General features: G+C 39.0%; 2 protein-coding genes and 2 pseudogenes across 2 annotated transcripts; 2 read left to right on the top strand and 2 right to left on the bottom strand.

Moving 5' to 3' along the window:
• The first annotated feature begins 14,386 nt into the window (after positions 1 to 14,386).
• On the top strand, positions 14,387 to 26,225 carry TMEM35A (transmembrane protein 35A). The gene is made up of 2 exons (XM_028095790.2): positions 14,387 to 14,602; positions 24,565 to 26,225. The coding sequence occupies exons 1-2, from the start codon at positions 14,483 to 14,485 to the stop codon at positions 24,970 to 24,972; spliced, it is 528 nt and encodes a 175-aa protein (XP_027951591.1). The 5' UTR covers positions 14,387 to 14,482; the 3' UTR covers positions 24,973 to 26,225.
• Positions 26,226 to 27,891: 1,666 nt separating this feature from the next.
• Positions 27,892 to 90,253, top strand: CENPI (centromere protein I). The gene is made up of 21 exons (XM_028095791.2): positions 27,892 to 27,948; positions 29,276 to 29,508; positions 30,220 to 30,357; positions 34,268 to 34,386; positions 34,673 to 34,780; positions 46,998 to 47,046; positions 47,314 to 47,360; positions 51,108 to 51,197; positions 51,533 to 51,661; positions 51,890 to 52,057; positions 52,209 to 52,329; positions 53,447 to 53,538; positions 55,418 to 55,535; positions 55,624 to 55,688; positions 60,552 to 60,646; positions 65,076 to 65,211; positions 66,110 to 66,234; positions 67,839 to 67,887; positions 68,018 to 68,236; positions 88,545 to 88,586; positions 89,288 to 90,253. Exons 2-21 carry the CDS (start codon positions 29,289 to 29,291, stop codon positions 89,387 to 89,389), a joined length of 2,232 nt encoding a protein of 743 aa, XP_027951592.1. The 5' UTR covers positions 27,892 to 27,948; positions 29,276 to 29,288; the 3' UTR covers positions 89,390 to 90,253.
• A 3,984-nt stretch (positions 90,254 to 94,237) lies between these two features.
• On the bottom strand, positions 94,238 to 95,326 carry LOC114202536 (ubiquitin-conjugating enzyme E2 Z pseudogene; annotated as a pseudogene).
• Positions 95,327 to 106,248: 10,922 nt separating this feature from the next.
• LOC114202534 (mitochondrial import inner membrane translocase subunit Tim8 B pseudogene) lies at positions 106,249 to 106,500 on the bottom strand (annotated as a pseudogene).
• Positions 106,501 to 119,994: the final 13,494 nt, after the last annotated feature.

The following is a 119,994-nucleotide window of genomic DNA, read 5'->3' as shown; positions in this document are numbered from 1 at the left end:
AGATTGGGAGATGAAGGGTAGGGTGGTTTCTTCAAATCGCAACTTTTTGTAAAAGTCGGCCCTTTTTGGAGCCCTAGGGTTTTTCAGGCGTTCGTTCTCCCTCTATTTTATATTGCTACAGAAAAGTGTTACATTCTTATGACAAGGTAAACCTGTTGGGTTTTTTTTTAAGATTTTATTTATTTATTTGACAGAGAGAGACACAGCGAGAGAGGGAACACAAGCGGGGGGGGGGGGGGGGATGGGAAAGGGAGAAGCAAGCTTCCTGCCCAGCAGGGAGCCCGATATGGGGCTCGATCCCAGGACCCTGGGATCTTGACCCCAGCCAAAGGCAGACGCTTAACGACTGAGCCACCCAGGCGCCCCGTAAATGTGGTTTCTTAAGTGGATCCCACGCAGGGCTACTAAATCCTCAGGGCAAGAATTGTTTTTCAACTTCAAAAGACAGGAGGCTAGATACTGATGTGGGAAAGAAAGGCAGAAGGAAACGTAGGTAAAATTAAATGTCCTTATAACCTGCCGCCCAATGACAAAGCTCCCAACTGTCTTAAAGTTAATGCCTTGCTAGAGGCAAAAACAACCTTAGTTTGACAATAGCAAGGCCTCCAGTATCTTGTGAGTCTTCTTTAGCATATGAAAATCCTTTTGGAACTTCCCTTATCTTTACTTCCCTGAACCCCAAAGTATATATAATCAGTTGCTCCTCACAATCCCGAGGCTATAGCGGCTCTTTCTGCCCATGGGTCCTGTCCTGTGCTTTAATAAAACCACCTTTTTGCACCGAAGACATCTCAAGAATTCTCTCTTGGCCATTGGTTCCGGACCCTGCCAACACAACAACACTACTCCAAAAATATATCAGATACCACTAATTCATCTACCAGCTCCTGGACTACATTCAGTGATTCCTCTAATTTTTAGAGGGGTCAGGAGCCCAGCCAAATGAGTAAGAGAATGTTGAAGTATGCACACGTGTGTGCTGTAAAAAAAAAAAAATGTTTTTAATAAAATTAAAATAGTAAGTCCACATTTAATGACACTTAATTTTTATATTTAATAGTAATTGGACTTTAGTGGAAAGCACTTTATAGCTAACATTTCAGTTATTTATTTATTCAAAGTATAACATGCCTATTATGTGCAAGGCAGTGCACTAGCCCTAGTAAGTACAGCAGTAGGTTAAACATGGCCAAGTACCACAAATAACAGCAGATATTAAGTCAGCCAGACCAAAGTTCAAAGCCCAGACTTGCCAGATATAAGCTATGTGAACTGGGGCAACTTACTTAATTGCTCAGTGCCTCAGTTTCCTCATCTGAAAAAAATGTCCATAATAATTGCATCTACCTCACAGGGTTGTGATAAAGAGTAAATAAGTTAATATACGTAAAGTATTTAGAGTAAGCACACACTCATTGTTAGCTATTATCATCCAAAAATAATTTTATATACTGTATATGTACACAAACATGCACACACATGCATATATACCCTTTAAAAAAAGAGATAGATCTTTTACTCCCCATTCCAAAGGCTTGAGCAGGTAAAGGTTTGCCTCAATTCATGGCCTTTCCTAACCACTCTAATGGTTCTTAAGCATTATTTGAACTAAAACCATTGCTTCAGGTTTCTAGGCTTGCACATTGCTATCAAGTGAGACCAGACTGGAGAATGCACCTTTGGTTCTCTTCTCCCTTTCTCTTCTTTTTTTTAGTCCCCTTTTATGCAGATAGCCAGCTCTAGTCCTTCCTCTACCTCTTCTTCCCTTTTCTTCTTCTTCCCATGCTCTTCAGCTCCATTATCATTTCTCATCTTGGCATTTATTGTTGTGCCTAGCACAGAGCCTGGTGCCCTAATAGGAGCTCAATGAATATTTGATGAATTGAATTGACTCCTCCCCTTGTCTACTTGAAAGGGAAAGGGCATATTTTCACTCACCCCCACCCCCACCTGTTCTGAGCATCCAAGTGAACTGCTTTAAAGAAAGTTTGTCATTTGAGAAGGCAGAACCCTGAAGGGTAAAGAGAGAAAAGAAATTAAGGAAGCTATAATGTAATTATTTAGCCATTAACTCTGTTATATTTATTTAATCTGATAAAGCATGTTCTTCTATAAAAGAGAAATCATCACATTTGTAAGAGGGGCAAGAAATATCCCATAATAAATAAAAGGTTAGACTCTTCAACTGGAAAAGTCAATAAATGGACATGTCAGAGGTGACAAGCAATATTGTTAAATTAAATAAGAGATGAGGCCAAGATAACCTTTGCTTAACTTGGTTATCAGCAAACCAAATCACAACGTGAAGTTTCTAGAAATTTGTCATTCTCACTTTGGTCCAGAGGAGATTTCTGAGAGGCTACGGCATTAGCTTTCAGAAATAAATGTATTAAAATCACTTCCATTAACCACATTCTTCAGGTGTGACTGTGTTAGAGGCTGAGAGGAATAGATGCACAGACCATGCCCTCTAAATTGTGTGACCCCATGGGAAGACTCACAACGAAAGAATACACAATAATGGGCTTTGGTAATTCTAGCAAAGCAATGAAAATCCGGATAGTGAGGGAAGGAAAAGAATGTGAGAACTGAGTTGAATGCTTAGGATTTGTATAACCTGAGAAGAGGTAGGAGCTGCAGCAGGAAAACAAGAATGAGCAATTTGTGTCCAAGGCCCAGGAGGAGGCAGGCCAGGCTAGATGGGAGGGTTGTACCAAGTCATTAGCTTTCTGGCCTATTAGGTCACTAGGTCAGGAAAGATAATGAAGGGCCTAGAGTGCTGGATGAGGGGCTTGATCTAGTTTTCTTAACAATAGGCAACTAATGAAGAGTTTTTCATGAGATGTTTCTGGAACAGAACTCTAGATGTTGTGTGTAGGATAGATTTTAGGGTGTAGTGGCCTGGAAGTTGAGGGAGACTGCTACAGTCATCCAGATGGGAGACACTAAGTCTCTGTACTAAGGCAGGTTACACTGTGTTCTGTAAGAATTTCTCAAAATGTGGGCTGCGCCTGGGTGGCTCAGTCCTTTAAGCAACTGCCTTAGGCTCAGGTCATGATCCCTGGGTCCTGGGATAGAGTCCTGTGTGGGGCTCCCTGCTCAGCAGGGAGTCTGCTTCTCCCTCTCCCTCTGACCCTCCCCCCTGCTCAAGCTCTCTCTCTCAAATAAATAAATAAAATCTTTAAAAAAAGAATTTTTTAAAAATGGATTAAGAGCCCATCTGCAATGTAATCAGCTGGGGTGATTGTAACAAATGCAGGTTTGTGAACCACCCCCCATACCTACAGAATCAAAATCTCAGGGGGATAGTGTTCAGAAATATTTGCATTTTTAACAAGCACTGATAGTGATGTCCATTAAAATTTGAGACTTACCACCATGCATCAACTGAAATACTAGATGATTAGTTGAAAGTTCAAAAAAATCAAATCGAAAAAGCCCTAAAATAGAATATAGATAATTATGCATCTGAAATTTGGACATAGGAGGACTTTCTAAACTGAAAACCAGTAGGAAAAAAAACACCAAGTAGGTCGAGTTTACTACATAAACCCTAAGAATTTCTATATGACAAAGATATAATTAACAAATTAAATAATACATATCAAAGGAAAAAGATATACAAGTCTGGCAAAGGGTCATTATCTTTATTGTATAAAGAGCTTATATAAACGGATAAGAAAAACACAGTGACCCCAATAGAGACCTTGGTAAAGGTTTGAAGAAATAATTCACAGGAAAAGAAATATAATTGGTCAAATAGTGCTTTGTTCTACCTCACTAGTAATGACAGAACATGCAAAGTATATAGATTGGCAAAGATTTAAAAAGATCTCTTATTCCTCAAAGTAGACCATGGACAGTGAGGCAGATGCTCTTGCATATTGCTGGTAGGATTGTAAATTGATATAAAGTTCCTGGAAAGCAATTAGAATCAAGAATCTTTTGGGGCGCCTGGGTGGCTCAATCGTTGGGCATCTGCCTTCGGCTCGGGTCGTGATCCTGGGGTCCTGGGATGGAGCGTCCTGGGATCGAGCCCCGCATCAGGCTCCTTGCTAGCAGGAGGCCTGCTTCTCCCTCTCCCACTCCCTCTGCTTGTGTTCCCTCTCTCACTGTGTCTCTCTCTGTCAAATAAATAAATAAAATCTTTAAAAAAAAAGAATCTTCTAAAATATCACATCATTTGCCCCTGAAATTCCACCTCGGGAAGTTTATTCTAAGGAGATAGAGATGTGAAGGGTCTTACAGTTAAAAATTAAGAAAGCATTGGGGCTCCTGGGTGGCTCAGTCAATTAAGCCTCTGCCTTCAGCTCAGGTCATGATCCCAGGGTGCTGGGATCGAGCCCTGCGTCGGGCTCCTAGCTTGGCAGGGAGCCTGCTTCTCCCTCTCCTCTCTGTTTGTGCTCTCTCTCGCTATCTCTGTCTCTGTCTCTCTCTCTCAAATAAATAAATAAATAAAAATTAAATTAAATTAAAAAGCATCTTTAAGGTCCAACATTGGAAAAATAGGGAATGGTTATTACATAAAATATGGTCCGTCCATAGACTACTGCAGAGACACTAAAAATGACACTCATGGTATGGTGTTAGAATTCAGAAGGGCATTACCTTTAGAGTGTGGGGAGTGGCTGGCAGGGGGAATGAGGGGGCTTCTGAAGTGCTGATAATATTCTATTTCTTCATCTCGGTGCTGGTTATAGAGGTGTCTTCACTTGGCAAAAATGGATCAGTCTGTACTCTTGATATGTGCACTTTTCTGTATGTATGTTACACTTTAGGAAAAATTTAACTTGAAATTGTGTCTTTGAAAAGTTTGTAACGGCATGGAAATATGTGTAGAAGGCAACCTTAAATGAAAAAGGCAGGATAAAGAATTATGCGTTCAGTATGATCCTATATGTATAAAGCAAAAAATGCATTGGAAGGCAATACAACAATTCTTTACAATTGTTGCCTCTAGATAGCAGACTTAGGAATGAATCACTTGTCAGCTTTTCACTTCTGTACTTTTCAAATTTTTTTCACAATGGACAGGCATTACATTGATAATAAGGAAAAATAGTAAAATATCAGAGAAAAAAAGTGAATTGACGCATCTTGGTAAAGCCCGCATAGTCCAGACTATGAAACTGAGAACCAGATTTTATCAGTTCCTGTGGAGGTGATTTAGACTCTGAGGGACTAACTTACATGTAGCAGATTTTTAGGCTACTGGCTTACAAGCCAGTTTCTAGTGACTGAAATATTCTTATCTCCTATCTAGGGTTATACCTACCAGCTATTTATGTACTGGAGAAACCAAACTAGCAATCAGAAGGTCACTTGCAATTTAAACAGAGATGAATGGTTTTGAGAGAGGTCTTTGGGTTAATTGTAACATGCTTTCCAGACCAGCGTTCCTGTTACTTGAAGAGTGTTGGATAAACACTGACTCTCCACTGTTCTTTTTTCCATCACCTCTAACTACTTACCAGAATTTTCTGTCATTACAATATTACCTGCCTCCTATCCTCATGTCACAGTTGCCAAGGTAACAGCTCATCTTACATGAATTACATTCTGGGTTGGTTGCTCCCAGGTGAGATATTGGGAAGCATCTTAATCTCATCTGCAGTATATCTACAAATTATATTTACAAGAAGTTGCTTCAGGGAAGAGTCACAGATGGCTAGTTTCATTCACTGTGAGCTTTTTAAAAAAATTTTTTTTCTATTGAAGAGTCTATCATTTCCTGATTTATGTTTCTAATTTTTTCTAAACTGTATCTCTTAGGTTTGGAGATACATATTACTTTTGGGGCCCTTCAGTTTCCTGATAAACATCAAGGGTTTTTGAAGAGAGTACTTAGGAGAATGGTATTGGCACTTACAAAAAATAAGGAGGTCAGAAAGGGAGTTTTTTGAGAGAGAGATGATAGTGGAACACTGAGTGAGGGTCCAGTGGGCTTATAGAGAAAGAGTTAACATAATAGGAAAGCTCTCATGTTGTATGTGGGAGGAATTACCCTGGAAACTGTCACCAAACTACCTAGCTACCTTTATGTTCTGGTTTCTAAGGTAACACAGATATTTACTACCTCGCATTTACATGGCTGGTGCTGATGTTCACTTTCTCACTTAATAAGGTCCCAACCCTTTGCTTTTTATAGTGTTGAAATTTGCAATTCAATATTAATAGCATTCCAACACTGGCATCTCTTCCCTCAGAACTAGATGTAGAGAAATAACAGGGGGACACCTCTCCCATGTCCTGGTCCACATTGGAATGCCATCAGTACCTGAACCTCAGCTTCATGCCTGGGACTCAGCCCAAGGGCACAAATTCTGCAACAACCTAGAGGCTACAATTTCCATCATCTCCAAATCACCATCCCCAGCAAATCTTCAATACTAATGACACTCATCTCTACTTTCTTTTCCTGATGCTATGCACCTGGATTTCTTTTAAGAGCCATTATCAAGTTGAATGGAATGGTAGGACTAGATTGTTTTTAAGATGCCCTCCTATGCTTTTATGTTCCATGATTCTGTGAAGAAATGTAAATGAAATACTTTCTGCCCCGTCCCCACTGAGTTGTTTAAGATATTTTGTTTGGTTTCTGATTTTGTAATTAGGATCTTTTCCAAAGGAATCCAATTATGTTGGAAATAAAAGTGATTATCCCGAGCAGCCCTAATAATAGTAATCAAATAATAATAATAATAAGTATTCAGCATGTATGGAATCCTTATTTTGTGCCTCACTCTGTGCTTGGCGCTCTATGTGCATTATCCCATGTAAGTACCTATTTTACAGGTAAGAAAATTGGTAGCTATATTTTACAGATGAGGTAACTGACATTTAGTGAGGGATCAATAACTTGCCCAAGGTCATGCAGGAAGTGGTGGAACCAGAACTTGAACTCAGCCATCTGATGCTTGTGTCTCCACTTTTAATCTTTCAGCTTTTCATTGGTGGTTCTCAAATTTCAGTGTGCCTCCAAATTCCCTGGAGGACTTGATAGAACAGATTGCTGGGGCCCCTTTCCAGAGCTTCTGATTTAGTGGGTATAGGGTACGGCCAGAAAATTTGCATTTCTAACAAGTTCCCGAGTGATGCTGTTGTTGCTGGAGCAGAGGACCTGTACTCTGTACTCTATAGCCTTCTGTCAAGGACAGAAGAGCCTCTAGCTGTAAGAACATGAGAAAGCTTACACTCTCCTCATGGCTCAGTGCTCAGGGACCCTGGGGATGTTCTGAACTTCAGGTTCCAGTCACTGCCTCTGCCTCTCCAGGAAGACCAGACAAGAGATTCCACCCTGGGGGAGAACACAGTGCAGGTGCTGCGCTCACAGAACACAAGATTACTGCAAATGGACACAGCCTGGGTTAGGCTCAGTTTCTAACCTGGCCCTGACAGCTGGTTCTCTTGTGGAAGTAACTCAAAGAGTTAAAATTGAAGAGCAGTATTTGCCGAGTATAGTTACCTGTCAGTTGGGATTTTGATAAAACTGACACATTCAGTCCAGTGCTGTAGAGGGTCTCGATTAGCACTACTTGTGAAGCTTAGGAAAGAGCCATTACTGTGCAAGCTGTCCTCAGAGCTTGCTGTTCACACCTACCTTATAAAGAACATATGTAGGCAGAGGCACTCACCCCACCATAACCTTGTTTCTCTTTTCACTTTTCACTCTTTTCCCACCATGTGCCTTGTGTTTCCCTGAGATACCGCTGAGGTCGCTGAGTTTTGAGGCAACAGAGTCCAGGGTTCGTTAGTGTGGTCGCACATTAGAAGCAGTTGGAAAGTTTTTTTGAAAATACCAGTGCTGGGGACCCACCCCAGACCAATTAAATCAGAATCTCTGCAGATGGGCCCTGCTTATATGCCTTAAAAGGAAATTTCCAGGTGATTCTAAGGCCAGCCAAGGTTAAAAACCAATAGTGGTCCAAAATATAGGCTCTGCTATTAGGAAGACTCTATTTCTATCTCTACCACTCATAAGAAGATGACCTTGGGCAAATGCCCTCACCTCTTTGAGCCTCAATTTTCCCATCTGTAAAAATTGGCCTAGGACTCTGAAAAACAAACTGAGGGTTCTAGAGGGGAGGGGGGTGGGGGGATGGGTTAGCCTGGTGATGGGTATTAAAGAGGGCACGTTCTGCGTGGAGCACTGGGTGTTATGCACAAACAATGAATCATGGAACATTACATAAAAAACTAATGATGTAATGTATGGAGATTAACATAACAATAAAAAAATTTTAAAAAATTGGCCTAGGTCGCCTGGGTGGCTCGGTTGGGCGGCTGCCTTCGGCTTGGGTCATGATCCTGGAGTCCCTGGATCGAGTCCCGCATCAGGCTCCCTGCTCGGCGGGGAGTCTGCTTCTCCCTCTGACCCTAACCCCTCTCATGTGCTCTCTCTCATTCTCTCTCTCTCAAATAAATAAATAAAATATTTTTTTAAAAAAAATTGGCCTAATAAGAGAACTCACTTAACAGAATTTTCAGAGCATTCAGGGATCACTATACAAAACACTTAGTATCTGTTGCCTAATATCTCATGGGATTTACACATTTACATGAACTCTTCGCCCTCTGTGAGCATGTGAGTTCATGACCCCTGGTGTAGTCACCACCAGAGACCTCTACAGGTGGAGCAAAAACCTACAAATATGCAAATGATAGGATGTAAGGAATGGTATGGATCAAGAATAGAATTTCTCGGGGCGCCTGGGTGGCTCGGTCAGTTGGGCATCCGACTCTTGGTTTCTGCTCAGGTCATGATCTCGGGATTCTGAGATCAAGCCCATGTTGGGCTCCATGCTCAGCAAGCAGTCTGCTGGAGATTCTCTTGCTCTCTCCCCCTGCCCCTCCTCTCTCCCTCTCCCTCTCTCTCTAAAAATAAATAAATAGACCTTAAAAAAGAGAATAGAACTTCTCATGCCCTAAGAGACAGCAAGGAGGGCCACCTCTTTGTAGGAGCCAGGCACTGGAACTCAGTTCATTTTCAAGTTCAAGCTGAAAAATCCAGTGTTCTGGGGCGCCTGGGTGGCTCAGTCATTAAGCGTCTGCCTTTGGCTCAGGTCATGATCCCAGGGTCATGGGATAGAGCCCCGCATCGGGCTCCCTGCTTGGCGGGGAGTCTGCTTCTCCCTCTCCCACTCCCCCTGCTTGTAATCCCTCTCTTGCTCTCTCTCTCTCTCTCTCTGTCAAATAAATAAATAAAATCTTTAAAAAAAAAATCCAGTGTTCTATTTTGCCTCCAAAGCCAAATAAAGATAAGAATCATCTCAAACCAACAGCTAACATTATGATAGATGATAAAATAGAAGTTAGCATGATGTAGCAGTTAATAAAATGGACTTTTTTCAGACATACCTGGGTTTCAAATCCCAGCTCAGTAACATACAGACATGTGACTTTGAGCAATTTACTTAACCAAACAAAGCCCAGTAATGATAGTTCCTATTTTGGGGCGTTGCCGTAGGAATGAATGAGATAATGTATGTAAAGCACTTATAATGGCATTTGACACATGGTAACCCCTCAGTAAATGATAACTCTCTATTACTAAAAGCATTCTTACTAGGATTGAAGACAAAGCTAAGCTGTTGCCATTTAAAAGTGCTTAGAAATATTCCAAGCAACCAGTACTATTCTCAGACCTGGGCAAGAGGGGCTTCTGCTCTGGCACCCACAGTTTAGAGGATCCCTCATATTACAAATACATAAAAATAAATTTATTAAAGAAGACATGGCCATCTGTGTCACCCAGGATCCCCAGTGTGGCACAGCACATAACCCTAACCCTCTGCTCTCATAATTAACATCCTTCAAATGCAAGGGGAATACTTCCTATTGCTTGCCCTGTGTGCTTGAAACAAAAGGCAAATGCATCCGAATGCCTTGAAGGTTTGTGAGTTATGCTGCTGCTGATATCAGACACTGCTTTAGTGTGCAGGGAGAATTTGAGCAGCAGAAGTGCTTAGTAAGAGAAAAGATAAATCAACCTGTCAAGTCCTTCCTCTCTCAATAGCAATAGATTCTTCCATAACACTGATTGTTTCCCAGTAGTAACAAGCATTGGCTTTCTGGCTTCTCTTTGTGTTCTAATTCATGGTTCCTTGACATGTGGTAAGTGGACCTCCATTTGTACTCTTGCCCCAGGCCAGGCAAATCTTAGAAGCTGGCCTGTAGCTAGCACAGTAAGATATGAAAAAGGAATGAGGTATAACTATTGGAAAAGGAAACAAAAACCATCATTATTTGTAGCTGATTCATTTGTCGCTCCAGAGAACACCCAAGGGAATCAGTTGAAACACTCAGATGTAACTCAGAAAAAAGAGTTCAACAAAGTGACTGAATAGCAATCAATAGTTTTCCTATAAGCCAGCAACAACCAGTTAGAAGATATAATGAAGAAAAAAAATCCATTTGTGATGACAACAAAAAATAGCATAGAATCCCTAGAAATAACTTTTTTAAAAGTTTTTATTTATTTATTTGACAGAGAGAGAGCACAAGCAGGGGGAGCAGCAGGGAGAGGGAGAAGCAGGCTCCCGCTGAGCAGAGAGCCCCGCGTGGGGCTCAATCCCAGGACCCTGGGATCATGACCAAGCCAAAAAGAAGACACCCAACCAACTGAGCCACCTAGGCACCCCTAGAAATAACATTTTTTAAGAGGCATATGCTCTGCACAAAGAAAAGAAGGATATTTGTATATCTCTCAGCAACTAGGATTTGAATAAATGGAAATTGATGCCATATTTCTAGATGAGAAAGCTAAATTTTGTAAGATGACCGCTTTAAAAAATTAATCATATGTTTAATTTAATCCAGTCAAGATTCAAAGTTATTTACCATGATAAAGTGATTCTAAGTTCACCTAAAAGAATAAATAAGGAGTATAGCAATGAAATTTTCAAAGAAAGAATAATAATGATGGGATACTTGGCTTATGAGCTATTAAAATGTATATATAAGTTATAATATTTAAAACATTATAGTATTGTCACAAGAATCAACAAACAAATCAGTGGAATAGAAGCCTTGAGACTGACCTAGTAAAAAGATAAGAACCCAATATACAATAAAGGAAGCATCACAAACCAACAAGGACAGAATTCATCAACATATGAAATGTAAAAAAAAAAAAATGAAAGCATAAAACAGCTTTAAAAAGTGCAAGCAAATGTTAAATTTTGAGATTGGGAAGAATTTTCTAAGCAAAAAAGCAATGGAAAAGTCATAAAAGTATTGCTACACTTGACTCCATTAAATGTATTGGCAAAAACAAAGTGGGAAAGATACTTTTTTATTTTTTTTAAGATTTTGTTTATTTCTTTATTTGACAGAGAGAGAAGGAACACAAGCAGGGGGAGTGGAAGAATGCGGGGCTCGATCCCAGGACCCTGGGATCATGAGCTGAGCTGAAGGCAGACACTTAAAGACTAAGCCACCCAGGCACCTCTGGGAAAGGTATTTAAAACATAATTGATGTCAGTATGATATAAAGAGCTCTTATGAATTGATCAAAAACACCAACACTCAAAACAAAAATGGAAAGGGACATAAACAGCAAGTATACACATGACCAACAAATATATGAAAAATGTTCTAACACACCAATAATCCACAAAATACAAATTTTTATGAATGAAATTGGTGAAGATGAAAAACACTGAAATCCTCAATGCAGAAAGATTGTTTTTGAAGAAAGTTTAATGATACAGAAAAATGCTAACCAGTGAAAAAAAGGCAGGGTATAAAACTGACTCTATAGTAGGATCAAATTTTGAAAAATGAATTTATATATATTTTGTACATAGAGAAATATTTAAGAAAAAGGTCAATTAGAATATTGACCACTCGGGGTGCCTGGGTGGGCTCAGTTGGTTAAGCATCTGCCTTCAGCTCAGGTCATAATCTCAGGGTCCTGGGATAAAGCCCTGTATCTGCATCTGCATCGGGCTCCCTACTCAGTAGGAGTCTGCTTCTCCCTCTCCCTCTGCCTCCTCCCCCCCCCCACCGCTCATGCTCTGTCTCTGTGTCTCTCTCAAATAAAGAAATAAAATCTTTTTTTTAAAAGAAAACATTGAAAAGAAAAAAAGGCAGGAAAAAAAAAGAAGGCAAGGAAGTTCTCAAAGATTATTAAAAAAAAAAAAGAATACTGACCAATCAGAATAACAATGTTCATCTCAGCATGTTGGGATCATGAGTTATTTTTTCCTTATATTTATTATTAGTATTATTATTCAGTATTTTGTACATTTTATAATTAGTATTACTATTCCCATTATCATGTAATTTGAAAGCAAAATGGTATATAATTCCTATAGTGCCTAATTCAATTGTATGTGCATTGTAGAACTCAGTAATTTACAGGTCTAATCATAATCACAAAAGACTGAAATTCTTCCACAATAAGATGTAACTGATTGCCAAACCTTAAAGCGTTAACCACTCCCAGGGATAATATGTGCATTTAAATTCATCAGTTTCCCCCATCCCCAAGGAAAATTTGTTAGGATCTGGTGCACAAAAGATATTGTTCTAGGTACTATGGGGGATATACAGAAGTTGTTCCTACCTTTGAAATGCTTATAAGCTACACTAACTGTGGGGTGGATTAGGAAGACAAAAGAAGCAAAAAGGGAACTACATCATTATACGTTAGACACTGTGCTAGGCAATTTACTTATATTGAATTCTTACAACAAACTTTTGAGGCGGAATTTTCATAGACATTTTATAAATGTGGAAGTGGAGGCTTGGAGAAGTTAAGTGACAAGTTCCCAGAGTTAGTGGCAGAGCCAGCATTTAAAGCCTGGACCTCTGGACCTGACTCCACACTATTACCTCAATGAACACTGCCTCATCAAAAAGGTGTGTGGGTGTGTGTGTGTGTAGTTAAAGTGCAAAGCAGAATCAGATCAGTGCCATACTTATGATGCAGAGTATGAAGTATATGGAGAGGCAATAGAGCAATGGTTAAGAACCTGGGCTCTTTTTTTTTTTTAAGATTTCATTTCTTTATCTGACAGAGAGAGAGCCCAAGCAGGGGGAGTGGCAGAGGGAGAGGGAGAAGCAGGCCTTCCACTGAGCAGGGGTCCCGAGGCAGGACCGTTGGATCACTACCCGAGCTGAAGGCACCCGCCCAAAGACTGAGTCACCCAGGTGCCCAAGAACCTGGGCTCTTAACCCAGGTTAAGACTGCCTAGGTTTGGGGGCGCCTGGGTGGCTCAGTCGTTAAGCATCTGCCTTCGGCTCAGGTCATGATCCCAGGGTCCTGGGATGGAGCCCCGCATCAGGCTCCCTGCTCAGCGGGAAGCCTGCTTCTCCCTCTCCCACTCCCCTGCTTGTGTTCCCTCTCTCGTTGTGTCTCTCTCTGTCAAATAAATAAAATCTTAAAAAAAAAAGACGGCCTAGGTTTGAATTCTGGCTCTCCCCCACTTACCAGCATGTACTCTTGGGCAAGTTACTTATTTCCCTGTGCCTCAACGGTCCATCCATAAATTGGGAGCTCATACCTAGCTCACAGTGTTGCTGTAAAGATAATGAGTTAATACAAGTAAAGGGTGGTTGTTTAGCACTTAGTAAACTTAGTAAACAGATATTGGTTATTATTTCAGGAAATCAGAGGAGGGAGAAGCCATATCCAGCTGGGACTGGATCAGGAAAGGCTTTGCGGAGATGACATTGAAGAAAAGGTTGAATTTGTTAAGGAATAGTGATGGAGTAGGGAAAGGGAATGTAGGGGAGGTGGGAAAGCTCAGATTGTATGGGGCCCTGGGTAGATAGGAGAGGAGGGGAGGCATGGGAGCTATTGGAATTTAAACTTCCAAAGAGAGGCAGAGGTCAAAATGCCAAATCTAAAACTCTGGAGTTAACAACTGGGCAATAGGAGCCATTAAAGATTTTCCAGGCAGAGAAAAATAAACCTTTTTCAGGAGCAATGGAGCCTGACAACTTTGCAGTTTTATCCTTGAGTGTTAACCCACTGCAGAAACAAAGAAACTGAGGACCGCTCTTTCGACTGAGGAAAAGGGAAAGGGGAGAGAAGGAGGGAGGTTGCAAAAAGGGAGTGAATAACTAGAGGTCTATAGAGATGAAAAGTGCGCCTGGCGGGAAGTGGTGGGCAGGAGGTCTCCCCTGATTCCTCCTTCCAGAGGCAGCCCAGGGACTGACCTCGAAGCATAACCTACTTTCCCCCCATTTTAAGATGTGAAGTTTCCACCTCAGTTTAGGTCTTTAACTACCAGACTGTGCTTTTGGCCAGGAGTAAGCGTAGGGCATTAGGACCCAGAGATTGTTGTAGTGAGAGAGGTTGAATCTCGATCTCTCAATTTTTCTCTCGAGCTCCCTCCTCTCCCTCCCTTTGTCATTCTAGCTGCCTGCTGCCTCCGCAGCGTCCCTCTAGCTCTCTCTGTGCTAACTGCCTGCGCCTTAGACAGACGGGGTGCGCCCAGCGGAGGGATTAGTTGGGACCTGCCTTGGTGACCCCATGGCATCCCCCAGAACCATAACTGTCGTGGCCCTCTCAGTGGCCCTGGGACTCTTCTTTGTTTTCATGGGAACTATCAAGTTGACCCCCAGGCTCAGCAAGGATGCCTACACTGAGATGGTAAGTGAAGCAAACGGGTGACGAGGGACGCACCCCCAAGGGATTGTGAGTACCTCTCCCTTTCTTTCCTTCCCGGTCCGTGGTCCGGTCCTCTTAACCCCTACCCCCACCCCGGACCATACCTTCTCCCCAACAACTTTGCGGCTCCGAAGGAGCAGCTGGACAAGAGCGATTTCATTTGTGGGCTATGCTGGGAGCAACTGTTTTGGAGCCACTGGATGCCAGTTGGGGGAGGGGTCGCCCAGCGAGTACACCCCACCTCCAAGTAAACCAGAAGGCTGAGACCTGCGTAACACCTGTCATTGGCAGGAATCCTTCCCTCCTTCTAGCACACCCGAAGTCCGGGCAACCAGTCTGCAAGTCTGATTCCTTCCCTTGGAGCTAAGAGTTTAGCAATCTGGAGAGTTTATTTATCTTAGGGAAGAACAAAGGGGAAGGAGGGAAAGATCTGGGGGAGAACGGGCTACTAAAACAAGCGATTCCTAGGGGCGGGAAAGGTATTCCTCATCCCTGGCGGAGAGCTGATCCCCTAGCCGCCTGGGCGTGTGTGTCTGTATCCTTGAGACAAAGCAGTCTTGGCCCAAATAAAGGTCACTGAGCGCCTCCTTCTGCCCCTTCTCTCTAGGGAGACCTGGGTGTTTTGTTTTGTTTTGTTTTGTTTTGTTTTGTTTGTGGGCTAATCTGCAAAGTCTGCCTCTTCTTTCCTGCAAAATGGTCCGTAATTCCCACCTTGCCTCCTGTGGATGCCCGGGGTCAGGTCCTCTGCAGGTTTTCCCCTCTGCAGAGTTGGAATCACGGAAGGTGACTGGCCAAAACATTTCCTCTGCAACCTGGGGGCTGGGCTGCTCTCCCCAGTTGGGCGTGAAGAGGACTTGTTCCTATGCTGTAGAGTGTGAGGAGATGGCAGGGGATGTTTCCAGCACTTTCGGTCTCTCGTCTCTCCCCCTGTCACTTTGCCTCTTCATTTCCCCGCCCCAGCTGAAGAGAACCTGCTTCTCACTGCCTTTGCCTGACTGCCAGGAATGGGAGGGAACCCATTACTGGGCTCTCAAGGTCAAGAAGGAAAGGAGCTTAGGGGAGGAACAGGAAGAGGGAGAGAAAAGAGGCAAGAGGGTCTCCCCGTTAGGGCTGAGGCAAGGAGGACTAGCCCCACATGTTGGCAGGAATAAATAGCGCTCTCCTGGAGCCTACTGCGGAGCCTTCCAGAGCCCCTCAACGTGAGCTGCAAATAGATGGAGACTGGCAGATTGTAGATGCTCAGAAAATGTTTGCAGGCAGCCCTGGCTTCTGTCTCAGGGTTTGAGCTGGTGCTTTCCATGTCTCTCTCACCACAGGATCACCCTGGGGTGGGGGAGGGTGGCCAGGACTCGAGGGCCTAGGTCTAGCCCCAGTGGCAAATACTAATGTATTTCTCCTTCTCCCTTCCCCTCCTCCCAGCATGTTTGACCAGATGGAATTGAAATCAGGTCAAAATGAGTATCCAAGGCAGCCTGCACTGGGGAGGGGAGGGGAGGTGGGGTAGCAGAAGCCACCAAAGGCAGACGGACAGTGTGGAGGTGAAATGCCACTATATTTTTGTCTTGGTGGTAGTAGTTTAGTGTTAGATTACAAGTAAATGAATATGCTATTGCTTTTCTTTACTTTTCATATATACATGTATTAATATGTTTGTGTGTGCACCCTAGGTATTTTTGACTTTTCCTTTTCCTTAGGACATAGTATCCTTCTTCAGTATACTCCCTGGCCCCCAGGCCCTCCTCAGCTGTTTTAGAGGCCCCCCACCCCACGCTGCACCCTAAGTACAATGTTAGGCTCTGCAGGCAATCCAACTAAGATGGAGTCACCGGGAATCTTCCTACCAGCTTGGCAGGAGCTCACAAGGAGGACCAGCCACAAATGGGTTTACAGTAGGTTTCTTCCTAGGGAGTGGAGCTGTCTATTGCAGTCTACTGAAAAGCAGAAGAAACCAATATCAAGATTTCATATCACAGAGGAACATATTTAAATAGGTATAAGCTAATACAGCTGTATAGAACCATTGTGCGTGCATGCGCGCGCGCGCGCGCGCGTGTGTGTGTGTGTGTGTGTGTGTACACACAATTCTGTGCTTATGTGTTCAGGGGCATGGAAGAACTATGTCTAGCTGGGAGGTAGACTTCACAGTAGTATGAAGCTTGAGGAGGATTTTCAGATTGCCTTTTCCAGGGTCCCCTCCTGCATTGAACATTGGCCCCAGGCTGGGGATGGCTGTTCAGCACAGGATCTACGGCACCAGTCCTGGGCTGGCCAAGCTTTATTCTTAAATCCATAGGAAATGGGAAAAATTCAGTTCTAGTACAAAGAAGGGGCTCAATTTATATTTGTTGAATGGATGAGTGAATGAATGAGTCATTGGAGCATTGTCTTGGCTGGTCACCACCCTTCAGAGTTCTCTGGTTGGATCTTGATTCTGTAGTTCAGGAGCCATTTCTTGCTCTTAGAAGGGGGTATGGCCCCGTAGGACCCCAACTCTAGATCAGATAGGCTGATTATCTGGGATTTTCTGTTTTCCATTTAGGAGTAATTCCTCTGCATTAACAGTCATGCATTCCCTGCAGTAGCTTTTCTTACAAGATCTCAAAGTGTTGTTGTTTAAAGATTATTTGTTCTTTAAAACATATCAGTGAGGTAAATTCATTTTATTAGTTATTCTTATTTTACTGATGGATCAAACTGATCCAGTATCATAGGGTAAGCTGTTGTGGGAGCAGAGATTAGAAACCAAGCCCGTGACTGAATATTCTCAGTAGAGGAGTCATTAATGATTACAACTGCCTTTTTGGATGTCAGAACTTGCAACTGATTCTTGAAAATATCTGGCATATTTTTGTTTCCTTTTCATAACAGCTCAACTACACCAATCCATATTTTTACTTTGAAACCAATTTCAAATTTAGATTTTTGGTTTTTTTCTTTTCCGCCACTGTTTTTTTTTTTCTTGTTCTAAAACCATTAGCATTATGCTTAGGTGTTGTCCCCTCCATAAAGAATCATTGCTAAAAACCAAACAGACAAATGACTATTAGCTTCTTTCTTGTATACTGCGGAAGCCAGGAATGGTTAATGGAAAGAACACAGGCTTTCAGTCGTATAGGTTTGTGCTTGAGTCCTGACATTCCTACTGCCTCAGTTTCCTCATCTGTAAAATGAGGATAATAATTCTTCCCTTAGAAGGTTGTTGTAAATATTGAGATTATATATGGAAGTATCTGGTACAGTGTTTACATATAGCAAATGTTCAAGAAATGCTCTGGGTGAAGTGATGGTGATAATTGATTCCACATTATGCAGTGGCTTCCTGACTAATTTGAATGGTCAGTTTAAGGGATTGAAATCAGGCATTTAGAAGAGCAAGATGCTATTTTCATGTGCCCTGGTGAACAGAGCTTTATGCAATTAGCTAATTTTGAAAACTCCACACTTGCTGCCGGTTAATACACAGTGGATTCCATGCAGAACTTCCAGATGTCACTCCGAATTGCCCATTTGGTGTATGTCACCCCATACCTCCTCCAGATTTGGCAGGTGTCATTATAGAGTACTCTAAAGCCCACATGAATTCAACATGACTGATCACTCCCTTGACTAAATGCCTTCATTAATTCACTTGAAATTGGGAGACAGCACTTACAAATGCTGCTAAGCAGTTTTCTGGGCAGTGATGGGGAACATACAAAAGGTTGACTTGCTCTAAATTTGGTATCCAGCTCTTTGTAGCAGTGGTTCCATTCTGTAATCAAAAGGGGCCACATGTAGAATGGTGAGAAAATACCCCAAAATCCTGTCACAATGAAGCCAAGGGATTTTGGCCCCAAGGAAAACAGGGCAAGTTCCTGCTTCTTCCCATCCCCTCAGAGGGAAGCTTTGTTGATTTGGTTGATTGGCTTATCTATAGTTAAATGCCGTCCAGTTTGTATAATCCTGGGGAAACGCTCCAGATACATTTGGGCAGTTTATTTAACATCCTTAGGTAATCTTTTATGCTTCCAATCACCGCCATTAATTGCTTTCCAGCTAGGTGGTAAGATAGTGATTCACTGATGCTTAGACTGCTCTTTGAGAGAGTACTTTCATTCCCTCAGAGAGGAAACTGCCTGTGAGTTGTGAAGTGACTTTGCCTTAGTTCATACAGTCAACCATCCCAAGCTAAACTCCATCAGAGCTGATGCCAGGGCATTGGAGCATTTAAGGTCTCAGTGGCCAACAGCTATGCTTGTTACAGAGCTACCTTTGGGCCTCAAATGCAATCTGGGAAGGATCCAGTTTGGTTAGTAGGACCAGGTTTACCAGCTTCCCCTGTAGGTAGGTACTATATGACAGTGGGAAGTAGAATTGCTTAAAATGTGTTTATCATTCACATGGATATTTGGCAATTAAACACGTGATGGCTTTTTATTGCATTTAAGAAATAATCAAGAACTCACATGTGGCTTTTCCCCCTACAAAAATGCAGGGAAATCATACTGGAATCAGTATACTTTGCAGCAGTTATGTAGCCTTTATGGTCTAAGATAGCAATGAGGCTGAGAATTTTAGCCAAAATGTATTTTTGTCAGTGCCCTCTTTGGCTTTCATAGTTTTTTTTTTCTCTCTATAAATTTTAGTGAAGTGTGACATACATTCTGAAATGTGCATCTAACATGAATGTACAGTTCAAGGAATTTTCAGAATACTCCTGTGTAACCAGCACCCATATCAAGAACACAGAATATCAGCTCCCCAGAAACCCCCCTCATGGCCCCTTCCAGTTACTACCTCCCCAAGAGTTATTATTTTCTGACTTCTAACAATATAGGTTAGTTTTACCTGTTTTTGAACTTTATATAGATGGAATTCGCAGTAGATTAGCCTTTTTTTTTCTTTTACCCAACTGGCATAAGTATACTGAAGTGGACCAAACCACTTGGTCTCTGTTCCCATTTTGTCCTGTTAGCTGACTTGGATCAGTTATTAATTGTAACTGAAGATAAGTGTAATTAGACAGTTTTGAGCTCTTCAAATAAATGTCATTAATATGAGATCATGGACCCTGGGGTGTTGTGAAGAGTAAATGACAAAAAGAAAAAAGGTATGACTAAAGAAAGGCTCCATATGCTTTTGACTCATGTCTGAATCATATCTTCTCATACCATAAAAAAGGACCGGTTTGATTCACCACTATTATCATTAAAATAATCACCGTGGCTTGCTTGCAAACACATGGACTTCTCGTTATTGTATGGTTCATTAATAATGAAATGTATGTGTCTGTGTGTGTGTGTGTGTGTGTGTGTGTGTGCCTGCGGCCCTTGTTTGATGCCATGATGCTATGATTTTTTTTTTTTACTAAATCTCCAAAATGTTCATTTAATTTACAAAAACAGGAAACCCAGATAATAAAATGCTTAGTAATTTTCTCCAAGCAACTTAGGGGCAAAACTCAAATTGAAATTTAGCTTATGTTAAGAATCTCAGCCCAAGGATATTGTTGGATGATTGCTTTTGATTAAAGGGATTTGAAACATTTGACTAAACACTCCTCTTCCCTGCTTCCCTGCCCTATAAAGAAACTAAGTTTACAGGGTCTGGGTCATTGCAGTGGAAGGGAAACAGACCTAAAAAGTGAATTGTGAGAGCCTTTTGGGAGAGTGACTCAGTCAACTCTCTTTTTTCTTACTATCAGAACAATTAAGTCTTTAGAGCTCTAGTTACTATAGATTCAAGACATGTGAACCTTCTATTGATAGAACTGAGGTGGCCCAGACCAAACACTGATGCGGCTGGCAATAGTAGGATTCTTTTGATGTCTCCATCCTACTCCACAGGAGAAAGAATAAAGGGCTTCCTATAATGTCAAGACTCCATCCAAGCTTAGTCCCATTTCTAACAAATTAAATATTCCCTGTCTGGAGTCCTGGGGAATAGATGCTATCCGTACCTACTCAGCTTTGAACTAAAGATTTGATGAAATGGCTTTTCCATGTGCAGTTTCCTCTGGAGAAAGGAAAGGGAAGAAAAGAGGCCACAGCTGTAGTTTAAGAAGTTAGATAAACAACTGAAAAAGTAATATGAAGTTACACCAAATGTAAAGAAAAACAATCACCCAAGTTCTAGGAACTTGATTTAAAGACTGTGGAATTTGGCCCCAGGCTACAGATTCCACTATAGTATAGTTAAGAATCTATTCTTGAATGATGGGTGGTTAGCCTTAGCCAAAAAAGGAGCGTTTCCAGAAGCCACTCAGCCAGCATCTGGAAGTCTTGGCTCTGAACTGACTGTGGGAAACTTATCTTGCCTCCTGTGTGCATCATGTCAAAAGCTTACATTTAGGGTTTAGGAACTGCCTCTTGGGAAGCTTTGTGCTGTTAATTAGAAATAGTCCTCACTTACAAGTGTTAAGGAAGCCTCTTGTGTCTAGATTTTCTTCCCTAATGTTGCCCTGTTACTGTCACCAGAGTGCAGAAGGGGAGAGAGTGGGCAGGTGGCATCTAGTTTAATAGTGAGAGGAAACAGGTACACTTTTCCCCACCACCAGGTGCCCTAACCCTCATCTGTGCTCTGCTCCATGTGGGTCTGGCTCAGTTCAGCCCAGAGTTTTACTCTGCGGACTAGTCAACGTCTCTACAAATTTCTCTGAAAGTCCCTGATTTAACCTAAAATGGGAAGAGGGAGGAAGAATGACTAACACTCTGTGTTTCCTTTACATGCTCAGGAACAGGATAGGGACTAGGGGGAGGTGAAATTTTAAAGACAGGATCGGACAGGGCCAGGATTGGGAAGAGATAAAGCAGGGTTGTATAAGTGCAGAGCTGGATCTTGCATTTATGTAAAAGCTTTGATATTTTGCTCATTAATGATATTATCTACCTTAATCAAGAAATGTTTCTGGTGCCCTCTTAAATTTTGCATTCAAGGCAAGTAGCCTGGCTCATTTCATTTTAGTCTTAACCCTGCTCAGGAAAATGACACTCAGAGAGGTCAAATAATTTGCCTATGGACACCCAACTAGAAAGTGACAGAGATGGGATTTAAAGCCAAGTCTGTTTGAATCAAAACCCATGTTGTTGTTTTTTTTCACTAAACCATTGGTCTTTTAACAGTCCTCATAGAGGATTATCTTGTGCCACTCATGATAATTAATCCATGAAATAAGGTGCATTCACTTACCCAAAAGTGAGAGAAATGACTTAACATTTGTTCCAAACCTAGAGTGTGTGAACACTATTCTAAGTGCCAGATGCTTCTAAGAGGTTAAGTTGGCTTTTTGCCTGATTCTTATGATACTTGCCTCGCATCTGGAACTTTTGACTATTCTCTTCTTGAAAACCTTGGCCCCCATTACCCTGTCTCTCTTGGCTTTCCCCCTATTTTTCTGACCACACTCTCTTCTGTCTACTTTGTGGACTATCTTTCTCTTTCCATTTCTTAAATGTCTGTCACACAATTTTTCCCACTGTACATATACATTCTACCTGGGATACTGATGACTATCCATTCTATATCTTTATTCCAGACCTCTCTTACTGAGCTGCCTACCAGACAGCTCCACTTAGATGTCTTAGAGACACTTCAACTAAAAAATCCAAATTGAGTCCCTTACTCCTTCTTACCCCTTGCCCCACCCCCAACCTGTTCTTTCAGATGCATGCCCAAACCTGGAGAATGGTAAAACCCTTCTACCCGGGTACCCAAGCCAGAGATCGAGATCTTTCTCTACTTATCCCTTTCCCTCAGGTTCCACTTCCAGTATAACACTAAATTCTGTTGATTTTGCATTAAAGGTATCCTTGACTCATTCCCCTTCCCTATATCTCTACTGTCATTACTCTAGGTCTCTTACTTGGTCTCCTTGCTTCCAGGCATACCTCTCCCAATCCATCCTCCACACTTTTTCCAGAGGGACCTTCCTCAAAAGCAAATTATGTTGCTCCCCCTGGCTTATAGGATAAAATCCACCTCCACAACACAACATATATAGTTCCCCATGATCTCATAGTGACACATATATAGACATATATAAGAGGACATATATAGTTCTCATGATTCATGATTCATATCTATCTCCCCTGTCTCATGTCTCACTCTCACCCCTCCCTCTCCCAACCTATGCTGAACTGGGGCGGTGTTTGAAACACCCAAATCTGTTTTGTGCTTCAGGGCCTTTGCTTATCCAGTTTCCTCTGCCTGCAATGCCCTTCCCTTATTGATCTTGCAAACACCTGGACTTCCTTTAATATTCCACTCTAGCTTTTCTCCGTTTCCATCTAGGGAAACTTGACCACTCTGGTGTGGCTCCACTGTATCTACTGCATAATTTTGTTCAGCACCCATAATTTGTCTTCATATAAACTCAAGCTTCAGGAAGGCAGGGCCTTTGAATGATTGACATCTGTATCCAAAGTACCTAGTACAGTGTCTAGCGCAAGGAAGCACTTAATAAATATTGAATGAATTAATGGGTACTTACTGAAAACAAAGCAGTGGGCCAACATAATAAGACACTTGATAAAATCTCATCGATTTACTACAGGCCAATCTGAATACAGTGAAAAATATGATTATCTATTACCCTAAGGTCAATATAATCTTATTACTTTGTAATATATCCAGTGACTCCCTCCTCTATTCTATGATGTCTCCCTTTGGGCTACAATTAGATCTTGTAAAGACGTCTATTATGTGTCACTAACCATGTTGCTTTATACTGGTGTTTAGTGTATCTGTTTCCCCCAACTCGATCAAGAGCTTCTTGACCCTGTCTTGTTTACCTTTTTATCTCCATTGCATAATCCATAGTAGGTGTTCAATACATATTTGTTGAATTAAAATTAGTGAACTTGCACCAGGCTAATCAAAGTAGTGTTTTGTAAAGGCCTGGGACTTTATCTCACTGACCATGAGAATGATTTTTATCTTACTATATTTTAAAGATATATAAGGGGCTAACATTTGCACACATTTTTATTTTTCTATTTACTTAGTACTCACTTTTAATTTTTGCAGATTCCACAAATATAAACTCCTGCTAGCTTTTTTCTGAATTATCACAGATTCCAAATTAAGGAAGTCCAAATTAGTGAGGCTTTATCATACTGTGCCTTGCCTTGTTTCGATTTTGTTGGTATTTGTATGCATCTGGGTTTGGACGAGGCAGGCACTAGAAAATGTGGTTGTGGCTAATCTGTACCAGACTTTATGGGCCCAATAAATTTTCTTATAAATGCTTTTAGTGTTGTTTATGATTTATAATCAGAAAATAATTTTTAACTATAAAGCCAAATTCTCTTTGGTGCTGTTACTAAGTCTTATTTATTTATTTATTTTTTAAAGATTTTATTTATTTATTTGAGAGAGAAAGAGAGAGAATGAGAGAGAGAAAGCACATGAGAGGGGGGAGGGTCAGAGGGAGAAGCAGACTCCCTGCTGGGCAGGGAGCCCAATGCGGGACTCGATCCAGGGACTCCAGGATCATGACCTGAGCCAAAGGCAGTTACTTAACCAACTGAGCCACCCAGGCGCCCAAGTCTTATTTATTTTTAAAGATTTTATCTATTTATTTTAGAGAGAGAAAGAGAGCACAAGTGGGGGGGAGGAGCAGAGGGGGAGGGACAAGCAGACTCCATGCTGAACGCAGAGCCCAGCCCCATAGTCATGCATGACCTGAGCTGAAATCAAGTGTCAGACCCTCAACAAACTGAGCCACCCAGGCACCCTGCTGTTACTAAGGTTTAACTCACTGTGACCTGAGAAGATTGCTTGTTTTTTTCTTATCTTAATTACAAGGCTTTTATTTAGGGGCCCCAGTAAAAAAAAAAAAAAAAAAAAAGGGACCTGGTTGGGACATAGAAAGGGAATGGTGGGGAAGGAGGCCCTTGCTTGTGTGTCTTTCATTCTAATTTTAAAATCATGGTTAATGTGGCATTCCTTGTGGTATCTCACTCTAGAAACGTGCTTACAAGAGCTATGTCCGAGCCCTCCCTCTGCTGAAGAAAATGGGGATCAATTCCATTCTCCTCCGCAAAAGTATTGGTGCTCTTGAGGTGGCCTGTGGCATTGTCATGACCCTTGTGCCTGGGCGTCCCAAAGATGTGGCCAACTTCTTCCTACTCTTGCTGGTGTTGGCCGTGCTCTTCTTCCATCAACTAGTTGGTGATCCTCTCAAACGCTACGCCCATGCTCTGGTGTTTGGAATCCTGCTCACCTGCCGCCTGCTGATTGCCCGCAAGCCTGAAGACCGGTCTTCTGAGAAGAAGCCCTTGCCACCGCCAGGGCAAGCAGGGAATGCCGGGAATGCGGAGGAGCAGCCCTCCTTATATGAGAAGGCCCCTCAGGGCAAAATGAAGTTGTCATAGGAAAGCAGAAGTGCAAAAAGTGAACCTTCCAGGCAGTTGCCTCCATGACACCCAGGAAGATGTCAGTGTGTGTTTTTCATTTGATTTATTTATCTTGAGGGAAAGGGAAAAAATATAATCTGCAAGTTAATGGTCCTATTGGCTTGTGTACACCTATACCCTAAAATGACCTCCCCACATAGACATATGTGCACCACCTTTAATCACTTTGGGGCAACTCTCACATCTTGCTGCATGTACATGTATACGGCTAACTGTTGAAATGTATTTGTGAGATGGACTCCAGCAAGCATGTGACTATTTCCCACACAAGATTATGTGTGGGAAAATGTATTTACTGTCCGTGTGCGTGTGTTTGTGTATGTGTGTGTGTGTGTGTGTGTGTGTGCACGCACACAGGTGCGAGGAGAAGGCTCTGATCTTGAACTAATCCTGCAGAGGTATCCTTCCCTTTATAGACTGATTCTAGTGAGGGCAGAATAAAATAAACCTCCTCTAGAGAGAATCCTACTTACTTCTGGTATAAATCAAGTGATGTATTCCTGTGGGATGAGGGAAATTAAGTTGAAAACTTAAATTTACCACTTTAGAAGAAAGTTCCTTCAATTTGAGACACTGAGTTATACTGATTAGCTTCCACTGTAACAGTTGTTGAAATTTTAAATACTCCATATTGAGTTTAATTAAAATAAGGGATATATGCAGTCAACACATAATCTAATTCTTCAAGTGATAAAATTGGAGTTTTACCTTGCCTTTGCCCTAAACCAACCTACTAAGCTCCTTTGCTCACAGTTTGAAATTGAAGCAGTAAACTTGTTACCAGACATCTTTTTTGGGGGGGTTCTTAAGCCAAAAGCTGCCTCACTTCCTACTATTCTCAGCAGAGAATCCCAACCTGATCGGCAGCTGCTCTACTGTTGCGGTTGAGGGAGCAGGGATTAGTCCTGTTAGAAGTCTGTGAATCTCAAACTCTAGCTGTTCTCTTCAATCATCTGAGACTTGACAGAAGAGCTGTATCCAGGGTTTCCCTGCCAGACAGATTCATTACTCCTATTGACTCTTCACTGAACTTTGCTAGTGTAAGCAGAGATCCAAGTTACTCCTGTGGTTGTCTCCTCTACACCTCTTTATCGTTATGGTGGCTGGAGTTCAGCAGGGGGAAGGACATTTGATATGGGTTGGTTGGATTGAGCAGTATGAAACTTTGCTTTCTTCATTCCATACTGCTATTTCTCCTTGTTAGATGTGCTTTGATGGTTTTAACATTATTGTGCCAGGGATGGGGAGAGGGGTGGGGGCATTGTGTGTGGGGGGAGTACAAATAATTGTATTTTCTTCAGTGTCATTGTTCTTGTTAATTGATACCTCTGTCTTATTTCTCTCATTCTTTCAAAATAAAAATTTTTGAAATTTGGAGGAAACTGTCTGGACAGATAATGAAAATATGGGAAGAAAGGGTCATATGAAGCAATTCTGGCTCTTTAATTTTTGATTCTGGATGAGGGAGAAGAAAGAGAAGGAACACTATAATCACTTAGTATACTAACAAGGTTACCAACTTTTCAATCTCATTTAAGTTTCCCCACACTTCGGTGACGTCAGCACATAAGACAGAAAGCCAGAGAATTAGGATCAATACAATTTTCAGGTTTGGGAAGTTCTGCTTCACTAGGTGATGCCAAGGGAAGGTGGAAGAATGAGTTCAGAGAAAATTGCAGGTGTATGAAACAAAGGACTCTCACTCACTATGTGTATCCATAAAGTGGCACACGTTCCAGTGCCACAGACTTGTCATGTTAGGCAAGTTATTTCACCACTCAGAGCCCCAGCTTCATCATCTACAAAAGAGAAGGGGATTGAAGGTTTAAAATCCATTCCAATTCACAGTTGAGTCTATGAAATCATTAAGAGTATGAAAAATGATTAGAGAAATTTTCAGTTTTCCTAGATAAGAGCAGTTTATGTACTGGATAAAATATCACTCAATTCTCCTGCATGATTAAACAAGAGTTCGTGAAAGTACTCTGAAAATCATATAAGGTGTGGTAAATAGTAATTTCTGGTGTAGTCTTTCCCAAATATATCAACTTAATCTTTGATTCTTCATTTCTCCCTAAGATTGCAGTTCCCTCCTACAGTTTTGCCCAGTTTATGGATATGTTTTGGCCTCAAAAACTCAGTGAGAGCCATTTAATCTACCTTTCCTCTTTAATTCCTACTCTAGTAAGAGATTAAACCAGGGACTAGGCTCAGATCTCAAACTAAACCCTTGCTGCTGTTTCAGCCAGTTTCCTTAAGACTCACCGAAGTTAGAAATCGGTACGTGTGGCCTGGCGGGTTACGTGCAAGGTGCCACATCTAGCTTAGGACCCAGGTTTTGGCAAACCCTGGAAGATATGAATGCCCACCCTCGGTAAAAGAAGGGCAGATCCAGCCGTCCTTTCCTCCCACCCCAGAGCTTCGCCTGGGAAAAGCGACAGCTTCAGAAGTCATAGACTCAATAACCTAAGTCTCTTGTCCAGCAAGGTTCATATTTTCCCTATAAATTCAAAGTCCCGACACTTGCAGGTCAATCTGGGCAAAATTATCACTATAATTACTCTTGTTAAATTCAGGAATCAGGACACTAATTGTCGAGTTTTACGCAAAATGACGAATGCGAACATTATCAGGACCGTGGGAACGGCAGCCAATCAGCTGGCTCCAGCAGCAACGTCCCACAAGTCGCGGGTCCCCTACCCGGGGCGGGCGGGGCAAGCGGTTCTCGGGATTGGGTCTGCGTCAGCGTCCGCGCGCGCGCCTCCTCGCGCCGTTGAGGTGTCACCCAACCAATCAGGCTTCAGCAGAGCGCGCTGCTCCGCCTAGTGCAGCCTGGATCTCTGCAGAAGCGCATGCGCGGGGCGGGGCTCGCCCTTTTGAATCCGGGAGGCGGCGTTGGGATTCCGGAGGCTTTGCGACTGAGGAGTGTGTTAGGTGAGGTACTTTTACTTTTAAGACCGCGCAGAATGGGGGCTCTCAGAGCGGAGGGAATCTCCAGATTTCTGAGCAGGATTCTCCTGCAAGGTGTGGCTGGGGTCGGGTTTTTCCCCAGCTTAGGAATCTGTCCAGTGGGTCGGTGGTCGTGGCCATATTCGCTCTCTGCTGTGGCAGTCTGAGGGGCTGGCTTCCTGAGAAGCGATGGGACGGTTCAACTGGATGGGGTTAGAATCTGCTCTCCCGCGCTGCTTTTTTAGGACCCTAGGAAACTACTCAGAACTCGGAACCTCCCAGTGGGTTAGATAGACGTACCGCTTTCCTGCTCTGGCCTCATATGTTCTTAGGGAGGTGGGGTCGAGTAACGGTCATTCCAACGATTTCCTTAGTTTTTCCCATTTGAAGCCAAAACTTAAAAGTCTTTCTGGGTTCCTCTCTTTCCTTTTCCCTGCATCCAGTTCTTTTATCACGGCCTTGCCCAGTCTGTCTCCAAAACATATCAGTCATTTCCTACCTCTTCCACCGCTATCTTAGGCCTAGGTTCGGACTACAGTCATATTTCTTCTGGACTCGTGAAGGCTTTTTTAAAAATTCGCCTGTTTTCACTCCTTGACCCCTCACATTCTGTTCACACTGCAGCTAAAACGGTCTTAAAACAATCAGATGGTATCACTCCCCTCTCTCACATTCCTTCCCACCTTACCCCCATAAGTTTCACGAGAGCAGAGACCTTGACTGTTTTATTTTATCCCTAGTAAGTAGAACTGTGCTTTGCATATAGATGATGTTCAACAATTATTTACTGAATAAATGAATTACTTAATAGGGAACGATTCTGTTGTGAGAATCCTTAGTTTGGTCACCAGTTTGACTTTTGAACTATGCCATTTTAATTTAGCACTCACCAAGTGGAGAGCATAAAAGATTAAAAGCAAAATCAAGGCGGGGGGTGGAGAAAAATAGTGGAAAAAGTAAGACTGAATGTAGGAGATGGATTAGTTTTGGATTTGATTATGTGATAGAGCCATTTTAAGAGAACTTGCTATGTTGCTTGTACTCAGTTTTTTCCCCACAAGAAGTCCAGTTCAACTGGTGAATGTTACCCTGGAGAGTTGTTTCTCCCTATTCCTGTTTAAGTCAAGGGCTTCTGTGAAAGTTAACCTTTTTGTTTCCTGAATCATTGTCAGGATTTGTGTGTGTGTGTACTGTTTGTACGCTAGGTATTGTGTACTAAATGTTGGGAATACAAAGCCGATATGGTTCCTGTCTTTGTGGAGTAAAAAGGGATGGTTTGTTTAATGGTAACTTGACACTTGTTTCTGTGTAGAACATGTGCAATAATGTCATCTCAAAAGAGAGTGAAGGACTCTCAGGCTCAAAAGAGGACTTCACAAGTTAGTGATACTTATGAGACTAATCTGGCTGGGGAAGAAAAAGAGGACCTGAATGACTCAAAGCGCAGCTTGAAACATGGACAAGACAATACAGCGGACGATTGTGGACATGCTGATGATCAAGGAGAAGATGCTCTGCAAATAGCAGTGAGATACTTTGAGAAAGGTAAGACAGATAATTTTCCTTATGAAAGTTCTATTTCTGTAAAAATGTCCTAGACTTTTTCTTAAGGATTTTTAAAGGAAAGCATATTTTTGCTCATTCATGCTTTTGTTTATTTGATAGGCATTTATTGAGCGCTTCCTAATATCAGTATGCTGTTACACATTGCGGTTATCTGTGAATCTTTAAAAATCCTGATGCTTGGCATCCACTCTAAGACATTCTGATTTTATTGGCATGGAATGCAGGCTGGGCATCAGGATTTTTAAAAGGCTCCTCTGGGTGATTCCGATTTGCAGCAGAGTTTGGGAACTGTCCTAGTATTGAATCTGCTTATAGTCTAAGTTCAGTGCTTTTAGTTAGTTTAGAGCAGAGATGCCAGGGCATGATTCAGTCCTCACTGAAGGTGCTGTTGCTCTATTGCTGTTAAATATTCTAGAATTTTAAAGGCTTTGAAAGGTTTGGGGGAAGACATTTTTAACATAGAGCTATTTGTTTAGGAGCACCTGGGCTCAGTTGGTTAAACATCTGGCTCTCGATCTCAGCACAGGTCTTGATCTCAGGGTTGTGAGTTCAAGCTCCATGGTGGGCGTGGAGCCTACTTTAAAAAACAAACAAACAAACGCTATTTCAAGTATCCCAAGTTGTAACTGTTGGGGTTGAGGACTGAAAGAATTTTAAAGGTCCCACTATTTAATATTGTTCCTTTTTCAGGTCCCATTAAAACTTCACAGAGTAAAGATAAAATCTTGGAAAAACACTTGAAAACTGTGGAAAATGTGGCTTGGAAGAATGGGTTAGCTCCAGAAGGAATTGACATTCTATTAAATGTGGCACTCAGTGGCAAATTTGGTATGTTAAGGGGATACATTTGTTATCAGTTTGCTATTAGTTTTGCCTTCCAGACTTTGAAATAGATTGTTTATTGGAATCAGTTGCAGTTCTTTATTTGTACTATTTTCTTCATAAAACCAATCTGGTAAGATGATAAAATGGGCCTTTCTTATGTTTAAGCTACCTTATGAACCAAAAGTTTCTATGTACATATGCTGAGAATGGTTAGTTATTACATGTCTTTACAAATAGAATGTATAGGCTCTTGTCACCAAATACATGGGAGTCATTTTTAGTATTTCTCTTAAGAAGCATAGATAACGCAGCTTAAGAGATCATTTAGTCTACTTCATTGCTTTTAGGTTCACTTACCTATGGTAAATTCCTTTTGAAACTGTCTTCATTCCAGTGTGTATGATAGTCAAGATGCTTTTTCTTTTGAGAAAATGCTTCCTTTCCTGTTCTAAGTGCATTTCAAATGGAGGGGGAGAGGTTCTTGGAAGGAAGGAACACCTGGCCAGTATTCTTTTTTTTTTTTTTTTTTTTGGCCAGTATTCTTTTGCTTGAGAAGAATCTTTTAACCTACTCTCACCCAAATTCAGACTCAGAAGATATTTTAGGCCTTGAACATCCTCATTTTAAAGGCGAGGAAACTGAGACCCAGAGTGGTTAAAGAAACTTATTTAATGTCAGAGCTAGAACTGGGGAACTCAGATCTCCTAACTCCCCTTGTAGTGTTTATACTGTACCATACTGCTACTGGGTTTTCTACTGTTTTTTTTTTTTTTGGAAATATTAAGACATCTATCAAAACTAGATGCTTTATATACTATTTCCTGGCCCTTGCATATTGGATTCCTTTGTGTATGCCCTACCATCGTGTTTTGCAGGGGTGTGTGTTTTAAAGCAACAACACATTACTAGCCAAATTCAAAATATGACTCTCAGATATTTTAGTTCTCTCCTTTTACTTGATTAGTTCTCTGTGTTTTCCTATGAAGAGAAATTTGACCTGATAAAATTGGCTCTTCTTCTTGTAAGTGGTTTCAGATTGGTTCTAATATCTTTCCAGGAACCCATGTTTAACTGATCAGTGTCTATTGAGAATTCTCTCTCTCCCTTCTCTTAAAACATGTATGGGATGTACAGGTGTTTTCTATTTTGGAATTTCCCTTTTTTGATAATCTCAGAAAATAATGGTTAAAAGGTTTTCATGATGTTTGCCAGGTCTTGTGGCAAATGCATGCCTCAGCCTTGGAAACTTGTATATAACAGTTTTAAACACAATCTCTGGCTTTCTATTCTAACTTTTCATTTTTCCCTTAAGCTGGAATTGGTGATGTCAAATATGGCCTCCTTAATTGTTTGTCTCCTTTTAGTTATTTCTGTGATATCCTCCATCACTACTGTATCTTTACCTGTAGCTCTTTTGCTAAGTTGAAATTCATATTCAGGGGCAGGTGTGCTTGCAGTGTCATAATTAAGTATAAAAGGACTTTAGACGCTTTAGAAATTAAAGAGTCGCTGGGAAGTAAGTATTGAGTCTGTATTGAATTGACCCTTTGAATTTGGTACATGTGTGAAGTGTTAGTGGTTGGACTGTTTTAAACTTTAGAAGGGTTAGGGGATGGGAGTTGGGGAGAAAAGAAAATGAAAACAAGAAACCATAGTGGAATACAGAAATTTTTATTCTTATGATTCATTACCTGCCCTCGCTGCTTCCTTCTCCACAGAATGATGGGGTAGAAATTGAGAATTTATGTAGCATGAATAAATTTAGAGATCTAATATACAGCATGATGATTATAGTTAATAATATTGAATACTAGAAATTTGATCAGAGTAGATTTCAGGTGCCTTCACCACACACAAAAAATGATAACGTGAGATAATATGTAAATTAGCATGGCTGTAGTAATCATTTCCACTATGTATATGAATATCATATCATCATATACATCTGAAATATACACACTTTTTTTTAAGATTTTATTTATGGTCAGAGAGAGCATGAGCATACACAAGCAGGGGGAGCAGCAGGCAGTCCTAGGTTTATGACCTGAGCCGAAGGCAAACGCTTAACCTACTGAGCCACCCGGGCATCCCTACACACTTTTTATTTTAAAAATAAAAAAAGAGAGGTCTTCACCCTCAGGAAAAAAAAAGATGTGTATAAGATGTTTCTGAGAATGCTACTTGCAGGCAAAGTTAAGATCAGTGATATTTCAGGGCGCCTGGGTGGCTCAGATGGTTAAGCATCTGCCTTCGGCTCAGGTCATGATCCCAGAGACCTGGGGTCGAGTCCCGCATCGGGCTCCCTGCTCTGCGGGGAGCCTGCTTCTCCCTCTCCCTCTCCCTCTGTCTCTCTCTCCCTCTCTCTCTCTCTCTGACTCTCATGAATAAATAAATAAAACATTTAAAAAAATCAGTGATATTTCAGTGAATGGATGTGATCATCATGCTCTAATACATATAAAACAGTGTTTAAAGACACGTATAAGATGTTTCTAAGAATGCTACTTGCAGAAGTTGAGAACAGTATGATTATAGTGAATGGATGTGATCAGCACACTGTTAATGTATGTAAAACAGTGGTTAAAGACACATGGATCCAAGATGTTTTTGAGAATTCTATTTGCATGAGAAGTTAAGAACAGTGTTTTTTCAGTGAGTGGTTGTGATCATCACATTATAATGCAAGTGAGACAATGTTTACATGCCCCCAAAATTGATGAGATATACATTTAATTCTTGAAGCCTTAATAAGCAGAAATTGATATAGGGTGTATGCAAAGGTATTTGCAACATCACTTCTATTACCAGATGGGAGAATACCATGGGAGCCCAGAGAGTATGATGGAAAGATTGGACCAGTATAGAATATTACTGCTAGCTAATTCCAAGAACAGCTATTCCATTCTGCTGTCCTCCCCACTTTTTGGGAGGGATAGAGAATACAAATATATTAATTTATTTATTCTTAAATGAAGCAGCTCATGCAAGATGTCTGTCAATAGTTTTAAATAAGTCAGAATCTATTGTGCTATTAAAAAATAATAAAATAAAAAAAATCTTCGGGTGCCTGGGTGGCTCAGTCTGTTAAGCGTCCAACTCTTGGTTTTGGCTTAGGTCATGATCTCAGGATCTTGGGATTGAGCCCCCTGTCAGGCTCTGCGCTCAGCAGGGAATCAGCTTGAGGATTTCTCTCCCTTTCCCCCTGCCCCTGCCCTGCTCAGGCGCTCGTTCTCTCTCTCGCTCTCTCTCTCTTAAATAAATAAATAAATCTTTAAAAAAAAAAACTCTGAAATTTTCCTAAGACTTTTTTGAAGTATATTCACATACCATAGAATTCACTCTTTTATTTTTATTTATTTATTTTTAAAGATTTTACTTATTTGAGAGAGATAGAGCAAGCAAGAGAGAGTATGAGCAGGAGGGGGAGGGGCAGAGGGAGAGGAAGAAGGAGGCTCCCCACTGAGCAGGGAGCCCAACGTGGGGCTCGATCCCAGGACCCTGGGCTCATGACCTGAGGTGAAGGCAAATGCTTAATCGACTGAGCCACCCAGATGCCCCGAATTCACTCTTAAAGCATGCAATTCAGGATTTTTTTTTTAGCATATTCTATTCATATGATTTTAGCATATCACCATTCTCTAATATTTTCATCACCCCAAAAAGAAACCCTGTAGGCATCCTTCCTTTTAAAATAGAAATACAGAGCCAGAGAATTTGCTTTATAGTTACATTAGAACTTAAAGTTACATTTTTGTTTGAAACTATGTTTTGTAATGATGATAAGGGATATATCAAATTACTTTTTTATTGCCTTCAGTATAAAGTGAAATTTTTAGGACTAAGAGTGAATAATAGTAAAGGAACAATCAAGATTCTAAAATGTAGTTTAATTTGGAGTTTGTCTGCTTTCTAGGGAGTGCTATAAACACTCGGATATTGAAGTGTATGATTCCAACAACTCTAATATCAGAAGATTCTGTGGTTAAGGCGGTCTCCTGGCTTTGTGTTGGCAAGTGTTCTGGTAGCACCAAGGTAATCTTTTTAAACAGTTTGATGATAAGTCCTTCAGAACCACTTAAGGGCTGGCAAGGAAGAGCCACTTATGGAGTAATGGCAGTGGCCTTTTGTGCAAAGCCTGTAGTTTTGGAACAATATAGCTTGATGCAGGGACTTCGTTCAAGCAGAAATTTTTACTGAGAAATAAAATCTATTATCCTGCTTTGTGCTAGAAGCTTCTAAAACAGCCCTGAGTGGGGAATTAAGCTCTCTCCTGTGCCAGTTATATTTCTCTAAAGATAAGCATTTTGTCTCTCAATAGGTACTTTTTTATCGTTGGCTGGTTGCAATGTTTGACTTCATTGATCACAAGGATCAAATTAACTTGCTCTATGGCTTCTTTTTTGCTTCATTGCAAGATGACGCACTGGTAAGTAAAAATTGGACAATGTCATGCATCAGTCAAATGGTATGCTCTCTTGTATGTTGACAAACCAGGTGTGCTTCATAGAGCCACACGATGCTTTTTTCCTTATTTTAAAATACATCAAACGTATAGAAAAGTAGAAAGCATAACATAACAAACACCCTTGCACTTGTCTTTCATATTAACAAATACAACATTTTTACCATATTTGATTTATATCTTCTTTTAAGGAAATAAAAATGTTATAGATAGAATTGACTCCACATTGGAGTCTCTGCTAATTTAAAGCAGTGATTGCTGTCTTTTCCCTTTAAAACCACTTTGGCAGGGCCCTATGGGTCACTTATTCTACATTTTCTTTTTTTTTTTAAAGATTTTATTTCTTTATTTGAGAGAGAGAGAATGAGAGATAGCATGAGAGGGAAGAGGGTCAGAGGGAGAAGCAGACTCCCCGCTGAGCAGGGAGCCTGATGTGGGACTCGATCCCGGGACTCCAGGATCATGACCTGAGCCGAAGGCAGTCACTTAACCAACTGAGCAACCCAGGCGCCCCTTATTCTACATTTTCTTGATTAACACTGCAAAAACTTCATCAGAACTAATGAGAAAGAGAGGATTGCTTTTGATGAGATGCCAATGGACTGATTTTGATTAAATAGCATAGTTATTCCCATTGAAAACATTAATAACTCTAAGAAATCAATCTACTGTCCACCTGGAAGACTTTCAAGGACCATCGGTAGTTCATAGTCCCTGTGAATCATTCATCTAAACCAAATTCCTCTTACCTTTGGAAAGGGAATTCATTCATTGATTTCATTTTTAAAAATTGATGTTTTCACTGTCTTTGTTACATTGTACTAGGCGCTGTAGAAGACTCAAAGTTTTGGGGTGGCTGGGTAGCTCAGTTGGTTAAGTGTCTGACTCTTGATCTCAGCTCAGGTCTTGATCTCAGGGTTGTGAGTTCAAGCCCCACGTTGGGCTCCACACCGGGTGTGGAGTGTATTAAAAAAAAAAAAGTTTAGCAGAGAGTTTCTGTATTCCAGGGATTTATTAATCCAGTTGGGGGATTAAGGAAAGCATGTAAAACAACTCAGGAGTTAAATTATCAAAGACAGTATATGATAATGTGAGGATAATTGTGATATTTCCAGGAAGGAAGAGAGCACTGTAAACCAGTGATTTAAAAAAGCATCATAAATAATTTGGGCATCAAGCTAAGCCTTGAAGGTAGAATAGGATTTGAGATTTGATAAAAGGAAATAATATTTCATATGACAGGAACATTTCATGCAGAGTTGTGAGCTGTGTAAATTTTGTTTCCAGAGACCTTAAATAGATCAGACTGACTTAATTACAGTTGTGTCAGGGAGTGGTGGAAGGTAAGTCTGAAAAAGTTGGATGAGGAAAGATTGTAGAGGTCTTTGAAGGTGATGCTAGGGAATTGAACTTTATTCTCTATCCAGGAGGCGGGAAATCACTGATAATTTTTGGGCAGAACATGTTGAAAGCGGAATTATAGGAAGTTGTGTTTAGTAATGCCAAGCAATATGAATAAGGAGAGAGGCTACTGTTGGGAAAACTAGTTAGGAGACTAACATGATAATCCAGGTATAACATGAAGTCCTAGACTAGCAATTCTCAAAAATTTGATCTGTGGGCCCCTTGAGGCTCCCTGATCCAGGAGTTCTGAGAGGTCAAAATTATTTTCATAGCAATATCAAGCTGTTACCTGGTATTTTCATTGAGTTGACATTTGCACTGATGGTGCTAAAGTAATGGTGACTAAAACTGCTTGTGCCTTAGCAAGAATCAGGGTAGTGGGGCCAAACTGTATTAATGGTCATTTTATTCTTCACTATAGTAAAAAAAAAAAAAAAAATGCTAGTTTCTCTCAATGTCCCAAATGAAGCAGCAAAAATTAATTCATTAATTTTATTAAATTTCAGCGTTTGAGACATGTCTTTAATATTCTGTGTGATGAAATGGGAAGTACAAATAAATCCCTTCTGTGTACTAAACTGCAATTGTCCTCAGGAAAAGCACTTGAGACATTGAGTTGTGAGCTAAACTAGCTGCTTTCTTCATGGAATACCATTTTTACTTGAAAGAATGACTGACATATAAACTATGGTTATTCAGAATGGGTATTTGGCAGATGTTTTTTCAAGAACGAAAAGCCAGCCTGTCATTTCAAAGAAAACAACTCACAGTATTTGTTGCCAATGATAGGATTTGAGCTTTCCAGTGAAAATTATGAGTTTGGAAAATTTGTATCTACCACTGTGAACTTGACAGCTTCCCAATACTTAAACTTTTCTGATGAGATTGGTAACAGTATTAATGAATGTGATTTTTAGATACTATATAATGAAATGTGTCAATATTTGGAAGGTTGGTATAACTCAGTGAACCAGTATTTTCCAGATGACCAGGTATGATGTTGTAAAATTATGCATGGGTAAAAGATCCATTCAAAATGCAAGATATATCAATGAATTTTATGTTTATATGTGTGTATTTAACATTTTTTCAATAGACTTTAATTTTATATAGCAATGAATTGTAATGGAACAGTACAAAGAGAGTTCATTGCTAAGGTTTCAGATTCCACATTGCAGCTAACTCTTAAGAGACTACCATTTATCAAGACTAATATACAGGGCGCCTGGGTGGCTCAGTTGGTTAAGCGACTGCCTTCGGCACAGGTCATGATCCTGCAGTCCCAGGATCGAGTCCTGCATCGACTCCCTGCTCAGCAGGGAGTCTGTTTCTCCCTCTGACCCTCCCCCCTCTCATGTGCTCTCTCTCTCATTCTTTCTCTCAAATAAATAAATAAAATCTTTAAAAAAAAAGAGAAATATACAGTTTTCTGAAAAGGCTACTAAAATAGTGCTTTCTTTTCCAACTACACATATCTATGTGAGGCTGGATTTTCTTCATGTACTTCAATTTAGAACATAACAGGTTTAGTGCTGAAGCAGAGAATCCAGCTGTATTCTATTAAGTCAAAAACATTAGAATTTAGAAATGTAAAATTATGTCACTAGTCTTTTTTTTTGGAAAATATAGTTTTCCATAAAATCTGTCATTTATGTTAGCATGTAATGGGTTTATTATTTTTTAATGTATTTTTTTTTAAGATTTTATTTATTTGAGAGAGAGAGAGAGAGAATGAGAGACAGAGAGTATGAGAGGGAGGAGAGTCGGAGGGAGAAGCAGACTCCCTGCTGAGCGGGGAGCCCGATGCGGGACTCGATCCCGGGACTCCAGGATCATGACCTGAGCCGAAGGCAGTCGCTTAACCAACTGAGCCACCCAGGCGCCCTTATTTTTTAATGTATTAATAAACATTTTTAAGTTTCTCCGTTTTTATTTCTAATATGGTGAATATCAATAGATATAATCCAGATAAACAAAAGCTCTGTGGGATCCTCTAATTTTAAGAATGTAAAGAGTCCTGATACCAAAAAGTTTGAGAATTACTGTCTTAGTCTAAGGAGGTGGCAGTGGGAATGAAAAATTGAAAGGGGAAATTATAAAGGAAGAATTGACAGGATCTGATTCCTAAACTGGATTAAGGGAAGGGTCAGGAGATAAAGATCTGAGGTTTTTAAGTCAGCATGGCTCAGAATGATGGTATCTTTGACCATAAAAGGAAGTTTGTGAGAAGAAGGTAGTTTTGGAAGGCATATAATATATTTGAATTTAGATGTACAAAGCTCACAAGCCATGCTGTAGAAGTTCACTTAATGAACATTTATTAACTATATACTATGCCAGACATTGAATTTAGTATTGGGAATACAAATATGAATAAGACATAATAGTTAATTTATGTGAGGCCTATATGCCAGGTACTAGGTGCTTTATATACACAGTTATTCTGTCAACTTTAAGATGCCATCCTGGTAAGATGCATCTTTATCTTATGAACCCTACAAAATAATACTGTCATTAAAACTGTCAGATGACATAATTATAAGATTATTCCTGTTTTCAGAGATGTTAAAATGTAAAAAAAATGTTAGACTATGTAAAGTATTTTTTTTTTCTGGTCCTGGGGTTCTGAAAGTTCTTTGTATTCTGACATCAGTATTCCTTATAAAATATTTATTGAGGTTCTCCTGGCTGGCTCAGTCAGTAGAACATGAGACTCTTGATCTTGGGGTCATGGGTTCAAGCCCCATGTTAGGGGCTTGAAATCAGTAGAGCTTACTTTTTAAAAAATATTTATTGAGCACCTATTTTCTGTACTTGTGCTGTCCATTTGGTAGCCATTAATCTCATGTGACTAGTGAACAATGGAAATGTGGCTGGGCCAAACTGGAATGTGCTGTAAGTATAAAGTACACACCTGATAAAATGTAGTTTTAACCCATTTAAACCTCTTGACAACCTTAGGAAGTATATACTTCTATCTCTATTTTATTTTATTTTATTTTTTAAAGATTTTATTTATTTATTTGACAGAGAGAAAGAGAGCACAGACAAGGGGAACGGCAGGCAGAGGGAGAGGGGAGCCAGGCTCTCTGCTCAGCAGGGAACCCAATGTGGTGCCTGATCCCAGGACCCTGGGATCATGACCTGAGCGAAGGCAGACCCTTAAACGACTGAGCCACCCAGGCGCCCCATTTTTATCCCTATTTTAGAGACGAGGAGTCTCGAGGCACAGAGAAGTCAAATAATTACCCAGGGTCCCATGACTGGAACCAGGATTTACAGTAAATTATATCATTCCCATTTTAGAGAGGAGACAACTGAGGCATGAAAAAGTTAAGTAACTTTGCTGAGGTAAGCTACCTAGTAAGAGACTTAACCTGGAAGATCTTTAAATGTAGTAAGGGAGAAGATAAGTATAGTGTGATAAATCCTATGATATTATACACAGGGTTCTGTGAGAGTACAGAGGAGAGGTAGCAAAATAAGACTAGGAATCAGAGTTAAAACTACAGGAATCTGCTTTCTATAGGAAGAGAGATACCTCTCCTGACAAGCAAAAAGGATGTGTGTTGATGGATAAAATATTATATTTGAGGAGACAGTATAAATTTTGAAATAGCTCCTGATGGAAATGGGAATAGGAAGTGATTAAAGACAGAAGTTTTGAAGGCCCAGATGGGGTTAGAGAGCATGGATATGTGATGTTACTAATATGCAAGGACAGGCAGTTTCTCCGGGGTTGGACAAGGATGCATGAGAGTGATTGAGCTGTTGGACCAGGGAGTTGAGACAGAAAAGGGAAGAAGGTGAAGACAGAAGAGGGCAGATTGGGAACATACACACAGCTGAAGTTTGGGATGCCTTGGTGATAGTCAAGATAGGTAGTGGGATTAAAAGCTGGACTAATAGGAAATTGTAGCATTCGAGTTTAAGATTTCAGGAGGAGATGGTTCAATGTGATGACAAGATTCAGAGTGACCATGGGGTGAGAGTTGTTAAACTTTGAGTGAGAGAATGAAGGTTATTGGAATTGAAATTTTCCTGTTTCCTTACAGGAAAATTTGTTGTTGTTGTTGCTGCCCACCTATCGGTTACTGAATGAAAATGTTGAAAATCTCCCACTGTGAAGGCAAATTTGTCAGTTTTTCTTGAAAGCTCTGTCAATTTTTGCTTTATATATTTTGAATCTGTTATTAGGTATATATACAATTATAGTTTCCTTATTGTTCTGATGAATCAAACCTGTTATGGAGTAAACTCTGTTAGAAATGCTTTTTGTTTTAGTCTATTTTGTATGAGATTGACATTGCTACTCTGGCTTTATTTTGGCTGGAGTTGCTTGGTATATTTCCATCTTTTGGGGTTTTATTTAATCTTTTTTTGTCCTCATGTCTTAGATGTCTTTTTTATTTTTTATTTTATTTTTTTAAAGATTTTATTTATTTGACAGAGAGAGATAGCGACAGAGGGAAGACAAGCAGGAGGAGTGGGAGAGGGAGAAGCAATCTTCCTGCAGAGCAGGGAGTCCGATGCAGGGCTCGATCCCAGGACCCTGGGACCATGACCTGAGCCGAAGGCAGACACTTAACGACTGAGCCACCCAGGCGCCCCTAGATGTCTCTTTTAAATACATATAACTAGATTTTATTTTTAAATCCTGTTTGAGGATTTTCTTTAACCTGGAAAATTAGTTTATTTACCTATGTAGTGATTATTGATATAATAGGAATAAATTCAAATACCTTATTTTGAGCTTTCTAAATGATCTGCTTTTTTCCTTCTTTCTCTCTTATTTTGGATTGATTGTGGTTTTCCCCCTATTCTAGTTTAGAAGTTAGTTATACATTCTGTGTATGTTCTTTTAGGTGTTTTTGTGCCTATTTTAACACGCATACTTAATGTAAAAATGTACAATGTCACTCTTCTTACTATTTTTCTTTTGGCAGATATAGTTATTTTTCATAGAATATATCATTTATGCTAGCATGTAATGGGTATATTTTTTTTAAATGAATTAACAAACATTTACATTTTTCTCAGTTTTGATTTCTACTATGGTTTTTCTTAGAGCCTAAAGGTAACCAGTATCTTTACCTTCATCTTAAACGAGGCAAGGACCTTAGAATGCTTTGGCTCTGGTCACAGCCCTTGCAGATGATATGCTATTGTCTGGTTTTAGTTCTAGCTTGTTCTTCTCCATCTGTCTCCACATACATGTGAAGTAAGCATCATTATTATCTTCACAGTTGATGTTTGTTTTGATTTGCCCACATATTTACCAATGTCTTTGCTCACCATTTATTTTTGCATCTCAGACCTTCAATCTGAGATCATTTTCCTGTGTAGAAATATATACTTTCGAATATTCTTTCAGTGAGAATCTTTTGATAGTAAATTGTCTTTGTCTGAAAATGTCTTTACAATGCCCTTGTTCTTGAAAGTTGGTTTTGCTGTGTGTAGAACTCTAGGGTAACAATTAAATTCTCTCAGGACATTGACAGTATTATTCCACTGGCTCCTTTCCGTTGTTTTTGGGTCAGTCTAATTGTAATCTGTCATTTCTTCTTTTCTCTCTGGATACTTTTTAAGAACAACTTCATTGAAATATAATTCACATATGATACAATCCACCCACTCAAGGTATACAAACATGAAAACATGGTTTTCAGTATGTTCACAGATAACGTGCAACCATGAGAATAGTCCATTTTAGGATATTTTCATCACCTCAAAAACCCCATACCCTTTATCATTCCTCCATCTCCCTATTCAGGGGTTCTTAAAAACTCCTAATGTGTTTTCTGTCTTTAAAGATTTGCCTATTTTTAATCTATTTTCTGTCTCAGATTTGCCTATCCTGGACATTTCATATAAATGAAATCATATGTGGTCTTTTATGACTGGGTTCTTTTACTTAGCATAATGTTTTTCAAGGTTCATCCATGTTGTAGCACATATCAGTGCTTCATTTTTTAACCTGTTACAGTTTTTCATAACTTAAAATTTACCACTTTAAGTGTGTAATTTGTTGGCATTCACTGCATCACAACTGTTTCCAAAATTTTTTCATTACCCTAAACAGAAACTCTACTCATTAAGCAGCAACTAGACATTCCTCCTCCCTCCAGCCCCTGGTAACTGCCTATCTACTTTCTGTCTCTGTGAATTTGCTTATTCTAGGTACCTCATATAAGCAGAATCATATAATTTTTGTGTCTGGCTTCTTTCACTTTGCATAATGTCTTCAAGTTTCATCCAACTTATAGCATGTTTCAAATTTTCATTCATTTTTATGACCGAATAATATTCCATTGTATGTATATACCACATTTTGTTTATCTGTTCACTAGCTGGTGGACTCTTGGGTTGTTTCCACCTTTTGGCTAACATGAATAATGCTGCAGTAAATGTCAGCATTCAAGTAACTGTCCAAGTCCTGCTTTCAGTTCTTTGGATATATACCTAGGAGTGGAGTTGCTGTATTATATGTTAATTCTGTGTTTAGAACTTTGAGGAATCACCAAACTGTTTTCCACAGTTTGGACCATTTTACAATCCCATTAGCAGTGTATGAGGGTTCCAATTTCATCCCATCCTCATGAACACATGGTTTTGGTTTGCATATCTCTAATGATTAGTGACGTTGAACGTCTTCTCATGTGCTTATTGGCCATTTATATATCTTTTTTGGAGAAATGTCTATTCAGATCCTTTGCCTATTTTTCTAATTGGGTTGTCTTTTTATTATTGGGTTTTAAGTGTTCTTTCTGTATTTTAGGTACAAGTCCCTTATCAGATATATGGTTTTTCTGGGAAGTACAACTAAGCTGGAACCACTCTAAATTCTTCACTTCAGGTTTTCCAGGTCATACCACTAGTGTTAAGTTCAAACTGCAGGCCTATATAGGACTGGTTTGTGGTTGCATATTCTTTGGAGAGGCTTTATTTTCCTTTCACCCAAACCCAAGGCCAAGACAGGCAAGTTTACTTGCTGTCCTCTTCAGCACAGTGGGGTGTGTTTTTATTTCACACCCGTACACTTAGGGTGTAGCTCTTGAAGTTCCCAGTTTTTTAAAGATTTTATTTATTTGAGAGAGAGAAATGGCAAGAGAGAGCACAAGTGTGTGGGGGGGGCAGAGGGAGAGGGAGAAACAGGCTCCCCACTGCATAGGGAGCCCAACGCGGGGCTCGATCCCAGGACCCTGGGATCATGCCCCGAGCTGAAGGCAGTCACTTAACCAACTGGGCCACCCAGGCGCCACTGTTCCCAGGGTGGGCCCTAAGCTTTACCATCTGCTACCCCGCTCCTACCTCCTTTTGTAGCTATTAAAGCTCTAAGTTCAAGATTTTTAAGGTTTGGCAGAAATCTTGGGGAGAGAGCTTGTTCAGTATTCAGTGTTTCCTCTTAAACTTTGTGTTTGGGAACTGCAGTTTCTTTGCTTTCATGCCAGCTCAGAAATGTGCTTAAACAGCTAGATACAAGCAGGCAGGGTTATTCAGGGTATCTAATATACAGTATTTCTATAAATGGTAATCAGGTCATTAGAACTGAGAAGGTCAATAAGCTCTAAGGCCAAGGTGATTTGTTGATAAAGACATTAAAATCTTCTGGCATGTTATTGGGATTAGGGTTAGAGTGGAAGACTGGACCTGATGTCTAAGTCCTCTGCTCTGTGAGCTTTTGGAAGTTACTAAGAGGTTAGCAGTGAATAGATAGGGTATAGGTAAGTTGGAGGAAATGAGGTTGGGTGGACTAAGTGTCAAGGAAGTCTCTCATACAAGAATGAAAGAATAGTCCCTTGAAGTAGCAAGAGAAAGTAAGAATGCTCATCCCTCCTGCTTACCCTGTGGTACACAGGAGTGGGTGAATGATGAGTCGTATGTGATTGACTCCTCCTTACCTTTGACATTTCTTTTAACCTCATGTTTTTTTCAGATTATTTATTTATTTATTTATTTATTTATTTATTTATTTATAAGATTTTAGTTATTCATTTGAGAGAGAGAGCACAAGCAGGAGGAAAGGCAGAGGGAGAGGGAGAAGCAGACTCCCTGCTGAGTAGGGAGCCCGATGTGGTAGTGTGAACCCAGGACCCCAGGATCATGACTTGAGCCGAAGGCAGATGCTTAACTGACTGAGCCACCCAGATGCCCCCATACTGTTTTTATTCATAAACTAACCAAATTGCAAAACAAATGAATTTTATGTTTAAGCATACTTTGTAGTGAGAAATACTAAAGCGTGCTTCCCCTTTTCTTATAATAGCTTAATAGACTGAGACTGAGTTCTTCTAGGCAGGGACTGAGCCTTTATAACCCAAGAATTTAGTAACACTATTCATGGCACATAGAATATAAACTTCATAGGAGCAGGCCTTTTTGTCTGTTTTAGTCACTGCGCAATAATTTTTGTTTCATGAGTGAATGAACAGAAGATACTCATAAATGTCAAATCAGTTGCAGTGTACTTGAATAGTTTTCATGATGTTGATGAGTTTCTTGCTCAGCTTGGCAAGCAGGAAGGAGACCTACTTTTTTTTTCTTTTCCCTTTTTCTGTCTCTTAAAAATATTTATTGAAGTATGATATATGTAGAGAAAATAACTTGTATCATAAGTGATCGGCTCATTTAATTTTCATAAACGGAATACATTTGTGTAAATATCACCCTGATCAAGAAATAGGGAACGTGACTTTTAAAAGTGTTACTTCTTAAAACTTTTTTTTTTAAAGATTTTTATTTATTTATTTGACAGAGAGACACAGAGGGAGAGGGAACACAAGCAGGGGGAGCAGGAGTGGGAGAGGGAGAAGCAGGCTTCCCGTGGAGCAGGGAGCCCAATGCAGGGCTCAATCCCATGACTCTGGGATCATGACCCGAGCCGAAGGCAGACTCTTAACGACTGAGCCACCCAGGCACCCCAAAGTGTTACTTCTGAAAGTCATTTTCATATAATTTGGTGGGAGCCTGACTCTTTAGTGACTCAGAGGCCGTGGTTACTATTTGTCAGAAAGGCAATTGTAAAGTTTTAGATGTATATGATGTGATTAAAAGAGGATGTCAGACTTATTATAATGCTGGAACCTAGAGCAAGTGATTGTGTGACACTCATTTCGTACCCAGAATGACAAATTGTGTTGCTAATGGTTTATATCCTAGAGATATGAGGTTGTGAGTTTTTTATTGAAAGTTACTGTATTTTGTGGAGGATATATCAGACTTGGTCATAGTATTATGTTCTCTTAAAAAAAATCCTGCTTTTTACAAGTTATGTCCAGAATCTGAACCCATTTCTAAGTAGAGGATAGGCAGTATAGAATGCTGTACTTCAGACTTTAAATGATACAAATGTGTTTAAAGAAAGTCTTTGCTTTCATTGTATTCTCTAGTTCCATTACGTAATTTACTTTTTTGATTTCCTAACATCTAAAGCAGGTGTTGGCAAATTTTTCCTTAATGTGCCATGTAGTAAATATTCAGGTGTAAGGGCCATACTGTCTCTCACAACTACTTACTCCGCTGGTGTAGTGTGAAAGGAGCTATAGACGATACATAAACAACTGTGGCAGTATTCCAATAAAACTATATCTATAATAACCAGTGGTGGGCTGGATTTGACCCGCGGGTTGTTGTTTACTCATCCCTGCGATAGATTATGTCCTTATCTGATAAACAGATGTTCTTAATTTAATGATCTCCCATTTATGGAGGCTTTTTCTTTTATGTTTTATTTTGTGGCTATCATTTTATTTTCTTTTCTGGAAGAGAAAAACTGCCACCCTCTGGTCATAAAGATTTTCTCCTATGTTTTCTTCTAGAACAGGTAGTGGTAAACTTTTCCTGTAAAGGGCCAGATAGTAAATATTTTTGGCTTTGTGGGTCATAGAGTCTCTCTCAAAACTACTCAGCTCTGCTGTTACAACAGTGAGAAAGCAGCTATAGATAATTCATAAATGAATGTGTGTGGCTATGTTCTAGTAAAACTTGATTTACTAAAACATGTGAACTGTAGTTTGCTGACCCCTGGTCTAGAATAAAACCTCAAGAAGTGGACCCTCAAAATGAAATGGTACAAAGGAACCAGTCATTCAGCAACTGAAGTAACAGATTTATTGCATGTATGTTATTTGCCAAACAGAACTAAATGGTTAATTAAGTTATGGTATAGCCACTCCTTGGAATGTTAACATTATTGAAAATGATCATTTGAAGACCAAACAACATGGGAAAATGCTTTTTTAAAAGATTTTATTTATCTGACACAGAGAGAGAACAAACAGGGAGGAGGAACAGAGGGAGAGGGAGAAGCAGACTCCCCGCTGAGCAGGGAGGCTGACACAGGGCACGATCCCAGGACCCTGGGATCATGACCTGAGCCGAAGGCAGACATTTAACCAACTGAGCCACCCAGGTGCCCCAGGAAAATGCTTTTGAGTGGGGAATCAAGATAAAAGTTTTAAGTTTGTATCTTAATAAATATGGACTACTGGAAGGAATACATGAACTTTTGTTAGGAGGATCTTTTTCTGTTTTTCAAATTGTCTGCAGTGTTTCTATATTCCAAAAGTAGCTTAAAAATGGTATAATGAGGTACCAATTAACACTATTGGCTTTTACCACTACGTTGTAATATGAAAAAGGGAAGCTTTTAGAATTATTGTTCAACAAAATCCTGAAGCCTTTTTACTTAATCAGATTGACATTTGAGGAAAATGTGTTGCCACTCTGTTCAAGATATATTGTCATTTCTCTTTTTAAATTCTTTGTATTTTAACAGTGCCCTTATGTCTGCCATTTGTTGTATTTACTTACCAGAAAAGAGAATGGTGAGTATTTTCATTCCAGTTGTTTTACATTTACTCTGTGGAATTAGCATTTGTATTGGCCTTTATAAAGTTAACTAGTAGCATAGTTATATGCCAAGATTTTGTGAGAATTGTTTTTTAGTACTTTTATCTTAGAGCATCTGCTTACTGGTTTAACTGAACAGAGTGTTTATATTTTTGATGTGTTGTAAGAAGATGCTGTATGAGCCACATGGTTTATTTTTATTCTGAACCCCCACGCATTGTACTTTTCTTTACCTTTTCTAGTTAAACCATTTCGTGTGAGAAAACTGCTTGATCTTCAGGCCAAAATGGTGAGTACCAAAAAGCCCTAAAATTGGCCAGTGTACTCTGTGTGTTAGTAGGCTTTGGGGATATAAAATTGAATGAGTCATGATCTTCAAGGAACTTACTGTCTGAGGAGCTTAGTCAACAGAATAAAAATTCAGAGTAGGACTGGAGTGGAGTCAAGGAGGAGTGGTGATGCTGGAGAGAAATTTTAAGGGATTAATATGATTTAACTAGGCCAAGGAGGAAGAGAAAGGCAGAGGGAACAACATAAGCAAAAACACGTAGATGGCAAACAACAAAACTGTTTAGGGAACTGGGTTGCTACGGCTGGAAAACAAGTGTCAGGGAGTAGTCAAAAACTACTCTATTAAAGTAAAATGTCTGGTTTATTTGTTTGGTTATGTTTTTGTGGATGTGATCTAGGAAAGCATTCCTCTCTGGACACATAAACTTCAGTATATTCCCTGACCATTATCTCTTGTCCTTATAGCTCTCTTGCATTGTTATTTCCACTACACTTGTCAGGTAACAGAAGTCTGTGAAGCTTTGGGTATGAAACAGTAGGAAGTTGTAGTGTCTATCCTAACTGCTGGAGCCTGCATAACCTACCTGAAGGCATTCACATTTAATGAAAAACACAAACACATGTGCATATTCATTCTCCAGTGCACATAACATGCTTTGTGAACAGCAAAGCATTTCAGGAGAATACCAAAAATTCTTAGCATAACTAAGATCTTATCGATTTGTATTAACTGAAACAACAGCATATGTTCAAGTTTAGAAAATGATTTAGTACACGATTGTGTAAAAATTTTAAACCCAGACATTAAATGTATGGCTTCATTAATAACATTTTATATAGTACATTATTAAATTATTCCATCATCAATGCCCATTTATAAAGATGCATTTTTTTTTAAAGATTTATTGTTCATTAGAGAGAGCAAGAGCATGAGCAAAGGGGAGGGTCAGAGGGAGCGGGAGAAGCAGACTCCCTGCTGAGCAGGAAGCCTGACGTGGGGCTCCATCCCAGGACCCTAGGATCATGACCTGAGCCGAAGGCAGACACTTAACCAACTGAGCCACCCAGGTGCCCCTATAAAGATGCATTTATAATTGTTTTGATTAGCTGAGTTTTGGTGAATTTGGTCAAGTCCAACAATATCAAACCAAGAAGGCATAACGTGCTCACATGTAACCCAACATGTATAGTGGTTACAGGCATAATCTGCAGGTTGGAGCAAATAAATTGAATATGTGAATTTGTGACACCTGCAAAGGCATGTACCCCCTCTATACCCATTCATACCCCATAATTCCCAATCCATGAAGGAAACAAAATACAGAAATTGTCTTTTTTGTGGCAAGCATGAATGGTGGGAAGTGGAGCAGGCATGTAGTTATCATACACACACCAGGTCCTGTTGCGACCAATCTTTGGAACATGGGTGGGAGTTAGGTCTCATCCTAAGGGTTGGTAAGGATGGTTTCTAGGATTCTCCAGGGGGGAGAATGAGCGGCATGAGCCTATGTGACTTGGGCTATGATTTTTTTTTTCTATTTCCAGCTTTTTCTCTGCTTCCTCAGAATTCCTTTCTTTAGTTAGTATGGTCTTTCATGGTAGAGGCCTTTCTCAAATGCCTGGCAAACCTTGTTTGTCCATATTTAATAGTAAAGAACTAAAATGGTGATTGGAAACTTTTGTATGTGAGCAGGACTTGTTAATTGTTGGATCTTGATGTTTCGTTGGGGAGCCCCACAGATGGCTGTGTCACTTTTCCCAGAGAGGAATTTTCTTGTTTCCTGCCTAGGGGTTGTATTAGGCTTCTCTAGAGAAACAGAACCAATAGGATGCATGTATAGATGTACAGAAGGATATTTATTATAAGGAATTGGCTTGCATGATTATGAAGCTAGCAAGTCCATAATCTGCAGGGGGGGCCAGCAGGCTGGAGACCCTGGAGAGCTGATGTTTCAGTTTGAGTCCAAAGGTAGTCTGCTGTAGAACCAGAAAGAGCTGGTGTTACAGATGGTCTTGTAAGTAGACTTCTGGAGAATTCTTTCTTGCTTGGGGGAGGCTGGTCTTTTTGTTCTATAAGGGTCTTCAACTGATTGAATGAGGGCCACACAATTATGGAGGGCAGTCTACTCAAAGTCCGCTAATTTAAGTATTAATCTCATCTAAAACATTCTCACAGAAGCACTCAAAATAATGTTTGACTAAATATCTGGGCACTCTGGGGCCCAGCCAAGTTGACACATAAAATTAACTATCACAGGTTATAAACTTGGCTACTAGCACTCTGGGATGTAAGTGGTGGAAGGGGGTGAGGAAGGGTTCTGGTACCCTCCCTCAGCTGTGCCTGTTGTCTAAACTCAGTTTCATCTTCATAGAGTAAAACTTTGATGTTTGTTAGTGTGGTGAAGGAATTTGGGGCTCTAACTGCTTCTTACTTAGGTTTTCAACCACTCCTCCTGTTTTCTGCCCCTCTTGCACTTCTGCTATCTCCACTTTTCAGAGGTATCTGGTCCCTCAAATTCCTGAGCCTTTTTGAGAGTTCTCAAACCTGAATCTGCTGCTTTTGAGCCTTTTTCTGTTCTACTTTAGGTTTTGTTTTCTCTCTTTTGCTAAGTTGGTTACTCTTTGTCCATTTTCATTCTAGGTTCCAAAATCTTGTTGGGGTCTCTCATTTGCTGTTGTATCCGCTCTTGTTCTCTTTGAACTTGTGCTTTATGCCTTTTTCATTCCTTTAGTTTTCAGTGGGGCTTTGGGAGGACCCAGAGTTAAATCCATATGTTCAATATGCCATGTTTAACTGGAATTCTTTTTAAAAAAGAAGAGAGTGTCAACTTTTTAACAACCAAGATATGTTTAGTTAACTAGACGATAAGTTCTAAAGGTCTCTCCTCTACTAAATATACGCTCTATCAAAAAACATTCCAACTCAAAGCAAATACTGATACTAATTGACAATGAGTACAGAGATTGGAAGGTATTTCAGCATAGATAAACTGGATTATTTTGGTTTTGTTATAACAAATTTAATTTCAAGAAGCTGTTATAAAAATAGGAATGCTGTATTTCTAAGCCCCATTTTCTGCCTTCCTTATTTTGTACACTATTTGACTCAACAAAATTGTAATATAATAAAAACAGTTTGGTTATTTCCTTGTAATTCATTTTAGTGGTATGCTTTCTCTGGATAGCCAGATATATCTAACACAGGTAGCCAGCAGTAATGACTTTTGTCATGATAAAATTAATGTTTTTATTAAGACTTGTTTTAGTTCTGTCAAGCTGCTTGACTACGGCATACCAGTTGCTGGATTTCCTAGTGAATTTTCCAGGAATTATGATATTAAGGTTTTAGTATTTTCTTTACCCTGTTTTCTTGGCTTCCGACCTTTCTGTCTAAATCAAGAATGAATCAACTTTGAGTCCTGAGTATGCTACCAGTGAAAGTAAGCCATGCTAGCAGGTACGACTGGTAGACCTAAGGCATGGACAGAGAAGAAGAGAGAAAATATAAAGAAGTAAAGCAGGAGAAAAGGTCATAAAAGAGAAGTCCACAGGCTGGCGAGGGTAGTTTTGTGACCATTGATTTAAATGTCTGGTTATTTATTCTTTGATTTTCAGTAGCATCTTCCTATAGCCATATCACATAGTAAAATTAGGGTCTGAATATACACTTAATCTGTTTACTTTATCGTTACTTTTTTTCCTTATGCCATAGGATTGAAAATTGAAAGCTCTTATTTCATTTCAGGGAATGCAGCCTCATCTCCAGGCTTTGTTGTCACTGTATAAATTCTTTGCTCCTACTTTGATTTCTGTATCTTTGCCTGCAAGGAAGAAGGTAAGGGATTAAGGAGTGGAAAGTCATACTGAGATTGAAATATGTTATTTTGATTAAGTTAATTTGCAGATTTGAACTGAAATATTTACAGCATACTGATTTAAGATCTAGCATTCCAGCACTGTTTCTGGAAAGTTTTTTTTTAGGGATTGGCACTTTGTTTTGATTCTATTTGATGTATTTAATAGATTCTTGATCAGAAAAAAACCTAAATGGATTTGCATGGCTTCAAAATGTTTCATAATTAATATACTTTCAATTAATGAAGAGTTTGGGATTTTATATTGCTTTGGGTTATGGGTACCTACTCATGTACTTTAATCCAATTTTTTTAGATCTATTTTAAGAATTCAGAGAATCTGTGGAAGGCAGCTCTATTTGCTGTGAGGCAAAGGAATCAGGGACCCCCTCCTGAACCTCTAAAGTTGATGTTAGGTCCAACTCAGGTCCATCCTGTAAAAAGAGTAAGTATCTGAAACCCCAAATGATTTGTGCAGCTTTCTTAAATCCAAACAATAACCATTCAGATGTTTGAAAAGATTATAGATATTTAAATACATTTTAATTGCCCAGGATTCTATGCAAACCACATTCAGACTTCATCAATTGAACCACCTCAGCAATTGCTTTTACATTTAGTTTGTAGTCTGTTTAGTCTATTGACAGATTGTTTTATTGTCTTCCTTCTTTAGAAATGGAATTCTTGCTCAGTTATACCAGTGCTAAATTCTAGTAGCTGCAGTAAAGAATGCGGGAAAAAAGGGATGACTCTTTCTGATTATCTCAGTAGCAATGGATCATTTCCACTAGAACAGCTTAAAAGCTTCCCTCAACTCTTACAGAACATCCACTGCTTAGAGGTATGTGACTGGACCATGTGCTTATCTGCATTTTCCATTTGATCTTCATACCCTTTTATTTTTGTTATATATTTGCTTTCTGATGATTTCCTCGTTGCTATAACCTACTTTTCATATACTTAACAGTTTACTGATTGATATCTCTTTGCAGCTGCCTTCCCAGATGGGTGCAGTGTTGAACAACTCTCTGTTACTTCACTATATTAACTGTGTCAAAGACGAGTCTATCTTACTGAGGCTCTATCACTGGTTGAGTCAAACTTTACAAGAAGGTAAAAATTGTTACTTAAAAGCATTAGGTGAATGAGGAAAGAAGAAGATAGTTCATATCTTTTATAAGGGTGACAAATTCTAAATAGGAGGAGCCTTCATATGCCGTAACTGTTTCTCTGATGATCATATATTCAGAGCCGGTATGCTTCCCTTGTTGTAATTTTAGAAGACAGTAAGAAAGGAGGTGTGTTAAGGAAACATTGCTGGATGGCCACCTAAACTCACCGGGTGGCTCCATTTTGATGACCATCATAGTCCAAAGCCTCTTCATCTATGTATGTCCAGAAACTTGCTGTTCAGGCCTCAGAATCATCAGATTAATGCTAACCACACTCAGAGAAGACTAATATATAAATCAGAATATCAACTTATTATTTCATAATAGAAGTAATTCTTTTTGGTGACCAAAATGTTCATGTCTGCCAACAATAGTATCTCCTTTCTGCTATCAGTATAGATGGGAGCCAAATTAGTCATTAGAAGATTTCTTAATTACAGAATTGAAGGAAAGAGCAGTAAGGGAGTTTTTCATCCAGGCCATAGTAAATAAAGCCTGATCATTTCATTCTTCCAAGGGGGTCAGTTTCTCTAGAGATCATATTTCTGTTGACCAGATTGTTTCTTTCCTGGGTAAGCAACTCCTAACTCTTCAAGTATTTAAAGTTGGTTTTAGTTGGTTCCAGGCTAACTCTCCTTTTCCTGCTCAATTTTTCTTTAGATAGGATATGATATAATTAGATTACCACTTACTATAGTTATACCACTCTGAGATTATCCCCAGCTCACCTAGTTGAAGTTTGGGGTGTTCTTAAACTTTTAATTCATACATGTATAGTCTCTTGGACTACTATGTGACTTAAGCTAATCACATTTATTATATGTCAATTTTACTAGTTTATTTTTTCACTATAAGCTTTCCCTATATCATTAAGTTCTTGAGGATCATCTCACTATCACTTCCACATACGTTACAGTCTGCAGTGCAAGTTGGTTAGGGTGTATAAGACTGATTACTTGTTTATATTTGTCATGTCACTTTAGAGTAGTGGTAATTATGTTTTGTATAGTTTTTATTGTCATGTACCCATATACTTATGTTTAATATTTCTGCTCCAGAATGTATTTGGTACAAGATGAATAATTATGAACATGGAAAAGAATTTACCAACTTCCTGGACACTATCATCAGGGCAGAGTGCTTCTTACAAGTAAGATTCCACTTTCTTCATATATACTCCACGACTTCTACTAAAATTTATTTCGATATCCATTGAATATCTTTTCTTTAGTGCTGGGCATCATTTGTAAACAGTATTTGCTCAGTTCAAAACTTGTTATAAATAGACTTGAGTTGAATTGACGTTTATCTCTGTACTGTTGGATTTGAGGAAAGGATTTGTTAAATTACGCAAATAAGAGAGAAAGGCCTATAAGAGAACAAATTGAAGATGTAATTGAATGCATTCAACTAATTGAATTAGCTGCTAACATAGATCTCATAGGGTTACTAATTGTGTTCTCATAATCAACACATATTTTTTAATGTTCTAGCCAATTAATTATTTGGCATACTTAAGTAACCCTAGTTGTACTTTAAGCTGCAGCTCAGTTATCAGCACCATCAGGAAGCCTATACTCATTGCCCTCATCTGGTTTAGATGTTTGTTTTATATGCTTCCTTAGTTCACTGTGTTTACCTGTATCATGGCACTTTCAGATCTGTTTTTCCACATATGAGCTCCCAGCTGGTGGGAACCATGTCTAACTTTTCTTCATGTACAAGTATTTAGCTTGGTACCTGGTAAAAAAGAGATGCACAATGTGTTGACTAAATCTTAAGGATTTGATGTGAAACCATTGAATTGGAAGTTGGATATGGATTATGGTGGTGAGGATAAAGGGATACATTTCGGTTGACTTTTAGGTTTCCTGCTTGGGAGGTAAGAAAGGGGGTGTAGAAGGAACAGGCTTGGAAGGAAAGAAATTTGACTTATTGTTTTTGAAGATTTTATTTATTTATTTGAGAGAGAGCACGAGCAGGGGGACAGGCAGAGGACAAGCAGACTCCCCTCTGAGTCGGGAGCCCAGTACGGGGCTCGATCCTAGGACTCTGGGATCATGATGTGAGCCAAAGTCAGACGCTTAGCTGACTGAGCCACCCAGGTACCCCAGAAATTTGACTTAAAAGATGCCTGTGGGATATCTAAAAGGTCATATCCAGTAGTTAGGTAATGAGTCTAGAGCTGAGGAATGAGGTTTGAGCTAGAGATACAGCTTTGGGACTCCTCATGATATAGGTGGTGGTTTTAGCTATGTTATAGATGAGATTGTCCAGATAATTCATGTCATGAGAAGAAAGTCTAGGATGGAGTCCTGGTGCATGCCATTATTTACTCAGGGAAAAAAAAAAGGAAAGTCCTGGATCTTTGGTGAAAGCATAAGCAGTCTACACACTCAAGTGTTCCTTCAGATGGAGCTGCCCAGAGTTTGGATTTGGTCTATGGCCTCTAAGGAAATTATAGCCCTATTATAATATTGTATACATTTTTTAAAAGATTTCATTTATTTATTTGCGAGAGAGTGATTTGAGCAGGGGGAGGAGCAGAGGGAGAGGGACAAGCAAACTCTGCTCTGAGTGCAGAGCCCTACACAGGGTTTGATCCCATGATCCTGAGATCATGACCTAAGCCGAAATCAAGAGTTGGGCACTTAACCGACTGAGCCACCCAGGCGCCCAAACATTTTATACATTTTATTGACTGCACAAGAGACTGCATATACTCCAGAGTAGTACAATTTCATTTATCTTTAAAAATATTCCATTACTTGACTTTTTACCTTCTTTCCACTTGATATTTTATGGTATTTGAGAAGTATGTTGATGAAGATGGTAATATGTCCAAACATTAATTATCTGGTCCTTTTTACGAGGAACTCTGGCACCTAACCCAAGGCTTTTATTATATTGATGACAAAAAATTTAGTCTAAGGGTAAAACAACTATAGCACAGAATAAACTGGTTGTTTAGGGAGTAGTTATGGACTGAGGAGTTTCATATGAGTTTTTACTGTTGACTTTTGTTATAGGAGGGGTTTTATTCCTGTGAAACATTCCTGTACAAGAGCCTTCCTCTCTGGGATGGCTTCTGTTGTCGATCACAGTTCCTTCAACTTGTGAGCTGGATTCCTTTTAGTAGCTTCTCTGGTATGTATCATGAAAATTTGGGGTCCTTTAATTCAGTGTAATATTAATTAAAATAATCTTGAATAATCTTTTTTTTTTTAATTCCTAGAGCTGAAACCACTTCTTTTTGACCATCTAGCACAGCTCTTCTTTACATCAACCATTTATTTCAAGGTAAAAAAAACTGTCTTGCTTAGATTGAATAGGAAGTATTGTTTTATGGCCAGTGGTACATGATTCCAAACCCATATTGAAGCAGTGGTTTTCCAGCAGGATTCCCTTGGACCTGGACTTGAGGTGCTGCATTACCCAGATCAAAGTTCATGCATAGAATATTCTGTTTTAAAGATTTTGTTGCGTACAATTTTCCTGAACTGTTTCCACTTGTAGCAGATGACAAAGTGAATGAACAGGTGGCAAATTAGTGTTAATAAAAACAAAGTGGGAAATGCTTAATCATACTTAGTTTGATTGTTGTGGTTGATATTTTTATAGATAGACTTATTTTACAAATATTTATTGAGAACCTACCATGTACTAGATGCCCCTCTTAACACTGGGAATACAATAATGGCCAAAGCAAACAAAACCCCTTTGACATTCATATTGTATATTTAGAACATACTCATTTTCTGCTAATAAAATTGTTCCAACCTTATATGATAAAATTAAAATGTGTTACTATTTTGGGGTATTCCCCAAAAAGACCACTGTGGTTTCCAAGAGTTTTACCCAAGTGAGTTTGAGAACCACTTTGTATAGAATGGTTATTCCTATTCCAGAAGAATGACAATAAAAGCAGTGTTTCTTTTGTAACATTGTTTTCCCCTTAAATCACTTAGCTGTTGGCCACATTTACAGGAAAAATGTTTTGTCCTGGTTAGTGTTTGTCATATTCAAAAGGCACTTTATTAATTACCTGTCACAGTAATTTGGATTTGAGGTTTATTTATATTATTTGTACTTACTACCTGACCAATATCACATCATTCATGTGACAGTACATGCCACTTCTCCCAGCTAATGCATTTTTAGGGACTTCATTTTGCAGCCTTTTGTGATTTTCTTCCTATCTTATAATTGGGTTATTTTTTATCTTTTCTCTTATTCCACCAATCTAGAGAGCTGTTTATCTATAAATACTAGGTTGAACCATACGAAATTGCCATTTTTATAGGTCAAAGATGTTTGATCAATGGCAATTTCATATGGTCTAACCTAATAAGTATGCATACATTTATACACACATACATATATTTACATTTGAGAATGGGAGTCTGCGGAGAAAAAGGGATACAGGAAAGGAAACAGTTGGTGGGCCGAGGACAGAAGTCAGGGGAATACTCAGTATTCTTAGCTACAAAGGTGAGTCTGTTTTCCCTTCCTTTTCCTAATGTCCTCCATGCTATTCCTTATGTTCCACATATAAGTGAAACCATATGATAATTGACATTCTCTGTTTGACTTATTTCACTTAGCATAATCCCCTTCAGTTCCATCCATGTCGATGCAAATGGTGGGTATTCATCCTTTCTGATGGCTGGGTAATAATCCATTGTATATATGGACCACATCTTCTTTATCCGTTCATCTGTTGGAGGGCATCTCGGCTCCTTCCACAGTTTGGCTATTGTGGACATTGCTACTATGGACATTGGGGTGCATAGGGCCCTTCTTTTCACTACATCTGTATCTTTGGGGTAAATACCCAGTAGTGCAATTGCTGGGTCATAGGGTAAAATGAAGGGGGGGAATCAGAGGGGGAGATGAACCATGAGAGACTATGGACTCCGGGAAACAAACAGGGTTTCAGAGGGGAGGGTGATGGGTGGATGGGTTAGCCCGGTGATGGGTATTAAGGAGGGCATGTATTACGAGGAGCACTGGGTGTTATACGCAAACAATGAATCATGGAACACTACATCAAAAACTGATGAAGTACTGTATGGTGACTAACAACATAATAAAAAAAAGAATAACTCAAATACAATCTCAAAAAATAAAATAAAATAAAAAGATGAGTCGGTGAAAGAACCTTCTCAAGAGGTATGAAAAGAACCAGAAGAATAACAGTGCCAAGGAAACAAAGGGAATACAGGATATCAAGAAGTAGTGAAGTAATAATGTTGCCATATATCCCAGGAAGATCCAGAAAGTTAAGGACCAAAGAGTTTCTTTTGAAATTGATAATACAGAAGTTTTGTGCTATTTTTGTGAGCAGTTTCAGTGAAATGTGGGGGTAGAACCAGATTTCTTTTTTCTTAAAGGGAGAGTCATTTTGATTTTATATTTACCTTCTCAAAGAAGAGACTTATATTCTCATGTTAGCAGTGGGAAGCAAGGGCAGTGCTTACCTCCAGATGTTGAAGTGGGTTATGGAAATGTATTCAGAGGAAACATTGTCCTTGGGTGGTGAGGGAAAGCCAGGATCTGACTATAATAAGACAGAAAGCATACTCTGAAGAATATTGAAGGTATAGGTTTAGATTACCATGGAATAGAAGTTCTGGAAACTGTAATTGAAAGATTTGGGAAAGAGGAAAGGGGGAAACAAGCACAGAAAATATAGAGTATAAGAAAGGATAAGTGACCAAAGGGGCTTTCATTTTGGGAGGTGGCTAAGGATAACAGCAATGTAACATGTAGTAGAATTAGCTAAAGATTCAGTTAATGAGGCTTTTATTATTTATTAAATTTACGTGGGGGGGGGAGCAGAGGAAGAGGGAGAGAGAATCTTAAGCACACACTACGCTGTGTGCAGAGCCCAATGTGAGGCTCTATCTCATGACCCTGAGATCATGACCTGAGCCAAAATCAAGAGTCAGATGTTCAACTGAATGAGCCACCCAGGCACCCCAGTTTATGAGGCTTTTAAAAGGTAAAAGATTATATGATCTGAAGAGAAACCAGAGTATAGTTTATGAGGTTTTTTAATAAATTATTATTACTTTAGCTATTGTATAGCTTGATTATCCAGTTTAATATAACAAATAAATAGTATTTTTAAAAGTCTATTAAAATATTTTCACATTTTCAGTGCTTTTGTTTGTGCTTAGCCAGTTATGTCTATCAGCAAACAACTTTTTTCATTGAAGAATTTTGAACTGAGAAAATTCCACAAATCTACTGTAACAATGCTATTTTCATTGTGGCATGTTAATTTTCTAATTTCTGTCCACATTGATTTATGTCTCCTGTATAATTACAAAAACAGTGGACATTTAAAAACCAGAATACAAAATTCGTCAAATATAGTCAGATATCTAGTCATAGTCCATAGATGTTATACCACAATTAATTTTTTTCTATTATTATTTCTAATTTGTTTCTTTGTAGGAAGAGATAACTATATTGATCATCTTCATAATACAGATTTCTTTATTCTCTTGGCATACATTTCCAGGAATAAAGTTACTGGATGAAAGGGAGTTTGAACATTTTTTATGACCTTGTTACATGCTGGTATTCCTTTGCCATATACAGTTCTTTGAAGGCAGATGGATATAATGGATAGAGTACTTAAATAACAAGGGTCTGGCAGCCATGGAGAAAGAATTGGGGTTTGGGAGACGAGACTAGAGTAAAGAAGACTGACTAGGAGGATAAAGTAATCTCAGAGATGTGAAGGTCTGGGCTAGGGTAGTTACAGTGGGATTAGAAGGAGATGGAAATGTTGGACATTTTGAAAAAAAAAATGATAGGATTTGGTGACGAAGTAATGCGTGAAGGACACAAGATGACTTTACGATTTCTAGCTTGGTATAGTAAAGGAAGCAGGGATATTTTGCCTGGAGGACTAAGATTTTGTGGGTCCCTTCAAGTAATTGATGGATTGTCCCATGGAAAGAGCAGAAGCCTGTCTGACTTCAGGAGGCAAGATTAGATCCAGGGCAGTATCTTTTTACAGGTAGAGCAAACTAAAAATGAAATAAATGACCTTGGGACATAGTATATTTCCTTAGTATATTTCTTGGTGTTAGAGTAGGTTAGGCATAGGCTTAATGGCTGTATCTACTGGGGATATTTATGTAGAGAAGGTTCGTATATAGGGTAGATCTGTGGTTCTCAACATTTTTTTTAACCCACATTTCTCTCATAAACAAAAATCTCATTACTTTAACATGGTGACTGGGTGGATTAGAATAGGTGAGTGGGAAATAAAAGGATTTAAGTTTTCTGATTATGACAGTAATACTGACTACCTTTTCAAATGTTCAAGTCCTTGATTGACACTAAAATAGAACATTGTCTTAGGTGATTCCAAGGTCACTTTCAACTTGAACATATTTATAACTTGAATTTAAGGTATCAGTTTCTTTAAAAAGTATTAATTGAACTGTTCTATGAAGTGAGCATCCCATCAGTGGAGATACTCAAATAGCATCTAGGCCATTATTTGTTAAGGATATGTAATAAAGGTTTCCTGTATTAGGTTTTGGGATGATGAGAGCTTTCACCAAATTTATAGATTTATCCTCATGAATGCTCTGGGCACATCTGTCAAGACTGTATTTGTATGTAAATGAGGCCCTGAGAAATCAAGGCAAAGCCTGAGAAAGGAAAGAATAGAATTGTTTTCCAGTTACAGAAGGTAAGATAAATTTTATGATTGTCAAAAAGGGAGTAAATTATAGTTGTGACACAAGGTGAAAAGGATAGGCAACTCATTTCCATAGCAACTTCAAAGGATCTCAGGGGAGACAGGAAGGAGTGGGTGATACTGTATTTGAAGATGTAATATATGTTATAAATGAATTTAATTTAGAGAAACAAGAGTCTGTTCCTGGGCTGATAAGCTGGGGGCAGTCTTGTAGAGAAAATGGCAAAATAAACTTGTAGTCACATTAATCTGTCTCTTGGAGACTGATCAGGCTGGAGTAGCAGCTATTGGGCTCTGATGCAGAACCCAAGAGCTGGATGCAGTCATCTCCATGGTCCCATTCACCTCTAAGCCTCTGGTTTAATTTGTTAGTTCTCAACACTAAAGTGTGTCTGAATGATTTTATGAATGATTTTTGTTTTGTTTTGCCTTCTCAGTGTAGTGTTCTCCAGAGTCTGAAAGAACTACTGCAGAATTGGCTGTTGTGGCTTTCTGCAGACATCCACATGAAACCTGTGATGAACAGTCCTCTGTGAGTTCTCTTATAACGCTCCACAAGAGATGATCTGTACAAAAATGTTTGCATATAGAGTTTAATAGTGTGGCATGAGACCTTATTGTAAATGCTTAGTCATAGTTTTCTAAAATTTTTTTTGTTACTTTTTGCTCCTCCCTACAATCCTGTGAGGAAGAGTAATTCTTCAAGTTCAGTTCTGTAAATCAGCAAACCCTAAGCCTCTAAGTGACTTGCGAGAGTTACTGTAGCAAAACATTGGAGAAGTGACATTAGAACTTACATCTTTGGCTTCCGTTCAGTTTAGCTCACTTTATAAAACATTTTCTTACTTATATGTAAAGTCAGTCTGATAATGGCTAGGAAAATCTGTAACTTTGCTGTACAGTTTTGTGGGGTTTGTTTGTTTCTTTGGTGTCTTTTGATTATATATATTAATCAATTAATTGATTATATACATTATTTTCACTTTGGAATAAAGAAAGAGCCCCAGATTTCCATTATGTTGATTATTATTAAAGGTGTGCTTTGACTCTTTCTACTAAAATCTTTGGTTTCTCCTATATTATCAGCCACATTATTCTTAACCAACTGAGCCACCCAGGCGCCCACAGCCACATTATTCTTTAACATTAATTTTTAAAAATGTCTATTGTAGAAAATTGCAAACATAATCAAAAGTACAGAAAATAGGGAGATTCTCTCTCTCTCTGCCCCTGCTCACGCTCTCTTTCTAAAATAAATAATCTTTTGTTTTTTTAAAGATTATATTTATTTATTTTTGCAAGAGCGAGAGAGAGCAAGCGGGGAGTGGGGAGAGGTGGGTGGAAAGAGGGAGAAGCAGACTTCCTGCCCAGCAGGGAGCCCAATGCGGGACTCGATCCCCAGGACCCTGGGATCATGACCTGAGCCGAAGGCAGACACTTAACTGACCAAGCCACCCAGGCGCCCCAAATAAAATCTTTAAAAAAAAAGTATAGAAAATGGTACAATGTTGCTTCTATATGTGAATCATCTAACTTCAACAGTTACCAGGTCATGATTAATTTTTTTTTAAGATTTTATATATTTATTTATTTGAGAGAGAGAGAGAGCATGCACATGCACAAGCTGGGGGACGGCCAGTGGGAGAGGGACAAGCAGACTCTCTGCTGAGCAGGGAGCCTGACTCGGAGCATGATCCCAGGACCCCAAGATTATGACCTGAGCTGAAGTCAGATGCTTAACTTGAGCCACCCAGGTGCCCCTAAGTTTTTTTTTAATCTCTACCACTCCTCACTTTCTTCTTCCTTTTTTCTAGATTTTCTTAAGCAAAAAGCAAAACCCAGACATCATTTCAGCTGTTGAAAAATTATAACCAGTATAATACCAAAAGAATTAATAGCTTCATTTTATCACCATTTAAAAACATTTTTATTTTTTTAAGATTTTATTTATTTATTTGAGAGAGAATGAGCGAGAGCATGAGCAGGAGGAAGAGCAGAGGGAGAGGGAGAAGCAGACTCCCCGCCGAGCAGGGAGCCCAGTGTGGGACTTGATCCCAGGACCCTAGGATCACAGCCTGAGCTGAAGGCAGACACTTAACCAACTGAGCTAACCAGGTGCCCTAAAAACATTTTTAATTGAAATACAGTAGATGTGCAATATTATATTAGTGTACAACATAGTGATTTGACAATTCTGTATATTGCACAGTACTAACCATGATAAATGTGGTTACCATTTATCACCAAAGTTATTGCTATATTATTGACTATGTCCCCTATGCTATCCTTTTCAACCCTGTGACTTATTTTATAACTGGAAGTTATTATACCTCCTACTCCCTAATCCCCTTCACCTGCTTTGCCCCCACCCCCACCTCCATCTCTTCTGGTAGCCATCAGTTTGTTCTCTGTATTTGAGTCTGTTTCTGGTTTTTTGTTTCTTTATTCATTTGTTTTGTTTTTCCACATATAAGTGACATATGGTATTTGTCTTTCTGTGTCTGACTTATAAAGAAAAAATAGTTCTTAATATCTTTAAATATCTAATCAGCATTCAAATTCCCTATATTATCAGTCATAGTCTTACTTTATAAGTACAAGGATCCCTTAGCTTCAGTTGCACGTAGTTGCAGTTAGTGGTTAGCTTGGTTACATTAGCTCCTACTTTTCTATGTGTTCTTATCCTTATAGTGATCTCTTACTTTGAGAGGAGCATGGTGAATAGAAGCTTCTTGGGAGTTGCCTGGAAATTGTTTTTAGTTCTTCATATTCATTATTGCAGTGTGTCCATAGATCATGTATGTCTGGTTACTTTTAGAAGGAAATGAAGCATTATGAGTAGTGAAAGCATCTTGTAAGGCTGTGCTTCTCAAAGTCCGGTCCCTGGACCAGTAGCATCAGCATCACTGGGAGATGTTAGAGATGCAAAGTCTCAGGCCTTAACCTAGACCTACTGAAGTAAATTCTGGTAATCTGTGTTTTAACAAAAGCTCTCATGATTTTGGTGCTAGCTAAAGTTTGAGAACCACGATCATAAATTAAGTGTTTAGCCTCTTCAAACATCCCAATTCTATTAAGGATAGTATGTTTGAGTTTATAATCTTCTGGCAATTTGCAATGTAAGTCTTAAGGCATCCCGATATAGGAGCTTTACAATTTCTGTATTTCCAAAAATCCTAGGAGCCTTTTTAAATTAGTGTCCTAAATTTTGGGAGGGCATTTATTTATTTTTATTTAAATTCAATTAACATGTAGTGTGTTAATTAGTTTCAGAGGTAGAGTTCAGTGATTCATCAGCCTTATATAGTACCCAGTGCTCATTACATCATAGGGGGGCATTTTAAAAGGAGCTTTGTGGGTGTCTGGGTGGTTCAGTCTGTTGAGCATCTGCCTTCGGCTTGGGTCATGATCCAGGAGTCCCGGGATTGAGTCCCGCATTGGTCTTGCTGCTCGGCGGGGACTCTCCTTCTCCCTCTGCCCCTCACCCCACTCTCTATCTGGCTCGCTCTCGCTCTCTCAAATAAATAAAATTTTTAAAAAATCTTTAAAAAAATAAAAGCTTTGTTTTCTAAAATTCTTAAGCAAATGGACATAAATGTAGATAACTTCAATGTCATAATACCATTTGGCATTTTTTAATACAGGGGTTTTTTTGGGTGCAAAATGGTGGTTTTATTAAAGCACGGGGACAGGACCAGTGGGCAGAAAGAGCTGCTATCTATAATACAGTTCTTAGGTTCTCAGTAACTCCTTTTATTTTGGAGATACAGATGTAATGCCATGTCCCTCTCATGACCATATGCCACATGACTGTCAAAGAGGGACTAAATTGTAGTTGTAGATCACGAGGAGAGAAGGGTAGGAAACTTCTCAGAAGTGGTTCTTCATTGGGTATTTTTGGTTGGTGCAGTGAATGGGAAGAGTGTGCTACCATTATTTAGTAGGTGGGAGCCAAGGATGGTAAACGTATTACTGTGGGTGGGGAGTAGGAGGCAATCCTGAATAGGGAATTGTTTCATCCAAAATGCCTCTGGTGTCCTGTGGAGAAAGACTTCAGAGGATGCTGTTCTGAGCCGTCATCATTGTTCAAATTATTTCAGACACATTTGCCTGGTGCTGCCAAAAATCATAGTTAAAATATAGTTTGCAAATCGCCAGCTGACTATATGGATGCCCACCTATGTGAATGGTCTCCTAATCTTTCCCTGCTCACTCTGGCACTGAGCCATCAGGGTGGTGGGTAGTGGGAGAGTCATTATTTCTCTGGCTCTAAGACTATATATGCTGTTCTTTATTTCTTGTGCATAACCATTGTTGACTACCTGGATCAGAGGGTAAAGCTATGAAATCACATTTCTAGGTCTTTTCCTAATCCACTCAACAGTGGATTGAAGGACAGGGGTGAGTAGATGGATGAATTGAACCAGTTATACCCATGTGTGATTTAAAGAGACATAGTTCATTGATTTGGGAAGAATATGAAATATCCACATTTGGTTTTTAGTGGAAGATAGAAAGATGCCAAAAATTTTTCTACTTTAGTTTTAGGATTGAATTGAATTCCAGTTAAAGTGAAAATATTTTTAATAGCATTTCAGCTCAGGAATTCAGGTAAAATTAGGTCTTGATTTGTATACTCAGAAACTAATTTGCTAAATGCTATGGTTCTTGGACACTGGTAATATTATCTAAAGTCTTTCTGGAGCATAATCCTTTATTTCTCTGGTATTTAGTAGAATGGTTGCCGAGGATGTTCTGTGAAATGATCTTAATGATTCTCTGGAGAGCTGTGTAGTTTTATGGTTAATCACTGTGGTTTAAAAAAAGTCAGTTATACATTGGAGCACTGATCGTTTTCTGAAATCCTCAACAACTTTTTGCTATCTATTATTTACCTCTAGCTTGGAAATTGTGAAAACGTTTGCTAATGTGGATCTGAATGTCATGATTTCTTATTGCAGAGAGACAACTTTAGGTGGATCCATGAACTCTGTGTCTGAACTGATTCAGTACGTGGGGCGGCTGTCCACTACTGCAGTGCGCTTGGAAAACAACAGTACTTTCTTACTGCACTTTATTTTGGATTTCTATGAGAAGGTAGTACACATCCCATTTTTTTTCTATTTAGATTTTTGTGATGGCTATCTGCTTTACTGCTCTGTTATTTAAATTTTATGTACAACTCTTAGTTGGGTTTTGACCTTATTAGCATAGTTAAAATAAGCTACTTATTTTGAAGTTAATGATCATATTCTCACCTGAATAACTGACTTTCATAAAGTGGATAAACAAGTGCCTTTTGTGAAGGTTCAGGAACTGTTTCAGTGGACATTCCTTGGAAGAATGCTGACCCTAGACAGAAGCCTGTCTCTAGCATCACTTTTTGCTCATTCATTGTACATCCCAGACCCCTGGCAAAAACAAAACAAAACAAAAAAACACCCTGTTGTTTCTTCAGCTCTCCACTTCCAACTTTCAACCACCTTATTTCTCATAGTACCTATAATTCTGGTCTTCTTTGATTGTTTTATAAACTATTTGATGTGGACAGAAATATTATCCTTGAAGTACCCACTAGTCTCAGTTTTCCTGGCTTCCTCCCTGCACTATTTGTCTTGTGTTATATATTTACGTTGAAACATGCTCCTTTGTTTTCCAGGTTGACAGCTAACTAATATGATAAATCAGTATTAATGGGACTTAAGGTGAAAGAAGTGCTCCCTTCCCCTTTCTTCCCAACTTGAAGATCTCTTCCCAGAAAAAAATAGAATATTTTAGTAATGACCTTGTAGAAATAATCCTCTATGGCAAGTGTGATGTTTAGTGAGGTACATTTTTAAGCAGGCTTGTGGCTACCTGTTCTATTTATGAATCAGGCAGGCCCAAATCTTAGGTTCTATTATTGCTTATTCTCTATTGCTAATTCTTTGGGTGAACTTGGTTGAGGGCATCTGGGGAATAATCTATGTACTGATGTTATCATTCTTCCCAAAAGGTGTGTGACATATATATAAATTACAACCTTCCATTAGTGGTGTTGTTTCCTCTGGGGATCTTCTATTCTGCTCTTCTCAGCCTAGATTCCAGTATCCTGAACCAGCTATGTTATATCATGCACAGGTACAAAGCATTTCTATTGTTTTATAAATGAACACATCATACTTCTATCTTTGTTTTTCAACTGTACAATAAATTATAATTTATAAATACACTATAATAAGCTTATTGTATATAATATAATAAAATATTAAATACAATAAGGAACTATTTCCATTTTCTGCCAGAACCTGTGGAAATAAGAAACATGTCTTCCTTTTGGTAATGATCTTCCAATATGGGGCTATTTTAACTGTGTTTTTGAGATATCACTGTGGGGGATATGGATTTAAAGAATTCATAGTTAATGGGAATAAAAGGCACAGCATAGGGAATATAGTCAGCGATATTGTAATAGCATTGTATGGTAACAGATGATAGCCACAGTGAGTGGTGAGCATAGTATAATGTATAGACTTGTCAAATCACTGTGTTGTACACTTGAAACTAATGTAACATTGTATATCTGCTACACTCATTTTTAAAAATTAAAAAATATTCATAGTTAAAGAATCTTGTGCAGTGGTACTGATGCACTCAGCATTGTTCATTCTCATTGCTGTATCTTAAAGAAAAATTAGTCATTTGCTAACAACTGTTTTGGGTCTACATAGCTTCTCTGATAAAAAGAACATTTTTTGGGAGATTAGGGGAGCTATTGCCAATTATATGAAACTAAGTATTATTTCTAATCCCCTCTAGTTTTTCATTTATAGGCTGAAATTACTCTTTTTAGTCCACAACTGTTATAGACCCTTTTGGCAAAACTTGTAGGATTATGCCAAGGTTAGAATGTTTGTAAACTAATTAATAGTTCCCAGGCAAGAAAAAAACATTTTTTTAAAGATTTTATTTATTTTTTTGTCAGAGAAAGAGAGCACAAGCAGGGGTAGCAGCAGGCAGAGCAGGTAGAGGGAGAAGCAGGCTCTCTGCCCAAGCAAGGAGCCCAACGCGGGACTCGATCCCAGGACCCTGGGATCATGACCTGAGCCAAAGGCAGACGCTTAACCGACTGAGCCACCCAGGCGTCCCAAGAAAAAAAACATTTTTAAGTTTCTCCTTTATCCTTTCTACTGTACCTTTTTTCTACATTAAGAAAACATGTTTTAAATCAGTGAGTGCTCTTTTTTTTAAAAGATTTTGTTTATTTGAGAGAGAGAGACAGAAAGCATGAGCGGGGGAGGGGCGGGACAGAGGAAGAGGGAGAAGCAGACTCCCCCTTGAGTGGGGAGCCCTATGCGGGGCTCAGTTCTAGGACCATGACTTGAGCTGAAGTCAGTTGCTTAACCTACTGAGCCACCCAGGTGCCCCATCAGTTTCTGCTCTTGAACCTCTATTAATTTTTTTATAATGAAACATTAAAAGCATTTCGATCATTGTTTTTTATTTTTCAGGCATAATTTACATACAGTCAAGTGCATATCTTAAATGTATAACTTAATGTTTGAGCCTCTATTTTTATTCTTTGAGAAGAGTGTAGCACAGAGGAATAAAAACCTTAACTAGACAGCTGGGTATTGGTGTATGTGGACATCTGCATATATTTACATTTAAAATGTACACTTTTGTTTATGTTTACATTTCAAAAGCATTTAATGTTCAAAATTTCATTCTATTCTCCCTTTTAGGTATCGTAACAATTTGACTGCTGCCAAGAAAAATGAGTTGGTACAAAAGGTATGGATGGTAAAGCTCTGTGTTAAATCATCAGTGTTTAAAAATTGAGTTTTGGATATATATGATCTGGGAATAAGAAGGAAAGGGAGAATAGGTGATAATGAAAATATTTTTTTTTCTTTCCCAATAGACAAAATCAGAGTTCAATTTCAGCAGCAAAACCTATCAAGAATTTAATCACTATTTGACAGCCATGGTTGGTTGCCTGTGGACATCCAGACCTTTCCAGAAAGGATTATATATTGACCCTGAAGTCTTAGAAAAAGCTGGAATAGCAGAGTATAAAAACAGTTTAAATTTAGTTCATCACCCTGCTCTATTGAGTTATGCTGTTTCCTTTCTGCTACAGGTAAGGGCATTTAAGGGATTTTTAAATTTTATATAGGAATATTATAACAGCAGAAATAGGAAATGCCATAAATTTAGTGTGTCTGAATTGTAAGACGTGTTCAGTCATTCCTTTTTAAGTGTCAACTAGATTTTGGGCATTGTGCTAGGTTCTGGAGATTCAAAGTTAATTTAAGTAAGTTTTTTTTTTTATTTTTATTTAATTTACTTTGTATTATTATGTTCAATTAGCCAACATATAGTACATCATTAGTTGTTTTTTTTTTTTGATGTAGTGTTCCATGATTCATTGTTCGTGTATAACACCCAGTGCTCCATTCAATACATGCCCTCTTTAATACCCATCACCAGGCTAACCCATCCCCCCACCCCTTCCCCTCTAGAACCCTCAGTTTGTTTCTCAGAGTCCATAGTCTCTCATGGTTCATCTCCCCCTCCAATTTCTCCCCTTAATTTTTCCCTTCCTACTATTTTTTTTTAACATATAATGTATTGTTTCAGAGGTACAGGTGTGTGATTCAACAGTCTTACACAATTCACAGTGCTCACCATAGCACATACCCTCCCCAATGTCTATCACCCAGCCACCCCATGCCTCCCACCCCCCACCACTCTTAATTTAAGTAAGTTTCTACCTCCCAAGAGCTTGCTTGGCCTTGTGGCAGACAGACTTGTAAATGTTACTATAATACAGAGAGGTGAAATGAGAAAAGGTACAGTCATGAGAAAGCTGGGGGGAGTGATTATTAGTTCAGTTCTGCTTGGGTAGAGGTGGGACCAGGTAAGAAAAGGCTGTGGAGAAGTGGAAGCTCTCATAAAATTCTTCTAGACATGATGGAAAATGTAGGCTAGATAATATTATAATTAGAGTTGGAGTCTTCACCAAATACTGCTGATTCAATGGATATCAATATGCTGGAAGGGAGTAAATGTGGTCTTCTCAGGACTTTATCATCAGCCCTGTCATTTTCATTCCTTACCATAGTGTTAGGTCTTTGTTACTGCATTCCTTTATCAGTGACTTGAGGAATTCAAATGGTGTGCATATCAAACATGTGGATGACACAACAGGATGGGATTACAAATACAGTGATAGAATCTAGATTCAGAATTCCCTTAACAGATCGGAACATTGAGGAATCAAACAAAATGAAAAAGAAATGTACAGAATGGGGGAGATATTCATTGAATAATTGCTTAATGTGTGCATGCACTGAACCAGGCACTGTGGTGAACAAGACACATCTGGGTGTTGTCCTCATAAAGCTTATAGTCTAGTTGGGGAGGCAGTCGTTAAATAGACATCTTAGAATAAAGAATGATGAGTAATACAGGGAAAGTACAGAGGAAAATGAAAAAATGTACAGGGGTGCTTACTTGATTCAGGCTTTACAGAAGTGATGCTAATCACAGCTTTGAATGATGAGCATGATCTTGTCAAGATAGGAGCAGTATTTGAACAAAAATGCAAAGATAGAGCAGGGGACAGTAGATTTTTTCTGTTAGAGGGCTAGATGGTAAGTATTTTAGGCTTTGTAAGCCATGTTGTCTCTGTTGAGACTATTCAACCTTGCCAGTGTAGTGTGAAAGTAGCCGTAGACAGTGGATAAACAAATGAATGGAGTTGTGTGCTAATGAAAGTTTATTTACAGAAACAGGTATTGGGTTGGATGCGAGCCATGGGCTATGGTTTGCTGGCCCCTATTTAGAGCTTGTCATGTTTGAGGAACTTAAGTAGAACTGTAGGGTTTGAGCAGGGGTTCTACCCTAACAGAAGTACCCAGGGTGCTTTTCCAAAGTATACATCCTTGATTGTTCCCACCCTGAGACTCTGATTTAATAACGCTAGGGTGACATCCAGAATCTTCTTTTTTAATATAATTATTCTGATACACAGCAAGGGTTGAGAACCACTGGGCGAGCCAGTAGCATGACAGGAGATGAGGTCTTGAAATGTAGTCAGGGACCAGATGGTGAAAAAAGTATTATGTAGGCCTTCAAAAACATATTGATTGATTTCAGTATCTGAATAAAAATTACGTTTTTAAGTACATAGAGGGATTTCAGAGCTGTAGAGTTTAGTGATTTTCTGATATTCTTTCTTCTTTTTCTCACCTTCATAACTTGTCTGATCTATCATATATATAAAAACTTGTTTCAAATTAATAGTATTTATATTACTATTAATGAGAGTACTGGATGAAATTTGAAATAATTTTAGTTCTTTTTGCCTCTGGACTAAATCCTACTAAAACTGTACAGTGCATATACTACATTTTATATATATTTTGATATATTGGTTTCAGTTTCTTTTCATGCTTTAGAGGTTGCTTTTTAAAATTTAATTTCAGGGGCACCTGGGTGGCTCAGTCGGTTGGGCGGCTGCCTTCGGCTCAGGTCATGATCCTGGGGTCCTGGGATCGAGCCCCACGTCTGGCTCCCTGCTCGGCAGGGAGCCTGCTTCTCCCTCTCCCTCTGCCTGCCACTCTGCTTACTTGTGCTTTCTCTCTATCTCTCTGCCAAATAAATAAAAATCTTTAAAAAAAATAAAATAAAATTTAATTTCATTCCTAGAATATGTAAGGCATTTACCTGATTCCAAATTCTGAACTATAGAAATCTCGCTTCCATCCTTGTCTCCTTTTCTCTTCTTTGTCTGTAGGTAGCCATTTTTATTGCTTCTTGTTTTTCCCATCTAGTGTTTCCTTTCTTTAAACTTAGTAAGCATTGTTTGGGGCACCTGGGTGGCTCAGTTAAACGTCTGCCTTTGGCTCGGGTCATGATCCTGGTGTCCTGGGATCGAATCCCACATCGGGCTCCCCTGCTCTGCAGGGAGCCTGCTTCTCCCTCTCCCTCTGCTGCTCCCCCTGATTGTGCTCTCTCTCTCTCTGTCAAATAAATAAATAAAAATCTTTAAAAAATAAACTTAGTAAGCATTGTTTTGTAATCTGTGTCCGATAATTCCAGTATCAGAAGTTTTCATGTGTATCTGTTGCCTCTTTTCTGCTGCTGCTTCCTCATGTTGCTTGATTTCTTTGTGTGTCTGGTTATCTTTGGCCATGTGCTGGATACCTGGAATATTATTTGTAGAAGGAATCGGAAGATTAGAGTGAGATCTTCCTAGAGAGAACTTTCATTTACTTTCTACAGGTACCTAGGAGTACTCTTTTGTGTGGGACTACCCTAATCCAAGTTCTATGCCTAAGGTTCCTTGGAGCATAGGTGGATAGACTGCCGGCCTGTGAGAAGGCTAATTTACTTCTGTTGAACTCTTACCTTGAAGGTATAGCCTTTTGGGTTTCCAGTGTAAAGTGGGGGTTGGTTTATAAGAGTTCCCACTTTTGGCAAACCCTGTGCTTTGACTTTAGTTACCTTAGTCCTTTGAAGCTGTGGAAGTGCAGCTCAGTTTTGCAGCTGATTCCTCTGGACTGGCAAATTGGTAAAAGCCAAGAGTGACTTTGAGAATTAGGTTTACCCATTTGGGTTCTCATCTTCTAGATATTGGCTTACCTTACCATAGATTTTGGCTTTCCTTACCATAGAGTTAGGTCTTTTTTACAAATTTTTTTTTTGTGTTGTAGATTTCAAACATACACAAGTACAGAGAATAGTACAATAAACCCCCACATGCCCATCACCCAGCTCAGTATCTACTCCCACCCAGTTTTACTACCCAATTATTTTGAAGCAAATACCAAAGGTTATACAATTTTGCTGTAAATGCTTCATTATATACCTATAAAAGATAGGGGCACTTTTTAAAAATTTGTCTTTTTAAAACAGCTTCATTAAGATACAATTCAAATACAATACAATTCACACATTTAAAGTGTACAGTTCAGTGGCTTTTAATGTATTCACAGAGCTGTGCATCATCATAATATATTTTATAATACTATCCCAAAAAGAAACCCTTAAAACCCTTAGCTGCCACTCCTGTCTCCCCATTCCCCACCCCCATCCTGGCAAATACTAATCTATTTTTTATATCTGTGCAGAGTCACTTATTCTGGAAATTCATCAAAATGAACTCATACAATACATATTATTTTGTGACTGGCTTCTTTCACTTAGCATAATGTTTTCAAGGTTCATCTATGGCATAGCATGTACCATTACTTCATTTGTTTTTATTGCCAAATAATATTTTTTAGTACAGATGTGCTTCATTTTGCTTATCCATCAGTTGAGGGACTTTGGGGTTATTTCCACTTTTTGGCTATTATGAATGATGCTTCTATAAAGATTTGTGTACAAAGTTTTGTGTGAACATGTTTTCCTTTCTCTTGGGTATATACTTAGGCGTGAGAATGCTGGATTATATGGTACCTCTTTGTTTAACTATTGGAGGAACTTCCAGACCGTTTTCCAAAGTAGCTGCGCCATTTTACATTACTACCAATAGTGTGTTTCCAAAGTAGCTGCACCATTTTACATTACTACCAATAGTGTGTGAGGGTTCCATTTTCCCCATATCTTCCCCAAGACTTGTTATTCTGTTTTTTTTTTTATTCTAGCCATCCTAGAGGGTGTGATGTAGTAACTTACTGTGGTTTCAGTTTTCATTTCCCTGATAGCTGTTTATGTTCAGCATCTTTTAATGTGCTTATTGCCCATTGCCCATTATATATTTTCTTTTTTTTTTTTAAAGATTTTATTTATTTGAGAGAGAGAGAGAATGAGAGATAGAAAGCACGAGAGGGAAGAGGGTCAGAGGGAGAAGCAGACTCCCCGCTGAGCAGGAAGCCCGACGTGGGACTCGATCCTGGGACTCCAGGATCATGACCTGAGCCGAAGGCAGTCGCTTAACCAACTGAGCCACCCAGGCGCCCCATTATATATTTTCTTTGGAGAAATGTCTGTTTAGACCCTTTGCCCATTTTTATTTTTATTTATTTTTTAAAAAGATTATTTATTTGAGAGAGAGAGAGAGAACACGAGCAGGGTGAGGGGCAGAGGGACTAGCAGACTCCCTGCTGAGCAGGGAGCCCGATGTGGGGCTTGATCCTGGGACTCCAGGATTGTGACCTGAGCCAAAGGCAGACGCTTAACCGACTGAGCCACCCAGCCACCCCAAGACCCTTTGCCCATTTTTAAAATAGGTTATTTGTCTTATTGTTACTGACTCATTGAGAGTCATTTCTATATTCTGGTTTTAAGTTACTTATCAGATCTATGATTTATAAATGTTTTCTGTGGGCTGTCTTTTCATTTTTTTGTTCATCTCTTGAAAGACAAAAGTTTTTAATTTTGGTGAACTTTTTAATTTATGAATTTTTTTCTTTTGTCTCTTGTGCTTTTTAAAAATGGCTTTCTTTGTCCCCGTTCCCCCAGCCCCTGGCAACCACCATTCTGCTGTTAGCTTCTATGAGTTTGATTATTTTAGATTCAACATGTAAGTGGTATCATGTAGTATTTGTCCTTCCGTCTTTGGCTTATTTCACCTAGTATAATTTCCTTCAGGTTTATCCATGTTCTCATAAATGGCAGGATTTCCTTCTTTTTAAAGGCTGCATAATATTCCATTGTATGTATATACCACATTTTCTTGACACATTCATCTGTTGATGGATATTTAGGTTGCTTCCCTGTCTTGGCTATTGTGAATAATGCTGTAGTGAACATGTGAGTTTAGATTGGTCTTCAAGATCCTAACTTCAATTCCTTTGGATGTATACCCAGAAGTGGAATTGCTGGATCATATGGTGTTCTATTTTTAATTTTTTTGAGGACTCTCCATACTGTTTTCCATAGCAGGGCACCAATTTACATTCCCACTTATAGTGTACAAGGGTTGCCTTTTCTCTACATTCTTGCCAACACTTTTTATTGTTTGTTTTTTGATAAAATTAATCTTAACAGGTGTAAGGTGATATCTCATTGTGGTTTTGTTTTGCATTTCCCTGATGATTAGTGATGTCGGGCACCTTTTCATGTATCTGCTAGCCATTTCTATGTCTTCTTGGGAGAAATAACTCTTCAGTTCCCTTGCCTGTTTCTTAATTGGGTTATTTGGGGTTTTTTGCTGTTGAGTTGTAGGAATCCCTATGTATTTTGTATATTAACCCTTTATTAGCTTAGTTTGCAAATATTTTTTTCCATTCAGTATGGCTGACTTTTCACTCTGTTGATTTTTTCTTTTCCTGTATAGAAGCTTTTTAGTTTGATGTTACTCCACTTGTCTATTTTTGCTTTTGTTGTCTGTGCTTTTAGTGTCCTATCCAAGAAATCATTGCCAAGGCCAGTGTCCAGAAGCCTCTTCCCTATGTTTTCTTCTAGGAGTTTTACAATTTCGGGTCTTACATCTAAGTCTTTAATCTATTTCAGGTTAATTTTTGTGAGTGGTATAAGGTAGGGGTCCAATTTCGCTCTTTTGCATGTGGATACCCAGTTTTTCTAGCACCGTTTATTGAAAAGACTCTCCCAGTTTTGTGTTGTTAGCACCCTTGTAATTTCTGAACTCTATTCTGTTCCATTGGTTTGTGTCTATTTTTATTTAAGTACCATACTGTTTTGATTACTGGGACTTTGTTATGTATTTTGAAATCAGGAAGTATGATTTCTCTAGCTTTGTTCTTTCTCAAAATTGTTTCAGCTAATCAGGGTCTTTTATAGTTCCCTATGAATTTCATGATTTTTTTTTCTTTCTGTAAAGAATGGCATTGGGAGAGACCCCTGGGTGGCTCAGTCGGTTAAGTGTTTGCCTTCGGCTCAGGTCATGACCCCAAGGTGTGGGATCGAGTTCCACATCAGGCTCCTTGCTTGGCGGAGAGCCTGCTTCTCCCTCTGCCTACTGCTCCCCCCTGCTTGTGGTCTTTCTCTCTCTGACAAGTAAATAAATAAAATATTTTATTTATTTATTTGACAGAGACATAGCGAGAGAGGGAACACAAGTAGGGGAAGTGGGAGAGGGAGAAGCAGGCTTCCCACTGAGCGGGGAGCCCGATGCGGGGCTCCATCCCAGGACCCTGGGGTCATGACCTGAGCCGAAGGCAGACGCTTAACAACTGAGCCACCCAGGCACCCCAATGAATAAAATCTTTTTTTAAAAAAGAATGCCATTGGGATTTTGATAGGGATTGCATTGAATCTGTACTGTTGCTTTAGCTATACTATGGATATTTTACCAATATTAATTTTCTGAATCCATGAACATGGGATGGCTTTAAATTTTTTGCATATATTTTAATTTCTTTTACTGGTGTTTTATAGTTTCTCAGTGTATAAGTCATTCATCTCCTTTGGTTACATTTATTCCTAAGTATTTCATTCTCTTTAAAACTGTAAATAGGATTTTAATTTCCTTTTTGAAGATTTTATTTATTTATTTGTTTGAGAGGGAGAGCATGAGCAGGGGGAGGAGCCTGGGGGGGGTAGAGAGAGGGGCAAGGAATCCCAAGCAGACTCCACACTGAACATGAAGCCCAACATGGGGCTCTATCTCATGACCCTGAGATCATGACCTCAGCTAAAACCAAGAGTTGGATGCTTAACCACCTGAGCCACCCAGGTGCCCCTCTTAATTTCCTTTGTGGATAATTGGTAGTTAGTGTATTGCTTGTGCTTTTTATGTCATAGCTCAGAAATCACTGCCTAACCCCAAATCATGAGTTTATTCCTATGTTTTGTGTAAGAGTTTTACAGTTTTAGCTCTTATATTTAGATTTTTTTTATCTGTTTTGTGTTAATTTTTGTATAGGATGTGATATAGGTAATCTAACTCGATTTTTTTACATGTGGCTTGTCAGTTTTCCCAACACCATTTGTTGAAAGATTATTCTTTTCGTATTAAAATATCTTGGAACCCTCAAAATCAATTGATCATAGATGTATGGATTTATTTTTGGACTCTCAATTCTTTTCCATTGATCTGTGTCTATCCTTACACCAGTACAAAAATGTCTTGATTGTAGCTTTGAAATCAGGAAATATGGAACCTCCAGCTTTGTTCTTTTCCAAGATTGTTTTGGTTATTCTTGTTCCCTTGAAATTCCATATGATTTTTAGAATTAGCTTGCCAGCTTCTACAAAGAACCACCTGGGATTCTGATAGGTAATCCCTAGATCAATTTGGATAGTATTGCCATCTTAACAATGTTGTCTTCTGGTCTGTGAACATAGAATGTCTTTCCAGTTATTTAGGTCCCCTTTAGTTTTTGTCAACAATGTTTTATAGTTTTCATAGTGTAAGTTTTATACTTCTTTTGTTAAATTTATTCCTGATTATTTTAGTTTTTTGATGTTATTATAAATGGAATTGTTTTCTTTTTTTGAGTATAGTTGACACACAATTTTATGTTAGTTTCAGTTGTACAACATAGTGATTCATCAAATTTATACATTATGCTATGTTCACCATGAGTGTAGCTACTCTCTGTCCCATTACATGGCTATTACAATATCATTGACTATATTCCTTATGCTGGGTCTTTTATTCACATGACTTACTCCTTTCATAACTGGAAGCCTATATCCCCCACATCCCTTCACCTAATTTGTCCAACCCCCCACCGCCTCCCCTTTGGCAGCTATCAGTTCTCTGTATTTATAGGTCTGATTCTGCTTATTGTTTATTCATTTGTTGTATTTGTTTTCTGTTTTTTTTAGGTACCACTTATGAGTGAAATCATATGGTATTTGTCTTTCTCAGACTGACTTATTTCACTTAGCATTATACCCTCTAGAGTCATCCATGTTATTGCAAATGGCACAATCTCATTCGTCTTTTATGGCTGAGTAATATTGCAGCGTGTGTGAGATGTGTGAGAGATATCTATCTATATATACATTTATCTATCTATATACACATACACACGTATGTATCCCATATCTTCTTTATCCATTCATCTGTGGATAGACATTTGGATTGCTTCCATATCGAGGCAATTGTAAATAATGCTGCAATAAACATAGGGGTGCATATATCTTTTCAAATTAGTATTTCTTTTTTTTTTTTAAGAAATTTAACTGTCTGCTGAAGTTTCTTTTTTTTTTTAGATTTTTATTTATTTATTTAATTGACAGAGAGAGAGACACACAGCAAGAGAGGGAACACAAGCAGGGGGAGTGGGAGAGGGAGAAGCAGGCTTCCCGCGGAGCGGGGAACCCGATGTGGGGCTCGATCCCAGAACTCTGGGATCATGACCTGAGCCGAAGGCAGTCGCTTAACCAACTGAGCCACCCAGGCACCCCTCAAATTAGTATTTCTTTGTAAGTACCCAGTAGAGGAATTACTGGATAATGTGGTGATTCTATTTTTAGTTTTTTGAGGAACTTACATACTGCTTTCCACAGTGGCTGCACCAGCTTGTATATCCACCAACAGTGTACGAAGGTTTTCTTTTTTCCACATCCTTGCCAACATTTATTTCTTGTCTTTTTGGTTTTAGCCATTCCGACAGGTGTAAGGTGATATCCCATTGTGGTTTTGATTTGCATTTCCCTGATAAAGAGGGATGTTGAACATCTTTTCATGTGTCTGTTGACCATCTATATGTCTTTGGAGAAATATCTATTCATGTCCTCTGCCCATTTTTAAATTGGATTATTTCTGTTTTTGGTGTCGAGTTGTATAGGTTCTTCATACATTTTGGATACTAACCCCTTATCAGCTATATTATTTATAAATATCTTCTCCTGTTTAGTTAGGTTGCCTTTTTGTTTTGTTGAAGGTTTCCTTTACTGTTCAAAAGCTTTTTATTTTGACATAGCCCAATAGTTTATTTTTTAATTTAATTTAATTTTTTTAAAGATTTTATTTATTTATTTATTTGAGAGAGAAAGAGAGAGCATGAGCCAGCTTGGTGGGGAGAGGGAGAAGCTGATTCCCCTTTGAGCCGGGAGCCAGATGCAGGGCTCAATTCTGGCACCCTGAGATCATGACCTGAGTTGAAGGCAGACACTTAAGCTACTGAGCCACCCAAGTGCCCCCAAATAGTTTATTTTTGCTTTTGTTTCCCTTGCCTTAGGAGACCTATCTAGAAAAATGTTGCTATCGCCAATGTCAGAGAAATTACCTATGTTTTCTACTAGGGTTTTTATGGTTTTAAGTCTCACATTTTGGTCTTTAATTCATTCTGAGTTTATTTTTCTATATGGTAAGAAAGTGGTCCAGTTTGATTCTTTTGCATGTAGCTGTCCAGTTTTCCCAGCACCATTTGTTGAAGAGAATGTCTTCCTCATTGTATAATCTTGCCTCCTTTGTCATAGATTAATTGACCATATAATCATGGGTATATTTCTGGACTCTATTCCATTGATCTATGTGTCTGTTTTTGTGCCAGTACCATACATTTTGATTACTACAGCTTTGTAGTATATCTTGAAATCTGGAATTGTGATACCTCTAGCTTTGTTTTTCTTTTTCAAGATTGCTTTGGCTACTCTGGGTCTATTGTGGTTCCATATAAATTTTAGGATTATTTGTTCTAGTTCCATTAAAAATTGCTGTTGGTATTTTGATGGGGATTGCATTAAATCTGTAGATTCCTGTAGGTAGTATAGACATTTTTAAAAAATAAATTTATTTATTTATTTGTTTCAGAGTTAGAATTTAGTGATTCATCAGTTGCATATAACACCCAGTGCTCATTACGTCAAGTGCCCTCCTTAATGCCCATCACCCAATCATCCCTTCCCCTCACCCACCTCCCCTCCAGCAACCCTCTATTTGTTTTCTAGAGTTGAGCGTCTCTTATGGTTTGCCTCCCTATTTTCATCTTATTTTATTTTTCCTTCCCTTCCCCTATGTTCATCTGTTTGATTTCTTAAATTCCACATATGTATGAAATCATATGGTATTTGTCTTTCTCTGACTTATTTCACTTAGCATAATAACCTCTACTTCTATCCACGTCATTGCAAATGGCAAGATTTCATTCTTTTTGATGGCTGAGTAATATTCTTTGTGTGTGTGTGTGTGTGTGTGTGTGTGTGTGTGTGTGTGTGTGTGTGTATCACATCTTTTTTATCCATTCATCTGTTGATGGACATCTGGGCTCTTTCCTGGTAGTATAGACATTTTAACATTTGTTCTTCCAGTCCATGAACATGGAATGTTTTTCCATTTCTTTGTGTTATCTTCAATTTCTTTCATCAGTGTTTTATAGTTTTCAGAATATAGGTCTTTCCCCTCTTTGGTTAAATTTATTCCTAGGTATTTTATTCTTTTTGGTGCAGTTATAAATGGTGTTGCTTTCTTAATTTCTCTTTCTGCTACTTCATTATTGGTGAATAGAAATGCAACGAATTTCTGTATATTAATTTTGTATCCTGTGACCTATGGTATCCTATGACTGACTGAATTCATTTATCAGTCCTAGTAGTTTTTTGGTGAAGTCTTTAGGGTTTTCTGTATATAGTTTCATGTCATCTGCAAATAGTGAATGATCATTTTAATGTATTGTTGTATGCAGTTTGCTCATATTTTGTGGAGGATTTTTGCCATCTGTGTACATTAGGGATATTGGTCTGAAGTTTTATTTTTTTGTGGCATCTTTGTATGGTTTTGGTATCAGGGTAATGCTGGCCTTGTAGAATGTATTTGGAAGCTTTCCTTGCTCTTATATTTTTTTGGAATAATTTGAGGAGAATAGGTATTAAGTCTTCTTTAAAAGTTTGGTAGAATTCAGGGCACCTGGGTAGCTCAGTCAGTTAAGCATCCAACTCTCAGTTTCGGCTCAGGTCGTGATCTTGTAGTCGTGAGATCAGCCCCGTGACAGGCTCCATGCTAAGCACAGAGTCTGCTTGGAATTCTCTCTCTCTCTCCCCCTCTCCCTGCTCTCTCAAGTACATAAATAAATTGTTATTTTTTAATTTTTTAAAGATTTTATTTGACAAGGAGAGAAAGCAAGAGAGAGAGCGCTAAGCAGGGGGAGCAGCAGGCAGAGGGAGTAGGAGAAGCAGGCTCCGCACTGAGCAAGGAGCCCGACTTGGGGCTCGATCCCAGGACTCTGGGATCATGACCTGAGCCGAAGGCAGATGCTTAACTGACTGAGCCACCCAGGCGCCCCTATAAATAAATCTTTAAAAAAACAAGTTGGTAGAATTCACTTGTGAATCCTTCTGGTCCTGGATTTTTATTTTTTGGTAGTTTTTTTTCTAATTACCAATTCAGTTCTGTTACTTGTAATTGGTCTGTTCAGATTTTCTATTTCTTCCTGGTTCAGTTTTGGAAAATTGTATGTTTCTAGGTATTTATCCATTTTTCTAGGTTGTCCACTTTTTTGGCATCTAAGTTTTCATAGTTATTCCCTTATAATCCTTTGTATTTCTGTGGTGTTATTACTTTCTCTCATTTCTGATTTTATTTATTTGGGTCCTTTCTCTTTTTCTTGATGAGTCTGGTAAAGGTTTATCAATTTTGTTTATATTTTCAAAGAACCAACTCTTAGTTTCATTGATTTTTTTTTCTTTTTTTACTCTCAGTGTCATTTATTTCTGCTTTTATCTCTATTATTTCCTTTCCTCTACTCTCCTTGGGATTTGTTTGCTCTTCTTTTTCTCGTTTTTTTAGGTGTAAGGTTAGATTGTTTTTTGAGCTTTTTCTTGTTCTTGAGGTGGGCCTGTATGGCTATACATTTCCCTCTTAGATGTACTTTCACTGTGTCACAACAATTTTGGACTGTTGTGTTTTCATTTTCATTTGTCTCTGTGTCTTTTTTATTTCTTCAATTGCTTCATTGCCCCATTGGTTGTTTAATATCATGTTGTTTAGTCTGCATGTGTTTGTGTTTTCTCCAGTTTTTTTCCTTGTGATTTTTTTCTAGTTTCATACCATTGTGATTGGAAAAGGAGCATGATGTGATTTTGGTCTTCTTAAATTTATTGAGGCTTGTTTTGTGGCCTAACGTGTGATCTGCCCTGCTGAATGTTCCATGTGCACTAGAAAAGAATGTGTATTCTGTTATTTTTGGCTAGAATATCCTGTGTATATCTATTATGTCCATCTGGTCCAATGTGTCACTCAAAGGCATTGTTTTAGAATTGTTTTCTTAATTTCATGTTCAGATTGCTCATTAATGCTGTATAGAAATGCAGTTGATTTGTGTATATTGATCTTACATCCTGAATCCTTGTTGAACTCATTTTTTTTGTTAAACTCATTTTTTAATTTTTACAGCTTTTCATTGGATCCCTTAGGATTTTCTGTACACAACATTATGTTTTCTGCAAACAGATAATTTTATTTCCTCCTTTAAAATCTAGATCTTTTGTTTTTTTTTCTTGCCTAACTAATTCCATTCCCTGGAACCTCAGGTACAATTAATGTTGAAGAAAAGTGGCAAGAATGGACAAGTTTGTTTTTTTTTTTCTTGATTATTGGGGAAATAATTTCATTTTTCTGCAGTGTGATACTCGGAATTTCCATGGATGCCCCTTATCAGGTTGAGGAACTGCCTTTCTATTTTTAGTTCCTTGAGTGTTTTTATCTCAACAGTGTTGAATTTTGTGAAATGCTCTTTTCTTTATCTACAAATGTGATCATGTGGTTCCTACCCTTTCTTCTGTTGATAATGTTAATCTGCTAAATCCCACTTGGTCATGGAGAACAATCCCTTTTAGATATTGCCAGATTTGGTTTCTCGATAGCTTGTGGATGATAAGGGATATTGATATTTCCTTGTATGTCTTTGTCTGGTTTTGGTTTCAGGTTAATTCTGGCCTCTTAGAATAAGTTAGGAAGTATTCTTTCTCCTACTGTTTGGAAAAGTTTGTGAAGGATTGGCATTAATTCTTCTTTAAATATCTGATAGATTTTACCAGTGAAGCCCTCTGGTCATGGGCTTTTATTAGTGGGAAGATTTTAAATTTCTAGCCAACCTTTTGTTATAGTTCTATTCAGCTGTTCAGTTTCTTCTTGGGTCATGCTCAACATTTAGTTGTCTATCTAGAATTTGTTTCATATACTTTATCTAATTTATTGATGTACCTTATGATACTTTTATTTCTGTAAAGTTGGTAGTGATTTTCCCCTTTATTCCTGATTTTAGTGATTTGAATTTTCTCTTTTTTGTGTGTATTTAGCCTAGCTAGTTTGTCAATATTGCTGACCTTTTCAAAGAACCGGTTTCGTTTCATTGCTTCTCTACTTAATAATTTTTTTAATTTTAATTGTAATTAAATACACATAACATAAAATTTACCATCTAATGACATTAAATACATTTACATTGTTGTGCTACCATTACTACTGTCCATCCTCAGAACTCTTTTCATCTTGTAAAACTGAAACTCTACCTATTAAACAATAACTCCCTATTCCCTCCTCCCCATAGCCCTTTGTAGCCTTCATCCTATTTTTAGTCTGAGTTTGAGTCTACTCTAGGTACCTCATATAAGTGGATTCATACAGTGTTTGTCCTTTTATAAATAGCTTACTTCACTTAGCATGTCTTCAAGGTTCATCCCTAATATAGCATGTGTACAAATATCCTTCCTTTTTTAAGGCTGAATAATATTCCACTGTATGTATATATGACATTCTGTTTATCTGTTCGTCCTTTTTTTAAATCTCAATCCCTCTTATTTAATTTTTTTCATTTTAGTATAGTTGACACACAATGTTACATTAGTTTCAGTTGTACAACATAGTGATTCAACTTCTCTATACATTATGCTATGTTCATCACAAGTGTAGCTACCATGTGTCACCATACAATGCTATTACAATACCATTGATTATATTCCCTATGCTGTACCTTTTATTTCCGTGATTCATTCATTTCATAACTGGAAGCCTGTATATCCCAGCTCCCCACCACTCCCCACCACTCCCGGCACCCTACCCCCATTTTGCTTATCTGCCTTACCCCCTTCCCTCTGGCAGCCATCAGTTCTCTGTATTTATAGATCTAATTCTGCTTTTTGTTCGTTTATTCATTTGTTTGGTTTTTTAGATACCACATGAGTGAAATCAGACAGTATTTGTTTTTCTAAGTCTGATTTATTTCATTTAGCATAATACCCTCTAGGTCCACCCATGTCTGTTTTATCTTTTGATGAATACTTGGATTACTTCTCATTTTTGGTTCTTGAAAATAATGCTGCTATGAATATGGGTATAGAATTATCTGTTCAAGTCCTTGCTTTTCAGTTCTTTTGGTTATATACCCAGGAGTAGAATTGCTGAATCATATGGTAATTCTATTTATACTTTTTTGAAGAAACACTTGTACTGTTTTCTATAAGTTTTCCCATATTGAGTTTATATTCATATCAGCAGGGCAAAGGGGTTCCAATTTCTCCATGTCCTCACCAGCACTTCTTATTTTTTTTTTTTTTTAATAGTCATCCTGTGGATGTGAGGTGGTATCTCATGGTTTTGATTCTCATTTCCCTAATGATTAGTGATGTAGAGCATCTTTTTATTTGCTCATTGGTCATGTGTATATCTTTGGAGAATGTCTATTCAAGTCCTTCGCCCATTTTTTCAAATCAGGTTGTTTTTTTGTTGTTGAGTTGTAGGAGTTGTTTATATAAAAAGTCTTGGGGTGCCTGGGTAGCTCAGTTGGTTAAGCATCTGCCTTCGGCTCAGGTCATGATCCCAGGGTTCTGGGATCGAGTCCTGCCTGCATCAGGCTCCCTGCTCCACGGGGAGCCTGCTTCTCCTTCTGCCTCTCTCTCTTTCTCTCTCTCTCTGTCTCTCATGAATAAATAAATAAAATCTTTAAATAAAAAGTCTTGATAATTACCCCTTATCAGGTAAGTGATTTACAAATATTCTCCCCCATTCCATAGATTGCCTTTTCATTCTGTTAATTATATCCATTGATGTGTAGATTTTAAGTTTAAGGTAGTCTTATGTTTTTTTTTTCTGTTTTTGCTTTTGTTTCCTGTGTTTTTGGTGTCATATCCAAGAAATCATTGCACAGTCCGAGTCATAAAGCTTTTCTCCTGTTTTCTTCGAGGGATTTTATAGTTTTTTAAGTCTTATGTTTAGTTTTTTTTTTAATATTTTATTTATTTATTTGACAGAGACAGACACAGCGAGAGAGGGAACACAAGCAGGGGGAGTGGGAGAAGGAGAAGCAGGCTTCCTGCTGAGTAGGGACCCTGATGCAGGGCTCGATCCCAGGACCCTGGGATCATGACCTGAGCTGAAGGCTGATGATTAACCGACTGAGCCACCCAGGTGTTCCTGTTTTTCTATTCTTTATTTCATTTATTTCTTGCTCTAATCATTATTATTTATGATTGACTCTTGTACAACACAGGTTTGAACTGCATGGATCCACTTCATGCAGATTTTTTTTAATAAATACAGTATAGTACTGTAAATGTATTTTCCTTATGATTTTTATAATAACTTTAAATTCAATTAGCCAACATATAGTACATCATTAGTTTCAGATGTAATGTTCAATAATTCATCAGTTACGTATAACACCCAGTGCTCATCACATAATTTGCTCCTTCTTTTCACTACATCTGTATCTTTGGGGTAAATACCCAGTAGTGCAGTTGCTTTGTCATAGGGTAGTTCTATTTTTAACCTCCTGAGGAGCCTCCATACTGTTTGCCAGAGTGGCTGTACCAGCTTGCATTCCCACCCACAGTGTAAGAGGGGTCCCCTTTCTCCGCATCTGCACCAACATTTGTTGTTTCCTGTCTTGTTAATTTTAGCCATTCTAACTAAATTTTGAATTTTGGTAACATTTTCTTTTCTCTAGCTTACTCTATTGTAAGAATACAGTATATAATGCATATAAAATATGTGCTGATCGATTGTTTATGTTATTGGCCAGGCTTATGGTCAACAGGCTGTCAGCTAAGTTTTTGGGGAGCCAAAGTTATACACAGATTTTTGACTGCACCAGGGTTGGCACCCCTAACTGCATGTAATTCAGGGGTCACCTGTACTTTCTTCTTACTTTGGGTTTAGTTTGCTTTTCTGTTTCTAGTTTCTTAAGGCAGTAGGTTAGATTATTGAATTGAGATCTTCCTTCAGAGACTTTAAATGCTGGGTTTTTAAAAATAGTCTTTGCCAAATTTTCTCATTTTCTGGGGAGTGGGTCCACAGAACTCATCTCATCCTGGAAGTGGACCTCTATATGGACACTTTTTATCATAAAGGAACCACATTCAGTTTCTTGAATATCCTTCTAGAGAGATACTGCATATTTCTGTGTAAATAATCTTTTACAACACTATATACCATATTTACTTTTCTGCCTCTTGAAATTTTGACTTAATATTTAGGCTTTTGTTTCATTTTTGTACGTAAAGGCCACCTCATTCTTTTTGATGTCTCCATGGTATTCCATCATATGAATCCATATTAGAGTTAAGCATGTAAGTTGAACATTTAAGTTGTTTCTAGTTCTTTTATGAAATTATACTCTAGTGAATATTCATAAACCGTATACATCATTTCATATATAAGTGTGTCTGTGGATAAAATTGCTCTAAATGGAATTGTTTTCATAGTGTATATCTTTTTTTATTTTGTTGGGTATCATTAAATTTTAGGTTTTAGGGGCACCTGGATGGCTCAGTTGGTTAAGCGTCTGCCTTTGGCTTGGGTCATGATCCCGGGGTCCTGGGATCAAGCCCCATGTCAGACTCCCTGCTCAGCGGGAGTCTGCTTCTCCACCCCCCCGCCCCTCCCCGTGCTCGTGCTTGCTCTCCTTCTCTCTCTCAAGTAAATAAAAATCTTTAAAAAAACAGATTTTAGCTTTTAGTAGAAGTTAAATGAATTTACATTATTGCTAACAATGAATGGTTTGTTGGTTTCTCCATACCCTGTCAAATGGTTGCATCTAGTTCTTATTTGGTAAAACTTGTAATGAATTATAGATAGGGTAGGATTGATTTTCATAAGTGAAATAATTTTTTCTTCTAGACTGTGTGTGTTAGAAGACTCAGTCTCTAAAGTAGTAAATATTATCAACTTGAACATAGGTAAGCAAGCTCATTTTGGAGGATCAGGAATTGATTGATATATTCTTTTAAATCAGAAAACAGTTTTTAAAATGTTTAAGGAAGGTTGGTTCTGACTAGAAGGTTTAAATTCTAGTAGCGTAGAGCACATTTGGCAAAATGTAAAACTGCCATTTTTATAACTGATGATGTTTCTATATGGTTCTGAAAATACTGGGTTTTTAATGTCAAGTTGTGTTTTAAAAGAGTGCCTTTTGAGCCCTTGTCACCAGCTAACTGCTCACTAAGTATCTTACCTTCAAGATGGTAAAAATTACCTCTGATACCATGGCAGTATGATTTAATGCTCACATTTTTATTTTATGGAATTTTAACATTGTAAATATTTCAAACTAGTCAGCTTTTTAGAGATAATTTAGTAAATTTAATTTGGCCAATCCATTCTCAGTATCAAAGAGCTCCACTTAGTTAATGAGTCAAAATATTTTGAACATTTGTAGAGCCTACATTTCAGGAATTCTGAAGCTCTAGATTTTATTATCATAATTACCTTTGAATCAATAGTTGCTTCTTTATTCACTCAACAAATATTTATTTTGTGTTCACTATGCTTCTCACACTGGGAATATAGTACCTGAGAAGACAGATACCATCTCTGCCCAAATGGAGTTTATATTTCAAATAAGAACAAATAGTAAATAAGTTATGAAATAAGTAAACATGTTAATTTTGAATTTTGAGAAATGCTGTGAAGGACATAAACAGGGTGGGGTAAGAGAAAGAGTGACTGGGGAGTTGTCAGGAATGGGTGTTCAAGAAAGGCTTTTTGAGGAGGTGGCATTTGGTCTAAGATTTCTTCTAAAAGATGAGAATAAGCCAGCCTAGGAATAGCTGGAATAAGAGCATTCCAGGTGGTGGGAATACAGTGGCTCAAGGGGTTCAAGGAAACAAGGAAGGCCAGTATGGCTTATAGCTTAAGGAACAAGAGTGAGAATGGAGTGAAATAAGATGGCAGAGATTCAGGGGCTATCTCTCTTACAGATCTGTTGGGAGTGCCGTGGGAAATGATTGAAAATTTTTAAAGCAAAGTCATAGTATGGTCCAAGTTTATGTTTAATAGAGATCATTTTGGCTTTTTTTGTGGAGCATAGAGTTATAAGAGGCCCGAGTGGCTGCAGGGGTATCAATTAGGAGGCTCTTGATAGAGTCTAGACAAGAGATACTGGTAGAGATTTGTATACATATGGTGGTAGTAGAAATGGATGGAAGTGGACTGATTTGAGATATATTGCAGAGGTAGAACAGACCGGACTTGATGAATGGCTTCATTAGAAGTGAGAGGCAAACCATAAGAGATGCTGAACTCTAAGAAACAGACTGAGGGTTGCTGGAGGGGAGGTGGGTGGGGGGATGGGGTAACTGGGTGATGGGCATTAAGGAGGGCACTTGATGTAATGAGCACTGGATGTTGTATGCAACTGATGAATCACTAAATTCTTCCTCTGAAATTAATAAAAAAAAAGTGGGAATGAGAAAAAGAAAAGGACTGAGTTTTTTTAATTGAGCAACTGGGTTGATGGTGATTCCATGTATTAATAAGAGGAATACTGGTCAAAGAACAGGAGAGGTTATTTTGGTTTGGGGGGAGGGCAAGCTGAGACTCAAGTTCTGTTTTGACCTACTTAAGTTTGAGGTGCCTGTTAGACATCCAAGAAGTGTAAATATAGGCAGTTTGAAGCTGGGCTTGGAGTTCAGGAGAGAAGTTGAAACTAGAGAAATAAATAAGAATATATAATCAGTAAAAACATGTTCTTTTTACTTTTTAACTTCTCAGAGATCAGGATTCATCTTGTAATTGATGTCAGCCAGGCAGCAATGAAAATATAGTTGTCATTTGCTGTTTTTGAGTGTGCCCAGGCAGATTACCAGAAACAGACCTTGCAGGATGGTTGTCAGCAGGTTGGGGAAAAAACTTGGAGAAAATATTGGAACACTCTTTTAAGCCCCAAAAACGAAATGTCTTAGAGAAAGAGGGCAGGAAAACAGTGTACCATACATGTTATGGACTTTCCTTGAAGCAGGAGCCAAAAGTAGGTTAGGTTTATGTAAATGGGACCCCAACCCTGGTATCTTTTAGTTCTTTTAAGAAATGTTACATTGCCAACAGTCTGGCACAGAAGATGATATTGTGTGAAAAAACATAGTTATCTGCAGCTCTTGAGTAGAAAAGTAATTCAGAAGAGTAGGACTCCAAATTAGGGAGAATATGGAAGGTTATAGTGAGTGTTTACTCAAAAGGAATGCAAGAGGGTAATAGGAATAAAATGTAGCAAATGAATCAGACAGTGAAGAGACGTCCTAATTTTCTGGTAATTTTTGCTAACCAAATATTTTCATCTCCTATCTCCCCACTTTTTTTGTTTTTTAAGGAATGTCCAGAAGAAACGACAGTAAGCGTGAGCTCTGTTCGGGTAAATAAATTTATTTTCATCATGTTCAGGGATTTAGTATAGCTTCATTTCATCAAAAAATTTATACTTTTCCTTTTCTCCCAGTCTTAAGCCTGCTGCCTTCACAAAGGCAAAGTGAAATATTTGCCTCCTGAGTTATTTCTGGTGACTTTTATGTGAATTTATTGGCACATATCCTCTACAGTCTTCTCTAAGATATAACTATTCATAGTTTGACTCTTGCTCTTGTATCTGTGCATTGTCTCATTTTATAGTACAGTTGCATGTATTCAAAGTGTGACTGTAATGAGGCTGATTTAACAAAACCTAACATAGTTGTCTCGTTATAGAAACTCTGCTGTGTAGATATTTAATGTAGGCAGTAATATAATAATGTCTGCTCCCATGTTATCCATTTTAGATGTTAAATTTCTAGAGCATGTGGATGATGACCCATTTCCATTTCATAGTACTTGTTCAGTTGAACAGCTAAAATTTTTGCCAGTATAATCAAAGGAATGTTTAGCCCTTAAACTTTGGGTACTTTCTGGTTTGGATGTTACTCTAGTGCCTGAGTTCCAGTTAGGAACTTGGCCCCTCTGAGCTAACTCTTGGTATGTGCATTCAGGACACTGGGAACTTTTCCTAGGGAAAGAAGAGGAGGTAGAGAATAAGCATAGTAAATATTTGATAAGTAATTTTCCCTTTTTTTGTGCCTGCAGGGAAAGAAATGGAACTGGTATTTGGACTATTTATTTTCAGAGGGGTTACAAGGCTTGAAACTTTTCATAAGAAGTAGTATTCATCATTCTTCTGTCCCCTGATCAGAGAGCATAAACCACAGCATCAACATTAAGTGAATTTTGACTGAAACGAACTGACCATACCGGACTAAATTCTTTTCCTTGTTGCTAGAGAGGCCAAGTGGTTCAACTTGAGTTTCCTAATCTTTTCATCAACAGACTGCCATCCTCAGGGAGTACTTGGACTGGCCTTCTGTGCGTGGTCCAGGAGAGCCTCAGTGTGGCTAACTTTATTTTTCAGGATCTAGAGTCTTTAGCCCACTAGTAAAAAATGACTTCATCATAAGGCTCTGCCTTCCACCAAATTATACGTAGATACATCTGTTATGTGACAGGATTTTTTACATTCTTGTGGACTGTAAGTTGCATTGATGGAAGAGAGCAGGTAATATATAGTGGCATTTAAGCCACAGACATACTTTTGCAAAATGCCCTGCCTCTGAAACCTCTGGAAATATTGCCATTTTCCTTATTGTGAACAACAATGTCAGCATCAAGTTAACAGGATATAACATTTTTTTTTTCTAACTCTAACTAGTTGGTAGCTTCCTGGGCCTTCACTGGTAGCAATTTGATAAGAGAAGGAAGTGGAAAGGATTGTGGGATAATCTAAAATGTTCCTATTTATTCCAGTTTGATTTCACAAAACTATACTACTTTGTGTGTGTATGTGTAATATATGTCCCATTTTTAAGTGGTCAGGCCCAAATAAACAGACTTTATTTTCAGTGATAATTTTGAAGCTTTTAAAAAAATTTATAATAGCTAGAATATCTTGCTGAAAATTCAGCCTCACTACTACTGAGTAACTTTTCCCCTTTTAATAAAATTCATATCATTTGAGAGAAATTAAGCTAAGTTTACTTTTGTTTTTAAAGGCACATTCTTGTGGGGTTTTTTTTCCTTTAAAGCAAAACAAAACTCTATATTATTAGGTAGTGTTCAGACTAGAATCCCATTCATTTTTTGATTCAATACATATCTAGCTTACCATGTGGCAGATACTCTTTTGTGTGCTGGCTGTATAGCTGTGAGCAATACAAAGTACCGCTTTTGTAGAATTTACTACATCCCTTTGGAGAAGGCAGACAATAAATATATAAGCAAAAATATAGTATGAGGTGCTATAAAAAAGCAGCAAGGAATAGGGGCAGAATATTGAGAGGGTTACTACTTTAAGGCCTGTTTGAGGAGGTGACCTATGCAGAAACCCTAATGAAATAAGTGTATGAGCCATGTGAATATCTGGGGAAAGAGCATTCTGGGGAGAGGTAAAGGCAAGTTGTGAAAGGCTTAAAAATGTTAACTTAGTTGGCACATTTGAGTAATAGCAGAGAGGCCAGTAAGGTTACAATACAGTAATTAAAGGAGAAGAGTGGTAAGAAATGAAATAGGAGAGAAATCAGAGAGTAGTTCATGAAGGCCCTTATAATGTATTATAGATATATAATAGGAAGCCATTAGAAGGATTGAGAGCAGAGTGATATACTTTGATTTACCTGTATGGAGCTGTAGTTTGAAGGTTAGACTGAAGAAGATTAAGGGTTAAAGTAGAGAGACCAGTTATTAGAGTTCCAGGCAAGAATCTTAGACTAGTGTGGTAGATGATGGGGAGGTGGTTAGATATTGGATTTAGGCTCTACCTTAAAGGTAGAGAAGATAGGATCTGCTGTTAGCTTGGATACGAAGAGAGGGAAAAAGAGGAGTGACAGGTGACTCCTAGGTTTTTGAGCAACTGGGTGAGTTCTGGAATGCAGAGATGAGGCATCCTGGAGGAGGAACAGATTTGGAGGAATGTGGACTCAGAAGTTCTGTTTTGGCCATGTTAGGTTGGAGATGCTGAGTAGGCAGGTGGATATCCAGGTCTCGAGTTCAGGGTACACGTTGGGACTGGCAAAATTAATTTGGGCATCATTAGTGAATAGCCATGACATTGTATGGGATCACTTAGTGCAGCTAGAAAAAAGAAGATAAAGACAGCAAAGGACTGAGCCCTGTGGTGTAAGCCAACATTAAGAAGTAGAAGAGAAAAGGAGGAACCAGCAAAAGGCTGAGAAAGACCCACCAGTGGCTAGAAGAAAAGTGAGGAGACTGGTTGTTGTGCTGGAAGCCGAGTGAAAAAAGTGGTTAGAGCAAGAGAGGGAGTATTTATTGGTGTGGAATGTTGCCTATATACCTGGGTAAGAAAGTTTTAGCTGCTTTGAAGTAAATGTGATAGTGTCCCCAATAGATAACCTTTCTCACTTAGAGAGTTCTCTTTTAAGTTTGCAGTCCAAATAACTTTCCATATTGTTATTCAGAACATGATATCTTGGTTGTGAAGATCAAGTGGAACTTTCATTTGTGAGAAGGGATTTAATTATTTTTCATGAAATTTAAACCCTAACAATCTTTCAGTCATGGAAGAAATTTCTAAACCTAAGTTTTTGTTCCAGGAAAAAAATATTTTTCCCTTAGGTTTGTCTTTTTGTTCAGTAGTGATTTCCTGGGTATCTTTTCTGTTCATATTCTTCTCTTGATCCAGTTTTTTAACCCACTTAAGATTAGATGTGCAAATAAGCCACATCTAGTTATTTGAAAACTCTTTTTTGAAGAATGTTCATGGCAAAGAAAAAAAAATTTAAGAATAGCTATTTAGCTGTAGAGCAAACGTTGCCTAGGAAAGAAAAATAGAAAATTTGATTTATTATCCCAACTGTGTGGAAAGAATACTTTCTTTACTTAGTATTTATGTAAAATTGTTGATGTTACAAATATTGACTTAATAATGTTCAATACTAAGTTGCTGTTAGATTTCTAACATTTTGGAGTCCCTGGGTGGCTCAGTCTGTTAAGCAGCTGCCTTTGGCTTGGGTCGTGATCTCAGGGTCCTGGGATCGAGTCCCAGTGGGGCTCTCTGCTCAGCGGGGAGTCTGCTTCTCGCTCTCCCTCTGTACTCTTCCCCTCTCTCAAATAAATAAAATCTTAAAAAAAAAAAGATTTCTAACATTTTCTTTTTCTTTTTTTTCTGCCAAAACAAACTTTATTGCACCAAAAAGAAAAAAAAAAACTTCATTTATGTACAGTCAGATATAAAGACATCTCTTTTGACTCCTGTGCATATATTTCCTCAACTCAAGATTAGGGCATAAAAGGCAGGTATGCCAGACATGCTCTGCCCATGGCAGGGCCAAGGAGAGGATTGTCACTTGAAAGTGGGAACACTTAAATGGATGACAGACAACCACTGAACCAACAGACCAAGGGCATTCTCCTAAGCCCTGTGCTTGCTCTCAGAATGGAAGAGGGAAATTGGAAGCAGGGTCCCTTTTTGAGTCTCCTTGTTAGGAGGCCCAGCCTTAGGTATCTGAGATAAACTTCCATTCCCCAAGCCTACTTCCTGTCCAGTTTGTTTGCTTCCTGCCCTCCCAAGTCGGACATTCTCCTTTGTGCCCAACCCCTTCCGAACTCCCCCCCGGAAGTCCCACAACCCACAGGCAGAGGCCTCCATAGCAGCGGGCAGGGCAGGCCCAAGTCATCCTCTCCTGGACACTGGCCCGATACTGACTGAGGCCCTGGGGCACATGGATCGCCAACACCCCACTGGGAGCCATAACAATAAGAATCTGGAAAGTATGAGAAGAACACACCAAAAAGGGGAAGGCTGGATTCCCTCAGTGCCCAGGACCACAGGGCGCCTAAAGCACATTTTTTCTGAGCCAACCAGCTAAAGGATCACTGCAGCTAGATACAGAGAAGCAACACAGCCAGACAAATGCCCATCTGAGCTGGTGACAGAGCAGCTGGGAGGGCGGGGAGGGGGGGAGGCAAGAGAAGCGGAGAAGCCCAGAGTCCCAGCCCCAGCCCCTCTGCCATTGGCCAACCCTTGCTCCCCACAAGTTCCTGGGCATTGAAGTGAGGGGGAGGGGTGGGAGTGACTAGAGGCTGGGGTGAAAATACACTAGGACAGCCAAACAAAACACAACAGGACTAGCATCAGTCTCCCCACTGCACCCCACCGCCAGGAGAAATACCCTCATCGTGGCTAGCATTCAGGAACATCTGTAAGAGACTATTCTACGTAGTGGCTCTTATCCCCCACACACAGCAGCTGGCTGCGTTGGGAACTTTTCAAATCAGTGATTGCGGGAACAAAATCAGCTTCTCATGGTGCCTGTGCAGGCTTTACCAGGACCTTGGTTCAGTCCCAGTCACATTTACCTTCTGTCTTAAATCTAGAAATGGGCGAGGGAATGGGGGCGCAGAGGAGAAAGGTGCTCAGGTGCTAGGTAAAGCTTACTGATCAGCAGCCTAGACTCCACCACTGTTCCTTCTCTTTGGTCTGTCTAGAACAGTGACTATAAATTAGGAAAAACAAAATTATGCTGGCCCATGGGAAGTAATGGGAGAAGAGGCAGGGAGGAAAAGGGCATTGGGAAGCCCTGCTTCAAGACTGAAGACAGACAACCACCCAGACTGCTTAAGTGTCACAGACAGCCCCCCACCCAAAGCTCCCTTCCAGATATCCCCATCAATCATTTGGGCACACTCCCTCTTGGAATTACAGTTTGTCTCCCACCTACCCCTAAGGAGCTGACCCTGTGGAGAGGTGTGTCGTTTGGTTGGTTCTTGCCAGAGGCCCTTGCCCTAGGTGCTCCTGCATAGGTACGTTGGCCCCTGCTATGGGATGAACACGGCCCCAGATGCTCCAGAGCCAGGGAGGTCGGATCAGGAACAGCCTCCCCACGCCCACACCCTGGGATCCGAGCTTGCTTGGTTCTTGCCATCTTGCAGGATGTTGTCACATTTGGAGGGAGATACACAGTGCCTCTCCGTCCCTGGGGTGGGGGGGAAGGGACTTTGCTGGGACTCGAGTGGGGGGAGGGGAGAAGGGAGCAGGGTCTAAACCCTCAGGCTCCCGTGCAGGTTTGTCTCTGTCCCAGACGAACTGCTATCAGAGTCCATTTCGGCGTTCTTATTATGGAGCCTCTCCAGCACTTTCTGACGAATCAGTCCCAGGCGCATCAAGAGGGACTGGTAGTCAAAGTGTCCACGCTTCTCTCCAAAAGGGTCCTGCATAGTCTGGCCTTGAAGGTGCAGGCAGTCTTTGCAAGTCATCTCATTGAAGTAATACTCCAGGAAGGACTTCTCCATCACCCCTCGTAAGGGCTCAGAGCAGGGACACTTTCCTTCCATCATGTCACAGACCACCACTCTGATGGTCTCATGCCGGATACATTCATTGTAATTTTTGCTGTCTCCTGGATGTCTCTCCTGCTCAAAGCCAGGCTCATTGCGATAGGGGTTCTCAGTCATTAGGGACTGGATGGAGATGAGCACGGAAGAGATGCTCTGGGCTGGGCTCCAGGCGGGGCCAGTCCACGTACCTAGAATACTCAAGCAGACTTTCCCATTGCGGTAGAAGTTGGGGTTAAACCTCACTGTGTTATTGCCCGTTGTCATCAGTTTGACCCGAGGTGGGTGGATGGGATAGTCGGGCGGACACCGAAACACGAACAGGAAGAAACCCCCTTCATAAGGAGTGTCAAATGGGCCTGTGATCAATGCATGAATCTTAGTCATGTCAACAGTATCAGGTACAACGAACATTCCTGGAGGAGGCTCCTTATAAATGGACATGATATCCCGCTTGATCCGAAGTAGTCACTGCGGCGCGGTTCGTTCGCCGTCCCAGTCGGAGCTGAGTGTGGGGTCCCAGTGGCTAAGCAGCGCGGCCCGGTGGGCAGCGGCCGAGGGCGGGAGCCCGGGCAGCGGAGCCAGGCCGCTCCCCGGCCCCCGGCCCCGCCCGCCGCCGCCGCCGCCGCCGCCGCCGCCGCCTACACATCCGGCGGGAAAGGCGGCCCGAACCCGCTGCCGCTAACGCCAGCAACACCGGCGACACCGCTCGTCCCGGGGCCCGCCGCCCCGGCGCCCGCCCGCCGTCGCCGTCGCCGCCTCCTCGGTTGGACTCTCCGCCATCGCGGCTTCGCTTCCGGGACTGCTCGGCAGCATGTCCGCCGACCAGAGCGGCCGCTGCTCCCTCCTGCGCCCGCACCACCTAGAGCCGGGCCTTATTTTTCTTTTTTTATCATAACTTCTTCCTCTTGGTCTTGAGGATGATCTGGAAAGAAAAGTAGATAAATCAAGTCTGTGGTGTCTCACATAAAATTTCTGTTGTTTGCAGACAGTCTCTATATCAGATACATATTATATCACTCAATGGTTTACTAGAAATAAGAAAAATTATTCTCTAAAATTGGTATTACATTGGGGCACCTGGGTGGCTCAGTCGGTTGAGCATCGGACTCTTGATTTTGGCTCAGGTCGTGATCTCAGGGTTGTGAGACTGAGCCCTGCCTCAGGCTCCCCACTTAGCTGGGAGTCTGCTTTTCTCCTTCTCCCTCTCCTTCTGTTCCTCCCTCTCCCCCCGCCCCTCCCCCCCAATTGTACTCTCTCTCTCACATAAATATATCTTTAAAAAATGAAATAAAATTGGTATTTTTAAAATCTCTTTTCAATTGATATAACTTTGTACTTAATTTTTTTAATATAGAAAGACTATTTATGTCATATAAAAACATTCTATTTTTTATAAAGATGGATGCTATGGACTGAATGTTTATTTCTCCCAAATTGAGACATTTAAGCCCTGACCCCTAAAGTATTGACCCATAATTGTATTTGGAGGTGGGGCCTTTGGGAGGTAATTAGGTCATGAGGGTGGAGCCTTCATCAATGGGATTAGTACCTTTATAGGAAGAGACAAGAGAGGTACTGATCTTTCTCTCCACCATGTGAGAATACAGCAAGAAGGTAGCCATGTACAAGCTAGAAAGAGGGCTCTCACCAGAACCTGTCCATGTTGGCACCCTGATCTTTGGACTTCCAGCCTCTAGAATTGTGAGAAATAAATTTGTTTTTTAAGCCACTCGGTCTATGGTATTTTGTTATAGCTGCCTGATCTAAGACAATGACCAACAATGTTAAACAGAATATATTGTTGACCTGAATCATCAATGCTTTATTTTTATAATAACTCAGAAAAGGATGTCTTCCCAAGGAGCATAATAAGTACCTGTGAATTAAAGTCCACTTTTAAGTATGTAACAGGAAAGCAAATTTTTTCAGCTTTCAAGGAAGAATATTAGCTTATCTAACTAGATTTGCTGCACAGAGCTGAAGGCTTAATGTTAAGGAGTCCTTTCATTGCTTCTAGTTCTAGGTTTATCATTAAAGAATTGTGTGACCTTGGAAGACACTTAAGTACTTTGCCTCTTGATTCCCTCTTTGGTAAAATTTAGATTCTAATGTCTATCTTTCAAAGGTTTGGTATATAAAATGATAGAAAATCTGTGAAATTTCATTGAAAAGCCATAAAGGGGAAAAAAAGATATAAAAGTTTTTTCTACCTTTGAAGTATATCAATTCAAAGTATAACAATAGAATGTAATTGAAGACTGTCCCAGAAGGTAGTAGCTTACTGAAGTAGTATGCATTTTTCTATACTTTACCTTCTGATTGAACAGAGTTGCGTGAGCCTTTCTGGAAAAAGTGCTGAATGTATGAATAAGCATTTATTCAAAAATTTGACATCCTGATCATTTATGGGTATTCCAGCCCTGGATACAATAACACAGTTAATATCACATGAAATTGAACAAGACTGCAATTTTGATACTCTTTACTCTCCCCTTGTATCTATTTGTAGACAATTCTGTTACCCGAGGCAATGAGAGAGAAGATAGTATATAATTTTTAAAATTAGTACTTTTAGCTTTAAAAAATTAGAAATCATTTTTCTATTTACAATCAGCTTTGTAGCTAGGTTAAATTTGCAAACATGATCACCAGTTTCTGCAGTCAGTTGAAAATTAAAATGGGGAGGTTTTCTGGATGGCAATGTGAAGAGTTCATTGGAACTCCCCAGAGAATTATCTAATTGGTCAAAATTAAACCTAATCATTCAGTCTCTGGAGAATAATAAAAGGATTTACAACAAATTGAGAACCATTTATTCAAAATCTACAGAATTCAGTAATAGTAGTAGTAGGCTGTAACATCTGAAGTAGAGGCTACACCCATTCACCCAACTCTGTTTCAGGAGAGGTATTCTAGGAGGCTTGGAAACCAAGTGGCATCTCCTCCCAGATACTGTTCTATAATACAGAGGTTCTGTGAGGGAGAGGTCAGAGAAAACCTCAACGACTGGCAACATGCTGGCCCTGGCCTGAGGGGCCTGACTTTTTTTAGATAGTGGAGCAATTTATGCCTCCAAGGAACTGTTCAAAATAAAAATCAGCTAACAGTTACTGGGGGCCAAAAGCATAGCATGATACCAATGGAGGCAGATCAGAAATTTAACAGGGAGATCAGAAAGAGACAGCAAAGGAGGCCTGATGATGTAGAATAATGTGCTCTTACCTAAGGCCGCACTTTTAGGAGCAACTGGAGAGGAAACTGCTTTGCTATTAGTCCTTGGCTAAATGTGGAACAAACTTGTAAACTCCCTGTAATGTGAAAGCAGTCTCCAAACCATGCAGATCACACAGCAAAAAATGAAAACCTTAGTGGCTCAGGGGCTTCAGTACAACTCGGATCAATCAGTGACTGACTGCTAAACTGTAACGACCCAGGAAGGACCCTTAGGATGCCAGGTTTAAAGATAAAAGCAAGAAAAAATCCAAACAGGAAAAGTAAAGGCTGCATACTGTGGAGGAACAGACTTCACAGACTTAGTGTAGCCAAGTTACTAAACAACAGCAATAAACCCCAGAGTAGGGATAATCAGTATTCAGAGCTGCTACAATATATTATCTGAACTGTTCAGTTAATGAGAGGCAAAGAAACAGGAACATGTGACCCATACACAAGAAGAAAAGTAGAAATTTCCTTTGAGGGCATCAGATGTTGAACTTGGTGGACAAGGACTTCAAAGCAGCTATTTTAAATACATCTAAAGAGCTTCAACCATGTTTGAGTAATTAAAATAATATATGATGATAATGACATGAAAAAGAAAATACCACATCAAAAACTAATGATGTATTGTATGGTGACTAACATAACATAATTAAATTTAAAAAAATACCAGTGAAGGATAGAATGCATACACACTCCAAATGAAAATTCTGGACTGGAAAAGGGTGAAGAAAAATGAACAGAACCTCAGAGAAAGTGGTACACCATTAAGCACACAAACACACTCATAATGGGTATACTGGAGGAGGAAACAAAGGGACAGAAAAAATATTTGAATAAATAATGGCTGATAATTGCCAAATTTGTTGAAAACAATCTACACATTCATTAAGTTCAAGGAAATACTAGCAAATCAAATCCAGGAGTGCCTGGGTGGCTAGTTGGTTGGGCATCTGCCTTTGGCTCAGGTCATGATCCCAGGGTCTTGGGATTGAGCCCTGCATCAAGCTCCCTGCTCGGCGGGGAGCCTGCTTCTCCCTCTGCCACTCCTGTTGCTTGTGCTCACTCTCTGTCTCTCAAATAAATAAAATAAAATCTTTTTTAAAAAAAAGGCAAATCAAATCCAGCCACATGAGAAGCATTATACTCCATGACCAACTGGGATCTATCCCGGTCATGCAAGGTTGGTTTATTAACATCAATGTAGGACCTCATATCAAAACTGTTTAAGGGTGCCTGGGTGGCTCAGTTGGTTAAGCGTCTGCCTTCGGCTCGGGTCATGATCCCGGGGTCTTGGGATAGAGCCCCGCATCGGGCTCCCTGCTCAGCGGGGAGTCTGCTTCTCCTTCCCTCTGCCCCTCCATGCTGCTCATGTACTCTCTCTCACTCTCTTTCCCTCTTTCAAAATCTTTAAAAAAACTGTTTAAAGTAAAAATACATATAATATATTGCAAAGACATCCCATGTTCATAGATCAGAAGACTGAATATTGTTAAGATAACAATACTCCCCAAACTGATCTACAGTTTCAGTGCAAGCCCTATCAAAACCCTAGCTGGCATTTTTGCAGAAGTTGACAAGCTGGTTCTGAAATTCAAATGGAAATAGGCCATGAACAAAATAATACTGAAAAAGAACAAAGTTGGAGGCCTCACATTTCTCTATTTCAGACTTTGCAACAAGGCTACACTAATCAAGACAGTGTTGTACTAGCATAAGGATACACGTAGATCGATGGAATGGAATTTGGAGTCCAGAACTAAACCCATTCATGTAAAGTCCATTTGATTTCCAACAAGGATGCTGAGATACTTAATGGGAAAAGAATAGTCTTTTCAGGAAGTGGTGCCAGACAACTGGATATCCACATGCAAAAGAATCTGGTTGGACCCCTATATCCCATCATGTACAAAAATTAATTCAGATGGATCAAAAACTTAAGTTTAATATCTAAAACTGTAAAACTAGGGCACCTGGGTGGCTCAGTCAGTTAAGCATCTACCTTTGGCTCAGGTCATGATCCCCAGGGTCTTGGGATCAAGTCCCACATTGGGCTCCCTGCTCAGTGGGGAGTCTGCTTCTCCCTCTGCCCCTCCCCCTGCTTGTGCTCTCTCTCTCTCTCTCTCTCTTGTGTGTGCACACGTGCAAAAATAAATAAAAATAAAACTGTAAAGCTAGACAAAAACTAAATCCTCATGACCTTTCGTCATTTTGTAGCTATGATAACAAAAGCAAAACATTAAAGAAAACTTCATGAACTTCATCAAAATTAGAAACTTTGTGCTTTAAATGAGACCAACAAGAAAGTGAACAGAAAATGCACAGAATGGAAGGAAATATTTGCAAATTGTATATCTGAGAAGTGTCTTGTATCTAGAGTATATAAAGAACTCATGACTCAATAATAAAAAGACAACCCAATTAAAAAATGGGCAAAAGTTCCAGATATTTTTCCCCAGAAAAGTCTGTGAATGGATAATAAGAACATGAAAAGATGCTCAACATCATTAGTCATTAGGTAAATTCAAATCAAAACCACAGTGAGATACCACTTTGCAACCATTAGGATGGCTATAATAAAAGAACAAGTGAGGAGGTGGAGAAATTGAAACACTCATACATTGCTGACTGGACTATAAATGATGTAGCCACTTTGAAATACAATTTGGCAGTTCCTCAAAATTTTAAACAGATACTATATGACTAATTCAACCTCTGACTATATACCCAAAAGAAATGAAAACATTTCCTCACAAAAATTTGTGCACAAATGTTCATATGCATAATGCTGTCAAATAGCATTATTTATAATAGCCAAAAGAGGAATCAACCCAAATGTCCAACTGATGAATGAATAAATAAAATGCACTATTTCCATATAGTGGAATAGTGTTTGGCCAAAAAAAAAAGGGGGGGGGATTGAAGAAGTGATACATACTATAGTATGGAAAAACCTCAAAAATTTATGTGAAGTGAAACAAGACAGTCACAAAAAAGCACATATTGTAGGTTTCTATATATATGAAAATGTCAACGATAGGCAAATCTGTAAAGACAGGAAGTAAAGTGGTTGTCTATAGGGCTGATGGGGAAAGGGAAGCAGATAATGGCTAATACTATAAACTGAACCTTTCTGTCCCCCCACTTCCCAAGTTCATATGCTGAAACCTAATCTCCAATGTGATGATATTTGGAGGTGGGGCTTTTTTTTTAAGATTTTATTTATTTATTTGACGGAGAGAGACATAGCGAGAGAGGGAACACAAGCAGGGCGAGTGGGAGAGGGAGAAGCAGGCTTCCTTGCAGAGCAGGGAGCCCGACGTGGGGCTCGATCCCAGGACCCTGGGGTCATGAACTGAGCTGAAGGCAGATGCTTAACGACTGAGGCACCCAGGCGCCCCATGGAGATGGGGCTTTTAGGAGGTGATTAGGTCATGAGGGTGGTGCCCTTATGAGTGGGATAAATCCCCTTATAAAAAGAGGCCCCAGAGGACTCCCTTGCTTCTTTCATCCAGTAAGGTTATAACAAGAAGATGTCTGTCTATGAACAGGAACTGGGCCCTTACCAAACACTGAATCTGCCAGCAACTTGATCTTGGACTTCCCAGCCTCCAGAATTGCGAGAAGTAAATTTCCGTGGTTTATATGCCACCCAGTCTATGGTATTTTGTTCTAGCGGCCCCAACAGACTAAGACAGGGAGTGGCTGCTAATGGGTTATGAGGTTTCTTTTTAAGATGATGGAAATGGGTTCTTAACTCTGTAAATATAACAAAAACCACTTAATTTTATGTAATTTTAAATGGATGAATTTTATGTTATTAAGTTATACCACCAAAGTTGTTTAAGAAAACATGTAAGGACTGTTTCAAATCTGTTTTGGAAAAGGATGAGATGAGTAATCTTTAATATATCATGTTTGCATAATGATTACCCTAACTGTATAATAACAAATGTAGAAAAATTATAGTCATAAAATTATTATTTGCTTCTCTTCTATCCCATGCCTTGTCCTCTTGCAGTCTAGGAAATTAGGAATATACAAACAGAGTTATATGTGAGAATTATGCAACTATCAAGTATTTTTAAGAATCTTTAGGGGTAAATATCAGATTTACATATTTATTTGAGACATTTTAAAAGGGTCAGCAAGGAAAACAGATAATGCTGAAGTAATTTTCTAAAATACAGATAGATAAGTAGAAGTAGGTTATGAGATCATATGTGGGTAAAAATCATTGTAGTATTATTTCTCTTTAAAATTTTTTGATCAGGGCACCTGGGTGGCTCAGTCAGTTGTGGGGCTGCCTTCAGCTCAGGTCATGATCTCAGGGTCCTGGGATCGAGCCCCACATCGGGCTCCCTGCTCAGCGGGGAGTCTGCTTCTCTCTCTGCCTCTCCCCGCCACTCATCTTCTCTCTCTCTCTCTCAAATAAATAAATAAATAATCTTAAAAAAGTTTTTGATCAATGATAGAGGCACTGGCATATTTTTCTACCAAGAATAAAATATATAATATAGCTATAATGGCTATATTTAAACAAGTAAGACACAATAGACTTCTAAAAAACAGTTCAGTTAATTTCCTCTATCCTGAAAGAGGATACAGCCAGGGAATGATATTTTAAACAGAATTGGGAAGCTCTCATGTTTTTAGGTGGATCATTGTTAAAAATATATACATTAATTTATTTAATTTCAGGTGAGAATGATAAAAAATAGGCTTATTTCAAAAACTTAACCCAGTTTCTAAATATTCTGTATAAAAACTCTTAGTCATGTTTAGAATTCCATGTTATTGTTGCAGAATCTAGGATAATTTACCATCTCTCCCTGCTGGACATTTATCCCACTACAAGGAAGTAAGAATTCAACCTCTGCAACTTAGCCTCTATAAGTGCAGAGAAAGCTAGAGTAGGGAAAATGAGTATATTGAGCTGAACAGGGAACTAGAGGACAATTACGGTTTTCTGCTTTTCCCGACTTCAAAGAGCCATTTCCCTTGTATTTGGAAGTGAATTGAGCTGAAGACGAACTTGAGGCTTCTTGGCCTATGACTTAGGTTAAGGGGTCAGACAATAATTAAATCTTGCTGGGATCTACACTTGAAAAACTCTACCCCTAACAATCATTTACATAAGATTAGACATATTGGCTAACAACTACATTAGCTCTTTTTAACCTAGGTCTCAGATGTCTCCTTGACCTTAATGAGCATTAAATATTTTTTGTAATGTTTTGTCTTACTCTATCACCAGTAGGTTTAACTTTGACTTCTTAAACATTTTATATTTTGTACTTTTATATTATTAGGTTTCATTAAGCACTTTTTAAGGCTAGTTTTGCTAAGATAACTCTGTTTTACATTTTACTACTTTTTCTTATCCTGGTAAAATATACACAATATTTACCATTTTAATCATTTTGAAGTGTACAATTCAGTAGCATTAAATACATTTACAATGTTGTACAACCATCACCAATATCTAGTTTCAGAACCTTTTCATCACTCTCCCCAGAATGTACCCATTAAGTGATTGCTCCTCATTTCCCCCTCTTCTCCCAGCTCCAGGAAACCACCAGTCTGTGTTCTTTCTGTGGATTTGCCTATGCTGGATATTTCATATAAATGGAATCATACAACATGTGGCTGTTTGTGTCTGGTTTCTTTCACTTAGCATAATGATTTCAACGTTATGCAACATGTATCAGTATGTCATTCCTTTTTATGGCTGAATAATATTCCATTGTATGGATATACCACCTTTTATTATCCATTTATCATTTGATGGATATTCAGGTTGTTTTCACCTTTGACTATTGTGAATAGTGCGGCTATGAACATTCAGATTTTTATTTGAGCACTTGTGTTTCAGTTCTTTGGGGTATAAACCTAGGAATAGAATGACAGGGTCATATGGTAATTCTATGTTTAACTAATTGAGGAACTACCAAACTGTTTCCCAAAGTGTCTTCACCATTTTACATTCCCATCAGCAATGTACGAGAGTTTCATGTTTTCCACATCCTCACTAACACTTGTTATTTTTCATTTTTAAAAAGTTAGAGCCATGCTAGTGGGTATGAGGTGTTATCTCATTGTGGCTTTGATTTCCATTTACCTAATGACTAATGATTGTTGAGCATCTTTTTGTGTCTTGTTGGCCATTATGTATCTTTCAGAGAAATGCACCTTTGAGTCCTTTGCCCATTTTTTAAAATTGGGTTGTTAGTCTTGTTGTAGAGTTGTAAGACTTCTTTATATATTCTGAATACAAGATGCTTATCAAATATATGATTTGAAAATAGTTGGTTGCCTTTGCACTTTCTTGATAGTGCCCTTCAATGCACACAATTTTTAAAGATTTTATTTATTTATTTTAGAGAGAGAGAGCACAAGTGGGAGAGGGGCAGAGAGGGAGGGAGAGGGGAAGGGAGAGAATCTCAAGTAAACTCCACATTTAGCACAGAGCTGGACATGGGGCTCGATCTTAGGACCCTGAGATCATGACCTGAGCCGAAACCAAGAGTCGGACACTTAACCGACTGTGCCACCCAGGTACTCCACAAAGCACACCATTTTTTTTAAAAAAAAGATATTTATTTATTTGACAAAGAGAGAGAGAGAGCACAAGCAGGGGGAGTGGCAGGCAGAGGGAGAGGGAGAAGCAGGCTTCCTGCTGAGCAGGGAACCCGATGTGGAGCTTGATCCCAGAACCCTGGGATCACGACCCCAGCCCAAAGCAGATGCTTAATGACTGAGCCACCCAGGCGCCCCAATGCACACCATTTTTAAACTTTGATGAAGTTCAATCTAGTTTTTCATTTGTTGCTTGTACTTCAGGTGTCATGTCTAAGAAATTGTTGCCTAATCCAAGGTCATGAAGATTTATATCATTGTTTTTTTCTGAGAGTTTTATAGTCTTAGCTTAGATCTTTCATCCATTTTGAGTTAATTATTTTATATGGTGTGAGTTAGAGGTACAAATTTATTCTTTTGCGTGAAGATATACATTTGTCCCAGTACCATTTAGTAAAAAGGCTATTATTTCCCCAATTGAATTGTCTTGGCATCCTTGTCAAAAATCAATTGGCTATAGAAGTATGGGTTTATACCTTTAGTTTTGTTCTAATGATCTGTATGTCTGCTCTCGTGTCAGTACCACACTGTCTTGATTAGTGTAGTTTTGTGGTAAGCTTTCAAACTGAGAAGTGTGGATAGTCCAACTTTGTTCTTTTTCAATGTTGTTTTGGCTATTATGGGTCCCTTGCATTTCCATATGAAGTTTAGGATTAACTTTTTAATGGCTGCAAAGAAAGGCAATTGGAATTTTGATAGAGAACACATTGAAACTGTAGATTAATTTGGGGAGTAGTGCTATGTTAACAATTTTAAATCTTCCAGTTCATGAACACCAGATGTGTTTCCATCTATTTAGGTCTGCTTTACTTAATTTCAACAAAGTTTTGTAGTTTTTAGTGTACAAGTCTTGCACTTCTTTTGTTAAATTTATTCCTGTTTTATTCTTTTTGATGTAAATTGTAAATGTACATTGTAAATGGAATTGTTTTCTTAATTTCATTTTTGTATTGTTCATTATAAGTATATAGAAATACAGCTGATTTTGTTTTTTTTACTAAAACTTTTTACACTTTGAATATTACCTTCCTATTCCCAGTCCCTTCAGTCCCTCACAATACCATTCTACTCTCTTCTTCTACAAGTTTGACTATTTTAGATTATTCATGTAAGTGGTATCATGTAGTATTTGTCCTGTGTGTGGCTTATTTTATTTAGAATAATGTCCTCTACATTCACCCATGTTGTCACAAATTGTAGAATTTCTTTGTTTTTTAGGCTGAAAAATATTCCAATGTATGTATATACCATATTTTCTTTATTAATTCATCCATCAGTAGACACTTAGGTTGTTTCCAGTCTTGGTTATGGTGCATAATGCTGCAACGAACATGGAAGTGCAGATATCTCTTCAAGATCCTGATTTCAATTCCTCTAAATATATACCCAGAAGTGGGATTGCTGGATCATATAGTAATTGTACTTTTAAGTTTTTGAAGAACCTCCATACTGTTTTTTATAGTAGTTGCACCATTTTACATTCCCAACACTTTACAAGGGTTCTTTTTTTACTCTCCATATCCTTGACAACACTTGCTATCTTTCAGTTTTTGTTTGTTTGTTTTGATAATAGCTATTGTGATAAGTATGAGGTGATATCTCATAATGATTTTTGGGGGGGAGAATTCAGATTTATTGAATAACTGTTGTGATAAAACATGGAATTTCTGATTCCAAATAAATAAATTTCACTTTTTGAACATTTGATCTGTTACTTCTTAGCACCAATAGGCTTGGTAACAGCCTCAAGTTCACCTGACAACAGGCTGACAACCTTCCCCCACTGGCCCTTCAGTCTGCTTAACAACAAGTCCTTTGCTTCTGTCATTCTCCCAGGGGATGGCTTACTGCCCTCCTTTCTGTACAATCTGGGCAAACCGACTGGTGATGGCAAGAGTAGTGTCAATGAAGCAGTCCACGCAGCTAGAGAGACAATTTTCATTGCGAGAGTCTAGGCGATTCCCTGGCTTCTCCACACATTTATCCCAGCACAGCTCCATGAAGTGATGCACCTGTGCAGTGAACTGCGCTTTCTGTCGTTCGGCTGCCACCAGGCGCTGTAACTCTGCTTCGTCCGACTCACCCAGCTCCACCATCGTCCCCCTCCAGCTCCCTCTCATAATGATTTTTTTAAAGATTTTATTTATTTATTTGTCAGAGAGTGAGAACACAAGCAGGGGGAGTGGGAGAGGGAGAAGCAGGCAACCCCCTGAGCAAGGAGCCTGATGTGGGGCTCAATCCCAGGACCCTGGGATCATGACCTGAGTTGAAGGCAGACGCTTGACTGAGCCACCCAGGCAACCCTTTCATTATGATTTTGATTTGCATTTCCCTAATGATTAGTGATCTTGAGCACCTCTTCATATACCTCTTGGCCATTTGTGTATTTTTCAAAGAAATGTCAATTCAGTTTCTTTGCCCTTTTTTTATTTTATTTTTTTAAGATTTAATTATTTTTAGAGAGAGAGAGCCAGGGTGGGTGCAGAGGGAGAGGGAGAGAGCGTCCTAAGCAGACTCCATGCTGAGCAGGGAGTCCCACACAGGGCTTGATGCCACGACCCTGAGATCACAACCCAAGCCAAAACTAAGAGTCGGAGGCTCAACTGACTGCACCACCCAGGTGTCTCCTCTTTGCCCTTTTTAAAAAAAATCAGGTTGTTTCCTTGCTATTGAGTTGTAGCAGTTTTGAAATACAACTGATTTTAGTATTTTGATCTTGTATATTGTAGCCTTGCTGAACTTATTTAATAGTTCAGATAGTTTTTTAAAAGATTTATTTATGGGGGCGGAGCAAGATGGCGGAGGAGTAGGAGACTTGGATTTCGTCTGGCCTCAGGAATTCAGCTGAATAGGAATCAAAACATTCTGAACACCTACGAACTCAACAAGAGATCGAAGAAGAGAGTAGCAACAACTCTCTGAACAGAGAAGCGACCACTTACTGGAAGGTAGGACGTGTGGAGAAGTGAATCCAAGGCGATATTCGGGAGGATAGACGGCAGGGGAGGGGGCCTCTGTTGGCCGCTTCTGGCAAGTGATAGAGCCGCGGAGCACAAAATCGGACCTTTTAGAAGCCGGCTCCGCTGAGGGACGTCGCTCCAGTGGCTAAGCGGGGGGTGGAACCCTCGCAGGACAGTGTGGTCTCAGGACCCTCGGGGTCACAGAAAGACCGGGGATGCCTGAGTGCGGCAGAGCTCCCAGGTATCGGAGCGGGGAAGCCGGCTGCAGAGACGGAGCCGAGGCGTGGTCTCTCAGCTCGGGGTTGCCATAAACTGTGATCCGTGGCCCAGTCGGGCCACTGCTCCTCCAGCAGGGACCCAACAAGCGGCAGAGCCGGGGAGACTCACCTTCCTCCCCTGGGAGGGGCGGCGCAGAAGCGCACCGCAGGGATCTGCTGGGTTTGGAGACTCCACACGGGGTCAGGAGTCAGAGATAGAAACACTCGGTCACTGGCCGGGTGAGCACAGAGTGCGGCCGGAGACCGGGGAGACAGGAGTGATTGACTGCTTTTCTCTGGGGGCGCACTGAGGAGCGGGGCCCCGAGTTCTCAGCTCCTCTGGGCGGAGATTGGGAGGCCACCATTTTCACTCTGGTCCTCCAAAGCTGTACCGAGAGCTTGCAGGGAACAAAAGCTCCTGAGAGCAAACCCGAGCAGCTTGCTTAGCCCAGAATGACAAGGGCGGGGCAATTCCGCCTCCGGCAAAGACATTTGGGAACCACAGCGACAGGCCCCTCCCCCAGAAGATCACCACGAACAGCCAGCAAGCCAAGACCAAGTTTATCGGTCAAGAACGGGAGAATTCCGGCGCTAGGGGAATACTGCACATAGAATTCATCGCTTTTTTACCATGATTCATTAGTTTTTCAAAGTTAATTTTTTTAACTGTTTTTTTTTGAATTTTTCTTTTTCCCTTATTCAACCAACATCTTATCAATCCCTTTTTTAAAAAAACATTTTTTATTTTTCATTTTTAGAGTCGTATTTTATCCCTTCATAGTAGTTACACTTCTTTTGGCATATATATATAAGTTGTTCTCTCTTTAAAATTTTGAGATACAGTTTCTTCTAACAGATCAAAATATAACCTAAATCACTAGTGTATGGCTTTGTTCTAGTCTCCTGCATGATCACATTCTTTCCCTTTTTTTTCTTTTCTCTCTTTTTTTTAAATCTTCTTCTTTCTTCGTTCAAACAACTTCTTATCAATTCCTCTTATAAAATCTTTTATAATTTTCATCTTTACAGTCATCTTCCATCCCTTCATTGTATCAACCCTTATTTTGTACATATATAAATCTTTCTTCCTTTAAAATTTTAGGAGGCACTTTCTTCTAACAGACCAAAATATGCCCAATATCTAGTGTGTGGCACTGATCTATGTGCACTAGCCTGATCATATTTGATCATATTCTGTTTTTTTTGTTTTGTTCTGTTTTTGTTTGTTTTAATCTTTTTCTTTTTTTTTTTCCTCTTTCTTTTTTCTTTCTTTCCCTTTCTTTTCCCCTGGTTTCAGGTCTTTTCTGATTTGTATAGAGTATATTTGCTGGGGACGTTGTTAACCTGTTAGCATTTTGTTCTCTCATTCATCTATTCTCCTCTGGACAAAATGACAAGACGAAAAAAATCACCTCAGCAAAAAGAACAAGAGGTAGTACTGTCTGCCAGGGACCTACTCAATACGGATATTAGTACGATGTTGGACCTAGAGTTAGGAATCATGACTTTAAAGATACTAGCTGGGCTTGAAAAAAGCGTGGAAGTTATTAGAGAAACCCTTTCCGGAGAAATAAAAGAACTAAAATCTAACCAAGTCAACATCAAAAAGGCTATTAATGAGGTGCAATCAAAAATGGGGCCACTAACTGCTAGGATAAATGAGGCAGAAGAGAGAATCAGTGATATAGAAGACCAAATGATGGAAAATAAAGAGGCTGAGAAAAAGAGAGATAAACAACTACTGGATCACGAGGGCAGAATTCGAGAGATAAGCGATACAATAAGATGAAACAACGTTATATTGGGATCCCAGAAGAAGAAGAAAGAGAGAGAGGGGCAGAAGGTATATTGGAGCAAATTATAGCAGAGAACTTCCCTAATGTGGGGAAGGAAACAGGCATCAAAATCCAGGAGGCACAGGGAACCCCTCTCAAAATCAATAAAAATAGGTCAACACCCCGACATCTAATAGTAAAACTTACGAGTCTCAGAGACAAAGAGAAAATCCTGAAAGTAGCTCAGGAGAAGAGATATGTAACCTACAATGGTAGAAACATTAGATTGGCAACAGACCTATCCACAGAGACCTGGCAGGCCAGAAAGGACTGGCATGATATCTTCAGAGCACTAAACGAGAAAAATATGCAGCCAAGAATACTATATCCAGCTAGGCTGTCATTGAAAATAGAAGGAGAGATAAAAAGCTTCCAGGACAAACAAAAACTAAAGGAATTTGCAAACACGAAACCAGCCCTATAGAAATATTGAAAGGGGTCCTCTAAGGAAAGAGAGAGCCTAAAAGCAGCATAGATCAGAAAGGAACACAGACAATATAGAGTAACAGTCACCTTACAGGCAATACAGTGGCACTAAATTCATATCTTCCAATAGTTACCCTGAATGTAAATGGGCTAAATGCGCCAATCCAAAGACACAGGCTATCAGATTGGATTAAAAAACAAGACCCATCCATATGCTGTCTGCAAGAGACTCATTTGAGACCCAAGGACACCCCCAGATTGAAAGTGAGGGGGTGGAAAACCATTTACCATGCTAATGGACACCAAAAGAAAGCTGGGGTGGCAATCCTTATTTCAGACAAATTAGATTTTAAAACAAAGACTGTAATAAGAGATGAAGAAGGACACTATATCCTACTTAAGGGGTCTATCCAACAAGAAGATCTAACAATTGTAAATATCTATGCCCCTAACATGGGAGCAGCCAATTTTATAAGGCAATTAATAACAAAAGCAAAGAAACACATTGACAACAATACAATAATAGTGGGGGACTTTAACACCCCCCTGACTGAAATGGACAGATCATCTAAGCAAAAGATCAACAAGGAAATAAAGACTTTAAATGAAACACTGGACCAAATGGACCTCACAGACATATTCAGAACATTCCATCCCAAAGCAACGGAATACACATTCTTCTCTAGTGCCCACGGAACATTCTCCAGGATTGATCACATCCTAGGTCACAAATCAGGTCTCAACTGGTACCAAAAGATTGGGATTACTCCCTGCATATTTTCAGACCACAGTGCTTTGAAACTAGAACTCAATCACAAGAGGAAAGTCGGAAAGAACTCAAATACATGGAGGCTAAAGAGCATCCTACTAAAGAATAAATGGGTCAACCAGAAAATTAAAGAAGAATTAAAAAAATTCATGGAAACCAATGAAAATGAAAACACAACGGTTCAAAATCTTTGGGATACACAAAGGCAGTCCTAAGAGGAAAGTATATAGCAATACAAGCCTTTCTCAAGAAACAAGAAAGGTCTCAAATACACAACCTAACCTTACACCTAAAGGAGCTAGAGAAAAACCAGCAAATAAAGCCTAAACCCAGCAGGAGAAGAGAAATAATAAAGATCAGAGCAGAAATCAATGAACTAGAAACCAAAAGAACAGTAGAACAGATCAACGAAAGTAGGAGCTGGTTCTTTGAAAGAATTAACAAGATTGATAAACCCCTGGCCAGACTTATTGAAAAGAAAAGAGAAAGGACCCAAATCAACAAAATCATGAATGAAAGAAGAGAGATCACAACCAACACCAAAGACATACAAACAATTATAAGAACATATTATGAGCAACTCTATGCCAGCAAATTAGATAACCTGGAAGGAATGGATGCATTCCTAGAAATGTATCAGCCACCAAAATTGAACCAGGAAGAAATAGAAAACCTGAACAGACCTATAACCACTAAGGAAATTGAAGCAGTCATCAAAAATCTCCCAAGAAACAAAAGCCCGGGGCCAGATGGCTTCCCAGGGGAATTCTACCAAACATTTAAAGAAGAATTAATACCTATTCTCCTGAAACTGTTCCAAAAAATAGAAATGGAAGGAAAACTTCCAAACTCATTTTATGGGGCCACCATTACCTTGATCCCAAAACCAGACAAAGACCCCATCAAAAAGGAGAATTACAGACCAATATCCTTGATGAACATGGATGCAAAACTTCTCACCAAAATACTAGCCAATAGGATCCAACAGTACATTAAAAGGATTATTCACCACGACCAAGTGGGATTTATCCCTGGGCTGCAAGGCTGGTTCAACATCTGCAAATCAATCAACGTGATACAATACATTAACAAAAGAAAGAACAAGAAACATATGATCCTCTCAATAGATGCAGAAAAAGCATATGACAAAGTACAGCATCCTTTCTTGATCAAAACTCTTCAGAGTATAGGGATAGAGGGTACATACCTCAATATCATAAAAGCCATCTATGAAAAACCTACAGCGAATATCATTCTCAATGGGGAAAAGCTGAGAGCTTTTCCCCTAAGGTCAGGAACGCGGCAGGGATGTCCACTCTCACCACTGCTATTCAACATAGTATTAGAAGTCCTAGCCACAGCAATCAGACAACAAAAAGAAATCAAAGGCATCCAAATCGGCAAAGAGGAAGTCAAACTCTCACTCTTTGCAGATGATATGATACTGTATGTGGAAAACCCAAAAGACTCCACCCCAAAACTGCTAGAACTCATACAGGAATTCAGTAAAGTAGCAGGATATAAAATCAATGCACAGAAATCAGTGGCATTCCTATACACCAACAACAAGACAGAAGAGAGACAAATCAAGGAGTCGATTCCATTTACAATTGCACCCAAAACCATAAGATACCTAGGAATAAATTTAACCAAAGAGGCAAAGGATCTGTACTCAGAAAACTATAAAATACTCAGGAAAGAAATTGAAGAAGACACAAAGAAATGGAAAAACGTTCCATGCTCATGGATTGGAAGAACAAACATTGTGAAGATGTCAGTGCTACCTAGAGCAATCTACACATTCAATGCAATCCCCATCAAAATAGCATCCACTTTTTTCAAAGAAATGGAACAAATAATCCTAAAATTTGTATGGAACCAGAAGAGACCCCGAATAGCCAGAGGAATCTTGAAAAAGAAAAGCAAAGCTGGCAGCATCACAATTCCGGACTTCCAGCTCTATTACAAAGCTGTCATCATCAAGACAGTATGGTACTGGCACAAAACAGACACATAGATCAATGGAACAGAATAGAGAGCCCAGAAATGGACCCTCAACTCTATGGTCAACTCATCTTTGACAAAGCAGGAAAGAATGTCCAATGGAAAAAAGACAGTCTCTTCAACAAATGGTGTTGGGAAAATTGGACAGCCACATGCAAAAGAATGAAAGTGGACCATTTCCTTACACCACACGCAAAAATAGACTCCAAATGGTTGAAAGACCTAAACGTGAGACAGGAGTCCATCAAAATCCTAAAGAACACAGGTAGCAACCTCTTCGACCTCAGCTGCAGCAACTTCTTCCTAGAAACATCACCAAAGGCAAGGGAAGCAAGGGCAAAAATGAACTATTGAGATTTTCTCAAGATAAAAAGCTTTTGCACAGCAAAAGAAACAGTCCACAAAACCAAAAGACAATGGACAGAATGGGAGTAAATATTTGCAAATGACATATCAGATAAAGGGCTAGTATCCAATATCTATAAAGAACTTATCCAACTCAACACCCAAAGAACAAATAATGCAATCAAGAAATGGGCAGAAGACATGAGCAGACATTTTTCCAAAGAAGACATCCAAATGGCCAACAGACACATGAAAAAGTGCTCAACATCGCTCGGCATCAGGGAAATCCAAATCAAAACCTCAATGAGATACCACCTCACACCAGTCAGAATGGCGAAAATTAACAAGTCAGGAAACGACAGATGTTGGCGGGGATGCAGAGAAAGGGGAACCCTCCTCCACTGTTGGTGGGAATGCAAGCTGGTGCAGCCACTCTGGAAAACAGTATGGAGGTTCCTCAAACAGTTGAAAATAGAGCTACCATACGATCCAGCAATTGCACTACTGGGTACTTACCCCAAGGATACAAATGTAGGGATCCGAAGGGGTACATGCACCCCAATGTTTATAGCGGCAATGTCCACAATAGCCAAACTGTGGAAAGAGTCAAGATGTCCATCGACAGATGAGTGGACAAAGAAGATGTGGTATATTTACACAATGGAATATTATGGAGCCATCAAAAGGAATGAGATCTTGCCATTTGCAATGACGTGGATGGAACTGGAGGGTGTTATGCTGAGTGAAACAAGTCAATCAGAGAAAGACATGTATCATATGACCTCACTGATATGAGGAATTCTTAATCTCAGGAAACAAACTGAGGGTTGCTGGAGTGGTGGGGGCGGTGGGAGGGAGGGGGTGGCTGGGTGATAGACATTGGGGAGGGTATGTGCTATGGTGAGCACTGTGAATTGTGCAAGACTGTTGAATCACAGATCTGTACCTATGAAACAAATAATGCAATGTATGTTAAGAAAAAAAAAAGAAGATAGCAGGAGGGGAAGAATGAAGGGGAGTAAGTCGGAGGGGGAGACGAACCATGAGAGACGATGGACTCTGAAAAACAAACCGAGGGTCCTAGAGGGGAGGCGTGTTGGGGGATGGGTTAGCCTGGTGATTGGTATTGAAGAGGGCACATTCTGTGTGGAGCACTGGGTGTTATGCACAAACAATGAATCATGGAACACTACATCAAAAACTAATGATGTAATGTATGGTGATTAACATAACAATAAAAAATTAAAAAAAAAGATTTATTTATTTCTTAGAGAGAGCTCAAGTGAGAGGGGCAGAGGGAGGAGAGAAGAATCCCAAGCGGACTCCACACTCAGCATGGAGCCTGACCCGGGACTTGATCTCATGACCCTGAGATTACAACCTGAGCCAAAACCAAGAGTCAGAGGCTTAATCAACTGCCAGGTGCCCCTCAGATAGAGGATTCATTTTGATTATTCATATACAAGATCATGCCATCGGCAAATAGAGATATTCTTACTACTTTGTTTCCAATCTGGATACCTTTTATTTCATTTTCTTGGCAAATTATCTTGGCTAGTAGAACCTCCGGTACAATGGTGAATGGAAATGGGGAGAGTGGACATCTTTTTCTTGTTCCTGAACTCAGGGGGAGAGCTTTCGTTCTTTCAGAATTAAGTATGATGTTAGCTCTGGATATTTAGTAGATATTCTTTATAAGGTTTAGAAAATTCCTCTCTATTCTTCATTTGCTGAGTTCTTTTATTATATAAAAGGGTGTTGAATTTTGTCAAGTGGTTTCTCTGCTTCTATTGAGATGATCATATGGTTTGGTTTTTGTTCTTTATTAATACCATGAATTACATTGGTTATATTTGTATGTTTACTCAACATTGCATTCCTGGGTGCAAATCCTGCCTGGTCATGGAATGCAATACATTTTATATGTGGCTAGATTCAACTTGAGAGTATTTCATTGAGGATTTACAACATCTATATTCAAGAGTGATATTGGTTTGTAATTTTCTTGTGATATCTTTGTTTTTGGTTTTTTTTAAGATTTTATTTATTTGACAGGGAGAGACAGTGAGAGAGGGAACACAAGCAGGGAGAGTGGGAGAGGGAGAAGCAGACTCCCAGCTGAGCAGGGAGCCCGATGCTGGTCTCTATCCCAGGACTCTAAGATCATGACCTGAGCCGAAGGTAGACGCTTAACAGCTGAGCCACCCAGGCACCACTCTTTGTCTGGTTTTGATACTGTGGTAATACTGGCACAAGAATGAGTTAAGACATGTTATCTCCTGGGGCACCTGGGTGGCTCAGTTGGTTAAGCATCCGCCTTCGGCTCAGGTCATGATCCCAGGGTCCTGGGATCGAGCCCCGCATCAGGCTCCCTGCTCAGCGGGAAGCCTGCTTCTCCCTCTCCCACTCCCCCTGCTTGTGTTCCCTCTCTTGCTGTCTCTCTCTCTGTCAAATAAATAAATAAAATCTTTAAAAAAAAAAGACATGTTATCTCCTATATTTTGGGAGAGTTTGTGAAATATTGGCATTAATGCCTTAAATTAATTTAATTTAATAATTTTAATTTAATACATTAATATATTTAATTATTAAATTAAATACTTTAAATTCTTTGGAATTTACCAGTGAAGCCATCTAGTCCTGGGCTTTTCTTTGTTGGGAGGGTTTTGATTACTGACTCAATCTCCTTATTGTTGGTCTGTTCAGAATTTTCTATTTCTTCAAAATTCATTCTTGGTAGGTTGTATGTTCCTAGGAATTTATCCATTTCTTCTAAGTTATCCAATTTGTTGGTATATAATTGTTCATAGTAGTCTCTATGATCTTATATACTTTGTGGTATCAGTTGTAACATCTCTTTCATTTCTGATTTTATTTATTTACTTTTTTTTGCATCTTCTCTTTCTCTTGGTTAGTGTAGCTAAAGGTTGTCAATTTTATCTTTTCAAAAAACTAGTTCTCAGGGCGCCTGGGTGGCTCAGTCATTAAGCGTCTGCCTTTGGCTCAGGTCATGATCCCAGGGTCCTGGGATCGAGCCCCGCATCAGTCTCTCTGCTCGGCGGGAAGCCTGTTTCTCCCTCTCCCACTCCCCCTGCTTGTGTTCCCTCTCTCGCTGTGTCTCTCTCTGTCAAATAAATAAATAAAACCTAAAAAAAAAAAAAACTAGTTCTTAATTTTGTTGCTCTTTTCTATTATTTTTCTGGTCTCTATTTCATTTGTTTCTACTCTGATCTGTTTTTCCTTCCTTCTGCAACTTTTGGGCTTAGTTTGTTCTTCCTTTTCTAGTTTTTCAAGGTGTAAAGTTAGGTCATTACTTTCATTTCTTTTCCTTAGTGGAGGCATTTATTACTTCCCTCTAAGAACTGCTTTTGCTGCATCCCATAGTTTTGATATATTGTATTTTTATTTTCATTTGTTGTGAGATTTTAAAAATTTCCCCTTTGATTTTTTTCTTTGATCCATTGATTGTTCAGGAGTGTGTTGTTTAATTTCCACATATTTGTGAATTTTCCAGTTTTCCTTCTGTAATTGGCTTCTAGTTTCATATCATTTAGTTGGGAAAGACACTTCGTATGATTTTAGTCTTCTTAAATTTGCTGAGACTATAATGTAATCTATGCTGAGAATGTTCCATGTGCACTTAAGAAGTATGTACATTCTGCTGTTGTTGGATAGAATGTTCTGTATATATCTTTTAGGTCCATTTGGTCTTTAGTATTGTTCAAATTCAAAGTTTTCTAATTGTTTTTCTGTCTGCATGATCTATCCATTGTTGAAAGTGAGGTATTAAAGTCCCCTGCTATTATTGTACTGTTGTCTATTTTCCCCTTCAGATCTGTTAGTATTTTCTTAATATATTTAGATGCTGCAATGTTGGGTGCATATATGTTTGTGATTGTTGTATCTTCTCCTTTTTTATTATTGAAATATAGTTGACATACCTTATATTAGTTTCAGGTGTACAACATAGTGATTTAACAATTATATGCATCACTCAGTGCTCACCATGATAAGTGTAGTCACCATCTGTCACCATACATTATTACAATACTGTTGACAATATTCTCTATGCTGTACTTTTTATCTCTGTGACTTATAACTGGAAGTTTGGACCTCTTAATCCCCTTCACCTATTTCACCCATCTCTGTTTGACTTATTTCACCTAGCATAATGCCTCCAAGGTCCATCCATGATGTTGCAAATGGTAAAATTTCCTCATTTTTTATGGCTGAATAATATTCTCTCTCTCTCTCTCTCTCTCTCTCTCTCTCTATATATATATATATATATATATATATATATATATCTCACAACTTATTTTTCCATTCATCCATTGATGAACACTTAGGTTGTCTCCTAAGTCTTGTCCAATGTCTTGACTATTGTAAATAATGCTGCTATGAACATGGGGGGGGTGCAGATATCTTCCTGAGTTAGTGTTTTTGCAAAAAATCCTTCCCATATTTTTGTTTTTGATGTCACAGTTTACCCCTTTCTATATTTTGTATTTATTAAAAAATATAGTTATAGTTATTTTAATACTTTTGAGCTTTAATCTTTATACTAGAGTTAAGGGGTTAACACACCATCATATTATAGTATTAAAGAATTCTGAATATGACTGTATACTTGCCTATACCAGTGTGTTTTATATTTTCATGTTTTCATGTTACTTGTTAGTATCTTTTAATTTCAACTTGAAGATCTCCATTCAACATTTTTTTAAAGATTCTCTTTATTTATTTAAGAGAGAGAGAGAGTGTGTGTGTGTGCACAAGTCATGGGGGGCGGGGGCAGAGGCAGAGGGAGAAGCAGACTCCCCACTGGGCAGGGAGCCTGACACGGGGCTGGATCCCAGGACTCTGGGATCATGACCTGAGCCAGAGGCGGACATTTAACTGACTGAACCACCCAGGTGCACTCATTCAACATTTCTTATAATGCAGGTGTAGTGGTGATGAACTTCCTCAGCTTTCGTTTGGGAAAATCCTTATCTATGCTTCATTTCTACAGTATAACTGCCAGATAAAGTGTTCGTAGTTGGCAGGGTTTTTTTTCCCAGCACTTTGAATATATCATCTTACTTTCTCCTGGCCTATAAGGTTTCTGCTGAGAAATCCATTGAATGAGTTATGGGGGTTTCCTGATAAGTGACAAGATTCTTTTCTGTTGCTGCTTTTAAGAGTCTGTCTTTGTCTTTGACTTTTGACAGTTTTATTATAATGTGTCTTGAAGAAGATCTTTTTGAGTTGAATTTGTTTGAGGACCTATGTACCTCATGAACTTGGATAGCCAAATGTCTACCCAGATCTTTAAATAAACTTTATGCCCCCTTCTTGCTCTCTTTTCCTTCTGGGACTCCAGTAATTCATAGATTGTTTCTTTTGATAATATCCCATAGTTCAAGTAGGATTTTTTCATTCTGTTTTCTTTGTTCTCATGTGACTGGATAATTTCAAAGGTCCCTTCTTTGACATCACAGAGTCTTCTTTTTGATCCAGTCTAATGTTAATACTCTCTATTGCAGATTTCATTTCATTCATTGTATTTTTCAGCTCCTGATTTTTTTTTTTTTTTGGTTCTTTTCTGTGATTTCTATCTCTTTGTTCAACTTCACATTTTGTTTGTGTGTTATTTTCCTGATTTTGTTGAATTGTCTTTCTGTGATTCAGGCTGGCTTTCTGCATGTGCTCACTAGCTGTCTGCAAAAGTTTGATCTCACTGTCATCAGGAATTTGCCCAGGGAGCTGGCTAAGGGTTTAGGGAGAGATGTGGGTAGAGCTTACTTGGCTTTTCTGTTAGACATGAATTTTTCTTAAATACTGTATTCTTTCTCTATCTCCATTTCCTCCACCCAATGTACACAGAAGTACATTGAGGCATCATACTATGGCTAATAATAAATTGAAGAAAGAAAAGTAAATGGAGAGAGGTATGATTGAGATCATTGTACTCATTACACATGGCTGAACTTCTCCACCGAAAATCTTAAGATAGAATTTGCTCTGAGAGAGCTTTTTCATCCTACGATTTTCTAATAACATCAGATTCCATACTTCTTTCTTTAATACACTTAGATTAGGGGAATAAATTTTAGCAAAAACCACTTTGGTTATTAGTTATCTCTGCCACTTAAGCAACCCCGTTAGTACTTTGGCCAGCTTATAAAAGAAAAACCTCTGGTACTGTATTTAAGGAGGTGGTAGACTAGAAGAGGCTTTTTCTTAGCAGAATTTCAACATGAGGCTCCAAAGTCTAATGGTATAGTCTTTTGCGTTTATTCATTATTCACAAATTAACTCCTTCTCTAGAGGTTAATTTTTACTATGTCCTTAATTCTGTTTAAGGATCTCGTCAGGAAATTTTTAAGAGCCTCATTTCTGAAAAAATTATACAGACTAAGTCCTTGTTTGGAACTTCAGCCTGATTCTTCTGAGCGTTCTTTGGAACCTTGTTTTTTTAAAGCTCATCTTCTAGTTTAATGTACCTTGGAGCTTATAAAGTACTTATATTTACCTTATCTTGTTTGAACTTTAGAACTCTGTAAGGCAGGTAGTGTTAGACAAACATATACACACAGAAGCTCCAAGAAATTTCTGCTGGCTTTCCTCTAGCTTTACATATTTGAAATCACCTTTATGTTAGAAAGTTCCCAACATTACCTAGTATAGGAATTGATTTTTAAGATTAGTGTAAAACTGAAAAAAATGATTAGTGTAAAATTGAAATGGCAATTTTCCAATTCAGAAGTCTTCACCTCATTTAGTTCTCATGATTGGTATGGTCAGTATCTACTGGAGTTTCTAGCCTATCTTTTCCATTGATTTGCCTCTGCTTGCTCCAGCTGAAAAGTCTCTCTCAACAGAAAGCTTGCAGGAAATGCTGAGATGAAGATTATTTCTATAAGTATTTTATTGCATTTAAAAACCCTGTGTTCAGGCAACTAGCCATACAGATCATTTTAATTTATCCATTTTTATCTCCAAGAACTTT

The sequence above is a fragment of the Eumetopias jubatus genome, unplaced genomic scaffold (assembly GCF_037043125.1).
Source record: "Eumetopias jubatus isolate StellerSeaLion01/CBP00866 unplaced genomic scaffold, mEumJub1_p1.0 scaffold_11, whole genome shotgun sequence".
Taxonomy (NCBI): domain Eukaryota; kingdom Metazoa; phylum Chordata; class Mammalia; order Carnivora; family Otariidae; genus Eumetopias; species Eumetopias jubatus.
This window is presented reverse-complemented; position numbering and strand designations above follow the sequence as displayed.

Bases quoted from the DNA above. Each gene is read 5' to 3' on its own strand.
- TMEM35A (XM_028095790.2), top strand. From the start codon at position 14,483: ATGGCATCCCCCAGAACCATAACTGTCGTGGCCCTCTCAGTGGCCCTG. The intron at 14,603-24,564 runs GTAAGTGAAGCA...ATCTCACTCTAG, and splicing joins AGGATGCCTACACTGAGATG to AAACGTGCTTACAAGAGCTA.
- CENPI (XM_028095791.2), top strand. From the start codon at position 29,289: ATGTCATCTCAAAAGAGAGTGAAGGACTCTCAGGCTCAAAAGAGGACT. The intron at 29,509-30,219 runs GTAAGACAGATA...TTCCTTTTTCAG, and splicing joins AGTGAGATACTTTGAGAAAG to GTCCCATTAAAACTTCACAG. The intron at 51,662-51,889 runs GTAAGTATCTGA...TTCCTTCTTTAG, and splicing joins AGGTCCATCCTGTAAAAAGA to AAATGGAATTCTTGCTCAGT.